General features: G+C 36.2%; 1 protein-coding gene and 1 long non-coding RNA gene across 9 annotated transcripts; one reads left to right on the top strand and one right to left on the bottom strand.

The window, feature by feature from the left end:
- Window positions 1-4,334: 4,334 nt before the first annotated feature.
- On the bottom strand, window positions 4,335-8,535 carry LOC127861138 (uncharacterized). Of its 2 annotated transcripts, none has more exons than XR_008040094.1 (3): window positions 8,122-8,535; window positions 6,786-7,889; window positions 4,335-6,395 (listed from the first exon to the last, which is right to left on the bottom strand). It is a non-coding gene; the product is annotated as an uncharacterized LOC127861138 (long non-coding RNA). The 2 variants fall into 2 exon arrangements; XR_008040093.1 differs by having other exon boundaries at window positions 6,786-7,806; window positions 8,122-8,534.
- An 8,294-nt stretch (window positions 8,536-16,829) lies between these two features.
- Window positions 16,830-107,514, top strand: LOC127861125 (death effector domain-containing protein-like). 7 transcript variants are annotated; one of them, XR_008040079.1, is made up of 8 exons: window positions 16,830-17,192; window positions 20,825-20,931; window positions 22,051-22,225; window positions 23,576-23,688; window positions 25,158-25,299; window positions 30,597-32,079; window positions 104,076-104,380; window positions 107,265-107,514. XR_008040079.1 is itself a non-coding variant. In XM_052399501.1 (6 exons), the coding sequence occupies exons 1-6, from the start codon at window positions 16,841-16,843 to the stop codon at window positions 30,704-30,706; spliced, it is 999 nt and encodes a 332-aa protein (XP_052255461.1). In that variant the 5' UTR covers window positions 16,830-16,840; the 3' UTR covers window positions 30,707-34,763. The 7 variants fall into 7 exon arrangements, 1 of the variants encoding a protein (XP_052255461.1); XR_008040078.1 differs by lacking the exons at window positions 104,076-104,380; window positions 107,265-107,514 and adding an exon at window positions 32,080-34,763 and having other exon boundaries at window positions 30,597-31,933; XR_008040080.1 differs by lacking the exons at window positions 104,076-104,380; window positions 107,265-107,514 and adding an exon at window positions 32,080-34,763 and having other exon boundaries at window positions 30,597-31,927.
- The last annotated feature ends 36,665 nt before the right edge of the window (window positions 107,515-144,179 follow it).

A 144,179-nucleotide genomic window follows, 5' to 3' on the forward strand; every position in this document is an offset into this window, starting at 1 on the left:
AAACTTCACGCTATAATGGTAAGATTTTAATTCCCGAGATGTCGTGTCTTAATTGAATATGCCATGACAAATAAAACCATGCTCAAGGGATAAAAAATGAAGCAAATTTTCGGTGATTTGTTTTAAAGTTACGTCAGTTCAGAAATTGTTAATATTTACATGCTTTCTATAACAGTATTCAACAGCGAATTTTGCATTTCTGGTGCGCTAAAAATGTGTATTATATCTGTTACAAAGTGTTGGGTAATCGGGAACAGAAGTGCCATTGTAATTGAGATGATTGGCTTTAGAAGTGTCCATAAACATGTGGCATCCGACTCTGTAAAATTAGAAAATTCCTCAAATACGGAAGTGAACTACAAATTTAAAATGATATTATTGGCATCTAACAGTATATATGTGTCTTTATGCAACCGTTGTTCATTTTTGGTGTTTTGACTTCATATACACTTATTTTTGTTAATGCAGCATCAACATACTAAAACAATATCCCGGAAAGTGAAAAAAATCCATTTGAATATCAGCCGTACTTTCGTTTTGACTACTGACGACAGAAATGATTCGATGAACGATGTGAGACTAAATGTAATTTTCATGCAGATTCGTTTATACGACACAAAGACACAATTTTGTTTTGCGGATCATTTCTGCTAAGAGGACTTGGTGAGTCATGTAAAATATCGATAATAATATATATTGATTTATAAAGAACTGGTAGCAAGATGCGTTGCAGATGATTGGTCAGGTACTACATTTTAACTTATTCTTTTGACCTGTTAATTCTTTTCAGCTTAATTCAACAGTGAAAAAAGCCCATAATATCACTTTAAAGCGAGACTATACGATTTTGTATGTGTTAAATTGTAATAAATTGATAAAATATATTACAATAACACAAAATAGGCAAGAAAAATTATACATTGAAGACGAATTTCATAAAAATGCAGCAAAGACAAATTAGCGCCCCGAGCCGATTTTGACGAAGATATTTCGTACATATTTTCCTACAATAACCAAAGCATTCGTCTTATTAGTAAGTGTTCGTGTGTCGTATGAATAGATATCGTTGCAGGAATTCAAAGTGAACCGTTAAACTAAATTTAGATTCACATCGTATATGCATGATTTACATGCTGGCGAATTCGACTGTACAGTCATTTTCGATTTAATAATTAAATATCTGGCTAATTTCGCATTTTTTGACACATGTTCTTCTTAACTTTTATTTTAATTTCTATAGAAATATATGTTAAATAAGTTTTTTTACACATTTTATATAAATTAATAAATATTTGACAAAATCGTGTAATCTCGCTTTAATAGACATATTGATTTTGTAATTCGAATAGTGAACACGTTCTTGATTTATTTATAAGTATTTTTATTTAGCTGAAATATGTACTTATCATTCACTTTATGCTGATTTCGATGGAATTTTATCGTCTTTTTTTATCTTATCAACCGTGTTTCCGCGAATTTCTTTCTTTGTTATACGAAGTGTTATACAATTAATCAGCAAAACAATGTTCCGTGTCCGAAAACCCAATGAAAAAAACAACAGACAATTAATGCGAAAAAGCTGAAGAAATCGCCTTTTGCGCGGGCTTTGTTGTTCTCTGTTATCGAAGTGCAATCCGCTATCAAATTATCCGCATTACCGGCGGTTAGGATTTCACGACACATTGGAGTTGCGATTGAATATCGTCGTTATTAAAGGGATCTTTTCACGCTTTGGTAAATTGACAAAATTGAAAAAAGTTGTTTCAGATTCGCAAATTTTCGTTTTAGTTATGATATTTGTGAGGAAACAGTTATACTGAACATTTACCATGGTCTAATATAGCCATTATATGCATCTTTTGACGATTTTAAAACCTAAAAATTATAAAGCGTTGCAACGCGAAACGATTGAATAATTTGGAGAGTTCTGTTTTTGTCGTTAAATTTTGTGAAACTACGAAGATTGCTTATATAAGGTATAAAATACGCCTCATATGTGTAATCGGCGGAATAGCTCAGTTGGCTAAAGCGTTTTTACTTCAGGACTCTGGCAGGACTCCAGGGGTCACTGGTTCGAAACCTGGTCCGGGCAATATTCTTTTCCCTTTTTTAATTTTATTCTTGATTTTTTACTGGAGCTTTTACGATCCAATGTTTACATTTATCGATATAAAGCAAATTAATGAATAAGTTAAAAAATGCCAAAATCTGTGAAAAGGCCCCTTTAATGTTGGAAGTTCATTTTGCGGAAATTCAACACCTTGAAAAATAAGAGACATAAGAATGTTCAGAATATAAATATTTAAATTAAGAAATTGGTTGATGTCGGTGTTATTTTAGTATGCCTTATGGTGCGTAATACTAGTTATATATGCTAAATGACTAAAAATATCCGATTGTAAAGAGCAACAACGCCTTTTTGTTCAATATGTGTTTTAAGTTTTCTTAGTGTACACTAACGACGTCGATGTCACATATTTTTGTGTTTTGTGATTTTGTCAGTGCGCCACAAAAATGTCGACAAGTGTACATAAAACAGTGCTTCATATCTGTCCTTTACATGTGGCATTTGTAATGATTGAAGTAATATAAATGCATGACACTGTATATTTCAATTAAAACGTACCATTGATAAAAATGTACCTTTTGTTTCACCCTTTTCGATCCAAATGAACTAATCGAAACCCTGCACATAATCTAACATACTTGTTTTAATAATTGATAATGAACTTTTGAATATAACTTGCCATAAATGCCCCCCTTGTAAAGCAGCATGTCGCAGTCAAGATCACGCGAAGGAAATACTTTACAGTTAATATAAGCTAACTTTATGCGACATTTCTTCCATAAGTTAAATAATGAACAAACTGACAAACAATTTAGCTACTTTCCGAACCCACCCCTCTGTGTTCGTATGTATGTGTGTGTATTTCGAAGCTGCATGAAGTGTGGACCGGGAATGTATCGTCGCACTCCTACCTATTAAACTTACTAGACGCTCGAAAGTTGGGTGGACTTTCCAGCTATTTAGTTGTTAATGCAAGATTTTCAGTTTTGGAGTGGTCTTATGCTGTGTGTGTCTTGGGGAGGTGGGGGGCGGAATCCTCGGATGAAACCCCGCCTTTCCAAAATGTTGACCACCAAGCAAACTCACATGCTTCCGGGAAAGAGGATTGAAAGCAGGTCGCCTATGTGAGAAGCGCGTGTAACGACCAATGCGCTGACCGGAAAGGCACCCCACCCCTGTAGCTCTAAGCCCTATTATACATGCCTTTAATACTTAATTATGTTAGTGCCACTTTTTGTTTCGTATTTAAGACCGCCGCCTAAACATGAAAAGAAAGAGAAATTAATAGCGCGTGTGCTCATAGTGTCTCTTGCCTTTCTTTCCATGTAATCCAAAGGTCGAAAATGCGAAATTGTGAATAGAATTTCGCGATCTGATATTTATATCAATCATCATGTTAAATGCCCTTACGCTTGTCCGTTCCGTAGAAACAAGTCGACTTTTCAACCTTCTGGTTACTTTACGCATGCCGGTCATTTCGCATTCTATACATAGATGGTGACGTCACTACGTTATTGTCAGTAAAGACCGGTATGACACAATGGGTCATTTCGTACATTGGTCACCACGTGCCTATTTTTTGTCAACTCGTAGGTGGTTTTGTTTGTCAATACGTGCTTATCGAAGTCAAATAGTACCCGAAAAAAATACAGAAATTGATATAGGATATGATAAGATTATCAGTATTTATGTATAAATTATGGGCTAATGTCTTTTTTCTCTTAATGTTTGCCCTTGGATTATCTAAACATAAGGTTGTCATAATTAACGTCGCTTTTACACACGTGGTCAATGTATTTCACGGGTAATATGTTTAAATGGTGTGAAAAGTGACACTAACAGACGGACAGACAGTTGTAAGGAATTTTATATATCGTACAAAGAATAGTCAATCAATATATATTTTTTATAAATGACAAATATATATATTTGTTGGTGTTTCTTTTGACACCCTTTAAACATATTACCCGTGAAATACACCGAACACCTGTATGAAAAAGACGTTAATATGACAACCGTATGTTTAGATATACCGGTATATATGTATTGTCAGTGCTGGAAACCAAACTACTGATAACAATTCAAAACCAAGAATTACTGTATTTCAAGCAATCTTACATAGATTTTTTATGTGCAGACTCTGACGGGGCTTTTTTTTTTAAGATTGGAATCTTGTCCGACATTTGGTAAATCTGTCAGACATACATGGTTGTAACGTGTGAACTTTTCAGTTTCATTTCAAATATTCTGTATGACAGCACCCACATGATTGTAAAAATTTTCATTTAATATGCTTGACACAATTTTGCGGACTTTTTTTACAGTTACAAAGAGCATGCAGATTACAGTTATTGCAAGCCAGGTCCATCCCGTAGACGTACTTGTGAAGAGGCTGATGGGCCTGAACATTAACTTTGAAATACACACACATGTTGAAAGTTTCATGAGTATACATACCATAGTTTAGAACAAACATTATAATTCTGAAATAACATTGTTTTTGTATTTGCAAAAGCGACTCATGTTTACTAAGTGGGTAAAAAAGAAAAACATGTTACATTATATATGTAGTTGTAACATCATAGTATGCATTATATGTGTGTGCTAATTTTCAAGAAAACACTACACATACATTCTGTGAAAAAAAACCCATAAAATTTATGTGACCATCAAAACACATGTATCCGCTATCTACACTTTCATGTATGTATAGTTCCAAAACATGCACAAGTTCCGATGCACAGCAATAAATTGGAAATGCTATTTAAATTATGTACATGCGCTAAGAGCACATTGTCAATGTAATTAAAATTTTGTACCTATTCTAACACAAAATTGGCGATCCAATTTAACTTGTGTTTACGTGCTAAAGCAGACTGACAATGTCATTTAAAGAGGCATTTTCACGTTTTGGTAAATTGACAAAATAAAAAAAAATTGTTTCAGATTCGCAAATTTTCGTTTTAGTTAGGATATTTGTGAGGAAAAGTAATACTGAACATTTACCATGCTCTAAAATATATTTTATATGCGTCTTTTGACGATATAAAAACCTGAAAATTATAAAGCGTTGCAACGCAAAACGATTGAATAATTTGGAGAGTTCTGTTGTTGTCGTTATATTTTGTGATACATCGAGGATTGCTTATATAAAGTATCAAATACATCCTTCATTGAATGAAAACGGATGGCCGAGTGGTCTAAGCGGTAGACTTTTACTCCAGGACTACAGGGGTGAGTGGTTCGAGCCCAGTTGAGGGTTACTTTTTTAATTGTATATATATATATATATTGTTAACTTGAGCTTTTTAGATCCAATGTTAACATTTATCAATATAAAGCATTTAATGGCATATTTCAATACATGCCAAAATCTGTGAAAAGGCTCCTGTAAGGGGCCTTTTCACAGATTTTGGCAAGTATTTAAGTTTGTCATTAAATACTTTAAATTGATAAATATAAACATTGGAACTCAATAGCTACAGTATAAAACAAGACTAGACTTACAAAAAAGTAATCCTCAGTTGGGCTCGAACCACTGACCCCTGGAGTAAAGGTTTAGCGCTTAAGCCACTCGGCCATCCGTGCTCATACACATAGTCGGACACCGCCGGTCTATTCATTACGTTAATCTCCATTCCTAAATGATGTATGAGCGGAGCGTAATCAGCAGCCGTGGGTATCCGACGATGGCTCATACAATGACTGATGTATTTTACACTGTATATAGGCAATTGTCGTAGTGTCACAAAAAATATAACGATGTCAACAGAAATATCCAAAATATTCGATCGTTTTGCGTTTGCAACGCTTTATAATTGTCAAGATTTCAAATCGTCAAAAGATGCATATGACGACTATTTTAGAGCATCGTAAATGTTAAGTATTACTGTTTCCTCGCAATTTATCATAACGACAGCAAACATATGCGAATTTGAAACATTTTGTGTTCAATTTTGTCATTTTACCTTAACGTGAAAAGGTCCTTATCATTTAAGTTTTTTTAAAAAATTCGTAACATTTACAAGTAAGCTATTTCACGTTGAAAACTATGATGCTGTCTAACCAACACAGCCCAACAATGATGGGGGCTGTTATACTGTTGTAGCAGACTGACAGTGGTTCCACCAATCCATCCTCCCGTGTAGCAATAGTGGCCAGCTTTCTCTTGCCATTACTGTCCACTTGTAAGATAGTGCCGGATTCGCCTCCACAAACCAGCACCTGGCCTGCAGGTGTTACATGTACATCACGTATCATTTGCAGTTCGGGGAGTTGTTTATGATGTACAACTTGTCCCCTGTAGGACTCACAACGCACCTTTGTACTGCAAAACAGAGTAGCATTAATATATTGAATTATATTTAAAGAAGTAAATAAAAAATCTCAACGACAGTATATTTAAAAAAGCGTTGTACAGAAATATTTATTTGAAAAGATCTGCCTTATCTCAAATGATAATGAATATTTAGGCGTGACATGTGTTTAAAGAATTTAAGGCTACCACAACCATAAACTATCAACTCCATGTACCACGTAGTCATTGAAAAAACACTCAGTGTCTATATATCGACATCTCATACAGTGAATATCTAAATCAACTGACCATACAACTGTATTCCTAACTGTGGATGAAATAATAAATAAAATAAAAACCTGATACAACTGATTAAACATTTTCATAGCAATATGAATATTAAATAACTATGATTCTTACATTTAGAACCGCCTGATGTATCCTCATACACCGTGCTGACAAGTTTCCCACTAAGTGTGTACTTGTACAGTGCAGTCCCAACAGTAATATACAGGTCTTCATCGTGGCAGGTAATCCCACTACATGTTTGTCGTAACTTAATCACCATTCCTTTCACCAGCTGCTTATTACTGAAATTGATAAATCGGATCACACCTTTGCCACTACCATTCATAATCATAGCCACCTCACTGGGTGGGACCTGGCACATATCCCACGGAGAGGCATCCACACTCCAGTCACATAACACCTGGTACTGCTGGTCAAGAAGCTTGATTTTCTTAGTTCTGTTGTCCGCACACATGACTTGTCCATTCCGGAGAACACACATGGCTTAGATAATGCATGAGTCGGAATCACTTGATATTCTCACATTTTGGACGGACTTGCCCTGCACAGTTAATACCTCGTTTGAATCATCTTGTACCTTCAATATCTGAGAACTGTGTTCTATCCTCCCAAGTTCTGACAGTTTTAACAAGTACTGCAAAATGTCACTGTTAGGATGGAATGTTATTGAAACTTTAACTTTAAGGGATCTTTTCTCCAGGAAGGTGTCAGACTGTTGTATTTTGTCCTCGCATTTCCTGGCGGCTATAAACGAAAGCTCCAGCTTGCTTTTATCACTTATGTCCTGAACGGCCTTAACGGTATCTCGAAGTTGTTTGAAATCATCCAGAAGCTTGATGCATTTGTCAAGATCACTTTTGGTAGCGGCTTGTAGTTCTGTCAGAACATCAGTCATTTTCTTTAGTGTCTCCTTTTCAATCTTGTCTAAGGCTGCATTGATTTCTCGGCGACTTTGCTTTATTATAAGTAACTGCTCATCATATCAACTTTGCACAGACGTAATGTTTGCCTTATGGTTTTCTTGAAGTTCCTCCATTTGTTCCAGAATAGTTTGGATAGAAACGGACATTTTTTGAAGGTCTGTAGACTGACTGCTTACTTTGTCGGAAATAATGGTTATCTTTAGGCATGTCTGAAAGGATGGGGAAAACACATTTATTTTTTAACACTTATATACTTTTTCTTTGAAAGTATTATGATTGTAATCTAAAACTTCTTTGGCAAATGAGAAAGATTACATATAAGAGTCCAGCTATATGTCAATATTGTATATACACATATATTCATTAATTTAAATACAAACACCTAGATATTCACTTCATCAGACGGTTAACAAAATATAAAAATAATTATTATATTGTGCACATGCTTTTACTTGCTTGCAAAGAATCAGTAAATGTGTTTCTTAATAAAGGTGTATTTCTCTATAGTTAGAGTAAAAACATACCTGTGATTAAGAAATGCACAATTTGCGCAGCACAGCTTACTGTGTTCATCACAGAACATGTTTAGGGTTTCTTCTTTATGGACGTCACATTTCAGAAGAAAAACTTCTACCTTCTTGGACACTGGCCATCTGTTCATATCTCCCCTTCCAAATGAGGCATGGTTTGAAAAGAGCTGGTTGTGCATGTCAATACATTGTCTGCAGTAAAACTTCCGACAAGATTCACAGTAGAAATCGACCGCGATAACTGTCAGAGATTTATAAAAACAACAACTTTACATCTATTTACCTTTTGTTTAAATGATAAAGCCAAGTATCTCTTAACACGGGTAGACTGCATTTAGCAAATTAACAAATAACGCCCATATAAGTACGGTCCATAGTCCATTTGCAAGCAGCATATAGCATAAGTCATAATAAACAAAGATAAAACTAAAGATTGTATAGAGATTCAAAGTCCAGAAAGAAAAGCTACTATCTAATCTGTCACAGGAACTGTAGGGTAAGATAAATCATATCCTCACACAGATATTTCGCAGTTGGTATGTTTGCGCAAATAAAAGGAATTATCAACACTCAAAAATGTGTTCAAACAATAAAGCCTGCTTATGAAAACAATTAATAGAGGATCCGATTAAAAGGTTTTCGATTGTACAACATAAATTGCAAATATCCAACAAGATAGCTTAGATAGGACTCAGAAATGAGGAATAAAAATCGAGACATGACACTAAGAAAAAAATAAGAGAACATTTGAACTGTTAATCAATACTGAAGTGGAAGCTAATACATATTTAGTATATTCTCAAAGATTTATAGAGGAAGAGTATTCAACGATTTACATAAAAAGTTACAAAAGCAGTATTGAAATCAAAACAGGCATCCCCTTTGGGGTAAAATCCCTTTAAATACAAATCAATGATTACATTCATTCGCCCAAAATATGTAAAGTGTTCCGTTTTCATAAATATAATTCAATTTCAACTTGCGGAACGCCTTAACTCATTCCCGTTGCTATTGATGTGAATACACCTCACATTGATATTCACGTGAACACTCCTCACATTGCTTTTCATGTGCATACATCTCACATTGCTTACCACGTGCGTATACGTCGAATTGCTATTTATGTGAATACAACTCACATTGATGTTCATGTGTATACACCTTACAATCATATTCACGTGAAGACATCCCACATTGCTATTCATGTGTATATTCCCCACATTTTTGTTCGTGTAATTACCAAATGTAATAATTAATTACTTCGCCAAATTAAAGTTTTTAAGTATACACATTAACAAAGGGCATTAACTTTTAAAAATAGATGCAAGAGCTATGTGTTCTTCAGCACAGCACATTCCCTTAATGAAATCTACCCACATCTAGATTCAAGTTGATTCTCCTTTCAGATGTAGAGGTACAAAACGTGCGCTTGAACTTTAACGAAGGATAATAACTTTGAAAATATATAAGCAAGAGTTATGATTCTTGTTCACCGCAGATCCTCTTAATGAAATCTACCTACTTATTAAGATCTGAATGGAAATCTTGCTTAATTGTTATAAAATCCTACGAACAAAATGTTAGGGTAAAAAATATTACGAAGGGCAACAAATCTAGACAATGGGGAGCAACTTGCGCTGTGCACATTCCCTTAATCAGATCGAACTTTTTTATAAAGTTTCAAGTTGACACCACTTTCAAATTGTGAGATTTGTAAAGGCGACTATTAAAGTACATACATTAACAAACGACAATAGTTAAAAATATAGAGGTTCACATGTTTCTGGTGCATCGCATTGCTCTTCATAAGAAATAACTACATATTAAGTTGCATTCAGGTGCCGTTTTAGTATTGAGATAGTGTCCGGAATAAATTTATGTACACAAATTAACGAAAGGTAAACATTTAAAGGCAATTACTCAAAAGAGCCAGGTGGGCTTTTGCTGGTTATTAAACTTTGCCTCCGTTTTATTTTTATAAACATAATCAGAAAGCCAGTGATAATCCAACTGGTTTAGTTGCATTGTGGAAACCCTAATGTGCAGACAAAAGCCCCGTCACACTAGGCCACGTTCATGAAGACCGCGCTGCGTCCTGAAACTATCGTAGGACGTAAGGCCCCGTCACAATAGGCCACGTTCATGAAGACCGCGCTGCGTCCTGAAAATGTCGTAGGACATAGCGAGAACGGGGTAAAAATTATTTAAAAAAATGCATTTTTCAAGTGCCTGCTACGCTCATACCACGTTTGCGCTAAGTTCTTAGTGCGTTCAAAACGTACCCACTATGTTCTTATTGCGTGTGTATTCAGTCGGGTACCACGCCCAACACGTTCTTGCTATGCTTTAACTACGCTTGTACTAGGTACCTACTACGACCGCTAAGATAGCACTGCGTTCTTACCACGCGCTCATCACGTTCTCACCGCGATCTATGTCTGCATATAAATACTGCGATTCGGCTCGACCTAATCATTCAATCTGCGACTTTCTTCTCAGCAAAAGTTAGCCTGTGCGAATTGCACTAGCTGATCCGAGACGGCTTTTTACGAAGGTATCACTCTAACGGCTTTTCTCATGGAACGACCCAATTTTATTATATATTAACTGCAGATGACATATGAATAAACTGAGTAAGGATTTTATAAATTAAGACGTACATATTAATGAAAATTTAATGGCATAACCAATTTAACAAACCATATTTGAATTACCAATACAAATACAACACATCGCATAATGTCAGATGCAAGGAACACATTTAGTTATCAGCCTTAGTATGTCCAAAACGCTTATCCAACTCTATTGTTTTGTTACCATATGTTCTTGCCATGGCACCGATCATGCTGGACTTTTAAAGAACAACTGCAGATACTCCCGTTGCCTCTGCCCTGCTACAGTATCCCTGTTAGATCCGTTGATTGATTCAACTTACTGCATGTTTGCACTGGCTTTCCGCAGGCCTGGTACTACATTATGTCGATCATCCTCCGCGTCAAGTTGGGCATTCTTCGTAACGGGATACCGTGTTCTCATCAGATTATGAAGGCATATGCAAGCCTCGAGTACAGTTTCCACTATGTCCATCTCTGTGTCAGTATACCAAAAGCGTTCTCTACTACACGTCTCCCTCTTGAAATCATATAGTTGGTGATCAACTCTTGCTTCGAAAGTCCTCTGTGGGAGTATGGTTTCATCAGGTGGGTACGTAGTCCAAAAGCGTCATCACCCAAGATAAAATATGGCATGTCCTGATCATCATTGGGTTTGGGTCTGGATCTGGGAATCCGATTGCTCCATTTTCCATACACTCTTTCAATTTGGACTCGTTGTATATCTGAGCGTGAGACATTGACCCGTATCCATCAATATCTGTCCACAAAAACTTATAATCGGCGTCCACATAAGCCAGAAGAACAACCGAAAAGAAGCCTTTGTAATTGTGAAACAATGATCCAGTGTCATTTGGGAATCTTATAGCCACATGTTTGCAATCAATTGCTCCGCAGGCGTGTGGCACATTCCACTTTGTCTAAAACTCTTCCGCAATAGTGCGCCATTCGACTTGTGATGTTGGGCATGATATGACTCCGTCCTTATATTCGTCAATGATTGCCCGGGACACTTCAGGAATAAACAAAGATATTGTGTTCCTAGCAAATCTTAAGGCGTACTGCAAGGACGGGTACTTGTCGCCAGATGCCAAGTGTCGTAACGTAATCGCAAGTTTCAGATCTTGATCCAGCGCTTTCTTGCAAGGTGTGTCTGTCTTCTGACATCTTTGACCAACTAAGTTGAGAAGCTCATCAAACAATTCAGGAGGCATTCTAAGAAAATTAAAGAATGACTGCTGATCTTCCATTCTTAATTATGCCATAAGTCGGTCATAATGGCCGAATTGCAGCCTTTTTTCTGCTGAGAGTCAAGGCTGCACCCAGCAAGACCTGGGCTGTCTTCTATTTCTTCTCTGCCTTCTTCTTCTCACAAGAAATAGTGCGACCTGTCTATTGAGAAAAGCCTGTTGTCCAGCCAGCAACATGCTGGAGAAGTTCTTGGTTGTTCATTCTATATTGAAATGGACGTGAAAGGGATATGAATCCAGTTTTTATACTCGACCACCAGAACGTGGCATGGTCGCGGCTAGAGCCTACTGCAAACGTACCTTAGACGTAATAAGCACCGGTAGAACGTACTAATGTTCAAAGTTCACCCACGTCCTTCACGTCCATGAAGACCGTACCCCGCGCAAGGCAATATCTCCTGCGTTGTGGCTACGTTCTACACGTTCAACTGCGTCCTGTCATATTTTTGAGGACATACTGGGAGCGTGGCCTAGTGTGACGAAACTTGAAACTTGAAACTTGCTAATTTGATGAAACGCCTATTTATATAATTATATTCAATGGCGTTGTACAAAACATATATATGTACATAAAATTGATAAAAAATTAGAGGTATTTATAATATTATGCAGCATTAATTAAAAGATTAATGATCTTAAAATGTGTGATATAAATAAGAATGCTGTAAGGAACTTAAGCAATAAAACAATACCGGCTACACTATTAAAACACAGTAAAAGTAAAATATTATGTAATAAATTGATATAACTAGAGTTAAGACAATAATTATAATGATAATATGAGCAAATATTTGGCAACATAAAGACACTGTTTTTCATTAACTAAAAGGATACGTAAAAGGATATTTATGCACTCTGGCTGTCGGATCCCACAGCTACCGGTCACCTGTCATACTTAAGGACACTTCTTTTGGGTTTTAACCTTATTTGAACTATCGTGACTACAAGTCACAAATAGACTGACCAAGTGTGACTACAAGACACAACTTGAAGGTTAAAATTACAGTGTGACTATAAGACACAACTAGAAGGCCTAAGCATGACTAAAAGACAGCTGGTTGATGTAATTCAATCATTGAGCAAAGAAGCCCTAATGATTCTTGGTTACCAGTCACTTGTACAATAAATATCCTTTTCGAGCAAAGAAGCCCGCACAATTCTTTAATTGCTTGGTCCTATGAGTCCTAGTGAACAATAAGCCCGTACAACTGAGTCTCGATTATTATTTTTTAATCACAGGTATTCAAATAAAAATAGGTTGTAAAAGTTTCCGAAGAGAAATGTTTTCAAATTCCTTTTGAAAATGTTTATTGATGCGGAAATCCGGATGCTTGATGGAAGGTCATTCCACAGTTTCGGACCAACAACTCCGAAACTCCTGTCCATGAAAGTTTTTCTCTTTGTGCGTTTCACATCATAACATCCGTCATACGAGACGGTAGATCGTAGGTTACGTGCTGGTACTTTTTCTTTTAAAAGTTCTGTAAGGTATTTTGGCGCGTTACCAACAGAACAATTATACATGAAGTTCAGTAATTTGAATGTTATCCTAGCCTTTACTGGTAGCCAGTGTAGTTCATACAAGGCATCTTTTGAACTGTCATATTTCTGTCGGCCGAGTACCAATTGGCACACATGTTTTGGATACGTTGCATTTTGTTTATTTCGCATCGAGCTGTTCCATGCAAGATGAGATTACAATAATCTAGATGGGATATTACCAAAGACAAAACGAGTATTTCTGTTGCTTCTTTTGTTAAGTATTTCCTTATGTTTTTGATTTTAAAGTAGTTGTACATGGCTGTACGGCACTTAATTTTGATGTGTTCTTTAAAATTTAGTGTTTCGTCTAAATATGCACCCAAATACCGTATGCATTTTTCTGCTTTAAAGGGGCCTTTTCACAGATTTTGGCATTTTTTTTAACTTATTCATTAAATGCTTTATATTGATAAATGTAAACATTGGATCGTAAAAGCTCCAGTAAAAAAATCAAGAAAAAAAAATGAAAAAAGGAAAAGAACATTGCCCGGAGCAGGTTTCGAACCAATGACCCCTGGAGTCCTGCCAGAGTCCTGAAGTAAAAACGCTTTAGCCTACTGAGCTATTCCGCCGAGAATACATTCTTGACGTATTTTATACCTTATATAAGCAATCTTCGTAGTTTCACAAATTTTTTAACGACAAAAACAGAACTCTCCAAATTATTCAATCGTTTCGCGTTGCAACGCTTTATAATTTTTAGGTTTTAAAATCGTCAAAAGATGCATATAATGGCTATATTAGAGCATGGTTATTGTTCAGTATTACTGTTTCCTCACAAATATCATAACTAAAACGAAAACTTACGAATCTGAAACAAGTTATTTAAATTTTGTCAATTTACCAAAGCGTGAAAAGATCCCTTTAACAGTGTCACTAGGGGGTAGAATACGGAATATTGTTTCAAGAAGTTATCATGTTATACGAACATTGTACAGCAGAAATGCCACGAAATTCACAACTTTTCGGTCATTTTTTGGTAATAAAACCATACCTTTATTAGAAAGAAAATCGCGGACACGTTCGCAACGTTGATATGTTCATCCACATAAGACGGACGCCTTTATGGTTTCGATTTTATTTTAATATTTTTTCATGTTTCATCAACATCATCATCATCATCATCATCATCATCATCATCATCATCATCATCATCAATCATCATCATCATCATCATCATCATCATCATCATCATCATCATCATCATCATCATCATCATCATCATCATCATCATCATCATCATCATTATCATCATCGTCATCATCATCATCATCATCATCATCATCATCATTGATTCAGGAAGCCTCGTTCTGTGAAAACTAGGTTTAATGCATGTGTGTTAATTGTCATCCCCGATAAGCCTGTGTATTCCGCACAGGCTGATCAGGAACGACACTTTCCGCCTAAACTGGAGATTCTTTCCAGGCAGATAACAAACAAAACAAGAGAGCCTGAAAGGCCAAAAGTCGCTCACCTGTTCAGTTATATAGAGAATACTAGGTCGGTGCCGAATAAAGCAAAGTTTATTTTGCGAGGCTTAGAAAATCTGAACCACGAGCCTTGGCGAGTGGTTCAGATTTTCGTGCCGAGCAAGATAAACTTTGCTTTATTCGGCACCGACCTAGTATTCGATTTATCCCATCAATTTTCTTAGTCGTAAATTATTTCTTTAAACATAGAATAGGAAAATCGAACTAGACGGAAAATCCCAAAGATATTTTAAGCAAACATTGTTTCATTATTTTAATCGTGTCGAGCCTAATACATTACAAAAAGATCAGTAACCAACCTGTTTTTCGTTTATCATACCTCTACGTCCCCGATTTTTAAGAAATAATGAAAAAAAGACACTAAACAACTGCATCTTTAGCGTGAAACAACATGCATTGTGTCGTATGACGTATTAATGATGACGTCACGAGTACGCGCACTTAATATTTGTAAATAATGTTTATTTGCTTTTTGAGTTGCAGTATGTGTAAAAACTATATTACATCTTGGTATCAAATTGTTTGTTTTGTTAAATCTGATTCGATTTTACTAAAAATGATTACTTTATAGTTAATTCCGAGTAATATGAACATTCTTCGCCGCGCCTGACAGCTATATTTCAGCACTGCTGAAATAAAGGTAAATTTATTCCAACGTGGTTTATTTCGACAATGCACGTCTGATGATGGGATAAAAGATTGCTTCTTACAATCATCAAACCAGAAAATGTCCTAACAGTGATCTAAACATTCGTTACAAAACAACGTCGACTTGGACTACATTAGTGTTGTTTTTAATTCCAAAGAATTGCCATCTTTCTTTCTTTTGTTATTGTGCAAGGCTTTTCCGTTGCGACCTTAATATTTCATATGCATTTTATAACGTTTGCACTGCCAATTATAGCTTCCTTAAAGTGAAAAGCATGGTCGGACTAACGACGGGCGAGGAACGCGGTGAGAACTTTAAAAGCAATATATAATTCAAGGAACACCGAAGAAACTCAATGAAAGTTTCTCAGATAACCTTATCTTCATCGTTAGGTCGGACAAAGTGAGACTAAGACTTACAATAACGTACGCACTGAAAGCTAGTAACAAATGCACAGACGTGATAGTTTGTTACAGGATATCATAGATGTTCAAGAATGCAGTATGTGCGCCGTATCGTATCTCCATGACGACTTCAATCGACTTCAAATACTTAAGTGTTTACTTCAAAATGCTTCATACTTTAACCAAAAACAAATGCAATAGGACCACATTCAAGGGTTTATATCATCATCATCATCATCATCATCATCATCATCATCATCAACATCATCAACATCATCATCATCATCATCATCATCATCATCATCATCATAATCATCATCATCATCATCATCATCATCATCATCATCATCATCATCATCATCATCATCATCATCATCATCATTATCATCATCATCATCGTCATATCATCATCATAATCATCATCATCATCATCATCATCATCATCATCATCATCATCATCATCATCATCATCATCATCATCATCATCATCATCATCATCATCATCATCATCATCAATATCATTATCATCATCATCATCATCATCATCATCATCATCATCATCATCATCATCATCATCATCATCATCATCATCATCACCACCATCATCATCATCATCATCATCATCATCATCACCACCACCACCATAGTCATCATCATCATCAAGAACAACAACAACATAATCAAATCAAATTGATCAATTACCTAAGTATCTGATGTGGGGAGTAATAGTTGACACCGACTATTAAATTCGAGAGTCTAAAACAAAATGGCGTCCTCCATCAAAATGTCCGAAACAAACCCCGAAACAAATCAAGTAGTTAATTATTTACAGCAAATGTTTTCGAGTTTATCCGATAATATTTCAGAAAGAGATACAGATAAAATGAAAATACATTTCACTCTCTCACGACATTTTACTTTGTCAAATTTGTGTAAACTTAATAACCAATTTCCAACCGTTCCACGGAAACTGCTCAACTGCGATGCCTACACATTTTTTAAGTTTCTTGAAAATAAAGGATTTGTAGACGACACGAACATTGATGCTTTGAAAAGAACGATGAGAATGGGAAACCCAGAATTACTACACATTACAACTCTTGGAGCAAAAAGAAAAGGTAAAAAATGCATGAACATTGACAGTACATATCCCAGTGTGACCCAAGTTCGACGATGTAACGGTTACATGAAGCAATATTTAGCAAATAACGAAAGAAATAATGAAATGTTTAATGGCACAAAATAATAATTTTAAACTCGGCTGTATTACTTTGAAATGATTCCAAGACAATAATCATCCATTTAATCAATACAAATAGAACATCGTCGAATTTAGGTGTCGTCGAATTCGGGTTACGGTAGGATACCAGTATTTAAACGCTCCGTCTAAAATCATGCGTATATGACTCATATCCGCGGATATGAACGAAAAGTGCAAATATGAATGAATATAGGCAATATTTATGGTTTTTTTTGCATCTTTATTTATACAGATCACTGTTGAATGAAAAAATTAACAATATGTAATAAATCTGTTAACATTGCCTCAAAATGTAGAGCATGTGCTCCGACTGCTTGTTCATATTCGCAGATATGAATTTGGAGTTACTAAAATTAAAATGCCAATGAAAAACACACTAAAATTCATTTGATCGTAACATTTCACATGAAGTGAGTGTATTTTTGTTAATAAAACGATTTTCATATAAAAATAAAGGAAAATAATACATTTAAAGTCGTTATATGTTCATATCCGCAAGTTTCAGTCATATCAGCCGATATGAGCCATATAACAGAGCTCCAGATAAGGGTCGTATTTTCGTAATTACGAATTATTTTCAAGTCCGTTACGTATTTATTTTAAAATCTTGTCGTACCATTAAGAATTAAAAAATCAAGTTACGAATATAGAGAATAATAGGTTAGTGTTGATTATAGATCAGGTTTATCATGCGAGGCTTAGAAAACAAAAAGCACGAGCCTTGGCGAGTGCTTTTTCGTTTTCGTGCTGAGCATGATAAACCTGATCTATAATCAACACTAACCTATTATTCTATTTATCCCACTTTTTATTCAGTAAACTTTTTTTATTTAAACAAAATAAGTTTTCATGAGTGTTTGTCGTACTTTGATAATGACTGTAGTGTAACCAAGGTCAGTGTATTACTCCGCGTTCCAAAAATAACCGCTGATCAAATAATCATTTTTTTAAATCAGAATATCGTTCTGTAACAAAGTGTCGAGCGTTATTAATTACAATTTTAATCATATTGAATTGCAAATCTTTAAGTTTTATGATATCAATATGACATTAAGTTGTTATTTACAAGGAACTACATTTGTTTACAACGTAGCCTAACACCACACACAATTCACTTTCGATATCAAACTATCGAGTCGATCACGAGGTGCACAATATTTGCTTCTTTGTTATAATATGTGGTTATTTCGTGACGAAATAACAAAGATTACTTGGATTTAAGCTAATTATATACATTAACATTTTGAATGTTGAAAGTGGCACCAAAGAATTGTGAGGCAAAGTTGTTCGAACTAGAGAAAGACATTTGCTGGTGAAGTGACTGGGTGGGGCGAACATCAAGATCAACTTGTTCGACGGTAGACAGTGGTTGTCTAGGCTGCATTTCAGCCATAGTTTCGGTGCATGAAGGTGAACAAGAGGAATCTGTTGGATTGTAACATTTACTGGACTGAGCAAGAATGATCACTTTTGCTGCTGTTCAACAGATATGTTGGAATAATTGGTTATGGACTGGACATTTTTGTGCCCTGTTATGGCCATGGTTTCAGTGGGTGGAATGTTTGAATTTCGAAGTTTTTGGACCAGTAATTTGCGAACTGAGTGGTTCGTTATTCTCTTGTGCTTGAGAAAGCCGGCGTCTTTTGCCATGGCCTTCAGCATCTGACCTAACTTGTTGACACCCAATTGTTGACGCAAGAATCACCGGGATGCAGTGTCATTTGTGCGTATTGCCAGGTAGAAAAGATGCTTTGAAGAAAAATCAGATGGACGCATATCCGAGTACAGCTTGTAAATGAACACAGGATTTCTTGGTCCAGACGATTGTTTTCTACGGTCAAAGGGGAGCAACTCGAACTGACTTCTTCAAAGGGGAGCAACAACAACAGAACCTTTTTGCATAGTGTTAAATTTACCTAATACTAGGTTTTAATGACAATAAATGACAAAAAACTCGTTTTTGCTACTTTCCTTTGTTTAAAGGTCATTAAGATTGACAAACATTTGAGATTGTTTTTATTATTGATGCACTTGGCAAATACAGGTGACGAGGTGCGTGGGAAAAAGTAGTCCCGGTTCGGCAGTTGATGACGTCATTTCGTGCCATTGATTATAGCCTTGCCGTTGATTATAGATGAAATTTAATCAACGAGGCTTTAATCAACCGATTTTGCTGTAAAAGTGGGATAAATTATTTTTACATCGGTTCGTATAGATGTTTTTGAGAGAATTTCGCGTATTAAATATCTTTTCAGTGCTTATATAGAATGGTTATCGGGTTTGTTTAACAAAGCGCATTTTTTCCAATAAAAGTGGCGTGTGCAGTCTCTCTGTCAAAACATTGAACGATTGAAAGGGACAATTCCCGTGGCTTATCGTTGAAAAGATTGATAGGGGGGACCCGTTGTAATTGTTAAATATGTAAAAATTCATTGAAGGCATGCAATCTAAGCACAGTTTGGGCATATGAAGGTATTTGAAAAATAAAATTGTATAATACTGACTAGACACTGTTAAACTCGTATAAATAAAGTTGCTAGTATGTTTATTTTGATTTTTTGCATGAAAATAACCATAATTATTTATTTTTAGGTCATTAAGAAAAGTTAAGAATTATTTTCCAAAACTCAGTAGCAACGTTAAGAATAAAATTTCAGAGTTAAGAATTATTTTTGAAGATCTGGTAGTAACGTTAAGAATTTCACAAAACCTTATCTGGAGCTCTGATATAAGCAATTTAGACGTACCCGTATTTAAATCCCCCAGCGAAGATTTGAAAAGACCAGGATGCTCTTATCTAAGACGGCACAGTCATCATAGGATGAACATTATTTTCAAACACTCGTCCAATGATGTTCCACCTCTGCCATTGTAATTTGTTCTCGCCCACAATAATGCCATTTTGGTTTTCAAAACACATTTAAACACATTTAAACTTTTCCCAAATATTTTCTAACCTGCAACTTGAAATTTATTGTCTTTGCTTTTTATTTGTCTGAAAATATTTTTATGTGCCCAACAATTGACTGTTAATATGTTTTGCTGTTTCATGCAAACACAGCATTATCATCTAAATAAAAATGAAAGGGGGTCCCCCTGCCATTTTTACTGCTTAGTTAGCTTAATTCCAACAACTTGAACAAGGTTTTTGTTCTTGTTGTAGGTGTCAGCTTATTCTCGAAGTAAGCCTGTATTGTGTATTTGTTACTCATACCAATATCCATGAATTGTTCTTTGAAAACTGTGCATAATGAATGTGCCTCATGTGTCCTTCCAGATTTTTGTTTAGAAGAGACTTTACACCAAGATTTCATACAAGCAGAAAGTGTTGTCCCTGATTATCCTTTGTGAACTGCACAGGCTAATCTGGGATGACACTAAGCAAAAGCATTAACACCAGTTTTCCTTGAACAAGATAACATTAATAAAGCAGCATCTATAGGGGGGTAATGGTCAGCTCAAGACGCAATTTATTCTTGTGTATTGCAGCCGTAGTGGACCCAGTAGTAGAGTACCTGGAGAAGACTGGCCCAACCCAAGTGGATGACTTCCTACCGCCCTGGCTCTACCCCACCAGGAAGAGTGAACGTATAAGGGTATGACTATGACAGCGATATGAATTGCTTTCTGCGAAAACTGGGCTTAATGCATGGTTGTAAAGTATCGCCCCAGATAAGCCTGTGCAGTCTGCACAGGCTAATCAGGGACAACACTTTCCGCCTTCACCTTATTTTGTTGATAAAAGTCAACTTTGAATGCAAAATCCCATCAAAGCATCAAGTGTATCCCTGACTAGCCTGTGCCAACTGCATAGGCTATTCAGTATAATGCTACCCACAAGAACAAACCACATTTTTTCCAGAATAAGGCTCAATATAGAAATTTTGCTGAGCACTATGCCATTTTGGTGTTTGAAAGCACAATTAAACGTTTTCCAAATATTTTTTAACATGCAACTTCATCTGAATTTTTTTTACATTTTCTATAGTTGACTATTTATATGTTTCGCTGTTTCATCCTCACACAACTTGATCTGAATTCTTTAAACTTGCATATATGGCTTAATTGAAACAAGTTTGACTTTAAGCCACATAAAAACTGAAAATCAACGAAAATATTTAGTAAAATAAAGTTAGCTCATACAAAATCAGTGTCCCTTATAGCAAAAGCAAATATTTGGACACTAAGTATGGTATGGAAATATAGATTTAGAGAGATATAAAATGCTTGTTTTCATTTCTTGTGTCACAATATATTCCATGTAAATTTCCCGCGGCGCTATCCAAACTAGAAGCAAACACATGATTTGGAAGCATGACGTTGATCTCATGAGCTGCCTGAAGCCAATCTTGCATTTGCTTGTAAATGTTAGGATATCATTAAGAGAAATTCACATGGAATATTGATTTTAATGATGATTTTGTCTTTTAAATTGCATAGGCTTTTCCATTGCTAGCTAGAGTCCTGCAGTGGTTAGGCCACTACCTAATGCAATTGTATTAAGCCCAGTACAATGCTAATATGTTTGAAGTTGTCACCAAATTGATGAAAATATGTCTATTTTGTGACCATTATTCTTTCTGTGTTTAATTAGGAATTGACTCAGGTTATCAACATATCAGTGGTGAGTGCTCTAAACAACACTAAAAATGATCATTTGTTTTCCAACTTAGAGTGCTGTGATAGAACTCTAACCATGTTTTCTCATTTTACAGAAAAAGAAATGTGCTTCCAGTGATAATCAAACCAAAAAGCAGAAGACTGAAGCTGTGAGTTTTTCATGTAATACCAGCAACTCCCCACCGGACATTGATGTCAGTCCACCATCTACCTCACACGATGTATCAGCAGATGTTTATAACTGTAATCACCCAGTCAGGTTTTCATGTGGTATGTATAAGTGCGCTTAGTTTTATTTAAGTCTTGCACAGGCTAACCAGGGACTTCTGCCTTTCCGCCTAAACTGAATTTTAGCTAAGAGGATACTTTTTTGATCGAAAATTACAATATAAGCGTGGAGAGTCATCCAACTGCGCAGGCTGATATGGGACTACATTTTATTAACATGCATTAGTCCCCATTGTCTCAGAGCGCGGCTCATTTTTATGGTTACATCTTTGTTGTTACAATTTTTGCATTTCCTCTGACATGGGTTTTGTTCTTTAATAGCTTAATAGCACTTGTAGGAATTGCTTTAAAAAACATGGAAGCCACTTGTGTGTCAATATTAATTTAAATATTGGGTACTGAAAGTCATTAATAAGAAACACTCGTAGTTTGTCACTCTAAAATTTATCCTGTGTTTTTTTCTACAATTTCGGGAATGGGGTCAGGTCCCTTTTGATTTGGGAAAAAATACGTTCTTTTGACTTAATTTGGAAATAAGTGTTGTTGTTTTTATGCTCCCGGTAGGTTGGCATATAGGAGTTGAACTGTCCGTCAGTTCGTCTGTCAGTCTGTGCGTCCGTCCGAAAACTTTAACATTGGCCATAACTTTTGCAATATTGAAGATAGCAACATGATATTTGGCATGCATGTGTATCTCATGAAGCTGCACATTTTGAGTGGTGAAAAGTCAAGGTCAAGGTCATCCTTCAAGTTCAAAAGTAAAAACATACAATCCAAGGGAAGTAATAAGCTTTAAAAGGGAGAAAATTTCTAAACCTGCCAAATGATATATTGAAATTTTATTATAAGTGACGCAATAGGGGGCATTGTGTTTGTGACAAACACATCTCTTGTTTGCAAACAAATGCATTAAAACTGAGAATAATTGAAAGAACTGATTTTGACATAAAATTTACTACGGTTTATCTTATAGAGCATGATGGGCTATGAACCAAATGTTGAGACTTTTAGTCTTATTTAAATTGTTTGTTTTTTTTAAACCTTTAATTAGGAATATTTAGGTCCCACTTGGGAAACATATGTCTTTTTTCTTAAGGAATGGGTCCTTCTACAGGCCCCAAATTTGAATGAAAATACAACACTGTTTTCAGTTGAATTTTGCATACCATTTTGGATAGACATCACAGTTCATCACACTTAAACTCTTTTATCGGCTGATTCCTATATGGCAAATATTCAAAATGGAATCCATAAGTGAGGATCAAACGTGGTTGCTAGGTGAAATCTACATCCACTATATTGACACAACCTTTTTCGAGGCCAATGAATGTTCAAGCCATTTGTAACATTGTAACACATGTACTTGTAGCAACTAAGCACTCTCTGTTACAGATGTGAAACTGCGAGTCAAGTACGAGTATGAGAGTCACCAGGACATCTTGGAGGCTAGTGTCCATAGTAACAAACCCCAGGAAATTGCCAGAAAACTAGACCGATTTAATCAGGTAACATAGGTCACACTCGGAAATCTGACCGATTCGGGTAATGTTAGTTATGTCCAGAAATTTCAGGCATTGAATCTGGAAACAATTTCTTATGCATATAAATAACACCAATTTCTTTTTGGGTATATTTTGTCAAAACTAAAAGAAAAAAACAGTATCAATTTTATATCTGAATTCAAAGTTCCAATTTTCAGATCAGATCTACATTTTGAATGCCTAATGGTATGTGCATTAATAGTTTACTGAGACTGAATTGGTTGGAAATGAGGCTAAGCTTTCTAATGCCCTTCTAGTTAGTCGTCTGTTTATATTTTCAAGGCTAAGCTTTCTAATGCCCTTCTAGTCAGTCGTCTGTTTATATTTTCAAGGCTAAGCTTTCTAATGCCCTTCTAGTCAGTCGTCTGTTTATATTTTCAAGGCTAAGCTTTCTAATGCCCTTCTAGTTAGTTGTTTGTTTATATTTTCAAGGCTAAGCTTTCTAATGCCCTTCTAGTCAGTCGTCTGTTTATTTTTTTAAGGCTAAGCTTTCTAATGCCCTTCTAGTTAGTTGTCTGTTTATATTTTAAAGGCTAAGCTTTCTAATGCCCTTCTAGTTAGTTGTCTGTTTATATGTTCAAGGCTTAGCTTTCTAATGCCCTTCTAGTTAGTTGTCTGTTTATATTTTCAAGGCTAAGCTTTCTAATGCCCTTCTAGTTAGTTGTCTGTTTATATTTTCAAGGCTAAGCTTTCTAATGCCCTTCTAGTTAGTTGTCTGTTTATATTTTCGTGGCTTAGCTTTCTAATGCCCTTCTAGTTAGTTGTCTGTTTATATTTTCAAGGCTAAGCTTTCTAATGCCCTTCTAGTTAGTTGTCTCTTTATATTTTCAAGGCTAAGCTTTCTAATGCCCTTCTAGTTAGTTGTCTGTTTATATTATCAAGGCTAAGCTTTCTAATGCCCTTCTAGTTAGTTGTCTGTTTTATATTTTCAAGGCTAAGCTTTCTAATGCCCTTCTAGTTAGTTGTCTGTTTATATTATCAAGGCTGAGCTTTCTAATGCCCTTCTAGTTAGTTGTCTGTTTTATATTTTCAAGGCTAAGCTTTCTAATGCCCTTCTAGTTAGTTGTCTGTTTATATTATCAAGGCTAAGCTTTCTAATGCCCTTCTTGTTAGTTGTCTGTTTATATTTTCAAGGCTAAGCTTTCTAATGCCCTTCTTGTTAGTTGTCTGTTTATATTTTCAAGGCTAAGCTTTCTAATGCCCTTTTAGTTAGTTGTCTGTTTATATTTTCAAGGCTAAGCTTTCTAATGCCCTTTTAGTTAGTTGTCTGTTTATATTTTCAAGGCTAAGCTTTCTAATGCCCTTTTAGTTAGTTGTCTGTTTATATTTTCAAGGCTAAGCTTTCTAATGCCCTTCTTGTTAGTTGTCTGTTTATATTTTCAAGGCTAAGCTTTCTAATGCCCTTCTTGTTAGTTGTCTGTTTATATTTTCAGGCTAGTCTTATTCTCAAGGCTCGGGATCTAGGAGCTGTTGTTTGCGAGATCAAATTTTCCGAAATCACCAGTTTGGATGCCTTCTGGAGAGATTATATAAATGGCTCTTTACTTCAAGCATTGAAAGGGGTCTTTATAACAGGTTGGTTTGAGAGCAGTTTCTATTTGCCCAGCATCTACTTATGCACTAGTTATAAAGCAATTGGTCTTTCCATTTGACACGTAACTTCTATCATTTCAACAAATCCAAAAGCTTTATAATGTTATTGAACACTATCTGTATATCCACATCACTTAAATCATTTTACATTGACTTTGACTTACATTTTCATTGAAACTCATTCAGTAGGTCGTAATTAGGTTATTTTAAAAAAGGAATCTTTCCATCAAACATTATTACTGCTTGAGACAAAGCTTTGATACTTGCATGGATGATATCTATGAAAACTCTCACCCACCTCACCTCATTTTGACCATGGCATTGACCAACTTGTGGGTTACTTTAGGTCACATTCTTAGTTAACCCAATTGACAGTTTGTGTAGGACGAATACTGCTTTCTGAAAACCAGTGCTCAAGGTAGGCCTAAATTGAAGGGCGCCCCACCCTGCCCTCCCGAACGTCCGCCCTGCCCCTCCTAGGGCCCGCCCTGCCCTAAAAAAAACAAAAAAAATTTATTTATTTTTTTACATATGATGAATAATAAAATTCTTATCCCAATACATTGTCATTAATTTATTCCTCCTTTTAGACATTATATTTGAATTGTTTAATAATAATGGGAATAATATATTCTAACGATTATTAATAACATATAAATTAGCATGCAAGACTAGAGGAAGCATTCCAGAAACGCCCGCGTGTTAGAAAGTGCCCTTTTGACAAAATACTGCACGTCCAAAGTGCCCTTTTGACAAAAAAGCCGCCCCCCCCACCTGCCCTTTTCAAATCCTAGCTGGAGCACTGTGAAAACCATTGACACTTTCATTCAAGACCCGCCACTCTCACATCACCTGACAACATTTTGACGTTGACATTCATTTAATGGGGACTAAGACTCATTCAGAAAGTGACGATGATCCATTTTTTACAAAGCTTCCACCTGGAGCCTCAGCCTGTATTGAATAAAGCATCTTGTTTAGTTCTGTGAATTAAGTAATTGAGTACTAAAAGTGTCATAAACATGGTAGTCTTGCAGCCTGGCAGTGGGATAACAGGGTTAGAAGCATGTGTGTTAAAGTTGTTGTCCCAAATTTACCTGTGCAATACACTTTCCTCTGAGACTGGATTTTTGTAAAGAAGAGACTTCCTTTAAACAAAATATTCCTTAAAAGGTGGAATTGTTGTCCCTGATAAGCCTATGAGTATTGCACAGGTTAATCTAGGTTCATGTACCCTACTTTGCACACAAGGATTAAGCCCAATTTTCCCAGTCTAGGTACATGTACCCTTCTTTGCACTTACGGATTAAGCCCAATTTTCCCAGTCTAGGTACATGTACCCTTCTTTGCACTTACGGATTAAGCCCAATTTTCCCAGTCTAGGTTCATGTACCCTACTTTGCCCAATTTTCCCAGTCTAGGTTCATGTACCCTACTTTGCCCAATTTTCCCAATCTAGGTACATGTACCCTACTTTCCCCAATTTTCCCAGTCTAGGTACATGTACCCTACTTTGCCCAACTTTCCCAGTCTAGGTACATGTACCCTACTTTGCCCAACTTTCCCAGTCTAGGTACATGTACCCTACTTTGCCCAATTTTCCCAGTCTAGGTACATGTACCCTACTTTGCCCAATTTTCCCAGTCTAGGTTCATGTACCCTACTTTGCCCAATTTTCCCAGTCTAGGTTCATGTACCCTACTTTGCCCAATTTTTCCAGTCTATGTTCATGTACCCTACTTTGCCCAATTTTCCCAGTCTAGGTACATGTACCCTACTTTGCCCAATTTTCCCAGTCTAGGTTCATGTACCCTACTTTGCCCAATTTTCCCAGTCTAGGTTCATGTACCCTACTTTGCCCAATTTTCCCAGTCTAGGTTCATGTACCCTACTTTGCCCAATTTTCCCAGTCTAGGTTCATGTACCCTACTTTGCCCAATTTTCCCAGTCTAGGTTCATGTACCCTACTTTGCCCAATTTTCCCAGTCTAGGTTCATGTACCCTACTTTGCCCAATTTTCCCAGTCTAGGTTCATGTACCCTACTTTGCCCAATTTTCCCAGTCTAGGTTCATGTACCCTACTTTTCCCAATTTTCCCAGTCTAGGTACATGTACCCTACTTTGCCCAATTTTCCCAGTCTAGGTTCATGTACCCTACTTTGCCCAATTTTCCCAGTCTAGGTTCATGTACCCTACTTTGCCCAATTTTCCCAGTCTATGTTCATGTACCCTTCTTTGCCCAATTTTCCCAGTCTAGGTTCATGTACCCTACTTTGCCCAATTTTCCCAGTCTAGGTTCATGTACCCTACTTTGCCCAATTTTCCCAGTCTAGGTTCATGTACCCTACTTTTCCCAATTTTCCCAGTCTAGGTACATGTACCCTACTTTGCCCAATTTTCCCAGTCTAGGTTCATGTACCCTACTTTGCCCAATTTTCCCAGTCTAGGTTCATGTACCCTACTTTGCCCAATTTTCCCAGTCTATGTTCATGTACCCTTCTTCGCCCAATTTTCCCAGTCTAGGTTCATGTACCCTACTTTGCTTAATTTTCCCAGTCTAGGTTCATGTACCCTACTTTGCCCAATTTTCCCAGTCTAGGTACATGTACCCTACTTTGCCGAATTTTCCCAGTCTAGGTACATGTACCCTACTTTGCCCAATTTTCCCAGTCAAGGTTCATGTACCCTACTTTGCTTAATTTTCCCAGTCTATGTTCATGTTCCCTACTTTGCCCAATTTTCCCAGTCTATGTTCATGTTCCCTACTTTGCCCAATTTTCCCAGTCTAGGTTCATGTACCCTACTTTGCCGAATTTTCCCAGTCTAGGTTCATGTACCCTACTTTTCCCAATTTTCCCAGTCTAGGTACATGTACCCTACTTTGCCCAATTTTCCCAGTCTAGTTTTATGTACCCTACTTTGCCCAATTTTCCCAGTCTAGGTTCATGTACTCTACTTTGCCCAATTTTCCCAGTCTAGGATCATGTACCCTACTTTGCCCAATTTTCCCAGTCTAGGTTCATGTACCCTACTTTGCCCAATTTTTCCAGTCTAGGTTCATGTACCCTACTTTGCCCAATTTTCCCAGTCTAGGTTCATGTACCCTACTTTGCCCAATTTTCCCAGTCTAGGTTCATGTACCCTACTTTGCCCAATTTTCCCAGTCTAGGTTCATGTACCCTACTTTGCCCAATTTTCCCAGTCTAGGTTCATGTACCCTACTTTGCCCAATTTTCCCAGTCTAGGTTCATGTACCCTACTTTGCCCAATTTTCCCAGTCTAGGTTCATGTTCCCTACTTTGCCCAATTTTCCCAGTCTAGGTTCATGTACCCTACTTTTCCCAATTTTCCCAGTCTAGGTACATGTACCCTACTTTGCCCAATTTTCACAGTCTAGGTTCATGTACCCTACTTTGCCCAATTTTCCCAGTCTAGGTTCATGTACCCTACTTTGCCCAATTTTCCCAGTCTAGGTTCATGTACCCTACTTTGCCCAATTTTCCCAGTCTAGGTACATGTACCCTACTTTCCCCAATTTTCCCAGTCTAGGTTCATGTACCCTACTTTGACCAATTTTCCCAGTCTCGGTTCATGTACCCTACTTTGCCTAATTTTCCCAGTCTAGGTTCATGTACCCTACTTTCCCCAATTTTCCTAGTCTAGGTTCATGTACCCTACTTTGCCCAATTTTCCCAGAGCGTGGCTTATATTTACCTCAAGAGTCTTGCCATTTTATATTCATTATATTATGTACTTCAACGGTATAATAACAATTTGGTCAGTACATTTTTAAAATTTGAATAAGGTCTAATAAATGGTTGGTCAGTACATGTATAACATTTTCAAGGGATCATAGAAAATTAATTAAAAAAATAAAGAATGAATAAAGCTACACACACTACAAAAACACGTCAATCATTTCCCAAACTAAGTTTTTTAATATTACAATATCTCATTCAAAAATATGCAAGAAGGGTAACTGATGTGTTGACTAAATTGCAAGTAACCATTGGTTCTTTCCCTTAGACTAATAGTCTCGATTTGAATTTCTTAATAAGACTGGGATACTAAGCTGGTGAGTTATATTATCTTAGTATATTTTAACAATCAATTAAATGGCATCAGGAAATGGCTTACTATAACTTCTGTAATCAGACACTTGCCTTTTTTCCTGACCCTTTTATCACGCTTGTCTTACTGTGTGCAATGTGTCATGCTTCATCAAGTTAACTCTCTTGAGGCCACCATTTTTATTATTCTTGACTAAACTCTCCACAATATCTAAACTGAGTTTGAATCTGTATCATGTTTACTTAACAAGGTGTTTAGGGCAATCTTAGAAAAGTGTTGTAAACTTTTTCTATAGAAGTCACATATATGATTCAATCTTGATGAAACGGGTGATCTTTGCTATATGTAGGTGAAGTTTGAATTTAGGTCACACGTGTCATAAGACAAGGTCACAAGGTAATTTCTTAGAAAAACATTGTTACCACAAGCCGCATTAAAGACTTGATCTTGATTAAACACGGTCAGAATGTTTATCTTGGCAATATCTAGGCCAAGTTTGAATGTGGGTCCCAAACTTGATCACTAGGTAAAATCCTTAAAAAACTTTTTCCCTCTAGAAGCCACATTTGTGTCTCAATCTTAATGAAATTTGGTAAGAATTTTTTTATCTTGACAATATCTAATCTTGACCAAGTTTTACTCTGAATCAAATGTTTCCAATAACTAGGTCACCTTGTCAGACCCGAGGAAAACCTTGTTACATTTATGACTAAACTGTGATGAAACTTTGTCAACATTGTTGTCTTAACAACATCACAGACGTGTTCCAATCCACATGTTACATATGTCTATTTTACCACGTCAAATCTTGTACGAGCCATATGAGCACTCTAGAAGCAACATGTATCACTAAATCTTGATGAAACTTGGTCAGAATGTTAGTCTTGAATCTGGGTGAAGTGGAGCCAAAAACTAGGTCACCAGGTCAACTATTTTTTACATTAAACTTAGGTGAGCTCTTCAGGACCATCATGGCTGTCTTGTTATCCAATCTTACAGTTAGTGTATGGGTCATACAATCATAGTTGGGATGTTGTTGCTCTTTAAGGCTGGGGAGGGGGATAGGCAGATTCAATTAGGACGAATACAGTAATTGGAGATTTGGATAAGAAGAGAAGATAAAATGGAAACTAAGAAACAGCATTCTTTCTCATGATTATTCTAACTGACTGATGAGAGCACTAAAGTGTATATGTATTTCCCCACAGAGGCCTTGCAACAAGCAGTGGGAGATGAGCCAATGAGACTTCTAGTGACCGTTGATGAGGATGACTACAGAAGAGGGCGTTTAAAGTTGCTGCAAAACCTCACGTCTTGACACAACCCTTCGCAAAGACCATAGAAAATAGCTTTAGAGTTTGATGTCTTGACGATGAGAAATAACGGGTCTTTTTGAATGTTTTAAGGCCTTGTGTGTTGCCATTTGTTCAAAAGTGAAACATTTTAGATTGCTTCAGATCAACACACTAAAGACATGTTATCAAAATAATTCAAATTCTTCAAAACATGATTGTTCGACAATGCCAAATGAGGAAGATTGGTTAACTAAAAATGACATTAATACAAAAGAGATTTGCAAAAGACAATCCAAAATGCTTAAGGAAACTGATTACTTGACGGAAGCAGTCCTATGAAATTACTTCAGAGTCTCTGGTTGAACGTCTTTAACAGAGGAGTGTGTGTACAATTGTGTGAGAATTTGATATTATAATTATACCCCCACAAACGAAGTTTAGGGGGGTATGTAGGAGTGAACTTGTCTGTCGGTCTGTCTGTCGGTCCGTATTAAGTGTCCGCTCTCTAATTATCCCCACGCTTTTTGAAAAGTGTGGGGATATTGTGGTTATCTCCGCCATCCGTCTGTCTTTCTGTCCATCCTGGCCACTATCTTCTCTTACACTATAAGCACTAGAACCTTGAAACTTACACACATGGTAGCTATGAGCATATATGCGACCCTGCACTATTTGGAATTTTGATCTGACCCCTGGGTCAAAAGTTATGGGGGTTGGGGCGGGGCCGGGTCAGAGATTTTCACTCATTTTTTATGTCCCCCACTATAGTAGTGGGGGACATATTGTTTTTGCCCTGTCTGTTGGTTGGTCTGTTGGTTGGTCTGTTGGTTGGTCTTTTTGCGCCAACTTTAATATTTTGCAATAACTTTTGCTATATTGAATATTGCAACTTCAAATTTGGCATGCATGTGTATCTCATGAAGCTGCACATTTTGAGTGGTGAAAGGTCAAGGTCATCCTTCAAGGTCAGAGGTCAAATATAGGTGGCCAAAATCGCTCATTTTATGAATACTTTTGCAATATTGAAGATAGCAACTTGATATTTGGCATGCATGTGTATCTCATGGAGCTGCACATTTTGAGTGGTGAAAGGTCAAGGTCATCCTTCAAGGTCAGAGGTCAAATATATGTGGCCCAAATCGCTTATTTTATGAATACTTTTGCAATATTGAAGATAGCAACTTGATATTTGGCATGCATGTGTATCTCATGGAGCTGCACATTTTGAGTGGTGAAAGGTCAAGGTCAAGGTCATACTTCAAGGTCAGAGGTCAAATATATGTGGCCCAAATCGCTTATTTTATGAATACTTTTGCAATATTGAAGATAGCAACTTGATATTTGGCATGCATGTGTATCTCATGGAGCTGCACATTTTGAGTGGTGAAAGATCAAGGTCATCCTTCAAGGTCAAGTATATGGGTCAAAATTGCGCATGTAATGTCACTTCTGCAATATTGAAGCTAGCAATTTTATATTTGAAATGCGTGTGTATCTCAAGGAGCTGCACATTTTGAGTGGTGAAGGGTCAAGGTCATCCTACAAGGTCAAACATCATATAGGGGGACATTGTGTTTCTCAAACACATCTTGTTTTAGGTTATTTTACTATAATTTCTTCATTTCTACACCTATTGTCTTCAAATTGATACCGAACCTCTCTTATGATGATACGGTCAATCTCAACTATCCCCATTACCAACCCTGGGGCGCCCCGCCCACATATGCCCCGCCCACCCAAAATTGCAGTTTTACTATAATTTCTTTATTTCTAAACCGATTCACTTCAAATTGATACTGAACCTTTCTTATGACAATACGGTAAATCTCAGCTATGCATGGCCCCATTACCAACCCTGGGGCACCCCACCCACATAGGCCACGTCCAACCCAAAATTGCCTTTTACTATAATTTCTTCATTTCTACACCGATTCACTTCAAATTGATACTGAACCTCTCTTATGACAATACCGTTAATCTCAACTATGCATGGCCCCATTACCAACCCTGGCTGGGGCGCCCCACCCACATAGGCAGTGCCCACCCAAAATTGCCTTTTACTATAATTTCTTAGTCTCTACACTGTTTCACTTAAAATTGATACTGAACCTCTTTTATGACAATACAGTCAATCTCAACTATGCATGGCCCCATTACCAACCCTGGGGCACCCCGCCCACATAGGCCACGCCCACCCAAAATTGCCTTTACTATTATTTCTTCAGTTCTACACTGATTTACTTCAAATTGATACTGAACCTCTTTTATGACAATACGGTCAATCTCAACTATGCATGGCCCCATAACCAACCCTGGGGCACCCCGCCCACATAGGCCACGCCCACCCAAAATTGCCGTTTACTATAATTTTTTCATTTCCACACCGATTCACTTCAAATTGATCCAGAACCTCTCTTATGACAATACGGTTAATCTTAACTATGCATGGCCCCATTACCAACCCTGGGGTGCCCCGCCCACCCAAAATTGCCTTTTACTATAATTTCTTCATCTATACACTGATTCACTTCAAATTGATTCTGAACCTCTTTTATGACAATACAGTCAATCTCAACTATGCATGGCCCCATTACCAACCCTGGGGCGCCCCGCCCACATAGGCCTCACCCACCCAAAATTGCCTTTTACTATTATTTCTTAATTTCTACACCGATTTACTTCAAATTGATACTGAACCTCTCTTATGACAATACGGTCAATCTCAACTATGTATGGCCCTATTACCAACCCTGGGGAACCCCGCCCACATAGGCCACGCCCATCCAAAATTGCCTTTTACTATAATTTCTTCATTTCTACACCAATTCACTTTTAATTGATACTGAACTTCTCTTTTAACAATACGGTCAATCTCAACTTTGCATGGCCCCATTACCAACCCTGAGGGGCCCCTGGGTCAAACATGCGGCGTAAGGATACGCGTCGGCTTCTGCCGCGCCATTTCTAGTTCAAATAGTTTTCATCCGATCTTCACCAAACTTGGTCAGAAGTTGTATCTACATGATGTCTAGGCCAAGTTCGAACATGTGCCTTGCCGGGTCAAAAACAAGGTCATGGGGTCACTTAGTGCGTTTTAAACATTCAGCATGTTGTCCGCTCTCTAATTCAAGTAGTTTTCATCTGATCTTCACCAAACTTTGTCAGAAGTTGTATCTAGATGATCTTAAGGCCAAGTTCGAACATGGGCCTTGCCAGGTCAAAAACTACGTCACGGGGTCACTTAGTACGTTTTACACATTGAGCATGGTGTCAGCTCTCTATTTCAAGTATTTTTAATCCGATCTTCACCACACTTGGTCAGAAGTTGTAACTAGATGATGTGTAGATCAAGTTCGAACATTGGCCATGCTGGGTCAAAAACTAGGTCACGGGGTCACTTAGTGTGATTTAAACCTCACCATGTTGTCTGCTGTCCAATTCAAGTAGTTTTTATCCAATCTTCACCAAAATTAGTCAGAAGTTGTATCTTGATAATGTCTAGGGCAAGTTTGAATATGGGTCATGCCGGGTCAAAAACAAGGTCACGGGGTCACTTAGTGTGTTTTAAACATCACAATGTTGTCCGCTGTCTAATTCAAGTAGTTTTCATCTCACCAAACTTGGTCACAAGTTTTATCTAAATGATCTCTAGGACAGGTTTGAACATGGGCCATTCCTGGCCTAAAACTAGGTCACAGGGTCACTTAGTGCGTTTTTTAACATTCAGCATGGTGTCCGCTCGCTAATTCAAGTAGTTTACATCCGGTCTTCACCAAACTTGGTCAGAAGTTTTATGGAGATGATCTTAAGGCCAAGTTAGAACATGGACCTTTCTGGGTCAAAAACTAGGTCAAGGGATCACTTAGTGCGCTTTAAAAATTGAGCATGGTGTCCGCTGTTTTTTTTTGAAGACGACATGCAAAATATTATGTGTCAATGCGGCATATGGGGGTATTGGTCACATCTGTGACAAAGCTCTAGTTAAGCATTGGAACTTTATTGATTAAAGTCCTTTCATTATAAGTGCGTATGCAATGTTGATCAACCAAAGCTATTAAATAAAGCATTTATAAAAACAAACATACTGGATTTGAAATTATGTCAAAAAGGTAACATGGTATAATTGTGCATTTTATTATTGCCAATTGACACCAGGCATGCTTTGTTTTTAACCCTTTACCACTTTGATAATTATTTTGACGCATGTATAGTCCCTTAGAGAAAATTAAAAATTTAATTAAAGACCTTTCTTACTAGATTCAAGTTTTCAAGGCTTAAATTCCAACCCTTAGATACTGATGAGCAGCAAACAGCATAAAACCTGAACAGAATGCGAGTTACTCGCAGACTGTTCTGGTTTTATGCTGTTTGCCAATAGCCATTTTAACTTTGCTTCTGAGTGGTAAAGGGTGAATGTGTTCTGAACACTGCTAGTGTTTCTGCAAATGATGGTCCTTAAACTGACACTTCTATTACATCATGGCATATTCTCTTCAGAATAGGCTGGAGGAAACTAATGTTATCTGGGAACGTCAGACAAAGATCTATTGATAAAGTTAGAATAAAATCAGATTAAATCGTGCAATCTAAATTAAAATGTTTACTTGTAACTGAATGTTTTACAAGAATTAATTTCTGAGAAGAAAAACTAATTAAAAATTGATCAACAGAAACCGAAAATCAAATATTCAGAGAAAGCCTATCTAATTTGAAGAATTGAAACATTTGTTCAAAGGGATTTTGATTCTTATGTAAGACAATTTAAAAACAAGCCCAATATAATTGGCATTCACAATTATTATTTTGATACATACAATAAAGTTAACGTTTACATGTCAACACTATGCAATCGTTTAAAAAAAAGGTTTTAATGCCAGTATTTACATGACGTAAACAAGTTTGTATGCCCCGGATCGAATGATTTGGGGTATATTGTTTTTGGCCTGCCTGTCTGTCTGTCATTCTGTCCCATGTTTTGCGATAACTTTTGCAATATTGAAGATAGCAACTTGATATTTGGCATGCATGTGTATCTCATGAAGCTGCACATTTTGAGTGGTGAAAGGTCGAGGTCATCCTTCAAGGTAAAATATATGGCTTCAAAGCGGCGCAGTAGGGGGCATTATGTTTCACAAACACAGCTCTTGTTCTTCATTCAATACATAGTTCACGCAGTGTGGTCAGGAGCTACTCTGTCCGCTATTGAGGCCCGCAAGGTTTCGTGGTCACATAAGTGGACATTATGAATCATCATCAAGTTTCACGTTTTTATTGGACCATCGCCAAAATGCCTTGGACCATTTACATACAAGTTAACAAAATATGGCCAAATTGCATCAGTATATAACACTAAACAAACATGTTAATAGACATCAATTACAACGAGAAGCGTTCAAACATCGCGCACCAAAAGTGTATGCACTAACAACTCGGTAAGTAAAAACAAGAAGACTATTTAGGGTTTCGTACATTATTAATTTAAGAAGCAGCAAATACTTCTAATTTGTCGTAACGGAGTTTCATGGCATCTCCGTTAGTTATTTTGACAATTAGTGTAATTTGAAATGTAGCTAAAGTTGGCCAGTTGGATCGAATGCAGCATTTTGTTCTTATATTTATGCCCCCTTCGAAGAAGAGGGGGTATATTGCTTTGCTCATGTTGGTCTGTCGGTCGGTCGGTCGGTCCGTCCACCAGGTGGTTGTCAGACGATAACTCAAGAACGCTTGGGCCTAGGATGATGAAACTTCATAGGTACATTGATCATGACTCGCAGATGACCCCTATTGATTTTTAGGTCACTAGGTCAAAGGTCAAGGTCACGGTGACAAGAAATAGTAAAATGGTTTTTGAATGATAACTCAAGAACGCATACGCCTAGGATCATGAAACTTCATGGGTTGATTGATCATGACTTGTTATAGATTGAGCATGTCAAGGTATATGGATGCAGAGGCATCGCTGTTTGGATGTCATAAGGCCCATTATCGCATGACGCGATCAAAATATTCGCATTGTTTGTGACAGTGTGATTTCCTTAGACGTTATCAAATTAAATCTGAAACTATTTTTGTTAATAAACAAATTTATATGACGGTTCCGGGCATATTGTTATGTTATCATTGTTTGAGAATACATTTATTTTGATGCAGATTGTATTTGTTTATGTATTCATTTGTTGCACTAGGTTACGAGAGTGGATTGATTTGCATTTGTTGGGATTACTTTGTGAATCAATGTCACTCATGTTTGTTATAAACTAGAGCCTTTTCAATGCCGTGTCTAACAATACCCCACACATTGCGTCACTGACATAGCTACCATGGCCATTGCTAAATTCAAGGTCACACAACTCAGAAATAAATGAATCACTGCGTGTGAAGATTATGTCAGTTCATCTAAACTCTATGTCGATGACATTTTTCAAGTTTTAGTGATATAATACCTTAAAATGTATTAAAGTAGTTTGCTCAAACTTAATAACACTTAATTATTTTGCCATTAAGATTCTCAAACTCGATGTATCACTTTAGAAATACGAAATGAAGTTCGGCCCACAAACTGAGAACATTATATGCTCATGTCTTAAACATAGCTCATGTGAAAAGCGCAATAGTTAGGGACACGTTTATCACATGGCATATGAACTGTGTCTTGCATATCTACACTTCATGGAGTACATGTATATGTATTTCAAGAAATAATGAAGTTTGCGTAGCGAAAAGATAACATGTTAACTCTCTTTGTTTATGAAACTTAGGCAAACATTTGTCCCAATGATAGCTCGGCTGAGTTCGAAAATATTCATGGTTCGTCAGGCGGACGGGGCATTTACCATATATGGCTATTGGAAAACCTTGTGAACACTCTAGTTTTTTTTACATTTGCGAACGAAGTTTGAGAGAGAGTATAACACGTACTAGTAAATGGCTGGTTAAGATAACGTAAGCTTCAAATAAACAATATCCATACATCTGAAAAGATAGCAAACAATATCCATACATCTGAAAAGATAGCAAACTTTTCTTATTTATGCATGGAAGTGGAATATAATCTTGCCTCTAAAATGTGTAAGTAGGTTGTTTTGGTGCTTATTAACTTTTGAGTTATTAAATTTTATGGTGATTTAATCGAATTATTTCTCTCATGTGTTGCTTTTTACATTTGAATTAAGATGCAATGAGGTTACGGTAATGTTTATTCACACTTTGGTTTAAAAATTAGTTCTGGGCGAATAAATGAGTATGAACCTGTTTAAACACCCACTGTTTTGCATTGACCGTTTGAAGGCGGTGACCACAGCTTTAATAATGATTAGTGTTAAATGTCGTAGTATATGTACTGCCTTGAATTGCATATACAATAGGTAGTTTGCCCCAAATAACAAACTATATAGCGGACATTAATGTTTTTGTCAATTATATTAAATCAAAGATTAGCGGATGTAAACAATATTTCACCCCTGATATATCTCTTAAGTTACACCCATCATATATTAAATTTATTTCAGTAATTATCTATCCCCCGTCATTTAAAATGCAGTTCAATTTCCAGCCATACCAGCAAGAAAGTTACTAGCGTTCATTTCGTACTAAAATTCGCTCTATATCTCGACTTTACTCGCTGCGAAATTTCTTAGCGGGATGACCTAATTACAGCTCCACAAAGAAAATTTGCGGGGAGTAAAGTCGAGATATAAAGCAAATTTTACTACGAAATAAACGCTTATCTCCTTTTTACTGATATGGCTGGAAAGTTAGTGTCATTTAAAAATTAAACTAAAGTAATAAAGTGTATAAAACGGCGAAAAATAACTGTTTCGGCATGGACGTCGCCATCGTCGACTATCACGCGATTATCCCAGCAAATATGGATTTTAAATATGACCTAACGTCATCGGCTCTAACGTCACATCGTTGAATTAAAATTACTATTTAGTTACATGATACATGTAGTGTTTATTAAACGTAGAAATAACAATAAAACCATGATAATGATACACACGCAGACACGCACGCACGCACGCGCGCGCGCGCGCACACACACACATACATCCCACACCCAGATTAGTCAACCGGTTGAATTACAGATAAATGCGTTTTTCCTCGTAATGTCATTAACACAAGTTGAAAACAACTGATAGGCTAATGTACAACTCCCCTTTTTCAAGTTCCGGTCAGATTCCGCGTCTTTTCATGTTTAGCGTTCGTTTGGGCATGCATAACAACACCAGACGAGTCACGGAGTACCACCAATTAGCATCGTTAGACAAATCAATTTACTACTTGTAGATAAGAGACCATTGTTTCTGCGTATTCAAGCATCGCCGCAGTTGTCATTATTTATTCTCCACGCGACTTTATTTCTGAAATGTTCTCCCACATTGAACAAGTAATTGCTGCTATTTTCACATATTTTCCTGCTACGAGTCTTCAAAGTTGAATGAATGTATAAGTAACAATACTGTATAACAATCACACTTACAAGAGATACACTTGTATTTAGTTGGAAAAATTTAAAAACGTTTTGTTGATTATATAAGATATACAAACTTAACGTTAAGTCATTTCAAGTGTATGCATTTTTATCACATAAGAAAAGAATCACTTTCCAAAATACAACTACATACATTTGTATTGACACAAAGTAACTTTGATTCACGAAAATTCTACACTTCAACGTTTTCCTTTGCAACAATTGCACCATTAATGTATTTCGGATCCTACGGACTAATTCCACAGGACATCACAGACTGGTATGTCATGTAAAGTGCCGATCCTTAGAATCAAAGTATTGACAGTACTGGTGTGACGATGCTTTTGAATAGGATGGATATAAAAGCATAAATTTATGTTTATCTACATCACCACAATTGTGTATGTGGGTACGAAAATTTTGGGTACGAAAAAAAATTAGGTTCGAAGATTTTGGGTACAAAAAAATATGCCCAATCAATTGGGTACGAAAAAAATTTGGGTACGAAAAAAATTGGTACGAAATTTTTTTGGATACGAAACAAAAATGGGGGTGCGGGAAAGTAGGACCGTTGGGAACTTTACCCATTCAGCGAAACTGGGAAGCGGGTTACATTCTCGATCAAATCTTAAAATCACTACATTTGGGGTTTTCCCAGCGTCACAGCGTTTGAAGTGCTCCCTGGCAGTTTCGTGTCAGGTTCCTGTCCCGAACCTCTCGATAAATTGAAAGAGGACGGGAACCACGCTTCCTTTACCTTTATCAATGATATTCAGCGAGGTATGCCGATGGAGAAAATTTAGCTAACTCAATCGGACCGGCTCGGTCTTTTACATAGGTCGCCATTGTGAAGAATTTTTACATGGTATGCTAACTTAGACGTGCTGCTTCGCTGATCGTCAATAAAACCCTTTGTTGTAACAAGAAAACCTTGCGTGTCTAAACTTGAGAATCCGAATTAAAGAATCACGGTAAAGTTGTTTAAAAATGGACATTGGTAACGAGGTAATGAATGTAAAACAAAAACAAGCTTGGCTGCCTTACCACTCCAGGAAACCCGATACATTGTGAGCAGCGTAATACCATTCGAACAGCGTTGTGTAGTTTAGCGTGAACTTAAATAGGGTAAGAACATTGGACAAATAAAAAAAATAAAAGTCCAATTTGAAACAACTGTGTATTAACATTGATAACAAATGTTCATGTAGAACAAATCCTGACAAATATTCTTAAAAAATGAGCGAAATGTGGTTCCCTGAAGTCACTAAAGTCAACAATTTATATATTTACATATCTATTAAAAGTGGACATAGTATAACCACATTATATATCAGACAAATGATTCAAGTTTCTGAAATGATGTTGGATGAAATGCAAAGACTATCATAGAATGCATTATAAAGCATTAAAAGTACATTCGTATGCATATGTGCCCACATACACTTACTATAGGCCTCTACAAAGCAAAGCAATTGCAACAAAATGGCTGGAAATTAGGTTATTTTGTCATGAAAAAGAATTGTAAAGTCGCTGCTCACATAAGGTTTCATATTCTTCTCCAGATGGTATCCATGTTTTCCCAACATGGTCATTAAAAACGCAAATGTCTCCACAAAAAAATAGTTTTCTGGAGAAACCCTGCTGAGAGGTTATGGCAGACATGTGTAAGTTTGTATAAATCCTATAATTATTGTAGTGGGTTGCAAATTGAATAAGTTTTTCTCCCCTTAATGCCTGAACATGGCCCCTTTAGCCCGATCTTCTACTTCAGGGAGCCTCATGTCGCTCATTTTGTAAGAAAATTTGTCAGATTTTTTTTCTACATGTAGGCCAATACCTTTGTTATCAATGTTAATACACAGTTGTTTCAAATTGGACTTTGATTTTTTTTTCCAATTTACTTACCCTATGTAAGTTCACGCTAAAATACCAAACGCTGCTCGAAAGGTATTACGCTGCTCACAAGGTATCGGGGTTTTCCTCGGGTGTATACTTTTTTGACTTAGAAAAACAACTATTTTGCAACACTATACTGGCCAGAAAATTAGATGTCATGTTAAACAGACGTAATGAAAGTCCGTAGTAATCAAGAACAAACACTTTTCCTAAGAAAATTAAGATACTATCATAATATCTTATAGGGGCCTTTTTACAGATTATGGCATGTATTGAAGTTTGTCATTAAATGCTTTTTATATTGATAAATATAAACTTTGGATCTAAAAAGCTTCAGTAAAAAAATTAGAATAAAATTTAAGAAAGAAAAAAAGTTACCCTCAACTGGGCTCGAACCACTGACTCCGGCTCTGGAGTAAATGTCTATCGCTTAGACCACTCGGCCATCCGTGCTCATACAATGCATTTTATACTTTATAAAAGCAATTCTTGTATTTTCCCAAAAAATAACGACCACATCATAACTCTAAAAATTATTCAATCGTTTCGCCTTGCAACGCTTGAACATTTCAGGTGTTAAAATCGTAAACATGTGTTGTGTTCTGAGAAAACTGGGCTTAATTCATATGCGTAAAGTGTCGTCCCAGATTAGCTTGTGCAGTCCGCACAGACTAATCAGGGACGACACTTTCCGCCTAAACTTTTAGATTTTTGGTAAGGAGGGACTTCCTTGAAACTAAAAATACCATTAAAGCGTAAAGTGTCGTCCCTGATAAGCCTGTGCGGACTGCACAAGCTAATCTGGGACGACACTTTACGCACATGAAATAAGCCCAGCTTTCTCAGAACAAGACACATATGCATATCCTGGATATTTTAGAGCATGATACATGTTCAGTATTACTGTTTGGGAGCATGATACGTGTTCAATATTACTGTTTGGGAGCATGATACATGTTCAATATTACTGTTTGGTAGCATGATACATGTTCAGTATTACTGTTTGGGAGCATGATACATGTTCAATATTACTGTTTGGGAGCATGATACATGTTCAGTATTACTGTTTGGGAGTATGATACATGTTCAGTATTACTGTTTGGGAGTATGATACATGTTCAGTATTACTGTTTGGGAGCATGATACATGTTCAATATTACTGTTTGGGAGTATGATACATGTTCAATATTACTGTTTGGGAGCATGATACATGTTCAATATTACTGTTTGGGAGCATGATACATGTTCAGTATTACTGTTTGGGAGTATGATACATGTTCAGTATTACTGTTTGGGAGCATGATACATGTTCAATATTACTGTTTGGGAGCATGATACATGTTCAGTATTACTGTTTGGGAGTATGATACATGTTCAGTATTACTGTTTGGGAGCATGATACATGTTCAGTATTACTGTTTGGGAGTATGATACATGTTCAGTAATACCTTTTGGGAGCATGATACATGTTCAGTATTACTGTTTGGGAGCATGATACATGTTCAGTATTACTGTTTGGGAGTATGATACATGTTCAGTATTACTGTTTGGGAGCATGATACATGTTCAATATTACTGTTTGGGAGCATGATACATGTTCAGTATTACTGTTTGGGAGTATGATACATGTTCAGTATTACTGTTTGGGAGCATGATACATGTTCAGTATTACTGTTTGGGAGTATGATACGTGTTCAGTATTACTGTTTGGGAGCATGATACATGTTCAATATTACTGTTTGGGAGCATGATACATGTTCAGTATTACTGTTTGGGAGTATGATACATGTTCAGTATTACTGTTTGGGAGCATGATACATGTTCAATATTACTGTTTGGGAGCATGATACATGTTCAATATTACTGTTTGGGAGTATGATACATGTTCAGTATTACTGTTTGGGAGCATAATACATGTTCAGTATTACGGTTTGGGAGCATGATACATGTTCAGTATTACTGTTTGGGAGCATGATACATGTTCAGTATTACTGTTTGGGAGTATGATACATGTTCTGTATTACTGTTTGGGAGCATGATACGTGTTCAGTATTACTGTTTGGGAGCATGATACATGTTCAGTATTACTGTTTGGGAGCATGATACATGTTCAGTATTACTGTTTGGGAGCATGATACATGTTCAGTATTACTGTTTGGGAGCATGATACATGTTCAGTATTACTGTTTGGGAGTATGATACATGTTCAGTATTACTGTTTGGGAGTATGATACATGTTCAGTATTACTGTTTGGGAGCATGATACATGTTCAATTTTACTGTTTGGGAGTATGATACATGTTCAGTATTACTGTTTGGAAGCATGATACATGTTCAGTAATACTGTTTGGGAGCATGATACATGTTCAGTATTACTGTTTGGGAGCATGATACATGTTCAGTAATACTGTTTTCTCACAAATATTATAACTACAACGAAAATTTTCGAATCTGAAACATTTTTTTTAACAATGTCAATTTACTATAACCTGAACAGGCCCCTTTAAACATACATTCACACTATGTAGGAATACCATGCATACTGATTCCAAGTGTGTATCCATATTTACGGTTACAACAATATTTCAAACTTCAAATTAAGCAATACAGACGGAAAGTCACGTGGGCGTCAGTGGATAGGCTTCAGTTTTAGAAATAAATAAATAAATGAAAAAAACTCATCAGATTAAATGATTAATAGTTCCTCTTGAGTATACTTAGTATGTATCCACAATTGAGGCCTCTTGTGAGCAATGTTCTTTCCGAAGATGAATACCCACACATTGTTAGGTAAAACAGTTAATAAGATAAGATAAGAAGTTACGTTAATAAGCTCTATGGGTTGTGACGAAAAACTATTGGAAAGAACCAGGTTATTGTGACCTTAAAAACAACCGCACAATGAAATCGACCACTTTTGCTAGACATGTATCTAAACAAGATACAAGTAGCAAGCACACACCTAAAAAAGCCTTTAGGTTTACCGAAAGAAGAAACATGGCGAAATTAACGATTACAAAATCAAAACGTATTTATTGTAATTGTACTTTCGTGAATTCGTCTCGCTTTGTTGCAGTGTTTTAAATTAATTTCAATTATGTCAATAAAGTTGTATTAATAATTTAATATCTGTTTAAAAAAAGAGGTTGTTCGTGAAATCATTTTTGTAGTTCAGAGACAAATGGACACTTTCTAATTTCGTCACAATGACGAAGAAAAGCACACGGTAAATAATTATTATTATACTGAAACTTGTAAGGCTCGTAAAATGCAGCTTGGATTAATTTGAAATGTGTTTCTCTGGTGAATTATAAACAATGAGTGATACAATGCAATTAAATCTAATTATTACGTGCTCTAATAGCTGTTTAATTTGAACTACAATGCTATGAGACTAGGTTTAGTTACACTTGTAGGCTTTGTGATTAAGTCTGGGCTATTAAAGTGTTAGTTTTCAACCGTTTTTAACGTGCAATTAGTATATTTCATTGACCGTTCTTAGGCGTTGACCTCAGAAATAATCATATTTGTTTTATATGCAATTGTGCATATTTGCTTAATAAAAGACACGTCGCCAAGAATGTCCTGAGAATATTTTGGATTCCTTTTTATTTAAACGCAGGAGCTGATTATTGCATGAATGTCTTTCTCCAAATGGATTACGCCATCACCACTTCTCTGTGGACACTAACCAGACTTATTTCCGAACAATAACCGGAATACTTTCTGAACACTTACCGGACTACTTTCGAATAATAACCGGACAGGAGGAATTCAAAGTGATTAAGTTATAAATATTTTCGAATCGGTATTTACAAATCATTAGAATAAAACTTTTCAAAAATGAAAACGATCTAGCAAACACGTGTATTATCTTGAATGAATGTATTAGTATGCGCAAATACCATTGGATGATACGTTGATAAAATCATTGTGTAAGAACACATTGCACCCATGGGAAACATGCATCGTGAAACAGAATGAGTATTCATTTTCCATACACAGACCGATATTAGAAAGACTATTTTGTCGCCTCCCACACAGTTCTTAAACTTTATGAATTGTAAAGGTACGCAATTCCTTTTTTATTTTTACTTAATCAAGTTGTATTTATCTCCGTGAGTTTATATCTTTGATTACCAAACCTGGATGGGGACTGCCATGATTGATTTCTCGACTGTCCACATTATACTTTTTAACAGAATAGAATAAAGCAAAATGATTTTATTTTGCATACATTATTGACAATTTCTCAAGTTAAACACACTGATGATACAACATACATTAATATAATGGTTGATTATTATCGAAAAATTTATACATATAGTCATATAGGAAAACTTATCGTTTTCTCATTTGCTAAAACTATATCTTTCCTTTGGTAAAATGGTTAAACATAAACAGTCATTTGAATTTGAAAATATTTGGGTCATATATTCGTGTCAGTTAGATCTTCACATATGGATATATTTCCGTATAAAAACGCATACTTTCTTCAATTAAAAGGGGACGATAAGTTAAAAACGTGTGAATTGTATCAATATTGGACAAAATACGGAAATAACAATTAGAACATTTGTATTAATTTGCTTTGAATGAAACAGTTTAAAAGAAGAATGGGGTTTATTTGTGTAACAAATTTCGTAATTTCATTTATCAGCACAAATTGAAGTGGATTGGTACACATACATACGAGCAATCAATTGTTACAATAATTACTTCAAATACAATAAACAACACTATCTTCCATAAACATCCATGGAAAGACCTCTTTTAATACCGTGCTTACTCTCCTAATCTCCTAGAGGATATCTGAGTCAAACTACCCCGATTCTAATATCTACTTTGCATGTTTTTGATAATAGTATCCAGTTCCATCATTATAACAAAAAACTGAAACTGAAGGGTGAATATCCATCAAATCATTCAAAGCACAGCCTTCTACGAGCATCCGTACTATATCCTCCATCATTATCACGAGCGAACGTCTATTTATATTCTGTAGAATAGCATCAGTCCTATCCACGCGACTATTACGGCCTGCGGCCTACACTGAAGAAATTTACCGCCAATTTTGTTTTTCAGCCAAAGTGTATGCTGTAAACAATGACGTATTTCCGGCACGCGCTTTTGTTCTAATACGTCACTTCTGGTAAACCATAACAAGTTGTTTTGCAATGGCTGAAAGACGTATTGTTGAAGTTGCAGCGAAGAATTGGTGCTTCACCGTTAACAATTATACTGATGAAGAGTATAAAGCTATACGAGAATTCGATTGCGGATACCTGATCGTAGGAGAAGAACGCGGTGAAGAACAGGGTACTCCACATTTGCAGGGATACATTCAACTTCACAAGAAAATGCGACGAACCGGACTTGTGAAAGCTTGTGTGCGAGAGCATTTTTCACCATTGCTAAAGGTACGGCACGTGATAATTACATTTATTGTACAAAAGAAGAGCGCTTTTTCGAGAAAGGCATTGCGCAAGTTGTTGGACATATTAAAAGTGTGATTTGGTTGCTGCTTGTAAAGACTTAGCAGAAGGGATGACTAATGAAGATTTGCTTGATAAACATGGCGCCGGGTACGTGCTTCACAAACGTAAAATCTCAGAAATGGCGGCAGAATTGAAAGCTGATGGTGTAAAGAAACGATGGATGGCCAAGTGCGGTGAACTAGTTCTGAGACCGTGGCAACGCGAAGTGTTAGAGAAACTTGAAGCTCAAAATGACCGCCAGATTTTGTTTGTAATGGACCCTGTTGGAGGTAACGGCAAAACAACCTTGGCGTGCTACATGATGAGCACTATGGATGCGATACGTTTTGAAAACTGCAAGAGCAACGACCTAAAATACATGTACAAGGGCCAAAAGTACGTTATATTTGACTTTTGTCGAAGCAGCATGGGACACATAAACTACGAGGTGATCGAGCCTTTGAAAAATGGCGTGTTTTGTTCATCCACCAATCCTTGCTCATTTCTACATTGTCTGTCTCTTATCAAATACTCCAAATGAAGCAGCTCCAGCTCCATCCTTCTCTTGTTGAACCACAACAACGGCTCTAGGGACGCTATGACAGCCTGTCGTATCTTCGGCAATTTTAGGATAACCCTAGGACCTTCTGCCATCATATCCGTGATATCTGCTACCCATTTACTCTGCTGATTGTCCTGTAAACCACTAGCTGCCATTAAATTCCTTTCCGGAGTCATGAAGTATGGCAGTTGTTGTGTCACAATAGCAGTCTTAAGTTCTCTCATAGCGTCATGCAGCCAGTGAAACAAACTTCGAGCGTAGAACTTATACTGTGGATTACTCTCAGCTTGCCATAATACGATATTTTTTATCACATAAGATGTTATTTCTTCCTTACAAGGCCTAAGCACATGTTTGAGGATCATTTTAAGCAAAACATACACTTTCGCTTGTGTGTCATTAAGGTTGTTCACTAGTTCTGCCTCACCGGTGTTAAAGCAAACCCTCCACTCCAAGTGCTTGTTTTCACTTCCCTTATATCTGAGAAGTATGTTAATACATAAATAACTAAGTACCTTCATAAGTCTTAATATTAAAAGCTTTATTTTTATATAACTAACATTTTTTCCACTTGATCAACCAGATAACCAAAATAATATAATAACGTTAACAATAATGTAACAGTATGCTGCATAAATGTTTCAGAATTATTTATTAAAACCTAGAATCACACAAATATATATCATCTGAAAGGAAAAATAAATCAAACATCAGAAAATAAAGCATCTCAATTCAAATTGTTAAACAGTTTATACATTTGGTCATTTGGCCATGATATACATCAACTTCTGTTTGTTATCAAATTTCACAAATTCTAAAACAACACCTTTTGTTAAAAGGTTTTCTGTTAGTTGTGGTGGTTGATTTCCAGGTTCAATTAAATGAATATTTTTCCACATCTATTTCTTGACAGAAAGACCCAGGATAATTGCCACCATCCATTCTTGTTGTCTGAAATAACACAAAACATATTTGTACAAACTATATACAACAAATCAACGCATAAATGTCTTTATATATGTCCGAATTTTAACATATCCGAAATATAGTACATCGAGTGAAGGACCTACTTTTGATTTCAGAAATAGTTGGTATCTTAATTAAAATATATCGTTCCCAGAACATTTTAATAATGGAACTGTTAAACACAAATGTCTGTTGAAACAAGTTAACATGTGTTTGTGTCATGGTATTGATTAAAGAAATAGCGTCCCTAATAATCGTTATAATTATTGATCTTCGTGACAGTTTATCCCAGGATAACATAATTGATAGTTCAATGTCATAAAGGACCTTTAATCCGATAATAACCCCCATAAACTATTTTATTTGGACATTCATGGTTTGAAATCGTTTTAGAAACTGTTGATTTTGCGATTTTTGAACTTTTGGTACGAACCAGTTCGGAACAAAACCAAAGTTTCGTACCCATTGAAAATAACGAAAAAACACATATTATATGCACAAATTCGTCACTACAACTACATTAAATAACACATAAAATTGTATTCTCTAAAATATGACCGTATTTGTGCGTAAAATATGGAATGTTTAAAGTTGATAGGCGTTAATGGGTTTCGCATTTCGAGCACCTGTTAAATTAAAATCGTTATTTTCTTATTGCTTTCATAAATTTTTTTAGTCATTTTAATACTATCAATTTTATAAAATTGTAAAGAAATAATAAAATATTTACTTACAAATCGATTCCATTCAGGATTTTATTTGACGGTTGCATAATTATTGGGAAATTAGCAGACTTTGCTGATGAAAGCGTTGTAGCGTTCATCAACTTCTTGTACAAACAATGATGGCGTAGCTGTTGGTAAATTCCAGCACATGTACACGATGAAGGAGGTTCGCGTATTAATGTGGGTAATTAAAACTGGGTTTATTAAGATGATTTATAACTAATTTGAACTTTTTCTAAAACCCGGCAAGCGTTTCGTGTTTAAAAACCACCTTTTGGCATCCGAAAATTTTTTTTTTTTTTTTTTTTGGGGGTTTCGTCAATAATTGGAGTCGGCGGGTCCGAAAATCATTTTATTAAAAAATTCTGGCCTTATTGACAAGTTTCAATACATGCCAAAATCTGTTGGACGGCCCCTTAAAGGACTTTGCAAAAGTTGCAAGACCCCTGATTGACCTGACGAAGAAGGATGGTTGTATTTGTGTGGGACAGCAAGTGTGAGGACGCTTTTCAGCACATCAAAAGAGTGTTGACGGGGCCTGAAGTGATGGGCTATCCATTGGATAACGGCGGGGAATTTGTGCTGGATACCGACGCGTCGGGGGTAGGAATTGGTGCAGTACTGGCACAGGTTCAATAAGGTAGATAGAGAGTTATCGCATATGGTAGCCGCTCATTCAACATGGCCGAAAAGAATTATTGTATTACCGAGCAAGAACTTTTGGCAGTTGTCTACTTTGTACAATATTTCAGGCAATATCTTTTGGGTAGGCGATTTTTAGTGCGCACAGATCACCAGGCTTTAGTTTGGTTGTTTAGCCTGAAAGAGCCGAGTAGCAAAATAGCACGATGGATTGAGATCTTAGTGCCATATGACTTTGGCATTGAATATCTGCCTGGGAAAAAGCACGGTCATTGTGACGCGTTGTCGAGGTAATGTCTATCACGTTTTTCTTAAAAAGTAATATTTAAGTTTTACAATAGTAACGATTGTACTGAGAAATATAAATAGCCATACATTTAGTCATTCCAGTTTGTGATGTTATTAATAATTTCAACGAGAAGCGTCATTGAATCTTAGCCCAAAAGTACTATATGTATTAAAATGGTGTACAGTCCTTTATTTGTTAGACGACGCTACCGTATTTTAGTCAATTGAAAACAAACTGTTTAGATACAGGACGTTCAGGTCTAAAAATTGTACTTTTCGTTATATATTTGAAGTCGTTATTTGCATTTCCGTACGAATTTGTGAACGCTATGGTTTAATAAAATCGTTGAAAACTTGGAACGAGACTTGCGTTCGTAAATTTTCAAGTTGTGACCACGGAACGCAACATAATTATGGTGACGGCGGTGGGATCAGCTGTTATATGCTGGTCCAGTGAAATGAACAATACGCAGAATAAACATTTGGTGTTAATGTAAAATAAAACCGCAATAAACTATTACTTGATATTTACGCTACCAAATTAATTATAAACGAGATATTTAGCACATCTAACAGAAAATAAATAATAAACTACACTAGAGTTGACATGCATATTAAACAAGGGCTGTTTGTAAAACATGCATGCCCCCCATATGGGCTCTCAGTTGTAGTGACAGCCATTTTGTAAAAAATTATTCTGTCACTGTGACCTTGACCTTTGACCTAGTGAACTGAAAATCAATAGGGGTCATCTGTGAGTCATGATCAATGTACCTATGAAGTTTCATGATCCTAGCTGTAAGCTTTCTTGAGTTATCATCAGGAAACCATTTTACTATTTCGGGTCACTGTGACCTTGACCTTCGACCTAGTGACCTGAAAATCAATAGGGGTCATCTGCCAGTCGTGATCAATGTACCTATCAAGTTTCATGATCCAAGGCATAAGCGTTCTTGAGTTATCATCCGGAAACCATTTTACTATTTCGGGTCACCGTGACCTTGACCTTTGATCTAGTGACCTCAAAATCAATAGGGGTCATCTGCGAGTCATGATCAATGTACCTATTAAGTGTCATGATCCTAGGCATAAGCATTCTTGAGTTATCATCCGGAAACCATTTTACTATTTCGGGTCACCGTGACCTTGACCTTTGACCTAGTGACCTGAAAATCAATAGGTGTCATCTGCTAGTCATGATCAATCTACCTATCAAGTTTCATGATCCTAGGCACAAGCGTTCTTGAATTATCATCCGGAAACCATTTTACTATTTCGGGTCACCTTGACCTTTGACCTATTGACCTGAAAATCAATAGAGGTCATCTGCTAGTCATGATCAATCTACCTATCAAGTTTCATGATTGTAGGCATAAGCGTTCTTGAGTTATCATCAAAAAACCATTTTACTATTTCGGGTCACCGTTACCTTGACCTTAAAATCTATAGGGGTCATCTGCGAGTCATGATCAATGTACCTATGAAGTTTCATGATCCTTGGCCCAAGCGTTCTTGAGTTATCGTCTGACAACCACCTGGTGGACGGACCGACAGACCGACCGACAGACCGACATGAGCAAAGCAATATACCCCCTCTTCTTCGAAGGGGGGCATAATAAATAAAATAGAATGTATTTTCAAACATATAATATTAACTAAAAATTATATTTCGCGAGAAAAGTAATAAATATTTCTAAACATGCTTTCCCCTAATCGAGTTGATAGCGAAATAAGTTTTCAAAGATGGATCGAAAATGAGGAGGAAGACAGCGACCTACGGGCAAGCCACGAAAGGGAGTGGGCTGAAGACGTGAGCAGCACCGCCGACGGGGACCATTCGAGCGAGGATTCGGGATTCCAAACGCAGTTGGCGAGTTTCACAACTGTGCTCAAAGATGTTGTTCGGGAGTTGAACAAATTGAAACAAGATCGTCAAACAAGCAGTACTGCTAGTTGCATGGACAAAAATAATAACAAGGACGCGAGCACCGGGGCAAGCGCGGTTGAGTCGGGGTAGGCTACATGTACGCGGAACGGGGTAGTAGGGCCTCTGCAAGGGAGAGAATACAGAGACGGGAGTCGGCAGGTTCACGAAAACATAACTTCCCGCAGACGTTACAGTATGCCAATGCACCAGGATGGCACCGGAGATGAAGAAAGGTGTTCGTTTGTCCATCGATATGACAGTGAACGGCGTGACCGGGACGAGGATATGTTAAACTACGATCGCAGACAGGCCGGTCAACCAAGGGACAGTTCGCGCTACGGTCCGGAAGTGCGGTATTTGAACGACATTGAACCACATGGGGTTAGGTCTGTCACTCACTTGTCGCTAAACCGCTTCCGGTAAAACTGCCGGCTTACTCCGGAAAGGAAGAGTGGGCCACCTGGATTGCCCAATTCGAAATTATTGCGAGCAGGTACCACTGGAGCGAAGACGAGAGGCTTTACCAACTGCTTCACAGATTAGAAGGTGCTGCAGCCCCAATTTGTGTTTTCGCAGCTGTCGCCGCGTATCATCAACAATTACCACGAGTTCATTGCTGAAATTAATAGCCCGTTCAGGGTGATTGAGACACCAGGTGCGTTCGCTGCCAAGTTTAGCAGAAGGTCCCAGCGACATGGTGAAAGTTTAAAGGAATATGCGGCCGAGCTCAAGCGACAAGGTGCACAGCTACAGAGACCGGCGTACCAGGGACGAGGACTTAGTAAGAAGGTTTCTCGACGGCCTAAGTGATGATGAGCTAAAATTTGAAATTGAGTTCAATAAGGACCCAAGGAACATTGACGAGGCGGTCTATTACGCCGTTATTTACCTTCAGATACGGAAGTCCGGTAGGGGTGAACGGAGGGACAAACACAATGCTCGGAGAGTAACTCCAAGCTATTCAGGTGATCGCGACTTCCGGTCGTCTCGAGATGCTGAAGGAAAGGGTGCAGCAGCGAAAAGGCCTAATGTAAAATTGTCACCTAAAGGATCGAATGAGGGGTCGAGATGGCAGATGGAAGCTGAAAGCGACGAAACTAAAATCAGCGATATCAAGGAACAGCTGAGCAGAATTGAAAGGTTAGAGCGACAGAATGGATCCAGTAGGTGGGGTGGTACCGGAAGACAAAACGTAAAATGTTTCCGGTGCCATAAACAGGGGCACTACGCAAGGGAATGTTGAAGTACACCAAACAACAGCTCGGAAAACCACATTGTCACAACAGAAGGACATTTAAACGGGCAGGGACCAACTATTGCGGCCAAAGAGTTGTCCAATTAATGAATGCATCGGAGGGCCAGAATCAAAGCACTGAAAACAACACCGGGTCATCAGATAACTTCGATAGGACTGGGAACCAAAGTATCAATGCGACAATTGCAATGCAATTTGCAAAAGGTGTATCCACAGGGAAGCAACATAGAGGCGGGTTCTATGTTAAGGGTTGTATAGGGGATGTACCAGTAGTCATAACGGCGGATACTGGCGCAACGAAAACCATCGCTTCCAAGAGGGTCTACAAAGAATGTCGACGGCGGAGAAACCGAGTTTGAAGGGGTCTGTCAACCTAGTAGGGGCAAATGGGACATCCATTAAATAGTTAGGAATGGGTGAGTTTAAGCTCATGGTTGGACCAGCTGAGTTGGAGTGTGAGGCCGTAGTGGCAGAGATTGAAGACGATGTGTTGCTGGGATCCGACGTTCTAGGCTCGGAAACGAATGGTCCAGCTTATATATCGATTAGCAAAAGGGTGACGGTGATAAATGGTGTGGAAATACCTTGCATCGGCAAACACACAGGCAAGCCAATCAGAAGAGTTACTGTAGCGGACTATGTGACAGTACCTGGCGAATCGGAGGCACTTATAGATGTATTTATAGAAAGGCAGGAAAGTGACGACGTGATTGTCGAACCGATAGCGACCTTTAAAGATACACATAAGTTGTTGATGGCCACGACACTAGTAAATGTGAACGCGCAATCTACATGTAAAGTGCGAGTGTTAAACCCTTTCTCACACGAAGTGCAGTGATGCAGAACATGCAAGTAGCACAAGCAGAAGGAGTTGAGGGCGTTGTTAAGATGATAGCGAATGCTGAGTCTGAAGATGTGAATAGGGTATCAGTGCGCCGAGTTCAGGTTGCACCGGAGCCCGCTAAATAAATATAGCAAACGTGTTTCAAAAAGCTGATGAAAACGAAGTACCGGATCACTTGCGCGATTTGTATAAAAGATCGATCGTAGGAAAAGATATGAACCAAAAGCGTGTCGTAGCAGGGTTACTGAGAAAATACGGTGATACATTCTCAAAAGCGGAATGGGACATTGGCCTTTCAAATCTTGCTGAACATTCAATTGAGACTTGGAATACGGCGCCAATTAAACAAAGGCAACGACGTGTGCCGATGGCGTATGCGGACGACGAGAAGAAGGCGATTGAAGAGCTACAAGAGAAGGGGGTCATTAGAAAGAGCACCTCACCATGGGCTTCCCCAATCGTGTTAGTGCGGAAGAAATCAGGTGCGATTCGGCCCCCAATATTGTTAGTGCGGAAGAAATCAGGTGCGATTCGGCCATGCGTCGATTACAGGAGGTTGAACGCGCTTGTAAAACCTGACGGTTTCCCTATGCCTCGAGTACAGGACTGTTTAGATGCTATTGCCGGTGCATCCCTATTCAGCAGTTTTGATTTGACCAGTAGTTATTTTCATATACCACTCAAAGAATCAGACAGGCCCAAACGCGCATTTGTATGCAAATACGGTCAATGGAACAATGGAGCTAGTACTACAAGGTTTGCAATGGGTCACGTGCCTTGTATACATCGATGATGTGGTCGTTTTTGGGAAGGACTTTGAGCAGCACATATTGAGGGTAGACCAGGTGTTGGACCGTATGAAGCAAGCGGGTCTAAAATTACGGCAAGACAAGTGTAACATGCTGCAGAGTAAAATGGTGTTTTTGGGACACATTGTCTCCAAGGATGGAGTACTTCCGGACACTTCTAATGTTGAGAAGATTGCAAACTGGCCAACACCTGTTAACGGAAAACAGGTGAAACAATTTGTTGCCACCGGTTCTTCCTACAGGCGCTTTATTAAAGGGGCCGTCCAACAGATAAAGCGTCGTATCGACGCGATTCGATATTTTGGGGGAAACTACGAGGATTGCTTATATAGCTAAACAATACATCCGCTCTGAATATGAGCGTGGATGGTCGAGTGGTCTAGGCTGGAGGCATTTTACTCCAGGGGTCAGTGTTTCGAGCCCTATTGAGGGTTACTTTTTTCCTTTTTAAAAATTGTATTCTTGTTTTTTTTACTGGAGATTTATAGTTCAAATGTTTAAATTTATCAATATAAAGCATTTAATGACAAGTTTCAATACATGCCAAAATCTGTTGGACGGCCCCTTTAAGGACTTTGCAAAAGTTGCAAGACCCCTGATTGACCTGACAAAGAAGGATGTTGTATTTGTGAGGGACAGCAAGTGTGAGGACGCTTTTCAGCACATCAAAAGAGTGTTGACGGGGCCTGAAGTGATGGGCTATCCATTGAATAACGGCGGTGAATTTGTGCTGGATACCGACGCGTCGGGGGTAGGAATTGGTGCAGTACTGGCACAGGTTCAATAAGGTAGATAGAGGGTTATCGCATATGGTAGCCGCTCATTTAACACGGCCGAAAAGAATTATTGTATACCGAGCAAGAACTTTTGGCAGTTGTCTACTTTGTACAATATTTCAGGCAATATCTCTAGGGTAGGCAATTTTTAGTGCGCACAGATCACCAGGCTTTAGTTTGGTTGTTTAGCCTGAAAGAACCGAGTAGCAAAATAGCACGTTGGATTGAGATCTTAGCGCCATATGACTTTGGCATTGAATATCGGCCTGGGAAAAAGGACGGTCATTGTGACGCGTTGTCGAGGTGCGCGACACTAAAAGATTGCACGTGTAGTGAAGTAGACATGAGTGAACCGTTGAAGTGTGGGCCGTGTCAAAAGTGTAAGCGACGGTCCCTGTTGATGCAATAGCAACTGAAACCATGGTCAAGAACCCAAAGAAGACGATGAGCAATGCAAGGCGGTCGTTAGAGTTGCTCGTAACCCTCAGCCTGCAAAACACGAACAAGCCTCAACGTCTACTTCCATCAACGTAAAGTAAGGTGGTCAGTGCTGGTTATACGACAAAACTCCAGCGGAAAAAGCGGCAGAGCAGAGCAAGGCCCCTGACATTGCGGTTATACTAAAAGCAAAAAGAGAAGGCGTTAGGCCAAGTAAGAGCGATATAGATCTGACGAGTCAAGAAACAAGACACTATTTGATACTTTGGGAACAGCTGTTGATAGTTAACGATGTTTTTTTGCAAGAAATTTGTAAAAAAGAATTGCACAGGGCAATGCTGTCAGCTTATTTTGCCTAGAAATCAGAGGAAAGAAATAGTGCGCCAATTTCGCGAATTATTATTTTCTGGTCACCTATGAGTCAAGAAGACCAAAGAGAAAATAAGCCAAAGATTTTAATTGGTTCAAAATGAAATAGGATATTAAATCATTGATAAAGCAATGTGATGTGTGCGCTGCAGATAAGACAGGGGCGAAGAAACCGAGAGCACCAATTGGAAGTCTGCGAACAGGGGGACCTTGGGACACGTTAGCTGTCGATTACGTTGGGACGTTCCCTGAGACAGAGCGAGGGAATAAATATATTCTCGTTATGACGGATCACTTCACTAAGTATGTGGAAGTGATGGCTGTCCCAAACCAACATGCTGAAGATTGAGGATTGTCAATGAATTTGTGTCGCGATGGGGAACACCGTGTTGCATACACAGTGATCAAGGAGCTACGTTTGAAAGCCATGTTTTCAAGGAAATGTGTCAGATGCTGAACGTAAAGAAAACCCCAACCAGTCCGAAGAAACCCAAAGTAAATGGGCAGACAGAACACTTCAATAGGACAATGCTGAAGATGATCAGGGCGTACTTATTCGGAGAACAAGAAAATTGGGACCTCCATCTTGGATGCATCGCAGGAGCTTACCGAATGACGCCGCACGAATCTACAAGTTTATCTCCTAACCTGATGTGTTTAGGTCGCGAGGTCCGCGTGCCAGCAGATCTCATCTACGATTTCGCGCGCGACGACTCAAATCCGGTGACATCATATGATCATTACGTTCAGTATCTGAGGGACTGTATGATACGGGCGCACGCGATTGCACGTAGATTTATTGGGTTGAAAGCTGAATTAAGTAAAGAAGTGTACAACACTAACATTGTGCACAATGGTTATGTTAAGGGTGACCTAGTTTGGTTCTTACACGAAAGCAGAAAAGCTGGTGTTTGTCCAAAACTCGAGCGTTTGTATGAAGGCCCTTATGTAACAACCGAATGAGAGTCCCCGTGGAATTTTGTTATTTAAATGAACCGGGAGGGTGTAACAAAGCTTGTTCATCATGACAAACTTAAGTTTTACGATGGCAGAGACGCTCCGAAATGGGCTATAAGTGTGGTCAAGAAACTACAACGTGATGAACAAAAGGGAGTCTGTAAAACGTAATTGAAACCGTGATAATGAAAACGCTGATAATAAATAAATGAATAAATGGTTAAGTAAATAACTAAGAATAAAAATAATAATAACAATATTAAATGGGTACTTAGGATTCCGCGGAAAAAGTGCCGTTTCGTGTGAAAAGTAAAACAAGGTGTTAAACATAGGACTGTACACTGTAAATATTTAGGTGGTAACAGAAGGAGAAACGAATATCTAAATAACTAATAAACAAAAAATAAATAAAAGCGAATAAACGTTGATGTGAACAATCACACTTCTCAACTTTAAATGATATGCACTATAATTATACGGGGGTCTAACATTATTGTTTATTTGTGTTAAGACCATGTGGCGGGCTGTAGACGATCGTCATAAAAAGTATAGATGTCGTGCCTGTGGAAAAGCTGACAGAAAGTCTAGAGTGGTAGACCACGTTTTAAAATACCATGTGCCGATGGACAGAGTACCATTTTCGTGCAGTCTATGCAATTTCCGATGCCTTGAGCAACACGAACTTATGGACCATGTACGTAAGTACAGGAGGCATATCGACGAAGCAAGTAAACTTGGTGTGACCATAAGGCAGTGCTCCTAAATCAAGCGGAACGGCCGATTGTCAACGACAATTATGTAGAAGCCATAGAGGAGACAGTGGAACCCCTAGACCCTGTGGTGCCACTAAGCAGCATTGAACAGGGCTCTGCGTCAGGATTGGAACGACCGGAGCAGGAGGAAATGAAACATGCGATGAATCTGGATACGGCCGTTTCAATGGGCAGCTCTCTAACATCTTCTGCTCTATCAATCGAGCCAGGATGTTTGACTGACCCTCCAATGGGTCAGTACGATGCCCCAACCCCATTGTTAGACGAGAACGACGACGAGGAGGAGTTCAACGACTGGTTTAGGATCTTTGACCGCCCCTGATGAACATGATACAGCACCTCATGAGGAACCGAATCAGCAGGTCGTACCAACGCTGACGTCTGCAGAACAGCGGGAGACGATGAACCCCATGCCCCTGATAGCAACATCGGAACAGGTGGTGATGTTTTCACCTATGATGGCAGCTCCCCAGGTGACGACCGCTGTGGTCCAGGATCCAATAAGTGATGCTATAAGACAATCAACAATACAGGTGGTAAATGTAATTAGGGATGGACATTCATCCATACTGAGTGCATTAATGCAAATCACAAGGACATGGTTAATTTGCTTAAGGAGATACGGGACGCTCTACAGAAAACAAACAAATAACTATAAAAAAAACCACTAGCTGTGCCTGTTTATAGTTTGTTGTTAAACAACCGCACTATCTAATGTGACGATGACATTTGTTCACTTTCTAGTGTTCATGTTCTAAACTATATGTAATGTTTGTGTTTAACTTTAAATTGTATTTAAATGTGTATTGGCTACAGGAGTTTAGCCAAATTGTGTGAGGGGTAATGATATGAACTGGGGTTTTAATCTAATGTTTTACCTTTCATGTAAATACTTATTCTGGCATCATCATTCCCATATAAGCATATGCATCTGCCTTTTAACAGATCCCATTACATATAAATAAATTCATGTTTGTTACTTGCCACTTAAGCCAGAAATGTGTGAATCGTTCTTTCTTGTTTAAGTTGACATGGAGACTGTCTGTTCCGAGACGCATTTTCACCTCCATTATCTACTATATAAGTTCAATGTCTATACCTTAAAGAACGGCATTTCATGAATTAATATTTATATTTTATGTATCCATATGTATTTCACGATGATCTCCGAAATTATACTTATTATAGGTGTTTTTTCACTAGAAATCGGCATGTGTTTCTCCACTTTCCATCTTGGAATGTTGACTTGTGGGTAATTTTCGCATAGCAACACACTGCGGTGTAAACAGAAGCTTTACTTGCTCTTTATTTAAGCTTTAGGTAAGAAGCTGCACTATTTTAGCAGATGAAAGGTTAATATTTAGTTCATATATTCTGTTTTAAATTGTTAATTCATTTAAAGTCTATTTTACGATTTATAAATGTTTAGCGTGCGAGCGTACCATGATTGGTCACGGCAGTTATTATGACCCGTTTTCGGTCACACCGTGACCAATATTTGGTCACAGTGACCAATTTTTGGTCACAAGTGGAAAGCCGCGGCTATATAAAGTGACCAAAATCACGGGATTCATTCTAGTTCAACATCTTAAAGATGTAACATCTATCACGTTTTTCTTAAAAAAGTAATATTAAAGTTTTACAATAGTAACGATTGTACTGAGAAATATAAATAGCCATACATTTAGTCATTCCAGTTTGTGATGTTATTAATAATTTCAACGAGAAGCGCAATTAAATCTTAGCCAAAAAGTACTATATCTATTTAAATGGTGTACAGTCCTATATTTGTTAGACTACGCTACCGTATTTTAGTAAATTAAAAATAAACTGTTTAGATACAGGACGTTCAGGTCTAAGAATTGTACAGTTCGTAATATATTTGAAGTCGTTATTTGCATGACCGTACGAATTTGTGAACGCTATGGTTTAATAAAATTGTTGAAAACTTGGAACGAGACTTGCGTTCGTCAATCGTCAAGTTGTGACCACGGAACGCAACAATATATGATGGGCGCATATGGAATAAGACCCACTTTCGCATGACGAGGGTCATATAAAATCTCATTGCGAATTGTAAATGTCACATTGCTCTTCGATACAAAATTGGATTCAAAATAGCAAACTTGTAAATAAGGGCAGCCTATCCAGGCGTTCAGGAACGATTTCTAGACGTGCTGAAGGAGTACGGCAAACATTGTGGTTGGATAATAAAACGATTTTCTTCTTATCGTGACACTATACTGTTTTGGTAATGACTGTTTTCTCATCTTGAAAGCAAAACTGAAATTCTGCGAAATAGATTTTAACGCGTTATTGTAACTGGGCCACAATTTATGTCGTTTGAACATTCAGAGAGTAGTCCGGAATTCCTTATACTGAACAGTGCTACATCCTTTGCGCTGAGCGCAGACACAGTGATTTAGCCAAAGTTCAGAGGTTTTATCTCGAATCAGCCTATGAAATATTCGAAAATATTCATGCGTGTCTACTGGCGTTATGTAAAAGTCGTTAAGATGAAAAGCTGTGTAAAAGAGCTACGCCGAAAAAGCGCATGAGTGCTATGTTTAGGTAAGAGTTGTTGACACCGTGTGAACTGCTAGGGTTACAAGTAATGCATAAACAACAATGTACGGGTCAACAGGGCTGTCTTGACGACTACCTAATTCGTGAGTAAAAAGTATTGCTCGCAGATTTATTATTTATTTTCATCAATGATCTTCTTGTATATTTTGAATTTGTATATGGTGTCAAAAATCAAAAGTTTTGTAAAGTGAATTTTCATCATGAGATTATATTCTTAGTGAGATAGGTATTCGATATTCCAACAATATTCATTTAATATGATGGTGAATGCAAATTGTCTTTACATTCAGTTCTCACTGCCATTTTCATCATACTTTCTATGCTTTCAGAACGCCCAAAAAAGGACATGTTGTTTTTATATTGTCTAAGTTATCTCTATGAAATAACTAGGATGATAAAAAAGCATACAAAGCTCGATCCGTGCGTTATGATACACTCTTCATAAATGTGAATGGCGTGTGTTAATTTCAAACTTGCGATTAATTAAAAAAAAATGAATTGCGTCTTAAATTATGCAATAGCGAACAACTTCAGTGCCTACAGCGCTTTGGTTAGGAACGTTTCATGGTTTCGAACAAAGCTTTGTTTTGTTAAGATCAAAGGTCAACTTTCTATAAAAACTACCATTAAACATCTACGCAATGTGAATATGTTTTTGAAATTCCACATGAGACAGGCATAGACGTCTGATTTGGCAAACGCATAACTTCTCTTGTGGAAAACTTTCATGTGTCTCATGTGCCTGAGGATACGCAGATAGAAGTCCTTTATTCAGGACATCCATCACTAATTAGCACCGCGAGATAAGAGCGCGGTTTATGTGTATCTCAGCACCGATGTAATTACCATTGTTGATTCTACCATTGACGTTAGTTCTAAAATATTCTCACATATCCAATACGTTATTGCTGGTTTATATATGAGCCTAATTTACAACTACTGGTCTATAAGTGCAAGTTAAAGTAACATTACTACTCAAAATCAACGAAAATTTCGTACAATTGTTCGTAAAATAAACTTAACCAATAAAAAAACAGTGTTCCTTAAATGGCAATTGCCGAAATTTCAACGCCTGATGTGGTCTGGTAAAATAGATGTTTGTAGATAAAAAAGGCTCGTTTTTAGTATTGTTTTGCATATCTATTCATACGACACATGAACACTAAAATGGTGTTCGTGTGTCGTATGAATAGATATATTCGCGGGAATTAATTGTGGCCACAAATAAATAAAAACGAGCATTTTGTATCTACAAAAATCTATGTAATACCACATCTAGCGTTGAAATCGTGGCTATTGCAATAAGGAACACTGATTGTTAAGGTGTTAACTTTATTTTACGAAATACTTAACGAAATTTTCGTTGATATTTAGCGTTATAGAGACTTTAAGGTATGATGAACAGCAATATATAAAACACAATATAACGTTCTCGTCTACATATTTGACCAGAACTTAGATCGAAAACTTGTAAACAAGAAAAACACACTTCACAGAAATTTAACAGTGCTGTTTTAATTACAAACTTGTAAAACAGATATAAAGATTATCTTTTCAAACGTATCGTCGCGTGTTCACTTGTTGAGATTACATGAGCTTTTTCTGTGGAAACTGGGTAAATGCATGTTCGCATTTTGTCGTCCCATATTATAGTATGCAGCCCGCACAGTCTAATCTGGAATAATCTGAAATTACACTTTCCGCATAAACTAGCTTTTCCTTTAGAGGAGTCTTTCTATAATCGAAAACTTCCATAAAAACAGAAAGTATTCATTGATTAGCCTGTGCGGAATGAATTAATCCTAGTTTTCTCAGAACGAAGCTGAATTAATTTTTAAAATATACTTATACCGCCTCATATCAAATTCTTATATCGCGGGTGAAGTGCTATAACTCTTTCCATTTTTCTGCAGTTTCATGTTTACGCTAAGCCATAATTGGATTAGGTTTAAAACGGAAACCCTCCTCGTCTGCATTATCTAAGGATTCAATTATGCAAATAATGAATTAAGATTATGTTGCTCCAAATTGAAATCATAGGAATAGTTTTAAATGGAAATGCATGTAAAATAAAATACGAGTGACTGCTTAATTTCATGGACTCGGAATATCAACAATTATGTCGATACAAAATTATACTCGATTCATGTTATGTCATTAAAAAACCGTATACATGACAGTTAGTGGCGACCGAGAACGAAACACATTTTCCTTATAGTTGATACTATCTCATCAAATATGACGATATATATCTCATTAACACATGTTACATATTCTAGAAGCGTAAAGCTGGCTTAAGTCCACGAGAAAACGTACGGTTTTGGCACAACACGGTTTAAAACATACTTGTATCCTTGTGTCATTAGGAATCATACAGGGATAAATAACGAAAGTTAATTAGGCATATGTGATCAGTCCTAAGTCGGTTAGTAATGAGGAGACCTAAATCAAAAGTAATTAACGTATTACAGAGAAAAAAACAACACCTGCATAAAAGGTTAACATTTTTGGTCATAAACATTACTTCGGGCGCATTTATTACGAACACACACAACGTATAATAATAACTAATATGTAAGCAAATTAAACTGCAATTAATATAAAGAAAATCTCGTTTCCTTCAAATTGTTACAGAGTCATATTTTCTCTGTTAAGCGGAGTTAGAGTACTTGAAATCCTAATGAACTTTGGAGTGGCCCCTTTAAAGGTTTTTGAAACGCTTAATGGCTGTATAAACGTCAGTCTTCGCAGCTTAATTAAAGGCGTACGTATGCTTGCTGTGGACGATGAAGTTAGTCGTTAAAATCAAGCTTCACTCAAAACATACTCAAACACCATCTCCGTGCGTCAGTTATAAATGATCTACTTATCATGATGTGGGAGAATCTGTCACTCAAAAGGATATTACAGACGACCTTACAGAATTCGTTCTAAGCTACTTGAAAAACAACGACAGCAGAACAACACCATACCAAAAACAACACAAAAACTAAATAGCACCGATGTTTTTAAACTCCGGGTACTCTAAAGTATACTACAATGCAGCCCTGGTACGGAAGATACGCTAAGAGGCAACCGGCACAGGGGTTTTTCTGCACTGTCTGCGCCTCCGGACAACGGAGGCATTCCCAAAGCAAACGGACCCGTTCCCAATCGAAGTTTGATAACATATTTCCCAATTCCAAAAAAAATAAAAAATCTTTCAAAATCGTAAAAAGTAAACATAATTTATATCGAAAGAGTGACTTCCCTTCATCCGCGACGTAATTAAGCCTTTAGCGACTCAGATTTTAGCAGGTGCATTTGCCGGATGCATCTGCCTACATTGACAGCGAAAAGGTTCAAACTGTTCCGCATTATAACAAGTATATAGAGCCGCACAATACACATTCTAGTCCAAATCTGTAGACGCTTATTTTCAAGCATGGCTTCCCATAACGATAAGTACTACAGCAAAAAAACAAGAAAAAGAGATGCAAAAGGATGTTCGACGATAACGTCGATGTTTGCGAAAATCGCTGAATCTTCTACTCCCTCTAGTAACCCCGAACAAGCAGTGCAAGCAAGTGAAATACCCATGGCTGTTCCATTGTCCGACTCGGTCGATAATTCTTCTTCGGAGCCTAGTAAGAAAGTTGTTGTTCAGTCTCCAAGTTCAAGTTCATCAAATGAAAAAGACAGAAAGCAAAGAAAAATCATGCTGTGACTTGTGTGACTTACTTACCTGTTACCAGTGTTTGTTTTTGAAGACAAAATAACAAATAAAAACATGTTTTTTTTGTAAAACCACTTACTTATTTAAGCATGATAAAATTCCCAAATTGACCGTTTCATCGACTCGAAAATTCCCAAAATGGACAATTTTGTCAATAAAAATTCCCAGACTCCTTTTCCCAAAATAGGCAGAAAAACCCCTGCCGGCAACACTCCAGGGTACCTTTTATTCTTGGTACATGTTCCGTACCCAGGGTACGTTGCAGTACTGCACAGGTTCAATGGACGCACTTGCATTAAGTCCCGTTTCCACAAAACAAGTCTCATATGACATATTTACTTGTCCAAAATGCTCACGTCGAAGACGTATATGATTCATGTTCTGGAAACAGCTGAGAGCTTGAATAGAGACATGTTTTGAAGCCATGTCATTGCAGTCCGTTGAGTTATCGGAGGTATTTACGGATTATAGCCAATTTATTCTGAAAGCGGTTCCCTTGAATGAAAAGGTTGCGTGAGTATCATTTTATTTTAAAACCAATAAGTAATCAATGCTGATTAACATTCCAAGGGAGGGGCACTGGTACAATATTAAGGTATATTTACTGAGAAAACATTGAATACACAATTTATCCTACGCGGTCTTACTTTGCGGATGTTAAAGTATTCCGTGCGACATAAATCAGACCGAGAGCGCTACGGAATCTGCAATTAAACATTATGAGCTGCATCTAATCGGCGTCAATAAAGCACTGTTCCCCGATAATGCTATAGTTATTTCTGTCATTCTAAAATTAACTAAAAGCATTTAGGAACGTGTAAGTGCGGCATGGTTAAATGCTGATATTTTCCATTTTAAATATGCAGAAACTTTTCAAACGTTTGTACTGACACTGATCGGTGAAGACGACATTTTAGGTATTTAAATTTGCATTTGACATTTTATCAACCCCAATTTTCCTTGTCTTCGGATTTTTGTATCTACAGCTGCATAATACAAGTTATAAGCATCTGCATAATATTAGTTATAAGCATTATTTTCTTACATACAACTCAATCATTCCACGTGCAGATCAGCTAACTTCGTATCATGTTAAAACGTTAACCTGAACATAACCACTATTCAGAATTGTTCATGAAAAAACTATGAAGTCGACCATTATGTTCCGAGGCAGATCTTACATATTTCGTGATGGTTGTATAGGAACTCTAGACAGCCTCCGGATAGAAGCATCCTTCTTACCACCACTTGTGTTTACCCGCGTCATACGAGGATGGGTCGTATGCAATATATGGTCAGAATCACCACAGACAAGCATGCGCATCCGCGCAGTCTTGCCAGGAGCTACCTGACCTACTTTAAAGTCACTCAAGTGATCTCATTAGCGGAAATTTAAGCTCATATTGTATGGCATATTCAACATAAAAATACTCATTCATACAACAACGCATTAATGAAAACGAGCGTCATCGCAATTACACGGTCAGATATAGCAATAGTTATGCAAAAATAGTGAGTAAAACTGTTCAATGGCTAGCCGAGCCTCAAACTTACATCAGAATTAATAACATGAGCCGTATAACTTGGTGAGGGTTGAGCAGTTTGTACCCGCTGTTCTTTTAAAATGCATTATGAATACGAGTTTCTTAGAGGTATTGTAGAATTAATCACTTTTGATCAATGTTCATCTGTCGAGTTATTGCTAAGTTATCAAGTGTTAACCTGTTTAAGTATGTATTGATGGGCTAAGATAGATCTCACGCATCCTTGAATCGTACTTACCCCCCGAACTTTGGATTGACAGGTCCAAGGCAAAACCTTGTTGTATTTTTCATGTCGCTTTTTGTTTAACTTATTGTATAGTATAGGACCTTTTTTCATTGCCTACAAAAACTAGCGACTAAACTTTCGCTATTCCTATGTACATTTTATAATAATTCCAGTGATTTTGTGCTTGATCCTTTACAGCCTCTGCCCTTTGGATAGGGAAAATAGGTCGATAAACCATGAAATTGGGAAGAAATAAACATTATTAATATCATTATAAATAACAGTATTCTATTTTTTATGTGCAAGTTTAACTGCATTTCTTAATTTATATTAATTAAAGGGCCTTTTCACGTTTTGGTAAATTGACAAAATAAAAAAAAAAGTTGTTTCAGATTCGCACATTTTCGGTTTAGTTATGGTTTTTGTGCGGAAACCGTAAAACTGAACATTTACCATGCTCTGAAATATCCATTATATGCATATTTTGACAATTTGAAAACCTGAACATTATCAAGCGTCGTGCGACGCGAAACGATTGAATAATTTGGAAAGTTCTGTTGTTGTAGTTATATTTTGGGAAACTACGAGGATTGCTTTAAAGGTAAAAAATACATCCGCACTTAGTATAAGTATGGATGGTCGAGTGGTATAGGCGGGGTATTTTTTACTCCAGGACTCCAGGGGTCAGTGGTTCGAGCCTTGTTGAGGGTGATTTTTTTTCTTTTTTTAAATTGTATTCTTGTTTTTTTACTGAAGATTTTTAGGTCAAATGTTTATATTTATCAATATAAAGCATTTAATGACATACTTCAATACATGCCAAATTCTGTTGGACTGCCCCTTTAAGTGCTAAGGAATTAACCGTAAAATTAGGTCAATAAACCAATAAGTGAGCTCATTGGAAAGTTTGAAATCATTTTTGGTATTTTTTTGTCAGATCTTTTTGGAAATAATGTTAATTTTGCATTAAAAACAGCCTGTAAACGGTTGTAAGTTTGGACAAAAAATAACTGAATTATCAAACGTTTACATATCCTACATAATATGGTTTTTTCCCAGAAGGCAATCATACAGTACACAAGGAAACAATGGTTAAACTACTTTTACATCAATATTGGAACACTTTCAGCTTGCTTAGAAGCCAAATAAATTGAAACATTTAAACCTGTATAGCTGTCACTGACTGCGGCCGATTGTTTAAACGGTGGTTAATATTGTAAGGCCCTTGATTATTCATTTCTGTAATTTCATAATGTTATGAAGATGGCATGGTCACCCAGCTGCGATTAATCATGCAGGGTTCGCCAAAACTTGAAAAATCTGTCAGTCATTCGGACTGACAGACTTGAAATTTTTGTCAGTCCGAATCAGTTTCTGTCAGTCCCACTGTACGACTAAACTATAACAGCAAAACACAACAAAAGAGAGTACTTTTTAGGTGTTAATTGATTTTGATCATTTTAAAATACAATAAAAACATGTCCAAAGTCGATATAATAAAACAATTATTATATAAATAATAAACCACATATAAACCAAAGGCATGTCAAACTGTTTTTAACCTCCACATCTCTACAAATCCGTGTTCTTGAAAAGTTAGGGTGACATCCAATCAAGTTTGACCTAATTGCACACACCAATTCACACTACTTTGGATGACTTCAACTTCTGTTTATTAGCCAATTTCCCAAGTTCTAAAACAACACATATTGTTAAAATATTTTCTCTTAGCTGAGGTGGTTGATTTCCAGGTTCAATTGAATTAATGTCTTTCACACCTATTACTTGATAGAAAGGCCCATGATAATTATCACCATCCATTCTTGTTGTCTGAAATAACACAAAACATAATGCTACAATCTATCAACAACAAATTAACACATGTCCGAAGTTTAAATTATCCGAAATATAGTACATTGGGTGGAAAAACTTCGTTTGATTTCAGAAATTGTTGGTATGTCAATTAAAATATATCCTTCCCAGAACAATATAATAATGAAACTATTTAACAGAAATGCTCACAAATGCCTGTTGAAACAAGTTTTCATGCGGTTTTTGTTGTGGAGAAATTAAATGGAACAAACAAAATGGCGGACGCACCCGGTTGCTTTTTAAACAAAGACCGTTGATTTTGAACTCGCATGTGATATTCAATTCTAATCCAACTTTAAACATCAAAACATCAAAATGAAGGTAACAAAAAAAGGATTTTGACAGAAGTTGAACAAAACGCATTTACCTTCTATTAATCCAATAGCACATTATACACTTTGAGTGATCTTTTTGAAACCATTTTTCGTCCGATTGTGTCGGTCAGTCGGACCGATTATCTTAAATCACTTGTCTGCCCTGAAAAAAATTTGCCCGTCAGGACCGGCGGACCGACGGTTTTGGCGAACCCAACATGGATAACATAATTGTTAAAGCCTTCTGCATGGCAACATCCGTTCGTTCACCTTCTGATGAAATCACCAATACGAAATTATCTTCCTCAGCTTCATTCACTATCAACAAGCCACTACACATCGACCTTTAACACCCGCGAAAGAATGTTCCATCATTGTTAATGCTATAAAAGCACAACCAGTCACTCCTGGTACATCATTATTTGACGAACTTTCTGCACCTGTTTCCGCATCCCCGCTTCAAACTGACACCTCTACTCTACAAGATACTGAACTATTGACACCAAACTACGTCCCACCATCACCTCTTCAAGATGATCTCCGTACACCTGCTCATCATTCCAACACTACACGATCTTCCACCTGCAACACACAACTACGATCCTACTCCCAATATGATTTATACACCACATGATTCATGTGTTGACCAGCGCTTAGACAAGACTTTCTTTCAGAGTTCATCAAAGGTACCTGATGATGACGTTCTTTATCCTTCCTGCATGCAAGACAAGACGCCAGATTTTCCGACATCATGTCAAGACGAAGCATTCAGCTGAAATGGAGAATGCCCCAAATAGGTATATTTTCTTATAAATCCTGCTTTTTCTTTTCCATCACTCCCATTGAATACTGTAACAGATGTATACCTTAGTGGGTGTGGTAATATTTATTTACTGTTCGATATTTAACCTATGTTTCGAATGCTGTCTGCAGTTGAGCTATACAATTGTATGAGACTAATGAACAGACTTGTTAATTTACCTGGATTACCAGCTACGCGATTGTTTGAGTTTAAATCAAGATTTTTGCAAAGTTTTTGTACACATGTTTACTTATTGCTATTTAACCCTAGGTGGCGTGGTAGCCGAGAATGACGTCACTATTAAGTAAACAATCTGCTGTCAACTTTATTATACTGTATTAATTTTTATTGTTTTAAAGTACTGTTTTCATTTAAAATAGCAAATATGCATGTAATTAATGTATTATTATATATTATGTTGTTGATACACAGTGAACTGTTATATTTTTCATTCAACAATCCAGTTATTGGCGATTCTGTCAGTCTTTTGCTGTTCACGTTATGCCATTCTAATATTTAGCAGAATTCTGCGGTAACAGAATTTCTGAGGGTATAAAAGGCGGTGAGTCCTGAGTTTGAATCATTCTTACCAGAACGGTTTGGTCGGTAGGTGGTAATACAAAAATAAGAGAACAACAGAAAGACAAAAGCTTTAAAAGCTGATGGTTTGAAATTAACAACCTCATAAGAAAAACAAAATTACATACAAAAATAAAAGAAAAACTTATAGCAGAATTTTAACAGAAAACTGGCAGAAATTTAACATAATTATTAATGTATAACTCTAACTTTTGTCACGTAATGTTATCATTGACATGAATGTATTGTGTTTATAAATGTGTGATATGTCGAAAATAATAAATAATATATTTGATAAATTTTACATAATATGTATATTTTTCACTTCTTTACTGAAAGAAATAATAAAAAAGAAATTAATTTTTAAAATGACACGATTCGCTACCGCCTCCGAAGGTATTTATTTAATGAATTTATACAAAAATCGTGACAATACGCAAAGTTTCATGAAGTTGACAAGGATATTAGCCCGAGGCCCAGTATGCAAGGTATCCCATGGCAAAGTGGTCAACTGGAAGAACCCTAAGCATCGAGGAGAGGACTTCCAAGTGGGAGGTAGCCCTAAGCAAACATCCTCAAATACCACTTAAACGAAAAGCCACGGACTCTCTGCTCCTTTTAGCTATTGCCATCACTCTGGACTCCATCAAGCATTTGCCGAATTTTTTTTCTGGAGTATTCCAAGTGCGTCTTGCCAGAAACATCTTCACTGATCGCCGCGCGATGGATACTTTGAAGCGACGTTAATAGAACCAATCGGCCGATGGTCAACATTTCTAAACAATACAGCCGTGTTAGAAGCATTCGCCTCACATTTTGGCATAAGATCATCGTACACCCATTCCATCAGAAAAACATGGATAACACAATTGTTAAAGCCTTCTGCATGGCAAAATCCGTTCGTTCACGTTCTGATGAAATCACCAATACGACATTATCTTCCTCAGCTTCATTCACTATCAACAAGCCACTACACATCGACCTTAAACACCCGCGAAAAAATGTTCCATCATTGTTAATGCTATAAAAGCACAACCAGTCACTCCTGGTCCATCATTATTTGACGAACTTTCTGCACCTATTTCCGCATCCCCGCTCCAAACTGACATCTCTACTCTACAAGATACTCAACTATTGACACCAAACTACTTCCCACCATCACCTCTTCAAGATGATCTCCGCACACCTGCTCATCATTCCAACACTCTACACGATCTTCCACCTGCAACACACAACTACGATCCCACTCCACTAGCCCAAGATGATTTATACACCATGGACACATACACTCAAGCTGACAACATGTACACACATACTCCTTCTGCAAAACTTCTCAGATTCAAACCAAGATCACTGCTCGTTGATGGTAACATGCCTCTATTTCCTGCTGCAAAACGTGACTCGGTAACTGTTGAAGAAGAGTATGGAGTTCTTCTTTCCAATCGTGTGTGCCCCCCCCCCCCCCCCCCCCCCCAGATACGGTTTAATTAAATTCTCCTTTAACTACTTAATGGTTCTATTCTGACCAGAGCACCGTAAATATAACTTACCGCGGTTTGATAGAATGAAACAAAAACACGTATCAATAATAGCTCGTCTCTTAGTAATCAGGGTGAATCAAGATCAACGGGGTTCACAGCTGTTTCAACACGGGCTGGACAAAATGTAAACACAACTTTGAGAACATTTATGCAAATATCTCAAGTTTTAGAAAACCAATGGCAAAAATCTTTAGTGCATTGAGAAGTTTTTCTTGCAGTTTATGTCGATATCTTAAGATTTAAAAATAAATCCTTAAATACATCTGACATCGGTGCCAAAATTTCACATTGCGTGCAGCATAACCGTGTAAATGAATGAGGTACATTTAAAAATGTTAGCCAATAACACAGGCTTATTAAATGAAGTAATTGTGTTGTGCTTCACAATGGCATATTCAGCATAAACAAGATGTGTTTGTGAAACACTATGTCCCCGTATATGACGTTTGACCTTGAAGGATGACCTTGACCCTTCACCACTCAAAATGTGCAGCTCCATGAGATACACATGCATGTCAAATATAAAATTGCTAGCTTCAATATTGCAGAAGTGACATTACATGAGCAATTTTGACCCATATATTTGACCTTAAGGATGACCTTGACCTTTTACCACTCAAAATCTGCAGCTTCATGAGATACAAATGCATGCCAAATATCTAGTTGCTATCTTCAATATTGCAAAAGTACTCATAAAATGAGCGATTTTGGCCACATATATTTGACCTCTGACCTTGAAGGATGACCTTGACCTTAACCTTTTACCACTCAAAATGTGCAGCTCCATGAGATACACATGCATACCAAATATCAAGTTGCTATCTTGAATATTGAAATATTGCAAAAGTGAACATTAAATGAGCGATTTTGACCCATATATTTTACCTTTGACCTTGAAGGATGACCTTGACCTTTCACCACTCAAAATGTGCAGCTCCATGAGATACATATGCATGCCAAATATCAAGTTGCTATCTTCAAATGTTAAAGTTGGCGCAAACCAACAGACCAATCAACCAACAGACAGGGCAAAAACAATATATCCCCCACTACTATAGTGGGGGACATAAAAACTGTCAGTTATTCACTATTTGAAATTTTTGAGAAAATTTGTAATAATAAGCTCTTTAAAAAGCTGCATTTACCGGTGTATTTACATTCATTAACGTTTAATGTTGAACCCCACAAATCACGTGATCCTGCAACCTGGTAATAGGCTGTCGAGATAAATCATCGTACATTTAACATTTTTTATTGTAAATAATATTATAAAAAATTGTTGCAGTTCTTTGCAGCTCAATAAAATCATGTTAATTTTGCTACGAAAGTTTATAAAATAATCTTTCTGTCCACTTTATTGAACGTGTAAAAATCTGTAGCACATGTATAAACGTTGGCAAATAAAAGACCTAAAGGGGCCTTTTCACGGTTTGGTAAATTGACAAAATTGAAAAAAGTTGTTTCATATTCGCAAATTTTCGTTTTAGTTATGATATTGAGAGAAAACCGTAATACTGAACATTTACCATACTCTAAAATAGCCTTTATATGCATCTTTTGACGATTTAAAAACCTAAAAATTATAAAGCGTTGCAACGCGAAACGATTGAATAATTTGGAGATTTCTGTCGTTGTCGTTATATTTTTCGAAACTGCAAGGATCGCTTATATGAAGAGTAAAAGACATCTTTCATTGTAAAAGGAAGGATGACCGATGGTCTAATGCGCAGATTTTTTTACTCCAGGACTCCAGTCCTGCTGAGGGTTACCTTTTTTCGTTTTAAATTTTATTCTTGATTGTTTTACTGGAGCTTTTTAGATCCAATGTTTACATTGATCGATATAAAGCGTTAAATGACAAACTTCAAAACATGCCAAAATCTTGGAAAAAGCCCATTTTAAATAAATGTTCATAAGAAAAACGAAATTAGAGCTTTTATTCATTTGTCAATAATTTGGAATTTCTTCATGTACACTGTTGGGAAATTCTCACTATTCCGTGCAGGTTCGTTAATACGACACATGAATAGAATTTTAGTTCAGTCACGAACTTTTAATTTACTGTTAAAATGATATGGGCATTTTTCACAGTTGACTTGAGCTGAAAACAATTAACAGGTCAAAAAGGTTAGTTAAAATGTGGTAATTGACCAATTATCTACAACTCTCATCTTGGTACCAGTTGTTAATAAAAAATATATATTATATTCGATATTTTACATGACTCACCCAGTCCTCTAATCCGAAATGATCCGTAAAACAAAATTGTGTTGTATCGTATGAACGAATCTGCATGAAAACTACATTTTAGACTCACATCGTACATCGAATTATTTATGTTGTCAGCTGTCAAAACGAAAGTACGGTTGATATTCAAACGCATTATTTTTTTTATTTCCGGGATATTGTTTTAGTATGTTGATCCTGCATTAACAAATATCAGTGTAAATGAATTGAAAACACCAAAAATAAACAAGTGTTGCGATAGACACCTATAAACATATCATATACTGATAGAGATGCCCATAATATCACTTTAATTTATCCGTTTTTGGATATGTTATCAAAAGTGGTTATCCTATTGTATAAAATTGCAAATCGTATTGGTTATCTGTATCCGAAATGGTTAAATTAAGCCAAATAAAAATAACCCACAATGCACATTTCATCTAGTTTCGGTCAAGAAGATTTCACGGAAAGTGTCATTTACACACGGGCTGGTAAACACACCATTAAGAATTTTGCAGTTATCGGGTTTAACACTGTTCTGTGTGAACTTACCTCCACCAAGTCCAGACTTTCTTGAAGAATTACAGGGTACGTCCGAGAATGTCTGGACAGACGTTTAAGTACGGACGCTGCCGGGGATTAATTTTTTTAAACGAATATATGCGTACATGTATTTGAAGAAGACTTGACCAATTGCAGCATTTTCCCCTGCATGTACAATTCCAAGTAGCAATGACGTCATTACAAAAATGACGTGTATCCACATGCGCAAAGATATATCCATGTACTTTCTTTGCGTCATATACGAACATTCAAGCATCACACTTTTTAACGATCTTGGATCTGCTGTCAATAGAACCTGTGACTGAATTATTGTTTAAAACGCGCGAAACTACTGGTAGAGATCTATTATTAAATGTTGTTTTATATGAAAAAAAAAAATTTCAATGTTTTAAAAGGGAGGCAATATACAAGTATGCAAATAAACTCGGCTGAGTTTACCCTACTGAAATACAGCAAAATAGTTAGTGATATTATGGGCATTTTGCACTGTTGAATTGAGATGAAAGATTTAGTTAAAATGTGGTTACTAATCAATTATCTGCAACTCATCTTGCTACCAGTTGTTTAAAAAAAAATATATTTTATATTCGATATTTTTACGTGACCCACCGAGTCCTGTAAGCCGAAATGATCCGTAAAACAAAATTATGTCTTTGTGTCGTATGAACGAATCTGCACTAAAACTAAATTAAGGTTCAAATGGTACATGCATGATCAGTTGTCAAACGAAAGTACGGTTGATCTTCAAATGCATTATTTTTCTCTTTCCGGGATATTGTTTCAGTATGTTGATGCTGCATTAACAAATATAAATGTATATGAAGTGAAGTGAAAACACCAAAAATTAACAACGGTTGCGATATACACCTATAAACTGTTAGATGCCCATAATACCACTTTAAAGGGGCCTTTTCACAGATTTTGGCATTTTTTAACTTATTCATTAAATGCTTTATATCGATAAATGTAAACATTGGATCGTAAAAGCTCCAGTAAAAAATCAAGAATAAAATTAAAAAAAGGAAAAGAACACAGCCCGGACCAGGTTTCGAACCAGTGACCCCTGGAGTCCTGCCACAGTCCTGAAGTAAAAACGCTTTAGCCTACTGAGCTATTCCGCCGAGTACACATGCTGAACGTATTTTATACCTTATAGAGGCTATAAGCAATCTTCGTAGTTTCACAAAATTTAACGACAAAAACAGAACTCTCCAAATTATTCAATCGTTTCGCGTTGCAACGCTTTATAATTTTTAGGTTTTAAAATCGTCAAAAGATGCATATAATGGCTCTATTAGACCATGGTAAATGTTCAGTATTACTGTTTCCTCACAAATATCATAACTTAAACGAAAATTTGCGAATCTGAAACAACTTTTTTCAATTTGTCAATTTACCAAAGCGTGAAAAGAGCCCTTTAAAACACGGACATACCATATCGGACTAATTTTATTCCACAGCTAAGTGTATTGAGGAGCAAAATAATAATAACATAACGCTTCTCTAATTGAATCAATGTTAATTATCAATGCACTCAAATATTCCTTGCAAAATGGCAGCTTCATATAAATTATGATTTCCTTATGGATGTTTGTCAACATATTTTAAAAGCACCTTTGTCAAATAATTGCAACCCCTGGGAGTCGTTTCTGGTAAAATTCGTAAGTTAACGATATCGAGCTTAACTAAGTGAGAAGTTACGCAAGTTTTTGATATTGCGTAAGTGCGTTTCTATAAACCGAACGTAGTACACCGTAAACTTAGTTGTTAAATACTCTCTAAAATACCGAACCGAACGTAAAGACGTTTGCACAGCGCATAATGTTAAAACTGCTACACATAATGAGTCATGACGAATGTACCGAGCGGAAAGAAGTTTGCACAGCACGTAATGTTGTTACTACTGCACATAATGGTGTAACTGCTGCACGTAATGACCAATGTACCGAACGTAAAGACGTTTGCACAGCGCATAATGATAAAACTACTACACATAATGTTGAATGTACAGAACGTCAAGAAGTTTGGACAGAACATAATGTTGTTACTACGTCGCGTAATGCTTTAACTACTGCATACAATGACGACTGTACCGAACGTAAAGAAATTGCACAAAGCATAATGAATATTCCACTGAAAATAATGATTAATGTACTGCAAACAACGACAACAGTCATATGCAGTCAGTAATGGCGTTCCATAGAGAGCACTAATGAATATTCGTCGGCGATTCTCATATTCTCATGGCTCGACACTAACGGTGGTCCGTTGACCCGGGGTCAGTAAAAAATAGGGAGGACCAGTGAAACTAGAAATTTGGTTGATCCGTCGCACCAGTTAGAAATCCTGGCCAGCTTATTCATAATATCGCAACATCCAGGCACTTGCGTCAGTTAGAGTTACGTGCCCATTGACGACGGTGAAAACAATATTTAGCATTGCGCTATTTTATTTGCATTGAGAAATAGAGCGTGATCGTTATTTATATATTTAAACGATTAAATTATTATTTTTTTTCAACATGCAAACAAGTTCTTCTACTTTACTGAAACAAATAAGATTAAAAACAAACAATAATATGTCAATTTCAAATATACAACATATATATATACATTAACCATATAGGTATTTAACTGGGAAAACAAACACGTTGATACCTTAAATTTTATTAAATTAAATGCAGTATTTTTGTTTTGAGTGTTTGCATCAATCTTAAAATCGTGTAAGCCTTTGTATTCCGGTGTTTAATTGCCCCTTTGTTCTGCATAAACCGATTATCTCGTCTTGATCAGATATAATCCAGACTAAACTAACAGCATGGTGTCATAAACCACACTGGGTGGTAGATGACAGCGCCATTAAACACGATTGATGATGCCACCATGCCTTCTTCTCTTTCTGTGTGTATTAAGCAGTCATTTGGTTGAATAATTAACGCCGACATATATATATTTACAGTTGCTTAAATTAGATATGTTTTATATTGTACAAATTAAGTCATGTCCAATTAAGATTATCAGAAATTGCTCACCGTAAAGATACTAGCCCGATTAATTAAAGAAAAATAAAGCATTTAATAATTATAAAATTTACGTAAAACACAAGTAACGTATCTAGCGTGAATCGGTTTATTCAAACGACGTCATTCCTGATTCCGGACAATCGCTCCTACGGACCGTATTAAGATTAAATGTTACGGCAACAAACGAACGACATCATAAAAACAAGAAATTACGTTTGACAGCAACGGGGGTTAATAATTAAAAAAAAATGTACATAGATGTGTGTGTCAAAAATCTTATATATTTGTCACTCATACTCACAACAATCAACTGGTTTATACAACACATTTCAGGGACGAGAAGTGCTATCTAACAGGGCTGAGTATTGCAGTTTTAGTATTGACTTCCTATATACTTACAGCTCTTATGCATTTGCCATTTGAGAAAGTGCTAACTTACAGGTTGACGTTTTTTTAAAATATTAATTAGATCTATCTATTTGTTTTAATTTGATTTAATCAAAAACGTAAAAGCGATAGACAATTAGTAAGAAAGTCACGTTTATTAAACCAATCTTGGGTCATAATAAATGGCATGTAAATCACAATGTAAACGGATAATGCACCAAAATAAAAGAAATACTATAAATCAGATCAGTATAAAGTAAATAAAGCTTGATTTTGATAACACAACTTAGGCTTTCAGTAGGTGTACCAGAGTTTCCTACTAATTTTCCAGCTTCACGTTATTATGAATTGACATAGTAGAAATATACAGAGTACGAATATAAATGAACTCTAAAAGAACGACAATACTAATTACATCAACATTTACAATGATACTCCCATTATTTGATAATAAACTTATTTACCTAGTGTCTCAATGAGAAAGATATGAATGTCGCCATACTCGAACATTCGCCATTTGGTCGGGTCATTTTTCCAACATCCCGTTTGTAATTTATACGGATATTTCATTTAGTCAAAATATTTTAATTTTCTGGGTTAGGGCTTTCGAAGTGCAATCTTACCATTTATAACAGTCAAAAAGACATTTCAAACGCCAATTACAGCACATTTAATTACTTATCAACTTCCAATAAGGAATTCAATTTGCGAAATGCTAGCAGAGATAGCTCAATCAGCGTTGTTAATCGACCGTATCTAGGGCATTGTTATCGCCGTCGCTAAGGTACTGCCCCGTGTGTGACGTAAGCGCTATAACAAGAATTGTGAAATACTGGTGGAAAGCCGTTTTCATGAATGAAACGACTTTATATGTTCATAACAAACCGATAATTTCACATTATTTATGGGCCGACTCGAGACCGGGATAAAAATAGCAACATATTGGAAATTCCAATTTTTCTAGATGCCCGGATGACAAAAACCTGTTGTCGGATCAAAAAATCGATTTGCGTTCCGCAAATGTCTCTCGACTTCGCCGAGATCGATACACAAATTAACATAAAATTCAAAGCGTTCGGATCGAGAAATAAATAAATTGGTATTTATTATTTTGAAAAAGCAGCAATAATCAGCATTTTATCGACCTTAGTACCATCAAAATATATTTTGTTTTCCGTGCGAGTTAACACTGGTGGGTGCCGAATAATGTTTTGATATTGCCGGAGAGTAAACGTGCGTATTTATAAGTTACACGTTTTCGCGATGTGGAATTTTATTCCGGGGGTGGTTCACTAAAAAGCCAAAATCAATGAAGAAAAGCTCGAAGTCCAAGAAAAATATGACAAGGATAAGAGAGAGCGAAAATTTCTGGATTCATGGATAAAAGAATTCGAGTTGGTTGAATAAGATTGTACCAAAAAACACATGACATGCAAAATTTGTGTAAAGTACATCAAAATTCAGATGCTCATAAACAAAATGTAGCAAATTAAAATGCTAAAAAAGCAAGGAAGAAGCTAAGCCTTCCAAGGTCGTGAAAATGCTAAACACTGCCGCTTTCACCAAAATGACTTATTTGTTCAAGAATAAACATTACCTGGCAAAAGCTGGTCGACCATATTCTAACTTTAAGTCATTATGCCTTTTGGACAAATCTAAAGGCATTGACATAGGCGACACGTAATTCAAGGTGCCTGAACCACGTGACTTTTTCGGCTATGTGTGTAAACAAAACGTCGCTTCAGGTAACGTTTTTGATAATTTCTTCATTATTTCAAAACAATTTTCAAAAAAACAAAGACGAGTGACCGGTCATTGTAAAAAGACACAACTTTATTAAGTTTGCGCAAAATGAATTAAGTATTTTTTCCAAAATGTGCAACCGCGTGTTTGAAAACACATGAAGTGAAATGCTATGTGTGGTATATTTTTTGTTCAATCAACAAAAACATTGATTATAATATTGTCGAGGGTTTAAAAAATAGGGCGGACATTGTTATTCTTCATAGATAAGCTACTTGCATTGTATGTTAGCGCAAATACATCTAATTCGGAGTGTGTGTATATAAATGTTATACTGCTATGTGTGGGACACATTTTTTAAATGCTATGTGTGGTATACAAGAATTTGCCCGTCAGTTCTGCATTTGATCTGAACACAGTTTTGTAAGAATCTAGAACATAAACTTTAGTCTGTCCTGAAAATATATCAAATTAACCAAATGTTACATTATTGAATACTGAAGTTATCGTGTAATGATCAAACAATTTGTTTAACTGAAAATAATTCTTATAAAAGCATACATGTTATGTTGAAATATAATATTTCTTTGTTTTACGTATTGTCTTTAAATAAATATAATGATTGATATTTTTGCCTGATTATTGAATTTGGTCCATTTTTAATGAATGACAAAGAAAATAAGAGCACATGCTTTAAAATGGGTTTTACTTCTATTGTTTTTCAGACTTGAAAAGGATTAGTCGAAAGATCTGCAACGCTTTTAAGGTTCGAAGCTGTGTAAGAACTACATGAATACCATCAAACCACACGGAAGGTGATATGTGGCAAGTTAATTATCAAAACCACAGAGACAGGGACCCCGCTTCATTCTGTGATGTTTATGGAAAGCTATTTCAGCTAACTATGCAAACATACCATTTAACATGTATTGTTGCATAAGCAAAACAAAGTGTGTATTGATATGTGTGTATATTTATGGGTTTTGTATCTATGTTATTACTAAAATTGATTAGATGAATATAAAATCTGATTATGTGTGTTAATAAAAAAGGTGTTTCATAACAAATAACAATTTAAATCCAATGATGCTTGTTTGTGGTCTATTCCAATATCATCTCCATATGAACATCGTCGAATCCAATAATGCTTGTTTGTGGTCTATTCCAATATTATCTCCATAGGAATATCTTCAGTATATCAAAATAAACACGTCATTAATAATAACATTACTTTATTACTAGCATGCACATGTAACAATAGAAATTAGAGCACCAAAAACATAAAGAAGTACATTAGTATTCACAAAGAAATTGTAATCAGTCAATTTATGAATTTGCAAATCTTGCTATTCAAACATATAAATGTTCTAATTAAGTCATAACAAATGATCATCGCCAAAACGTCTTGACTTGTGGGGGTTATTATACCAACAAACATATTGAATTGCATCAATACTTCATTTACTCAAATTCAAATGAAATCTGAATAACTGAAAATAGTTTGAGATGTTTAATGAAAATACTCATTCGCCCCGGTCATGAAAGGGCGCTGCAAGATCGTGTTACCACTGCACAAAGTAATTAACATTAAATCATATAATGTTGTTCAATTTGTTGAAATGTCAAATTTTTATGTAATGTTTACTTTGATTGTTTTATTTCCCTGCAATACTTGCACCATCTGGTAATAAAACAAACAGTCATTTAAACTTTGGAACATTTACTATACATGTTCGTATATGACAACTTTTCATTGATCAAGATATCAGTACGTCTCTTGAAGGTGCTTCCAAAAATACTTTAATCTCCCTGAAAATAACAAAATACAAATGAAATAAACTGTTACAATTAAAAATATAGCATGCGTGATATATCAGATAGCTCAATAGGATTTAGATACAAATACATGATTTTCCAGAAAAAAATGTTATTGATACTAGTGTCTATTTGTTTCAAAATGCTGTATGATCTCTTTATGCTTATTTAATAACTATCGTTACAGTAAAAAATGCCTACACATTCCTGCTAAAAATCACACAACTAACACTTTTTGTAGTTTTGTTGCAATAATATTCACATGACATCTTGCTAAAACAATCCTTACGATTTTGTGTATTAAACAAGCGCATTAGTTGGCAGTAACAATTCACTGAAAATTCAACATTTTGTAACAATCAATTTTATAGAAACAAACAAGAAAAAGTTTGCCCAACGGAACTATTTTCCTGTCCGTGCGTGGGTTGCTTTGTGTTAGGAGATCCCCGACCGTGTTTTAGTTTAAACCTATTTATTTTAGCTCTTTTGCATCGAAAGCCTAATGCTTATATAAATGCTCTCGAGTCCGTTTCCTGGGCCTAGAACCAGTACTTGGTGTCTTTGGGGGAGATCTAAAGAACGCTCCCACGGTGGGGATCGAACCCGTAACCTCCCGGTCGCTAGGCGGACACCATATCCATTACACCACGGCGACCTCGTTTTGACATCTCTGCCACACTGTTCGCAAACAAATGGCATTCTAAAAGTAAACAAAATATGAATATAAGTTATCGACAATCATGATAATTTTGAGTAACATGAACGTAGGATTATCTTATTTAAGGCGCGCAAAACACCGCCAACAATGTTTATTGACCAACTTTTGTTATTCAGACAAACTGTAAATATTATTGACGTTAATGTCAATCTTTCGATTCTCTAGTTTAGTTTGTATACCACACATAGCATTTAAAAAATTTGTCCCACACATAGCATCATTACATTTTCATACACACACTCCGAATCAGATGTATTTGCGCAAACATACAATGTATGTAGCTTCTCTATGAAGAATTACAATGTCCGCCCTATTTTTTAAACCATCGACAACATTGTAATCAACGTTTTTGTTGATCGAATAAAAAATATACCACACATAGCATTTCACTTCGTGTGTTTCCAAGCTCGCGGTTGCACTTTTTGGAAAAGTTACTTAATTAATTTAGCGCAAACTTACCAAAGTTGTGTCTTTTGACAATGACCGGGCACTCGTCTTTGATTTTTTGAAAATGGTTTTGAAATAATGAAGAAATTATCAAAAACGTTACCTGAAACGACGTTTTGTTTACATCCGATTGTCCCACACATAGCCGAAAAAGTCACGTGGTTCAGGCACCTTGTACTTGACTGACACATATTGCCAAAAATTCATCAAGGCTATCGCAGACACAGAGCGGGTCAAACAAGACGACATCATTTGTTCTAGCCCATTCATATCAATAATCAGTGATGGATCTACAGACACCTCTTGCAAAGAGGCAGAGATTGTACTTCTAAAATCATCTTTTCAATGCAAGGTAATTATTAATTTCAGCAAAAAATATTATAGTACCGTTCTCATGTCAATATATAACATGCAATAATCTGAAAAAGTGGCTTATTTGGAAGCACTAACCGCATCAAAAAAAATACAATAGCAAACACAGTTAAATTGTGTGTCAGTTCAAGATTGGACAGTTATAAAAAGTTCAATCCCCACTCACACTCCTACCACCGGTGGCAGCCATTGTGTAAAAACGTTTTTTGTCACTGTGACCTTGACCTTTGACCTAGTGACCTGAAAATCAATAGGGGTCATCTGCCAGTCATGATCAATGTACCTATTAAGTTTCATGATCCTAGGCGTAAGCGTTCTTGAGTTATCATCCGGAAACCATTTTTATGTCCCCCACTATAGTAGACATATTGTTTTTGCCCTGTTGGTCTGTTTGCGCCAACTTTAACATTTTGCAATAACTTTTGCTATATTGAAGATAGAAACTTTATATTTGGCATGCATGTGTATCTCATGAAGCTGCACATTTTGAGTGGTAAAAAGTCAAGGTCAAGGTCATCCTTCAAGGTCAGAGGTCAAATATATGTGGCCAAAATCGCTCACTTTATGAATACTTTTGCAATATTGAAGATAGCAACTTGATATTTGGCATGCATGTGTATCTCATGGAGCTGCACATTTTGAGTGGTGAAAGGTCAAGGTCATCCTTCAAGGTCAGAGGTCAAATATATGTGGCCCAAATCGCTTATTTTATAAATACTTTTGCAATATTGAAGATAGCAACTTGATATTTGGCATGCATGTGCATCTCATGGAGCTGCACATTTTGAGTGGTAAAAGGTCAAGGTCATCCTTCAAGGTCAGAGGTAAAATATATGTGGTCCAAATCGCTTATTTTATGAATACTTTTGCAATATTGAAGATAGCAACTTGATATTTGTCATGCATGTGTATCTCATGGAGCTGCACATTTTGAGTGGTGAAAGGTCAAGTTCAAGGTCATCCTTCACAAAGTCATGGTCATCCTACAAGGTCAAACATCATATAGGGGAACATTGTGTTTCACAAACACATCTTGTTCTGTTTCGAGTCACTGTGACCTTGACCTTTTACCTAGTGACATGAAAATCAATAGGGGTCATCTGCGAGTCATGATCAATGTACCTAGGAAGTTTCATGATCCTAGGCGTAAGCGTTCTTGAGTTATCATCCGGAAACCGTTTTACTATTTCGAGTCACTGTGACCTTGACCTTTGACCTAGTGACCTCAAAATCAATAGGGGTCATCTGCCAGTCATGAGCAATGTACCTATGAAGTTTCATAATCATAGGCCTAAGCGTTCTTAAGCGTCCAACCAGAGTCGGAGGGGCAAGGTGGCTGCCTCACACGAAAAAGGCCATCGACCATGTTTTGTATGGATACAATGCCATCATTCAGCATCTAGAACAGGTTAGATCGTATAGAGGGCTTGTTGTAGCAGTTAGCTTACATGTATGCATTGCTTTTTTGCACGCAAGCTTCCTGTGCATTGTACTTACCAGTTTTATTCTTACTGTCTGATATTCTTGCCACTTTGTTTGTTGTCTGGCTACAAAATTGAAATACTATTGAAAATAAATTCTCATAACAGAGCCATTTCATTTGAAAACTTTAGGTGTCATTTTTATGCCCCCCTTCGAAGAAGAGGGAGTATATTGCTTTGCTCATGTCGGTCTGTCGGTCGGTCTGTCGGTCCGTCCACCAGGTGGTTGTCAGACGATAACTCAAGAACGCTTGGGCCTAGGATCATGAAACTTCATAGGTACATTGATCATGACTTGCAGATGACCCCTATTGATTTTGAGGTCACTAGGTCAAAGGTCAAGGTCATAGTGACCCGAAATAGAAAAATGGTTTCCGGATGATAACTCAAGGATGCATACGCCTAGGATCATGAAACTTCATGGGTAGATTGATCATGACCCGCAGATGACCCCTATTGATTTTGAGGTCACTAGGTCAAAGGTCAAGGTCACGGTGACCCGAAATAGTAAAATGGTTTCCGGATGATAACTCAAGAACGCATACGCCTAGGATCATGAAACTTCATGGGTAGATTGATCATGACTCGCAGATGACCCCTATTGATTTTGAGGTCACTATGTCAAAGGTCAAGGTCACGATGATCCGAAATAGTAAAATGGTTTTCGGATGATAACTCAAGAACGCATACGCCTAGGATCATGAAATTACATAGGTAGATTGATCATGACTCGCAGATGACCCCTATTGATTTTGAGGTCACAAGGTCAAAGGTCACGGTGACCCGAAATAGTAAAATGGTTTTCGGATAACTCAAGAACGCATACGCCTAGGATCATGAAACTTCATAGGTAGATTGATCATGACTCGCAGATGACTCCTATTGATTTTGAGGTCACAAGGTCAAAGGTCAAGGTCACGGTGACACGAAATAGTAAAATGATTTTTGGATGATAACTCAAGAACGCTTTTGCCAAGGATCATGACACTATAGGTACATTGATCGTGACTCGCAGATGACCCCTATTGATTTTCAGGTCACTAGGTCAACGGTCAAGGTCACAGTGACAAATATCGTATTCACACAATGGCTGCCACTACAACGGACAGCCCATATGGGGGGCATGCATGTTTTACAAACAGCCCTTGTTTATTTATATGTTTTGTATATTCAAATTTTGACAGATACAGAATCCATCAGATGCAGCACCAAGAAAAGACTCGGCTGCAAAGGGAAAAAAATTCCTTAAACTTTTAAAGGATTCAAATGTAACATTATGGTTACGTGCACTCATGGACATTGTCTCAGCATTATCTCAGGTTTCAGAGGTGATTCAGGTAAAAAACATCAGCCTTGCAGATGTCTGGAATGCAATCCAGTCCGCCATAAGCTTTTTGACAAATTACAAATCAGGGTATTAATAAAGCCATTCAAAATTAAAATAATTAATGACATGAAATATCTTAATGCAGTTTTAATTTTCTATACCATGTAAGTGGTAGTAAGAATAACATTCTTGTAGTTCTCTGCATTCTCTCTGCTTATACCCGTGTTAACCTCTCTACTAATACTGATGTTAGTCTCGACATTGTCACATTATGAAACAAGTTGAAAGTTATAAAACATAGTAGAGCTATGTAATAAAATGCATTACATGGATCTGAATGCGTCTAAACACAACTTATTTTATTTAAAAAAAAGCAAAACCAGGAAGCCGACAGTGTCTGACTAACAAATTAGAATAAGCATGATAGCATGGTTTTAGCTAGGTTTTGCTTTGCTTTGCTCGCCTATTTTAAGGAAGGGCACCCCTAATGATTTCCCGCGATTTCTTCGAAGGTTGAAGAGCCTTATAGTCGGTGCCGTAGCCTAGTGGTTAAGGCGATAGACTAGAAATGTTTTGGATTATTCCCGCGCAGGTTCGAATCCTGCCGACGACGTACACTTTTTTGCGACGCGTTTGTTTTCTAACCTTATTTGATTTACTATGGCATATAAGCTATGTTTATTGTTAAATATGTTGCAATTTTTATGCACATTCTTCAATTATTAAAATTAAAACAACGTTATGGCTAAATTGGGTGATTTACTGCTGAAAATACGAACCATTCATGTTTTATTTTTATTTCAAATAGTAAACGGTAAATCTGTCTATTTTTTGGTATTTTTGCTGTATATAGTGTATCTATATAAACTAAGTTCAAAATATTACTTAAATGATTAACCAACCCAATTTCTACGTGACCTGAAACCACTTACATTTCATGGCGCTCTTCCATAGATAACAAGTTACAAAAATTAAATGGCTTTAAAAGATTTTTTTTTTCGGTCTTGTTTAAATTGTAAACACCCTTTCTGCATATGTACACATCAACTGCATGCCTATATTTGGAAATCTGGATGAATTATGGAGCTTTCATATACCCCAGGGGTGCACATAAACTGGACAAAAGCCGAGTGTGGGGGTGAATTTGAAAAAATAAGTATACTTTTTAAAGCGTGGAAAGCCTACCTAAAAATGTGCATGTAGTTCAGTGAAATGATGCTGATTAAGAAAATAATAGATTAGATTATATTTGGATAGGTGCCCATTATGGGTGCGCTACCTTAAAAGCATGCTTTATGTTGTATTACTAACAATGCTTGTGTTTCTTCATGCTTTGCTTTAATATTATGATAACAAAACAGTTCAGGGCCCTACTTGAGGAAATGGTATACTTCACAAGAAGACGATGCAGTGTGCAAGCTAGAGGGTACCAGGAAAGAGTTTATATCAGCAATTATTCATGCAATTGAACTTCGGTTTCACCTCTTTCAGGGGAGCCACTTCATGAGCTTTGTAAACTGGCCAACATGTATCAATAACGAACCAGGTAGTCAATTTAAACACTGTTGCAGTTTATTTCTAATTAGCATAACCTGTGGGCGAGGTTCAATATATCTTTATGGACTGTATTAATGCGCATTATAAAACCCAACAAAATAACAAAAAGTGCAGTGTCGGTGTCTCCATAAATATTTTAATATAGTTACTTAAAAAAAATACTTAAACCTTTACCACATAAATACGTATTTTTACGCATTTGTAATCCGTTATGAAAGTTCAATTGAATTAAACACTTTTCTTACTAGATTCAATTTGTAAAGGCTTAATTTCTAACCCTTAGATACTGATGAGCAGTAAACAGCATTAAACCTGAACAGACTGCAAGTTACAAGCAGGCTGTTCGGGTTTTATGCTGTTTGCACATATCCATTTTCACTTTGCCTCTGAGTGGGAAAAGGTTAAGTTAAATAAAATGATGTAATATTATGATTAAATATATATTCCAGACTTTGGAGATGAAGCAATTGCGGAAATTGCTAGGATCTGTGAACCCGCACTGGTTGCACAGAATGACGAAATCAACATAGCATCAATAGAAATTGAATGGGTGCGATTCAAGAGAGAAATTTATAACAGTAATGCTTTAGATAAACGAATGGAATTGTATTCTAAATGCTGGTTAAGAATGACTGGAGGTCTTGTTTAGGTGAGAGCTCTTTAAGTGACCCGGTGCTCATTTACTCAGAGCCTGAAAGTGTGGGGAAGTATGACCCAACAGATGCAGTGAATTGGTGAAACTCTGCTGGGAAAAGGTCGCGAAGACCACACTACAATGATTAAAAAAGGTATTTTATTGTCTTTATTTCATTGAGTTACCACCAAAAAATGGACCCGAATCAACCATTACATTTCCTGGACGCAACCTGTGCTTACAAAGGATCCACTTCTCAGATTATCTTACTGATTATATTACAGAGAAAAGACATCAAATGATTACAAATAAATATAAAGTTTGTGTCAAGCCCTGCGATTCTTTGCTAGTGTAATTTTACAAAATGAAAGTTTACAAACAAAGGAATACAAGTTGGTCTCACCATGAGAAACATGTGCTCGTAGATGCCTTTTGTGTCAACCGAGACATCATTGAGGGAAAGTTGACAAACAAATTTACGAAAAAAGGCAAAATAGACTTTTTTCAACAGATAACTGACAGGTTTGTTAATGAGATTGCTAGCTTGTATCGATATTTATTTCTTTTTTTTCTCCTGATTATCAATGCGTGATTTAGATTCTAACTAAGGTCTGATATAGCATCTTTGCATTCATGCATAAGTACGAAATATTTACAATTTAAACATAATTTTATTTACATTATAAACAGTCAGTCATTGACAACCCGTACAGCGGAACAGGTCAAGAAAAAGTTGTCAGACTTAAAGACGGAAGTACGAAAAAAGAGAAGGGAAAGGCTGCGGGATCCCAAGGTCACGGGCGAGGGAACAACCACCATCATACTTACAGATTGGCAGGAAAAGGTTAGTAAATTGTGAGGAAAAGTAGGCGAAATTTCTATAAAAGATTACATAACTGTCACAGGTGTTTGTGTATTTCAAAGTTTAAGAGGTCCCTCCGCGCCAGAGACTGAATAATGTGAGAACCCGGAATGCGTCCCAGCACTCCTACCTAATGTAGCTTAGACTCACGATATGCGGGAAGAATTTTGAAAGATAACTGCATTTTCCAGCAATTTTTTTTACTGAAATATTTTTTTAATTTAATGTGGTCTTGTGCTGTGGGGTGGGGTTGGAAACCGGAGTACCCTGAAGAAACACTACCTGTCCGATATGATGACCAACCAAACTCACACGCTCCGGGATCGGGAATCGAACCCGGGTGGCCTTGGTGGAAAGCGAGTGTGCCAGATAGCCCATAACCGTCACACACCTTTTTTTTGGTTATGATTGTTTTAATTGCAGAGGTTATTACCATTGCGGGGACAATAGGTTACAATACTGCATCTTAAGAACAGCATATGGTCATTTGGTTTTCATCATGTAGTGATAACTGTTTGTACAACTTCATTGTTTTCTTAAATTGATTTAATGATAGTAATATCATTGTTAAAACTGATTTTCATATTTCAGTTATTTAGTGTGCTGCCCAAAGTAACCGTTGAGGGCTTTAAAGGTATTGATATATTTCAAACACACGATTTAGACATTGCCCACAGACTGGGAAAAGACAAAGATTGATATGTTAGGCCAATAGTAGTTAACTTTGTCTCACGGCAAAAACGAAATAAAGTGATTGGTAGCCGGAAACTGTTTAAGGGTACAAATACATTCATAAATGAAGATTTAACAATGCTTTAAGTGTTAGCGAAATGTCAGACCACGATATAATTCAAGAGCACCTGGCAACGCATCGACACGTTTACGTAGAGTTTTAACACCTTTTCTTCGGTGGACAGTCCGGACATTCCGACTCCGACAAAATAATCCTGTCGAGCGCTAATCCTTTTTAAATAAGCAAACCTGTCTTGACAAGTGCAGTTACATTATCGTATTATCGTATTGTGTACCACAATGCAGTGAATCAGTGAAATTGTTCATACTATACAGTGATTCATTTTGAAATCTACATCAAGAGGTCCCTGGGACTCGCATGTTTTGAAACAATGGTTCCAATCTGAAAACAATGGGTCACAGATTGTGTCTTTGTAAATTCGTTACAAATCATATACTTAACATGATACACCTTAGCCAGGGGCTCTTTTATGCAAGTTTACAGATAAAAACAGAAATAGGTATATAGCAAGTAAAATCTTTATTTGTTTTACTTGTTATAACAAACAATGAAACATATAACATCTTAAACAGAGAACTTTTAACATCTTTAACAATTTTTGACTAGAGTTTTAATAAATTGGATGATCATGACTAGTGTAATCCCATCATCTGTATTGAAGGTTTGAACCTTTTGACTACAGAAGAAATTGTCTGTTCGAAAGGGCTTATTTTGGCCAAAAATCTTTTAAACAAACTGCCTCTTGGGTACTGCTCTGCTTTAACAACTTGCTTTAAAAGTTGCCATTCTTGTTTTGTTTGATCTTCATTCACTATAGGCCCAGAAGACTTCTCACAGACTTCCTTGTCATCATCATTCCAATTTACAGTTTGGGTTTGTCCATATAATTTACAAAGTTTTTCAATTTCTCTTTCACCAAATTCCTCCAGTTCCTGGTTTGACAGCAGTGTTATTGGCCACAATCCCAAAACACTGAAAGCTGTGAGGAGATCAGTTTCGGGAAATCTGCAATTACATGGTCAGTTTGACAATATCAGTAACAAATTTGCAGAATCTCAACCCATACCCATTTATGTTGTTATTAAAATGAACCACTGAGTAGTACTGTCATAGAAAAATTAAGAATGTGAGTCAAGACTGATTCAAAATAATTAAATAAATGTTCAATGGTTTGTACCATTATTTTGAAATGACGATCTGCTGTCACATTTTTAATAAAGATGCAGAAAAAAAACTAATTCGTTATTTATATAATTTGCTGGTGATTATGTTAGTTAAACACACAAACAAAATCTAAATTATTAGTTGCAAATTTGAATAGTTGTGATACCTTGTCAGAATGTTGTCAATGAGAGCATCAATAAATGTTGCTGTCAGATTCTTTAGGTTGAAGTTTGTGGATGTAATTTCATGATGGCCCTTAAATTTCGAGGGTTGAAGATGTTCCTGTTACAGTGGGGAGATTCCATGGCTTTCACTTTCATCAGGTCGGCTACACAGAGATCTAGCTTGACCTACCAAAAATGGCATGTTCATTAGTTTCTATATATATTTTATATTGACAGCAATAATTTGCGTGAAAAGTTAAATCTATTAAGACATTCAACTTTTATTAAATTGAATACAAATGATTCTGTATAATGTTTTTTTTACATGTGATGCCTGAATACCTATTTTCGCAACTCAAAGGAGACAAAACTTGACTACGTTGAACTTTTTTTCCCTTTTGTGAAAATGTTTTAAAAGGCTTATATTGAACAAAGCATGAGATCTACATCCCTATCTTCAATTTAATAGAGCTGATTTCAAGTCGCCTGCTGAAAAATGTTTTAGGGACGAATAAATTAATAATATTACCTTCACAAGTGCAACATCAACATTTTCTGTTTGAAAAAACTGTGACAATATTGTTACTGGAGCCATTGCATCAATGAGCATATATGTTGTTTCGATGAAATTGTCGGTGGCCATCTAAAATATATATAAAGAAATGCTTACAAATCCACCTTTTACAGAGTTACTGACTGAGTACAGTCGTTTAAGTGTAAAAAAGTAAAGCAGATTAAGAAATGACAAACTCAGTAAATAAGGCACATCAGTCATCATGATGTGATCGCCCACAAACAGATTAGGGACAGTGGCCCAGGGGAAAAGCTATGGTCTTTTGATCCGAAGGGCTAAAATCGTCAACCTTTGTGATTTTCACAATCAACATGGCATGAGTACTGGTTATTTATCCAGGAAGCAGAATCGAGAGTGATTAACCTAAGTTGTAAGAACTTAATTCACAATCGCTGTAAAATGAATAAGTATAAACTTTTTAGGTTTTAACAGGGATATTTTTGGATATTTTATATAACTACTTGTGTACCTTTTTCTTCAAACCACTAGCTCTGAGATCTTTGCCTGTTGAATGGAGCTCAGCAAGGTAGGTGAGGATACTATCCAGGGTTCGGAACACAGTTGTGAGAGCGTTGAAATATGACAACCATCTTACTGAATGGATTTCTTTGATTGTGAGGCATGGGTCATCCAAAATGTCCTGGATTTGTTTAAGTCTCATTTCACGCTTACTGCTTCCCTGATAAAATATTGAAATAGAAAGCTAACTTAATTGTTTAAACAAGGGCTGTTTGTAAAACATGCATGCCCACCATATGGGCTCTCAGTTGTAGTGACAGCCATTGTGTGAATATGTTTTTTGTCACTGTGACCTTGACCTAGTGACCTGAAAATCAATAGGGTCATCTGCCAGTCATGATCAATGTACCTATGATGTTTCATGATCCTTGGCATAAGCGTTCTTGAGTTATCATCCGGAAACCATTTTACTATTTCGGGTCACCGTGACCTTGACCTTTGACCTAGTGACCTGAAAATCAATAGGGGTCATCTGTGAATCATGCTCAACCTACCTATCAAGTTTCATGATCCTAGTCATAAGCGTTCTTGAGTTATCATCCGGAAATTATTTTACTATTTCGGGTCACCATGACCTTGACCTTTGACCTAGTGACCTGAAAATCTCTAGGGGTCATCTGCAAGTCATGATCAATCTACCTATCAAGTTTCATGATCCTAGGCATAAGCGTTCTTGAGTTATCATCCGGAAACCATTTTACTATTTCAGGTCACCGTGACCTTGACCTTTGACCTAGTGACCTGAAAATCAATAGGGGTCATCTGCGAGTCATGGTCAATCTACCTATCAAGTTTCATGATTCTAGGCATAAGTTTTCTTGAGTTATCATCCGGAAACCATTTTACTATTTCGGGTCACCGTGACCTTGACCTTTGACCTGAAAATCAATAGGGGTCAACTGCGAGTCATGATCAATCTACCTATCAAGTTTCATGATCCTAGGCATAAGCGTTCTTGAGTTATCATCCGGAAACCATTTTACTATTTCGGGTCACCGTGACCTTGACCTTTGACCTAGTGACCTGAAAACAATAGGGGTCATCTGTGAGTCATGATCAATCTACCTATAAAGTTTCATGATCCTAGGCATAAGCGTTCTTGAGTTATCATCCGGAAAACATTTTACTATTTCGGGTCACCGTGACCTTTGACCTAGTTACCTCAAAATCAATAGGGGTCATCTGCGAGTCATGATCAATGTACCTATGAAGTTTCATGATCCCAGTCCCAAGCGTTCTTGAGTTATCATCCGGAAACCACCTGGTGGACGACCGACCTACCGACCGACGGACATGTGCAAAGCAATATACCCCCTCTTCTTCGAAGGGGGGCATAATAAGATCACGTATCAGGTAGACAAGATTCTGAAGAATTAACCTTTGAATCATTATTCATTATGTGATTTTTTGCGTTTTGTTTTTAAGATGTAAAGGTGCTTTATATCAATTTAATGGTTCAAATTAAAGTAGTTTGAATGAATGTTCTACCCATAAATACACATTTTCACATATCTGCAGACAGCGTACAGCAGCTATATGAAAAAATGGGAATTTTCTCCTTTTGTCAAAAAGTTGTCTGCCTTATCTCAAATTTGAACTGCTGTTGTCCCTACCTATTGTTGTTGTTTGCAAATGTTTTCAGTTTGAAATGGACCACAATGATATGTGCCATCACTAACCTTGAAATAGTAGAATAGATCTGTCAGTATCTGTTGGTGTTTCTGCATATATGAAATTTTAGCAGCAGCTTGACAGGTACATAGAGCAAGCCTATGGGCAACACAGTGCACATTAACCATGTGAGGATTTTCATGCTGTATTATAGCAGCCACTCCTGAAATATATAATGATCATTGTTTCAAAAACAGCTTTCAACTAAGTTTTTACATTAAGTTCATTAATGATTTTGATGTATAACATGTATTAAATTCATTAATTTACAACTATTTCATTGTTATTTATTGAAATAATAAAAAAAGGTCATTGATATTTTTTTAATTATTGATGTTAAATAATCTCCCTGTTTAAGAATAACGTTACTATAGAAATAAATATGGATTAAGTACCCCAATTCCCTTAAGCAGACAACGTTTGATGAGTTTGCAGCAGGCGAGTTTTGCAAACATTGTGACAAGAGAAAAATTACCAAATTTTTCCTTTTATTATATAAATATTTTTTTTACTCAAATTGAATTAAATTATACCACCATTATGCAGATATACCTTTAATATTTGAACTTTGTCATGATGTTTTCAAAGTCATCTGCTGCAAATTTCTGAAAGGGTTAAATTATCCTATTTATATGCATTCAAGTCCTATAAGTTAATTTAATTTAATTCAATTTCTGAATACTTTGTTGTTAACCTGTTACCTCATGTTAATACATAGTTTTTATTGTGAGTAATACCATTGTGCTTTCCGGTCATGACCGAGGCGCCATCTGACCCCATGGACATTATTTTCTGTGCCGGAACTCCTCTGTTAGCGAACTCTTCCAAGCGTGCTGCAGCTATTCCTTTTCCTGAAGCATCGTTGCATTCCATGTTGTTAACATACATGGTCAATGGCTGCATATCCTGGCTTATTACTTGTGCGTAAATTACTAGTCTCTTGGTGTTTGAAATATCGGTGCTTCCATCCGAAAGTACAGTAACAACCGGTTATTTCATCAATGTATCTTTCAAATCATCCTCGGCTACCTGTGCAAGGCTGTCTAACATTTCACTAGCAGTGAATTTAGAGTCACAATTCATTGAATTTTGCTTCAGTATCGATATATCAGGAACCTCAAGGTCATGCAGCAGATTTATCAGAGACTTGAACTTTGATAATGGTAAATTCTCTGACGAGATCCAGTGGATGCATTTAAGCAACACCTTCATGGCTTCATCTTCCCTTGATTCATTTTTAAGCTGACACTGAGCCATGTTTTCTCGATGTTATGGGGCTTCAATGCACATCTTATGTTCTGACAAACTGACATGCCTTAAAAGAGTGGAGTGCTGAAAGTTTTGACATTTGGCTAATTTCGACATACCATTAACCTTGTTGTGGTCCGTACACACAGAACAATACATGTAATCATCAGCGTTATTCTCACTGAGAACATAGCGCAGCCAAGATTAGAGCCCGAGACACTTCGACTGAAATTTGCGATCTTTTTTCTTTTCCGATTTTTCTTTAGTTATAATCATTGATGTCTACGCTGGGTGTGTCATTTTGGAGTTCTTCGGCCGAGGAACTGGTGTTTTTTAAGAAAGATGTTAATTTACATTGTTGCAGATCGATTTTGAGAACCTTTTTGGGTGGCATTTTCTTTGTTTACCATCCGGGACAGTCAAGTAACCGTCCAACGAACTTTTAATAAAACGCCGTAACTGATTGGATAATTTATATATTTCGACCAATCGAAATACGCGTTCTACGTTCCGAATGTAGTGATATGACTTCCGTTCTATAAGTCAAGACGGTGTTGACATGTGTTTCGGTTATCTTCACGAATCGAAATCGGTATGTAAAACTTTGACGATGTTGAAAATCGGAGTTTTTTTTACAATGCGACCCGAGGACGCACATGTTTGAAAATTATGCGTCCCCAGAAAAAAACGTGCGTCTGGGACGCGGGACGCACGGCAAAATGAATCACTGACTATATCTCTTTTAAATTTGGACAAACAAACATTTATACTGTTAGAAATGATTTTACAAACTATATATGTCACGTAAATTGTTCATACATCGAGATGCACGATCACAGGAGGGAAGCCCATAGTATTATTATTTTATGTATTTTTATTTTTTTGATATATATGCTATAATAGAAAAAGGGGTGCAACTTCATTTGCCAAAAAACTACACAATCTTTACCGTAAACCATGTAACTCGAACAATTTTTAACGAATCAACTACACACCGGTTGTTTTCGAAAGCTAATAAAATAATTTATCAGTACCATGGATCCAGCAGTATTTCAATACCAGCCCTTAGAAGTTGACCCATTTCCAAAATCGTGTTTGGTCGAACACCATAGTGTCCACATTGAGATTTTCCATGTCGATCACTTAAATGAGCTAAAAGTCAATAACCAAGTCATCAAACGGTAGATAAACAGCAACTGTATTATGTGTATGCACATTGAACATTTTCCAATCGGTTACAATACCCATTATTATCGAAGAAGTATGGTAAGCACCATTTTATCGCGTCTTTCATGTACAAAATATTGCCATGATTAACCCTTCATTTTGGACATCAGATGGCACAAAAACCCTAAGAATCACCTTTTGTAACAAAACACACCTTAACATACACAAAAATATAGGACCTATTAAAATAAACGCTTAAAGCGATGGCAACATCGAAAATTATCTCTCATGGGAAAAATCACAGTTATCAAAACATTTGCTCTTCCTAAACTTATCTACCCATTTTCTGTACTCCCGAACCAAACAAAATATATAATAAATGAAATCAATACAAACATATTTGAAGCCTCTATAACGCTCAAAATCAATGAAAATGTCGTAAAGTATTTCTTACAATAAAGTTAACACCTAAACAATCAGTGTTCCTTAGAGCAATAGCCACAATTTCAATGCTAGATGTGATATGATTACATAGATTTTTGTAGATACAAAATGCTTGTGTTTATTTATTTGTGTTACAATTAATTCCATTTTAATTTCCCGCGAATATATCTATTCATACGACACGCGAACACCATGTTTGTGTTCACGTGTCGTATGAATAGATATCGTTACGGGAAATTAAAGTGATATTGTGGGCATCTTACTTTAAGGTGTCCATCGCAACCGTTTATTTTTGGTGTTTTTTTCGTATACACTTATATTTATGCATCAACATACTAAAACAATTTTCCGGAAAGAGAATAATAATGCATTTGATTATCATCCGTACTTTCGTTTTGACAACTAACAACAGAAATGATGCAATTTACGATGTGAATCTAAATAGTGCAGATTCGTTCATACGACACACAGACACTATTTTGTTCTTAGGATCATTTCAGCTTAGAAGACTGGGTGAGTCCTGTAAAATATCGAGGGGGGGGGGGGGGGGCATTACTGAAAACAAGATGGCGGTATTTGTTATAAAACTAAAACAGATGGTTTTGTTCTGGCCGAAGACAACTATTCATACGACCATTTTCTTAATTTTTGCATAGCTCGTCAAATTGATTTCCATTCAGATTTACTGCAGAAAAAATCTACTTATTTCATAACTCGAATTCCATAGCTATACATATGTTTATAAGGAGAGTAAATCATTCATTAATAATAATGGCATGTTTAGACGAAGATTTATCTATAAGGTGAGTTCCCAATTTTCTACATATAACAATTAAATCGTTCTTTAAAATGTTATTTACTCGGTCTTCAAATTATGAAGACAAGGTAGTTGCCACAATTCAACTCCCAGCTATTGAACCTCCGGGTCGCGGTGAGTTGCAACTGCTTACGGCATTTTCCATGTGTCTCCGGCCCAGAATCCGGGCGGCAGTTTAATCCGAAATATTAGCCACATAAACTATTTTCTGGCATAAATAAACACAAATAGATCGTAAATATCTAATATGCGCAAATTAAAACACCTTACATCATATGTTATGCTCGCATAATATTGATATTAATCCAAAGTTTCAAACACGTCAACGGTTCATTTAAATGTATATGTTTTGCAATGGACAAAACCGAGTATTCCGAGTAATTCCGAATTCGAAAATACGTTATAGACTATCTCCGGAATCCTCCGGCGAGACTAATCTACCAATCGTAATATACCGACTATCTCTGGAACATCCGTAATATATATCGAATCGTCAATTCAATTCGGCTTTCGGTTTGATAACGGTTTTTGTATGAAGTTTTTGTTTTGAGAATTTCTGCACAATTCACTTGCAAATTGATATCGGTAATAACAGTTATTGTGTGTGTAACAATGTTTCGGTTGATTGAACTCGATTTTATAGACATAATTTGTTTACATTAAAGATGGGTTAACAAGAAAAACTGTACGTATGTACTTATAAAAGCTCAGAGCATTCAAGAAAAACTAGAAGACAAGGGACCCTTCCCCCGAGCCTTAAAAAACTTTTCTGTCAGACAAAAAAGCATTGTTAGGCAGGAAATCTCCAATCATACAAAAATTTTCATTTTAAATATTACTGTAGAAAACTATACAAATATTTACTCTATAAACAAAACATTTACTGTGTATAAAATGTATTGACTGTGTATTGAGCATTCGATACATAACTATTTACCTATAAAACGCTTTGAAAAGACCATAAAATAACAGGACAGACTTTTTGATATCAACAAACATGATCTCTTAATCTATAAATGCTACCGAAAAATTGATGAAACATATGAGCGTACAGTATACTCTTAAAACGAAATTATACGATTTTTATAAAAGTTAAATTATAATATATTCATAAAAGTATGTTACAATAACACAAAAAGGCAAGAAAACTTATACAGCAAAGACAAATTTGCGCTTCGAGCCGACCATATTTTCCTACAATTTTAACCGAAGAATTCGTCTTTTTATTAGGGTCGTAGTTAGTGTTCGTGTGTCGTATGAATATATATCGTTGCAGAAATTTTAAATAAACCGTTTAACTAAATTAACATTCACATCGTACATGCATGATATACATGCTGGCGAATTCGACTGTACAGCCTTTTTCGATTTCAAAATCAAATATCTGGCTTATTTCGCATTTTTCGACGCATGTTCTTCTTAACTTTTATTATAATTTATGGTAACAAAATCGTATTATTTAAGCTTCAACATCACAAACTCTTATTTTAATATTATGACATCGATAATTATAGCACTTTGGTAAACAACAAATAATTCTGTATAACATTGACTTATCCCGGGGTTAATAAATTAGAATCTGACGCCTTGGTCAAGATCCGATGCAATGTTTTTCTTGTAGATTCTTTTCGCACCCTAAATCAGACATGCAGCGTTATAGATAATTTTTGACCCATGGGGGTAAATACCCGCACTTTTTAAAGCATGGGGGTAAATTGTCAAATTTTGCCTTGCTTGAAGGGTAATTTGCTTAAAGTAAACCAAGAATATAGCCGGGTTACATATACACTACTTTTATCATGTTAAACACAATAAACCATCAACTATGTGTATTCCTTCATAGTAGTAAGTTTCTTGTGTTTTTTTTTTTAACTGTCCTTGGTTTATAGGCCCGTGAGCCACGAAAAACTTTCTTGCCAACTGTCAACAGTTGTTTTATAATCTATCTATATATACTGTCCAACTCCCCTTTCGAGTATTATTGACAGGTAGCGTTTAGCGTTTAAGTGCGTCCTTTTTGATTTTGAAAGCAGAGAAAATTAAATCATTCAGTATTGGCAGTACAATGTTTTTACTCGATACAACTCACTGTGAATGAACAAAAACTGTCATGTGACCACAAAAGTCCACGTCAGTAGTCATTTTATGACAACAAACAGCCGCGCAAGGTAGGTTTCCCCCCAATATCTTTGTTGATCATCCTCTGACTTTCATACGACCTAGTGCATGCAATATGGCATGCATATAGCTTTCGATCGGTATATCACGCGTTTTGTGTGTTGCTCTGGTTTTCGAGAACTCTTCGGCGCAAATTTCCATTTAAGAAGCAAACGTCAGTAGTAAAATTAAAAAGAGTCAGTGTTCTCGAATATAAACGATCACAGAACTGTCTATGCTTTACCGGACGAACATATAGTACATATGGCTATGCATAAACAAAAAAAAATATATACCAGATATTAAATAAACGTTTAAAGAGTGAAAACAAATATGGCAAACGTCAGTAGTACGTTTAGGAATGGCAAACGTCAGTAGCAAAAATATGCAAACGGCAGAGGCCGAATAAATGCAAGCGTTTTATTTAATGAAATACATGTGAAACAATAACATTTATGCTAATTTAGATTTAAATTAAATATAACAAGTAAAGATTGAAAGTACGGTTGATATTCAAAAGCATTATATTTCTCTTTCCGGATATTTTTTCAATAATTATGTTGATGCTGCATCAATGAATATACGTGTATATGAAGCGAAAACACCAAAAATAAACAACGGTTGCGATAGACACATATAAACTGTTAGATGCACATAGTATCACTTAAACATTAGTTCATTTTAGTTGTTGCAGAATGTATATGTGTCGTGCATCGTAACCGACTATTTAAAAGTAATAATAGGCTTTGACATATGTCATAGCATTGACCCCTTCTATACGAATCGGTCCCCAATTAGAAGGTTGACATCATTTATGGCACACAAAGATCGCTCAACTATTGCTGTGCTCTGGTACAAGAAGAACAATTTCATACATGGGAAGCACGCTGGGGAATATTGAAGCAAGGACACTGCCCTCTGCTGACCTCAAGTACTGGTACACCATATGGATGTTGGTGTGACCCTTTTGCCTGAAACAATATAAGTATTGACTTCTAAATGTTAAGACCGCATGAGTGAACATGCTTAGAATGTATTTTTAAGTTAAATGTTTAATACAGGACGTGAATCAGATCAGATAAAACATATACAATATTTCTTGACATGGTAAGACAAGCAAATAAAGTCAGTATTTTACTTTTTACAAAAGCTGCAAAATGAGATGAGAAATTATTAAGGCTTAATTAAGCAAGCATGGAAAACAGAATAAGCAACTATCTGCAGAAACAAACACTGAGCTAGTTTAACTTCAACATCAAAGTCAAACAAGCAGAAGACAAAACAAGAACTGTTAAAGTCTCTATAGCGCTCAAAATCAACGAAAATTTCGTAAAGTATTTCGTAATATAAAGTTAACACTTAAACTTTCGTAAAGTATTTCGTAATATAAAGTTAACACTTAAACAATCAGTGTTCCTTATAGCAATAGTCACAATTTCAACGCTAGATGTGGTATGATTACATAGATTTTTGTAGATACAAAATGCACGTTTTTATTTATTTGTGACCATAATAAACTCCATGGTAATTTCCTGCGAATATATCTATTGATACGACACACGAACACTAAAATGGTACCATGTTAAAACCATAATACAAACGAGCATTTTGTATCCAAAAACGTCTACTTTACCAGACCACATATGGCGTTGAAATTTCGACAATGGCCATAAGGAACAATGATTTTTTATTGTTTAGCTTTATTTTTCGAAATATTGTACGAAATTGTTGTTGATTTTGAGTAGTGATGCTACTTTAACTTCAACAAAACAGTCAAACCAAACAGAAGACTAAACAATAAATTTTAACTTGGTTTAAGCGCCCAACATGATTTATTACTTCAGTAAGAACAGGTGGGACATGAATGCCGACAGATCACTAACAATACTGGTGCTTTTATCTGCAGGAGCAATGTTGGTGCTACCTTGGAAGGTGTCTGTCTTCTGGCAACCATAGTGGTCTGCAAGAGTTTGCATTTTCCCCTGTTAGAATTGCAATATTCTTTTAAATTTATGTCTGTCATCCCCAGATAAGTTTAAGGCCCTTTCATGCCTGGCAGTGGCCTGATGTCATTGTAGCTCTCTCATTGGGTGGTCACCCTGATTGACCTCTACAGTTATAAATGACCCTTCAGAAGTTGAACCACATACAGGAAAAATACTGCAATACTTGCATATATACCCGCCTTTTACATTACTGAAATACAGCCATGCAAACGGTGGTTCCAGTTTAGCAGAATTTCGCTTCTTTTCTGCTTTGCTGCTGCTCTGTTCACTACAAAAATAAATAAAAAATAAAAAAAATGCAATGAAGAGAATAAGAGCAAACCATGTTAGAAATATTGTTATAGTTATAATAAAATGCCACACACATGAAACATAGTTCACTTATTTACTTACAAAAACTTTTTTTATGCAGATCATCCATTAACAAAAGTTCAATCATAAATATCTTGAATCATTTCTTTATATAAAGATATTCTACACTTCAGTTAATATATTATGCAAAGAATATAATATGTCGTGTGTTGATAGTTTGAACTTCTTTAGTAAAGTATTCGGTGAACCGTTCATTTGTTATATTCAAAGGCATATTTTATTCTCTGCCAAAAAGTGAGCCTCACCAAAGGGAAGTACTGCAAGTAGAAACAGTGTCAGTCTTTGGTGCAGATGTCTCATCTTCTTCAAATTCTGCAGAGCTTTGCATACCTTTAGGCATGGTAATTTTGACTGCAGAGAACATTCATCTGTAATGAATTAAGAATAAAGATAAACTATCAATTTCATAACCAAGGGTTTCAACAAAACCAACATTGAAATGAGTTGAACATGTTGAAAATAAATTATTTATGATAGGTTCGCAACTCACCAAGGGGGTAGTTTGCAATCGCTATCTAAAGCCACGTGAGTCTGACCCTCATCAGCAGTGCCACATGTGTCTGGGAGGTTGTCACTTGATCTGAAACATTGGAAATTGTCACTGCAAAAAAACATATATATGTTATAAATTAGAATAAAGATAATAGAATAACTTCATAATAAAGATCTTTAAAGTAACATTACTACGCAAAATCAACGAAAATTTCGTACAATCGTTCGTAAAATAAACTTAACCAATTAAAAATCAGTGTTCCTTATGGCAATTGCCGAAATTTCAACTGATGTGGTTTGGTAAAAAAGATGTTTGTAGATACAAAATGCTCGTTTTTATTATTGTTTTGCATATCTATTCATAAGACGCATAAACACTAAAATGGTGTTCGTGTGTCGTATGATTAGATATATTCGCGGAAATTAATTGTGGCCACAAATAAATAAAAACGAGCATTTTGTATCTACACAAATCTTTGTAATCATACCACATCTAGCGTTGAAATCTTGGCTATTGCTATAAGGAACACTGATTGTTAAGGTGTTAACTTTATTTTACGAAATACTTAACGAAAATTTCGTTGATATTGAGCGTTACAGAGACTTTTAAGAAAAACAAAAGCATCGAGATGCAAATCTCCAAAAACATTATTATTGTTAATGATTGGTGTGCAACTCACTCAGAGGGTAGTGTAAACTGGCTATCTAAAGCAACGTGAGCCTGATCCTCACCAGCACTGCCACATGTCCCTGGTAGGTTGTCACTTGATCTGAAACATTGGAAATTTTCACAGCAAAGAATATATATAGGTAATGAGTAACAAATAAAGATAACCAAATAAATTCATAATGAAGATCTTAAAATAAAAATGACATGTGAACATAAACACAAGTGACCATTATGACAAATAACATTTTAAGAAGTACTGTCGGCGTCTGTGACAGAGAATTATAACTATATAGATACATATTTATATATATATATATATATATATATATATATATATATATATATATATATATATATATATATATATATTCACACATATGGCCAGTTACGGGGTCTCTGATTTAGAAATAGGTTATGGGGTTCCCACTTTAAATACATGTATCTCCATACCCTTTTTTATCCGATATAAACACGAATTAAGGTATATAGGGGTACCTACTATTATTATTGTATATAAATACGTCATTTATTTAACGTCTTATACAAGGAAATATATAGCGAACTTATTTGCGAGGTATATACAATTTCAATTTCAGACCTGATTGTGGTTTTCGATTTAAGACCTTATTGTGAGATTTGATTGCATTACCTCCCCTACACCCCCCTCATAGTAATTAAAGGAGCCTAGATTGCGGGGTTGTATATAGACCCCGTTTTTTATATTGACCTCGTAAGTACAGTCTGAAAACTACAGAGACCGCGTAACTGGCACTATGTATTGGTATATATATATATATATATATATACATATTATAAATTGTCTTCATTATTACCTTCACAAAAGCACAAGGAAGCATTAAAGTGATATGGGCATTTTTCACTGTTGAAATTAGATGAAAAGAATTAATAGGGCAAAAGAGTAAAATAAAATGTGGTTACTGAATAATTATCTGCAACTCATCTCGCTACCTCGTTCACATTGTACATGCGTGATCAGTTGTCAAAGGAAAGTACGGATGATATTCAAATGCATTTTTTTCTCTTTCCGGGATATTGTTTTAGTATGTTGATGCTGCATTAACAAAAATAAGTGCATATGAAGTGAAAACACAAAAAATAAACAACGGTTGCGATAGACACTTATAAACTGTTAGATGCCCATAATATCACTTTAACTGTCCTTTAAATTCAACTCAATTTCATTTTCAACATCCACTGACACTGATAACAATTTCAAATTCGACCTTTTTTCCTCGTACATTTTTACGAGCGAATTCAACCCATAAAATCTTGCATCTAGGCTGATGCAGGCCAATGCTCGCCTTGTGTTGGGAACAGCCAACGAGATGTGGCATTTTTGCTGTTGGAAACGAAGATGGTTGAGAATAATGGCAAAGTAAGTTGGGTCACGATCAATAAAGCTCGAGTAATTGATGTTAAAGTTTTCAACTGTTGATTTTGTTGCCTTTCCTTTAATTTGTCTATGTACTCGTTGCCTTTTTATGTCCCCCACTATAGTAGTGGGGGACATATTGTTTTTGCCCTGTCTGTTGGTTGGTTGGTTTGCGCCAACTTTAACATTTGCAATATTAAAGATAGCAACTTGATATTTGGCATGCATATGTATCTCATGGAGCTGCACATTTTGAGTGGTGAAAGGTCAAGGTCATCCTTCAAGGTCAAAGGTCAAATATATGGGTCAAAATCGCTCAATTAATGTACAATTTTGCAGTATTTCAATATTCAAGATAGCAACTTGATATTTGGCATGCATGTGTATCTCATGGAGCTGCACATTTTGAGTGGTGAAAGGTCAAGGTCATCCTTTAAGGTCAGATGTCAAATATATGTGGCCAAAATCACTCATTTTATGAGTTCTTTTGCAATATTGAAGATAGCAACTTGATATTTGGCATGCATGTGTATCTCATGGAGCTGCACATTTTGAGTGGTGAAAGGTCAAGGTCAAGGTCATGCTTCAAGGTCAGAGGTCAAATATATGTGGCCAAAATCGTTTATTTTATGAATACTTTTGCAATATTGAAGATAGCAACTTGATATTTGACATGCATGTGTATCTCATGGAGCTGCACATTTTGAGTGGTGAAAGGTCAAGGTCAAGGTCATCCTTCAAAGTCAAATATATTTTAAAGATACAAAGGGCCATAACCCCGTTTTTAACAGATGGTGTACAATTCCATTTGGCGTGCATCATCCTCTTATCCATATATATACTTGAACCAGGTTTGAATGAAATCCGCCAAAGCACTTCCAGGATATGGCTACGGACGGATGGAAAGACGGACAGACGGAAGGATGGAAGGACGAACAGACAACGACAAAACAATATCCCTCCGCCTATGGCGGGGGATAATAATAAACATTAACACCATTAATGAGCATTGAGTGCTCACCATGCACAGTACAAAACTTCCTTAGCCTCAGTTCCATAACCTTGCATGATACAATTCCGGTACTACATTCAACGTTATTAATTTCTCCACATAGGTCTTATTACTTCCTTTTTCAACCTGCAAACTCCACTAAGTGAACATTTGGTGAAAAGTTGGGTGACAGCTGCTTTTAAACTAATATTTGCCATACTTAAATCTCAAATATCACATAAAACGGTCTACAATAATGTCATAAGAAGATTAAATTTAAAGGAATATTTAGAAATAATAAAAATCACAAACCTTCAGTTGTTGTTCTATTCCTAGACAGACTGCTCAAACACTGTATGCATCACTCTTTAGCAATATTTCGTGTCACTTTCCAAATGATATAAATACATAAGTATTTTAAGAAAGTGTTTTTAATGGAAAAACTCATGAACTCTTCTGTTTGTTAAATTTCTTTAACTTTATTTTAACAAGTTAAACCAGTACATTGTCCACCATGTTTCATGTTTCAATCTAACAGGTAAACTTTCTGTATTTGAATTCAGCCAATTAGAAAAGGCTGTTATATCTTATAACCAATAGATTTGCAACAAACATACCCAACATCTGATGCAAAGCACACGCTGGGGTTATCAGATAGATTGTTATTTGACAACCTGGACTGGCTGAGTTTGATATTGAGAAAAAACAGTGTGTATACCACTTGGACAGGGTTAAGGAATTTAAACTTGTAGAAATTGCTTTGAAAGTAACAACTACTCCTACTTCTGCAGAACTACTACTTTAATTACTACAGCATCAACAACAACAACAACAGCAACAATAACAGCAGCAACAACAACAGCAACAACAGCAGCAACAACTGCTACTATTGCAACAACTGCTACTACTGCTACTTCTATTGCTACTACTATTGCTACAGAAACTGTTAATGCTACTACTTCTACTACTACTACTACCACCACAACCTCTACTGATATAAAAAACACTACTGCTACTACATCAATTACTACAACAACAACACCTACTACAACAACAACAACTACTACTACTAATACAGCTACTACATCTACAACAGTTACTACTACTGCTGCTGCTGCTTTCGCTAATATGAAGTCTTTTTGGCTATTTGTAAGTGTAAGGTGTTCTATATGTGTTCTTATTCCCCATTAGAACTTTTGTAGAACTTACTGGTTCTTAAAGCGTTCTAGATGTGTTCTAGAACTACATTTTAAAACATTTTTAGAAATTTCTTGACCATATTTTGTCCTTGAAATGTTCTAAAAAGGTTCTTGAAATTATTGGAACAGTTTCAGTCCTAAGCCATTTTCCACAAATATTCTGGATTTATTCTAAAAAAACTGTTTTGGAACAATTCCAGAACATACGTTTTAGAACACAAATAAAGAACAGTTCCAGAACTGTTCCAATTTCTAGAACAAATTTATAATTATCTTTATTGCATTTTCTTTTAAATACAAAATACCTGATGCAAATAAATTCATACATGTATTAAACTACAAACACATTTCAGACAACCAGCGAAAATTTTGTAAGTTATTTTCCATTGATTTCCATCCAAGAAAATTTATAAGTTATTTTCCATAACGATTTCCGTTGAAAAAAATGGCTAAGTCCAACTTTCCATGGTGTTTTCCATACATTCCGTGGAAATGCATGGAATTTTAGTCGAGATTTCGTGGAATTCCATAACAGCTTCAGATGGAAAATTGGCAAGTGGATGGAATTCCTTCAAATTCCATGGATTTCCGTAGAGTTCCATAATATTTTCTATGGAATTCCATAGAAAAGTGCTAATGACTATGGCAGATCTACAGACGGGTATTGCCCCTTGATTAATTAGTTGTTTCCACACAATAAATCCATACATTGACTAAGTGCATGATGCAGGAGCCTCCATAAGTTTTATGGATGTTCTAGTGTTTGGTAGTGGATCATGCAATTTTCATATTGGCAGAAAACAAGGACTATTGTTTGCTACATGTACTTACAATAGGTTTGATAATATAAATTTGATCACAGTGTGTCTAAAATGAAATGCAATAGTGGTATTCAATTCTGGTTTCATACTCAGTTTAATACTTATTTTTTATGTCCCCCACTATAGTAGTGGGGGACATATTGTTTTTGCCCTGTCTTTTGGTTGGTCTGTTGGTTGGTTGGTCTGTTGGTTTGCGCCAACTTTAACATTTTGCAATAACTTTTGCTATATTGAAGATAGCAACTTCATATTTGGCATGCATGTGTATCTCATGAAGCTGCACATTTTGAGTGGTGAAAGGTCAAGGTCATCCTCAAGGTCAGAGGTCAAATATATGTGGCCAAAATCGCTCATTTTTGAATTCTTTTGCAATATTGAAGATAGCAACTTCATATTTGGCATGCATGTGTATCTCATGAAGCTGCACATTTTGAGTGGTGAAAGGTCAAGGTCATCCTTCAAGGTCAGAGGTCAAATATATGTGGCCCAAATCGCTTATTTTATGAATACTTTTGCAATATTGAAGATAGCAACTTGATATTTGGCATGCATGTGTATCTCATGGAGCTGCACATTTTGAGTGGTGAAAGGTCAAGGTCATCCTTCAAGGTCAAATATATGGGTCAAAATTGCTCATGTAATGTCACTTCTGCAATATTGAAGCTAGCAATTTTATTTTTGAAATGCGTGTGTATCTCAAGGAGCTGCACATTTTGAGTGTTGAAGGGTCAAGGTCATCATTCAAGGTCAAACGTCATATAGGGGGACATCGTGTTTCACAAACACATCTTGTTGATTTATTCTATTTTCAGAAATTGAAGGATGACCAAAAGCAAGATCAATGGGCAATCTCATGTCGTCACCGAACATAATTTTATATGGGGTGTGACCAGTAGCAGAGTGAACAGATGGCCTGTATGTCATTTGGCAGAAAGGTACATATTGATCCCAATAATCACGAAATTGTGATACAAACAAAGTCAAAATGCTAGTTATCGTTCTGTTCGTCCTTTCTGTACCGCCATTTGATTGTGGTCGATATGGTGTAGTTCTGGTTTTCTGAATACCAAAAAGATTACACAATTCTTTAAAGAAATCGGACTCGAACTGAACACCTTGGTCGGTATGAATTGATAATGGCATACCATTGTAATACCTTTTCTATCAAAGCATTTGCCACAGTAACAGTTTCTTTATTTGGTAATGAAACACATTCTATTCATTTTGGAAACTGGTCAACGACAACCATCAAATATTTATTTCCTTTTTTCGTAAGTGCAAAAGACCCAACAAAATCTATAGAAATTCTTTCCCATCTAGCACCACAATTAACTGTTTCATTGGGGCTTCATTTTTCACTTGAGGGGACTTCCTTCTTGCACAAATTGTACATTTCTTACACCACGTTTCAACATCTTTCCGCAATCCTATCCAGAAAAAACTTTTCCTGCTATTTTGTAAAGTTTTCTTAACACCTAAATATCATTCAGTAACATTATCGTGTAACTGATACAAAATGTATTTCTTGAAACTATGAAGAACAACTATTTGTAAATCAAACAAACTACTATCATCATGTTCCCATTTTCTGTACAACACCTCATTTTCCAAGAACAATCAATCCCATCTATACCACAGATACTTATCAGGGAATTTATCACTAACATCGATTCAATTTGGTTAAATACCACTTTCTAACCAGTCTCTTACAACACAAATTAAAGAATCCTCCTTTTGTAGCCTTGTCAATTCCTTTAGGTCTAAATTTTCCAAGTCAATGGTATTAAATCTCTAATTGACTGAATCCTCTTAAATTGATTCAGTTTGACAACTAGTTTCACGTGCATTAAAATTACTACTACTTTCTACTGGGATGACATTTACACTACACACATTTGAATCGTTTTCTTGCAATATGTGTTATCAATACACTCTGATGATTTAATCAGCTGTAAATCTGATAAATCATGCATTGCAAGAACACTGCATGATTGTTTTATACTTGTCAGTGTGTTCCACCTTCTTTTGTCTCTTAACCTGTTCTAAGTCTGGCTTTGGTGTAACGTTGGAGTGTATCTTTAACCCAAAACTGGTCTCCGTATCACCAGAACTTGGTTCCATAACATTCCTTACAAACAAAGCACAAATACACACAACCATCATAACCAACGGATCCCTCAAAATGAGCAAACACAATATTACCAATATGAGTGGTAACAACTTTATCTCACTAAGAAACTTATCGCTATGCAAAACGAACTCGTTAGTCTTGGAATCAACAGAACTTTTAGTCACATTTGGTTATAAATGTGTGCTAATTCTAGCACAAGTCTTGTTTTGTTCCATAAACCTTGATTCAATTCTCTCACAGTACAAACAGTTCCTATCATAACAAGGTCTACGACTTAGCGCATCACAATTTGAGTGCAATTTCCCTGGTCGGTAAAAAAGTTTGTAATTGTAATTTGAAAGAACATTCAACCAGCGACATAGCTGTCCATCTAGGTCCTCAAATTCATTAACCATTTCAGACTTGCATGGTCTGTTCTAACAATAAATTCCTGACCATACAAATAATGATGCCAGTGTTTAATGGCAAACACAACACCAGTTAATTCTTTTCTTGTAACACAATAACCTCTTTCTTGTTTTAAAAACGATTTAGAGTAATAAGCAATTACTTTTTCTTGTCCATATTGTATCTGAGACAAAACTACCCCAGTCCCAACATTTGATGAGTCTACATCAATAACAAACTTGTCTCTTTGTGTAGGTATGCCAAGATAGGACTGTTTATCAAGGCATCTTTTTACTTGTCAAAGGAACTTGACAATCTTCCGACCAACTAAAGTTTACACCTTTCTCAGAAAGTTCATGTAATGGCTTTGAAATTGTTGAAAAAGTGTGAATGTATTTCCTTTAGAAAGACACCAAGCCTATGAAACGTTTTACCTCCTTTACGAATCTTGGTATAGGCCAATCTTTAGCAGTTTGAACCTTTTTTGGACATGTAGAAATCCCTTTCTCCCTTATCACATTACCAAGGAAATAGAAATTTGCCAAGAGCCTTGTCTCAGGTCTAAACAGCTAAACCGTTTTGAACCTTCTTAAGTATCAAGAATGTCTTCAATTTTAGGTAACGGTTGATTTCGTTCAATTGTTACATCATTGAGTTTCCTAAAATCACAGCAAAATCTAAGAGAACCACCTGCTTTTGTCACAATTTGAATGGAAGATAACCATAGAGAACAAGCTGGTTCAATGATTCCATCAGCCGCCATCCGTTCATTTTTGTTGTTGCGCTGCTTCCCGTTTTGCTAAGGGAATTCTATATGGATATGTCTTAATTGGTTTACTGTTACCCACGTCAATTTTATGAGTAACCAAATCAGTATTTCCTATGTCCCTATCGTTCTTGGAGAAGACATCTTGGTGTTTTGTTAACAATTGTCTTAACTTAAGTTTCTGATTCTCGTTTAAATTTTGAGAAGACCCATCATACAACTCTAGCAAATGTTCTGGCACAACACTACTCTCACTAAAACTTGAATCACTACATTGACTTTCAACTACAGTAACTGGTCACAGTGTTTTCATAAATGTTCTGAGGTTCTTTTTCAAAGTTTGCGATTCGAATAGGAATATTACCAACTGTTGGATCAACTAAGACGCGTGATACCATTAATCCACTATTCTCAGCAAATTTCTGAGCGACTTCCAACATCCCAACACTATTTCTATCAATCTTATCCAATGGTATCCCAAAGACAATAATTTCACTCTCTGGTTGAACTACTACAGTTTCAGAAACAGCACTACGACAACAATTTGTCTCAACTTGGCTACTATTCCAAATACACGGTATTTTTTCACCATGCAAAACAATGAAACCTTTACTGAACAACAAATCGCATTTATTTTTAGTAAAAAAATCTAAACCCAAGATTCCATCTTGTTGAATATCAGCAATTAAAAATGTGTGTTTAACCTTTCGTTTACCAATGCAAATTTCAACTTCAGTTTTGCCTAAAAATGGAGTTGACTCTCCTGTAACAGTTATTAAAGAAGTGTCTACTGATTCTAACTTAGGTTTAATAAAGTTTGGTAAATTCTCAACTGTCTGTTGACTAAGAATGCTAACATTTGCACCGCTATCAACCAACATGGCTATCCAATTGTCACCTAATTATGTACTTAGAAAGTAGCCATGTTCAGATCTCAAGTTATTTAATGCAATTTGTGATCGTTTTGTTTTACTGTCGAACTGTGATCCCGCCATTTCGACAAGCTTGTCTGGTAATTTTTCTTATTGATTAAGCTAATTTAGGAATGGTTGTGTTCCTGTTTCTAACCTTTAATTTTAACTGGGTGCGAAACACTTCAGATTTGTGTTCATTACCAAAACGTGATTTTAAATTTCCAACTATACTTTCATAATCTCGCCTTTCCAATTCAGTCATTTCACAAAGCAGGGACCTTGTGTTGCCTGTTAAACAGTAGCCAAATACAAAGAATTTTCTTTTTATGACCATCTGTTAATGTCACTTGTCAATTCAAACTGAGTCCATAAGTCTTGTAAATCGTCATCACCACTGTAATTTTAAGGTTTCAATTGCAAATGACTTGTATTACTGTTGGTGAAATATGGCATGACAGTATTGTGTGCTGGGACCATGTTATATGAGCCAAACTGATAAACATTTTTGCCCATGTTGTGATTATTAAGTGGATCCCTCCGAATAAGTGGATCAGACTGTGTGTGTCTAACATCAGAGTTGCATGCATTTCTAGCAGAATTAAATGAGATCACTCTGTCAGGTTGTTTAATTTCTTGAATTCTTGATTGCAAATTAAGATGTGTTGAATCCATATTTTCAATGCGACTACACAAAGTATGTAACATTGTCAATTTCGATAAAATTTGCTCATTTATCGAACTATCCAAAATTTGTCAATCATTCTGACTAACTCCTGCTGCAACAATTTCATGAAGAGTTGTACTACCATCTGACTGATACATGTTTAAATTACTATCAGCTTTTCTATTGTCGCGAATTTCACACAATGTAGGACTATGTATTACTCTATGACTTTGAGATCTGGTTTCCATCTTGTAATATAAATTAAAAGGAAAAAACAAACAAATTTGTTTTATCTTTAGAGCAAAACGTGATAAATGGATGCAATATATCTATAAATTGTGTATCTCATATCAAAGCGATTCAATGATGCGTGATGGGAACGATCCAACCATGCATGACCGGACACAATAGCAGCAGATTTTGATTTTCATTGTCATAATAAATAATAAATAAACAACATGCTGTGTGTTCATTTCTATTTGGAGATTCTACTGTTCAGTATTATTTAAAAGTAATAATAAGCTTTGACATAGGTCATAGCAATATGCTTACTTAAGATGGTAGTGACATAGCACTTCTGGAATTCCCAGAAACAGCAGAAATGTCAATAGCGTATCTGTTTATCAGTGGAATGCAATGCAAGAGGTAAAGACAACATGAAATGCCAAAATTAAATGCTTGTCACAAGTGACGGGGAAATGCTTAATTAAATACAGGTAATGAAGGTGGTGGTGACGAAGAAGCTTGCTCTGAACCTTTAAGTTCCAACGCACTGTTAGAAAAGAACACATCTTCACGCACATATGGTTACATGTACAGAGAAGAAAGGGCAAGCGTAAGGAGTAAGGCTGGTATTGTATTAAATGATCAGCTCCCATTGGATTGTTGCGGAGATCTGTTTGTCACCACTACCAATTAACATAACGTTTTCATTTTGATGAATACCTCCATACGTATGTACTGTGTTTCTAGTGCGTGTGTTTGTGTGCCTTGTACCTCACCATGTCTGTTCAGTAAATTGTGTATTACACATTTCTACTGCAATTTTGACACCAATAACTAAATGCTGTGGGTTTGAACTCTTTTGTGTGTGTTCAACTAGTTGTTGGCCTCTTAAGAGATGGTAACTTAGGGTATGACCTATGAATGATAATTTTGTGAACTGCTTGATTAAAAAAATGAAAACTGTTTTGATGAGCAAAACACAATTAATGAAAGATAAAACACATTATTCATAACAACCACCAAAGGCTAAAGCGTAAGACGTGGGTCTGATTATTATAATACATGTGCTCACAGACCTTGATAATTTGGCCTTAAGCGCTGGGTGTGCAGACCTTCAAGACATTTCGGTCATTATTACCTCCATGTCGTTTTATATTTGTGTTACTTTTACAATATACATTGGATACCTCTGTCTGTATGTGTTCAGTTGAGTAAATAGCATTCTAATGTGTGTGTGTGTGTGTGTGTGTGTGTGTGTGTGTGTGTGTGTATGTGTGTGTGTGTGTGTGTGTGTGTGTGTGTGTGTGTGTGTGTGTGTGTGTGTGTGTGTGTGTGTGTGTGTGTGTGTGTGTGTGTGTGTGTGTGTGTGTGTGTGTGCCTTGTAGCTCACAGCGTTTTAACATTTCCACATATCAATCCTTATACCTTCAATATACCTTAGATCATTGTGTTCGTTAACCAGGGTGTCTGGCTGCTGTGGGTTCGAGTCCCACTGAATACAGGAAATCATCTAAAAATGTAGAGTATATGCTTACTGAGATGGTAGTGATACAGCACTTCTGGTATTCCCAGAAACAGCGGTAATGTCAATAGCGTGTTTGTAAATCAGTGTAATGCAATGAAAGAGGTAAATACAACATAAAATGCAAAAATTAAATTATGCTTGTCACAAGTGACGGGAGAATGCTTTATTTAATACAGGTAATGAAGGTAATGGTGACGAAGAAGCTTGCTATGAACTTTTAAGTTCCAACGCACTGTTAAAAAATGACACATCTTCACGCACATCTGGTTACAAGCACAATGAAAAAAGGGGCGAGCGTAAGGTGTAAGTCTGGTATTGTAAATGTTCAGCTCTCATTTGATTGTTGTGGAGATTTGTTTGTCACCACTACCATCTTACATAAAGTGAACATTTTGTTTTAATACCTCTATATGTATGTACTGTGTTTCTAGTGCGTGTGTGTGTGTGCCTTGTACCTCACAATGTCTGTTCAGTAAATTGTATATTACACCTTTCGACTGCATTTTTTTTGACAACAATATCTAAATGCTGTGGGTTCGAACCCTTCTGAGTCTGTTTAACCAGTCGTTGGCTCTGAAGAGATGGTTAGTTAGGGTATGATTTATGAATGCTAATTTTGTGAACTGCTTGATTAAAAAAAGAAAACTGTTTCGATGTGCAAAACTCAAATAATAAAATATAAAATAAATAATTCATAACAACCACCAAAGGATAAAGCGTCATAGGTGGGTCTAATTATTACAATACATGTGCCCATAGACCTTGATAAATTGGCTTAAGCGCTGGGTTTGCAGATCTTCAAGACATTATTGGTTATTATTTCCTCCATGTCGTTGTTTCACATTTGTGTTACCTTTACAATAGACTGTGGATACCTCTGTGTGTATGGGTTTCAGTTCGGTAAATAACATTCTACTGTGTGTGCGTGTGTGCCTTGTACCTCACAGCGTGTAAACATTTCCAGATATCAATCCTTAAGCCTTGTATATTTCTTAGAGTATTGCGTTTGATATCCAGAGACTCAAGCTGCTGTGGGTTCGAGTCCCACTGAAAAGAGTAAATCATATAAAAATGTAGGGCATATGCTACCTTAAACTGGTTATGATATAGCACTACTGGTATTCCCAGAAACAGCGGTAATGTAAATAGCGTGTCTGTATATCAGTGAAATGCAATGCAAGAGGTAGCTAACAACATGAAATGCCATTATTAAATGCTTGTCACAAGTGACGGGATAATGCTTTATTTAATGCAGGTAATAAAGGTGGTGGAGACGAAGAAGCTTGCTCTGAACCGTCCATTTCTCACAGCGAGGAAAAGGTCAAATCTTCACGCACATATGGTTTCAAGAACAGAAAAGAAAGGACAAGCTCATATGTTAAGGCTGTTATTATAACAGCTCTCTTTTGGTTGTTTTGAAGATTTGTTTGTCACCCCTTACCTACTTACTTAAAGTTTTACATTTTGGTAGATACCTTTATGTGTTTTAACTGTGTTGCTATTGTGTGTGTGTGCCTCATACCTCACACTGTCTTTACAGTAAATTGTACAATACACCTTTGTACTGCATTTTTTGACAACAATAACTAAATGCTGTTGGTTTGAACCCTACTGAGATTGGTTGCCCTTGAGGAGATGGTTTCTTTAGTTATGACTTATCATTGATAATTCTTTGAACTGACCAGTACAAATACTTTATTTCAGACAGCTAATGATGATGATGATGACGAAGAAGCTGGCTTTGAAACACCCCCCCCCCCCCCCTAAAAATAATAATAAAATTAATATGTTTGAAGAGGCTTTATTGAAATAAGTGTGTCCATTCGTCTGTCTGTCACCAAACAACTTTATGTTGGTCCCTTAATTTTTTGGGGGAAATGCATCACGTGGCTATGTTTACTCTACAGAAGCTTAAGTCTGATTAAGTCTATTTTATGTGCTTTGCTTTCTTTTGACAGATACCTCTTTATGTATGTACTGTATTGATTGGAGCAAGATTCTAGTGTGTGTATTGAGTCGTACCTTTCTGTATCTGTACAGTCAATTCTACAGTACACCTTTGTTTTGCATTAATGCACAATCAGTGCCCAAGATAAGCTGCGTATCTTCGTCTTTCACCCTATTAAAATGTTTCAAACGCAAAGAAATACAATATCATACGTATTGAAAACGCAACCAATTTGACTTTTACGCAAATTCCTAAAATTCGATGCGTACGATACAATAGCTTCAATCGAAAATTCTGTGCTCATTTTCGGTATATCCTCTTTGCAATTATGATCGTAATGCGACGTCGCTTTTATTCAGCAAGCGATGAAGGGAGCAGGAAAACAGTCAAAGTTATTCAAACGCCAACGATCTGCGGACTAGATTTCATAGTTAATTACAGCATCTGACCAAATTATTTACGACATACATGCGTTTTCAATCTGATTTAATCCGTCGCTCATTGTGCATGTATTTGTAAAGTGAACCAAGAAAGCAAAAGCCATTAAGTGACAAATCATTCGTGTTATCGATTTTTTAAGTTTAACGTTCATATTATGGACAGTTTCAAGAATTAAAGATGTTATGAAACACAAGTTTATGACAGTTAATTATAATAGTTTACAGTTTTATTGAATCAATACAAGTGTCCAGCTTCAATAGAAGTAATATGAATCTGAATGGATACGTTGAAGTGACCAAGATTGTCTTTTATTCAACAGAGAAAGCAGCAATGATTTTAAAGTATGAATTTGTATAACTCATTTCACCCTATTTCAAGACCGAAATCACCCTATTTTTTCAAATCAATGGGTGACAACCCTATTTCCCAAATAAGTATCTGTTTGGTTTTGTAAACATGCATACAGATATTTGTTTGATACATGTTTCATTGTAAATGTTTGTTTATTTTCCGAATCAGATGTCAGCGAGCTTAGATGACACTGATAATGACCCAGACTTCAGTTTGGAATCCAATTATGTGTCCAACTCCTCATCCGATACATTTGAAGTTATTCCACAGACAGTTTTACAATCGCTCACTATGAAAAACAAATCAAGTACAAGTGTAAATCTACCATCTAATAAACAAAAACAGTGTATAGGTCAAAAAATGAAGTTTATTCAACCACGGATGGTGCTTCAAACAAGATTGCATAACATACAGTACAGACAAGTAATAATGAAAATGGGAGAAAGTGGGATAAAACACCACTGTCTTTTCTGCGAGAGAGGTTACATAAACATAAGAAAGCATAATGTGAGTGTTTTGAAAAAGGAAAGTGGCGAATTTGTCGTTGTTGCAAGATAATCACATGACACAAAACCCGAGGATTATCTCCCATGTGATGACTGCTTGGGTTTTTTCCTAAGAGAAGGCATTTGGAGGCACAAACATGTTTGCCCACTTCGCACAGGGAAACAGAAGTCCAGAAGAGTCCAAGCATATGCAGCCCTACTATTGCCTGCTTCCAACACAATGCATGCTTGACTGAAAGAGAATGTTTTAGTCAAAATGGTAAAGGATGAAGTAACCCTTGCTGCGCGTAATGATACGATTATATTGAAAGTTGGTGAGAAACTATATTAGAAAACGGACATTTGACGCATCTCTATTCCCACATTAGTAAAAAAATGAGAGAACTGGGGCGGTTTTTAATGTGCTCAAAAATCCAAGATTTAAGCATCTGTTGTTTAAATGACATACTTCGCCCTGAGAAGTTCCCGTTGGCATTTTTCATAGCCAGAAAACATTACTTAAAAAAAAGTTCAAATACAGAATTTACCGATTACCATTTTCGCAAACACGAATTATTAAACAACTGGTGCAGATGTAAATAATTCACTTTGTTAACAAATTCATAGTGAAATTTTTGATTGACCTGTTGGGCTATTTTCGTAGGGTTTTTAATTGACCGACTAGCCAAAATTCGCCTGGGGCTTCAGGCTCATAGGCTTATTCCAAGACTGTATACTACACAAATTATCACTTTAGTTGTCTTGACAATGTTATTGCATTCAAGTAAGTAGTCCCTCTCTGTAACTCTTTTTGTTTCAGAATGGATATCTTCTGGTGTAAAATGCCGGGCTTACCTAGAAAAGTGTACTGGCCTGCTCAAGTCATCAAATGGAGTGGTGACAATGTAGCTGAACATGATAAACTGCGTTCTCAAATCGCTAAGTAATGTCACCAAATTACCCAGTGATGATGCAGAACCCTAAAAGAGACCTAAATTGCACTTCGCGATTGTTTTGGTGTTAAACTTAAGTTTTAATTGAAATTGTAATTAGTATATGAACATTCTATCTCGAAACGATTTTCTTATTCGTTAAATGAGATTTGTGCTTGCTCATGCGCATCAGTGTGCTTTCGCATTTCCTTCTGAAAAGACGTGGTCTTTTCATAGCGAACTTTTTAGTGTTTTTTTCGGCGTACGTAGCACGCTTTTTTGATTGAATCAGTGACTTTAGTATTGTTTTACTGTGTTTCATTCGTTTTACGGATAATTTGTGCCGGAAATTTGTTTTGTGACTCGTTGTTCGAACTTTTTCAAATCGCACGTGGTGCGATTATTCTCAGCCATTTTGAAATGGCGGACACTAGTGGCAAAGAACAATTGGAGAAATCGTTCGATAAATCATCCGACAAACCTAAAACGTCGGACATACAGAAGACGTCGCGGTCGTCAACATAAAACACTAAAACTGGAAATTCAGAATCTGAACAAATTATTACATTTCTGAAAAACATTCAGGTGCAAATGATGAAAAATGATGACAGAGTTGATGGACTTGTCAAACGACTCGATGCAATCGAGCACTGCGAATATGAGCAGTGCAAACAATATGACGAAGAGTATGATGATACTCATCAGCCTTCGTGTAGCAAAAGGCCTTCTGATGATCAAAACAACAATTCTGTCGACGACAGTAGGTTTTCGTCCCTTGCTAAGCGTTTCAAAGGGCAGGAGGTAACTGACGTAGCTATTGGTGAAAATTTAGTATATTAACAAAGGTATAGTTACGTAGATGAGTTTTATAAATAATTAAAATATGCAATACGACAAAAGATGTTTGTTAACATTTATCCCCCTCTCCACACCCACCCCCCACCCACAGACAGTTGCAGAAAATTCAATTTCTTGTTTTAAGCTAATTCGACATTCACCCGCCGCTATCAAAATCACAGTACATCCTCTTTTCCTTAAACGTAACCAATAACAATATGCATTTTTGCAGGACAAAGTGTTATTCAAATATAGTGAAAACAAACTTTCTCTTGCAAGAACGTTTTGGAATTGATCTTTGACCAAGAATTCATATTCAAGTGTCTAATGAGTAATTCCTATACCAATTTTTATTTTTGTACCATTTTCTTCTTAAGATAAATTGCAGAAACAATTTAGTGTGAAAAGCGATTGTGACATTGACCTCAACGTCGCTAAGTTTATCCATTGACTCATTGTATGAATAGAATGTTTCGTTTCTGAACAGGTGCTCATAATGACTTTATTTCGGGTGACTCGGGTTATCCGTGCACCCGATACATGATGACCCTTTTACGGACTCCTGAATTCCCAAGTGAAGAGAGATACAACCTGGCGCTATGCAAAACACGAGTGCTAGTTGAGCAAACTTTTGGTATAATCAAAAGAAGATTTGCAATTCTGCATAATGGACTAAGAAATTATTTGGTAACAACAGTTACTTAATATATAACTGCTTGTGTAGTTTTGCACTATTTCGGAATCGAACAAGGCGATATCCTTGAAGAGGACTTTGTTGCTGATGTTGACAATAAAGATGTTCTTGATGAAAATGTTGTCATTAATATAAACCATGTTGGCCAAATTGTATTGCAACAATTAGTTCAGAGATTTTTCGATTGAATGAAATAATGAAAAGAAGAACATCTATCTACTCAAACAGTAACATTAACAATTTGTGTAAAAATATCAATACTAACAATTTGGATGGCATCATTTGAGACTGAAGATTAAAAGTGATATTATGGGCATCTAACAGTTTATAGGTGTCTATCGCAACCGTTGTTTATTGTTGTAAATTCTTTTCAGCTCAATTCAACAGTGCAAAATGCCCATAATATCACTTTAACATTCATTATTTGTAGCTTTTAACATTTTAATTTCTTCTTCAATTTGTTGAGCCTGTAACTTAGCAACTGTCAGTTGGGCCAGTATATCGGCTATCAACATCTTCTAGACCTGCTATCACGCAGCGGATTTACAGGGGAGGAGGAGGCGAATGTCAGCAAGGCAGGCGACCTAACAGTGCTCAGCACCATTGATGCCCTGTTTTTACCGCCCCAAACCACCGATAGGCCAGTCGGCAAGTCTAAACGTGAAATTTGCACCAAGCACAAGCTTTAGACCAGTGCAGACGTGGTTCTATAGAAGCGTTTGAAGTTGGAAAAGAAACTTTTACCAAAGAAACTGAAATCTTAAGCGAAAAAAGTGAGTGGCGTAGGACCTAGCCTAAAAAAAGAGGAAAGCGTAAAAAGACTATTAAAAAATTATCTAGTAACAGCCATTTCTTTTGAAAATGAAGTCGATAAAAATGTTTAATAAGCATGTTTCAAATTTCAACTTATATAAAAAATATATAAAATAAAATAACCAAGCTTCAGAATCAATTTAAAAAAACAATTTATTTCCCGTATTTTCCCTATAAAAAGTTGATATCCGTATTTATTCTGAGCCGTCCGAATTATATCCATTTGCACTGATGTTAAAAACCGTATTGTTTCTCGTTTTAAGACGCGAACACAAATCAATGGTGACGATTATATCAGAGGAAAAGGTTTCACAAATGTATTATTTCATGACTGGCACCCGGCGTAATGGTAGCCCACTCATCACAACATGTTGAGGAACGGGTTGCAGAAATCGTCCGTATTTCCCGGAAGTACCCTACTTAGTTTGCGAACTTTACTGGAAAATGTTAATGGTAATAATGGCTTGTGATTTATGTCTTGATATTGATTGCAAAGAAAATGTGAACAAGGGCTGTTTGTAAAACACGCATGCCCCCCATATGGGCTGTCCGTTGTAGTGGCAGCCATTGTGTGAATACGATTTTTGTCACTGTGACCTTGACCTTTGACCTAGTGACCTGAAAATCAATAGGGGTCATCTGCGGCTCACGATCAATGTACCTATGAAGTGTCATGATCCTAGGCAAAAGCGTTCTTGAGTTATCATCCGAAAATCATTTTACTATTTCGGGTCACCGTGACCTTGACCTTGTGACCTCAAAATCAATAGGGGTCATCTGCAAGTCATGATCATTCTACCTATGAAGTTTCATGATCTTAGGCATATGTGTTGAGTTATCATCCGAAAACCATTTTACTATTTCGGGTCACCGTGACCTTGACCTAGTGACCTCAAAATCAATAGGGGTCATCTGCGAGTCATGATCAATCTACCCATGAAGTTTCATGATCCTAGGCGTATGCGTTCTTGAGTTATCATCCGGAAACCATTTTACTATTTCGGGTCACCGTGACCTTGACCTTTGACCTCAAAATCAATAGGGGTCATCTGCAAGTCATGATCAATCTACCCATGAAGTTTCATGATCCTAGGCGTATGCGTTCTTGAGTTATCATTCAAAAACCATTTTACTATTTCAGGTCACCGTGACCTTTGACCTCAAAATCTATAGGGGTCATCTGCGAGTCATGATCAATGTACCTATGAAGTTTCATGATCCTAGGCCCAAGCGTTCTTGAGTTATCGTCTGACAACCACCTGGTGGACGGACCGACAGACCGACCGACCGACATGAGCAAAGCAATATACCCCCTCTTCTTCGAAGGGGGGCATAACTATTTGAATATAAGTAATTCTTTATATACAGACAGAATAAAGCAAAATTCTTTAAAAAGATATGGTAGTGGTTGCACAAGTCTGTTCTTAAACGAAACCATTAGCTCAGTTTCTAACTTTATAAGTCTTATTTTATACATGCTGTCTTGTTTGGGAAATCAAAATAAGATTTATATTTAATTGTGAAATACCGAATTCGTAATAATATATAAAGTGGCTCGGCTCAGTAACAATGAGATCAAAAAAGAAAAGCAGTGGAAAGAAAACAACAAAGGAAATATGTTTTAATATCTTGAACAATTTTGGTGTATTCATTTGGTCATGTTTTGTCCTAAAACAAAAGTAAATCGATTCGTGGGCCAATTGATGTACTTGGTCCTGAAGACATGGATCATGGGAATATCAAGAAAATGCTTCAACACTTACATTACTAGATGTTAATATGGTGGAAATATTTCCTGAAAATTATGGTAGACAAAACGGAATTCCTCTGCCTAGAGGAACACCCCGAACAAATTACCTGTCTTTCAGTCTGATCAAAACGAGCATGACATATCTGAACTGTATTGTGGTATATCAAGAAAATGCTTCAACACGCACTTACATTACTAGATGTTAATATGGTGGAAATATTTCCTGAAAATTATGGTAGACACAACGGAATTCCTCTGCCTAGAGGAACACCCCGAACAAATGTCCTGTCTTTCCATCTGATCAAATCGAGCATGACATATCTGAACTGTCTTGTGGTGCACTTGAAAATAACTGGCAAGAAACAAAATTAAAAAAACAAATTACGAAAATATGGCTGAAACAGTAATTGTTCAGAGAATGTAGAACATAATCTATATTTGGAAACATCAAAGAAGAGAACAATGTTAAATTGGAAAAAAAAACATTAAACATTTTAAAGACTAGGGGCGGTATTCTGAAACTTTCTTAGACAAAATTTTACTAAGAATTCATTTTTTTCCTAAGTATTTTACTATAACTATAATATTGCTATAGTTTTGGTATAAGTAATGTTCTAATCTCTTAGAATTTTCTTAGCGATGTCGAATTTTACAAAAAAAAGTTTGATACCTTTACGCCTGTCTAAAACTTATAGAATTTGTTTAAAGAAATTTTGTATCGGCCATTTTGCGTTGATTTATGAAAACAAAGCTCAAACTGCACGTCAAACATCACAGGTAAGTAAACTGTTACCTCGTCAAACAATGTTTACATTTTGAATGGCGTTAAAGCAGCTAATGTAACATCTCACTACAATATATGTCGACAGTTTTTATCATCCTACAATTTATTACTGTGTCGAAACCTTCACTTTCCTTTTATACAAAAAAAGAAACTGCAAAGTTACGAAACCTTTAAGATACATTTCCATTACAACAAAGATTGCGAACGTATAAGTTTTGTTTCCAATGTAAATAGGACATAACGATGCAAAAGCACATCACCTCTTATGCGTTCAAGTTTTAAGTGATATTATGGGCTTCTAACATTTTATAGGTGTCTATCGCAACCGTTGTTTATTTTTGGTGTTTTCACTTAATATACACTTGTATTTGTTAATGCAGCATCAAGATACTAAAACATTATCCCGGATAGAGAAAAATCACGCATTTGAATATCAACCATACTTTTGTTGGACAAACTGATCATGCATGTACGATGTGATACTAACTTTAGTTTTAGTGCAGATTCGTTCATACGACACAAATACACAATTTTGTTTTACGGATCATTTCGGCTTACAGGACTGGGTGGGTCACGTAAGAATATCGAATATAAAATATTCTTTTAACCTTTTAATTCTTTTCAGCTCAATTCAACAGTGAAAAATGCCCATAATTCACTTTAATCATAACTTGACGTGTCTGTACCAAATTTACTGAATACACGTGTTGGTCTATCAGAGGTATCCGATTTCGCCAGACACGTGTGCATTAAACATACTTGTTTGTCATAAAACTGGGAATTGCGCACAAGACCAAACCTTTTCATCACATTGGAGTTTCGTTCTTTCGCTCAACCAACATATCATTAAGGCAAACATTTTGACCAAATTTCTTGAAAATTGGGCAAAAATGTGACTTCTAGAGTGTTCACATGTTTTCACTATATACATATATAGAAAAATGCCCCGCCCACTGGCAGCCATGTTTTTTCATCGATCGGGACCATTTTCGAAGTCCTCCGAGATATCAATAAAACAAATGTTTTGACCAGCTTTCATGATGATTGGGCAAACATTTTGACTTCTAGAGTGTTTCAAGGTTTCTCTATAGCCAAATAAGGAAAACTGCCCCGCCCGCTGGCGGCCATGTTTTTCAACGGACGAAACCACTTTTGAACTCAACCAATATATCATAAAGGCAAACATTTTGACCAAATTTCATGAAAATTGGGCCAAAAATGTGACTTCTAGAGCGTTCACATGTTTTTACTATATACATATAGAGAAAAATGCCCCACCCACTGGCGGCGATGTTTTTCACCGATCTGGACCATTTTCGAACTCGTCCGAGATATCAATTAAACCAATGTTTTGATTAACTTTCATGATGATTGGGCAAAAATTGTGACTTCTAGAGTGTTAACAAGGTTTCTCAATCGCCAAATAAGAGAAACTGCCCCGCCTACTGGCGGCCATGTTTTTCAACGGATCGGAACCACTTTTGAACTCAACCAACATATCAATAAGGCATGAAGATTGTGCATAAAATGTGACTTCTACAGTGTTTACAAGGCTTTTCTTTTTTTTGACCTTGTGACCTAGTTTTTGACCCAGCATGACCCAATTTCGAACTCGATCGAGATATCAGTGGGACAAATCTTCTAAGTTTCATGAAGATCGGACAATAAATGTGGCCTCTAGAGTGTTTACAAACAACTGAGGACGGACGACGGACAAAGACCGGTAAACAAACATTTCAGCGTATACATCTGTATATGTTAGTTTATGTTGTCCTTTATTGTGATGCTATGATTTTCAATTGAATTTATAAATATTCCTATTGCTATCGTAATTATTTAATTAATAAATTACTGTTTCAAATTCAAACATATGATAATCAGGACAAAGCCTTACTTTCAGTAATTATGCATTTGTTAAACATGCATTTGTTCCTATGAAAAATAATGAAATGTTTTTCTACGAACATTCATTACAGAAAAGTCCAGTCCAAAATACTTAAATAAACGTGTTCTGAAACTTATGCAGAAGTACTTACGCGTGTATATTCGATCTTAATACTTTGAAATAAATAAATAATTCACTTGCAAATAATTCTTAGTCTATCTGAAAACTCCTTTATGTACACTGGTACTCTGATTCATGCGACACAAAGTCACAATTTTAATTTTTAAAGTGATATTATTTGTCATTTTTCACTGTTGAATTGAGCTGAAAAGAATTAAAATTGTGACTTCGATATTCGGCTAGAACGACCAGTTTTTATAAATGTAGCATTGGACACTTCTATGTTGTTAAAAATATATGTCAAATAATTGAGATGTGTGTGTCACATTATATGTGAAATGTGACTAAAATGAGAAAAATATGTACGGGCAATTCATAACACAATAAAACTATTATAACTGTATCATTTAATTAAGAAATAATATTTTTCTATCATGGTTTGTTGTCGCAGTGATTTTTTTTGCTTTTTTTTGTTACAGCCTGTGGCATTTGGATTGGGAAAATAAGCGCGATAAACCATGAAATTGGGAAAAATAGCGTGATAAATCATGAAATTGGGAAACATTATAAATATGATTATAAAAACAGAATAAAAATTGCTAAGTTCATGTTTGACAGCATTTTTATATTATAAAGTGCTGCTCTCATATCTTCTTACAACGTTTAGTTAATATCCTTCCACATGCATATTAAACTTGCAATAATGTATAGATTCTTCAATATACATGTACCATAATGATTTAATCATAATCTCTTTAAGAGTATACTATGAATTTAATTAAGGATGTTTTTAAAAAATAAAATAAAAAAATAATAAAATAAAATGTAAAAAGTAAAATATGATATGGTGAAAACATTAAAAAATATTAACAAACACGCTTTTGTGTTCTTGCTGTGTTAATGTTGTATTAAATGGAGCTAAAATAATACATTTCATTTGTTTAACTTTTAATGTCTTGCACAATTGACATCCTCAGTTCAATGCTATTTCACCAAACTATACAGCGTGACAAACATAATAAAGCAGAATATGCATATGAATCTGAATAAACACAGATCCACTAACATATAAATCAAATCATGTTTGTCTCTTTCCATTTTCGAACGGTTTTCGTCTTAAATGCTTTAACTTTGTGAACTCCAATTTCCCAACACAAATTTTCCGTGACGAACATTCACTGTGAACATTTCTAATAAATATTTGTTGTTGTTCATCTCAAACACAGTATTTTGCGTTAATTGACACACACATTAAATTATCTCCTAATAACCATGTGATATCCCCTGTTCATTTTAGTGTTATTTATCATTTTCGCTGCTCATCGCAAACTTCTCGTCTGCTTGCCGCCATCTTGGACGTGTGTAAAAACAGGCGTTAACAATCGGGAAACATCGACTATCGTCGGTATCCTCCGCAATATAGAGAGAGATGTGTGGATAGCAACGTACAATCGTACTCGGCTACATTCGCGAACATTCGTAAGTCAGTTGTCATTCGGCGAAGACTCGACAAGCTCGATCAGCACGCGTTCTACGAAATTAACGCTAAATGATATTGTAATCTTATTGGCTTAATTGGGAAAATTTGGTCATTTTTTGGGAAATTTTGATCAGATTTTTGGGAAAAAACGTCATTTTTTGCAATTGGGAAGCAGCCGAATATCGTCGGTAATTTTGGGCAAAAAAGTCACTGTGTCGAATAACCCACAGTAAGGAGTATAGATGGGTAGGAATTAAATCACGAGTGCGAAGCACGAGTGATTTGGTAACACGCATCTATACAACCGACTACGGGTTATTCGACAACAAGCCATCATAGAAAAATATTATTTCGATTCTAACACGATTCTGATTGATTTAATTAAAGCTTTAAGACGTGAACTATATTTTTCAATACTCCGCCCTTCTAAGTACACAGTTCACTATTTATTGACGTCATTGAATTATATAAACATATGACGTCGTTTTCATTCATAAATATTTTGCAAATGACGTCACTTTCATTGAAAACAACAATCGTACAAACTTAATGACGTCACGTTTATTGATGCTACTGAAAAGCTGACATGCTATAAATGTTTTCTGAATTACGTTTCCTAACAAATAACATTCTTTGAATGCGTGGTTATGCCATTTATCACCAAGTATACAAATAGTTGTTTCATTACATTTATAAATGTGCTACCTTTATTACATTTCTTTTAGAGCGGGTTTTAGCACGTGCATTTTACTGCAATATTTTCTTTATTTATTCGGAACTATTTTCGAAACATCAAGCTCCGCCCATAAGTTATTGCAGAATAATCCACACTTGATTTCCTTCTTTGTCTATAGAAATAAAGTCGCGTGCCGTGTTAGAATTAAGAAATAATTCGTGTACGTTATAGTTTGTTGTCGAATAACCCACGGCCGGAAGTTTAGATGCGTAGGGATTAAATCACGAGTGCGAAGCACGAGTGATTTGAAACCACGCATCTAAACTTCCGGCCGTGGGTTATTCGACCACAAACTATAACGTACACGAATTATTTCGATTCTAACACGATTTTTACTAAAGATTTATAGAATGTATCTTATTTTTCTTGCATACTATTTTATGTGAAGCTCCGCCCATAAAAATAGCTTTCGGCTGTTCTGTCGATCAGATATCCGCCCTCAATAACAGCCAAACTGGATGGAAAAAACCCATTTCATTTCTCACGTTTAGTTAACTAAGAACAACAACTTGCGTAAACTAACATGTTTTCATTGTACTCTTTAAATTAACGCAAGAGTGTTGAATCTACAAGACAACAACTCCGATTCGAACTTCAGCCATTTCAGTATCGAAGCAGCAGACGAACACCGTGGGAAATTGGGTCAAGTTTACGCATTTCTGTTCATAGCGTAGTATTTTGTCACGTGACTTTCATTCATAAAATACCGGATTATTACGCTGGTGGAAAATGTATCGGCATGTTTTGTTTAGCTACAGCGCGTGCTTTCAGTGTATAAGCTCCGCCCATAAGTTATTGCAGAATAACCCACGCTTGATTTCCTTCTTTGTCTATAGAAAACAAGTCACGTGCCGTGTTAGAATATGAATTTATTCACACGCAGATACTAGGTTTATACAAGGACCTTTACAAACATGTTTGTTTAGGTCCCTGGTTGATATATTGGGTATTTGGCATGTAATATCGTTAAAAATCCTACCATACATTTACATTCCAAGAAAACTATTGTTAAAACTTTTAGTGACTTCTTCTATACAACTTCGAAAAAGAATGCCTAAAAACTCGTTGGTCATTATGATGTCGATGGCAAACGTGTAGATGAACATCATATCAACAGCTCTTACGCCATATCGGTTATTATGTTTGTACGTAAAGCTTATTTAGTCGTGCACTTCAATATGGAAATATTTAATAGATGTAATATGTGCATTAGGCAAATTTGAGTAAAATTAAAAACACGTTATTAAAACTGTATTCATATATTTATTTTAATTTACAATGTTTTAAAATATTAGATACTAAGAGTTTGACAACCCGGAGAGACTCCGTGTGAAGCTGCAGTCAAAAGAAGCCAAAATGGACGTCAGTCGAAATGCTGAACTGCCAGAGGAACATTAGGAGTACGGTATAACAGTGCGAGAAGAAACGAAAGCAAATTGTAACCGACTTATAGACATGGACTCGACAAGAAAGACATGTTATACCACATATTAGTAGAATTTCTTGTTTAAAGTGATAGTATGGGCATTTTTCACTGTTGAGTGGAGCTGAAAAACATTGAAGTCTATAACGCTAAAAATCACCGAAAATTCCGTAAAGTATTTCGTAAAATAAAGTTAACACCTAAACAATCAGTGTTCCTTATAGCAATATCCACAATTTAAACGCTAGATGTGGTATGATTACATAGATTTTTGTAGATACAAAATGCTCGTTTTTAATTTCTTTGTGACCACAATAAATTCCATTTTAACGTCTTGCGAATATATCTATTGATACGACACACCAACACTAAAATGGTACCATGTTAAAACCATAAAAACGAGCATTGTGTATCCACACACATCTATTTTATTTCAGACCACATATGTCGTTGAAATTTCGACAATGGCCATAAGGAACAATGATTTTTAATTGTTAAAGTGATATTATGGGCATTTGCTGTTTAATTGAGCTGAAAATAATTAACAGGTCAACAGAGTTAGTTTAAATGAGGTTACTGAACAGTTCTCTGCTACCAGTTGTTTATAAAAATATTTTATATTCGATATTTTACGTGACTCACCCAGTCCTATAAGCCGAAATGATCCGTAAACATTGCGTCTTTGTGTCGTATGAACGAATCTGCACTAAAACTAAATTAGGTTCACATCGTACATGCATGATCAGTTGTCAAACGAAAGTACGGTTGATATTCAAATGCATCATTTTTCTTTTTCCGGGATATTGTTTTAGTATTTTGATGCTGCATTAACAAATATAAGTGTATATGAAGTGAAAACACCAAAAATAAACAACAGTTGCGATAGACACCTATAAACTGTTAGATGCCCCTACTATCACTTTAAGCTTTATTTTACGAAATATTGTACGAAATTTTTGTTGATTTCGAGTAGTTATGTTACTTTAACAGGTCAAAATAATTAGTTAAAATGTGGTATTTGACCAATTAACTTCTTTTGCTACCAGTTGTTTATAAAAAATATATTTTATTTTCGTTTTTTTACATGACTCATCCGATCGTCTAAGCCGAAGTGATGCGTAAAACAAAATTGTGTCTTGATGTCGTATGAATGAATTGCATGAAAACTATATTAGAACACATCGTACATCGAATCGTTTCTGTCGTCAGGTGTTAAAACGAAAGTACGGTTGATATTCAAATGGATTATTTTTCTCATTCCGGGAAATGGTTTAGTATGTTGATGCTGCATTAACTAATATCAGTGTATATGAAGTGAAAACACCAAAAATAAACAACGGTTGCGATAGACACCTATATACTGTGAAATGCCCACAATATCACTTTTAAGTGATATTATGGGCATTTTTCACTGTTTATTGAGCTGAAAAGAATAAACAGGTCAAACGAGTTAGTTAAAATATGGTTATTGACCAATTATCTGCAACCTATCTTGCTACCAGTTGTTTATAAAACTATATTTTATCTTCGATATTTTACGTGACCCACCCAGTCCTGTAAGCCGAAATGATCCGTAAAACTAAAATGTGTCTATGTGTCGTATGAACGAATCTGCACAAAATAACAAATATAAGTGTATATGAAGTGACAATACCAAAAATAAACAACGGTTGCAATAGACACCTATAAACTGTTAGATGCCCATGATATCACTTTAAGACTCACAACGTACATCAAATCATTTCTGTCGTTAGGAGTCAAAACGAATTAAGTCAATAAACATCAAATAAAAAAATCAAATACAACACATTTGTGCATCAAAACAAATCTAGTTCGCGCAAATATTGGTTTTCATACGGCAATATGTCAGTCTATGTGCAGACTGAATGACTTCGTTTCCTCGTTAAATATAAGCTATGTGTAGCCTATTACACCGGAAAGTACGTCATGAAATCAATTTCTGGAAAACTTTCGTTCCAAAGTTACAAATGTATGGTTTCAGTATAAAAGGAATGCAATACTTCTTAGTATTGTATTCAAAGTTATTTTGTCGTCAAAGCGAATTGATCGCCGTACACGGTGAGGAATAGATCTAAATGTATTATCAAGCTTTCTTTTTTATTGTTATTACCGAGTTTCTATTCTGATATTACAAAAATTAATTAGTTTAAAAGTAACCGATTATTTAATTATTGTTCGGTTCGAATTATTCGGTTCGAAATAAAATATTCAAATTGTTCATACGCTGAGGAATTAATTTTCTGAATAACTTAAAATTAAATGTATTGTTACATATTTAAAACACCACAGTCAGTAGAGTAAAATCACGACACAATCATCAATGGACTGCCATGGACTGAAATTAGTGAAGCACAGCATGGATCAACATCCGGGAACCGCGTCATGGTCAAACATCAGTGGATCACGTCATGGACCAACATCAGGGGATAACGTCATGGACCAACATCTGGGACTTTATCATGTACTTACATCAGTGGATTTCAATCGCAATGGAATGCCATTCCTTGCATGCTAACATGCTTTTGTCATTTGATGTGTCCCGCATCATAAATGCACACTTAATCATATGCAACCATTCGATATCGTATGGTTTTTTTCCTAGGGCAATTTCCCTCAGTTTGACATCAATGACATGACACGAATTAGCATTTGTGTTTAATGGTGCTCTCGGGCCAAGGATTCCGTGACAAACAAAACAGGAGGGCTAAGATGGCCCTAGTTCGCTCACCTGAGAGGAGTCGATTCATTCAATCTTTACCTAATGTCAAACATGACCGAGATATTGACCAGACAAACATCCTGGTCAAGTTTCATCATTATTGAACCAAAACTCTGGCGTATTGAGTGTTTTTGTTAGATTTGAAATGTTGACCTATATTTTGAGTTGACCCCCCCAAACATCAAACTTTGCTTACAAGGATTTTGTATAATATAATGAAAATTTAGACTAAGGGTAATAATTATGGCATTAATTATGTGATTTTGCTCATCTTCAAACTTGACTGAGATCTTTCAGCAACTTTGATAAAGAATGCTTGAGAAATGTGAATGCTAGAGTGTTTACAAACCAAATGTGGACGAACGGATATTGGACAAAGACCAATCCTTAAACCTCACCTGAGCAATCAGGTGAGCTCAAAAGTGTGTTTCACCGATCTGAGCCATTTTCCAACTTGTCCAAGAAATCAATAAAACCAATATATTGACTAAGTTTCACGATGATTAGGCAAAAAATGAGACTTCTATAGTGTTTGATCACAAGGTTTCTCTCTATATAGTCACATAAGGAAAACTGCGCCCCCCCCCCCCCCCCCTGGCAGCCATGTTTATTGACCCATCGGCAGTCCCCATTTGCAAACTCATACGATATATATTTAAAACAAATTTATTCACCAAGTTTCATGATGATTGGGCAAAATATGTGATTTCTAGAGTGTTCACAAGCTTTTTGTTACTATATAAATATAAGAAAACTGCCCCCCCCCCCCCCCCCCCCCGGCAGGCATGTTATTCAACTGACCGGAACAATTTTCCAACTTAACTCTCGTATCAAGGAAACAAGTGTTCTGACCAAATTTCATGAAAATTTGGCCAAAAATGAGACTTCTAGTGTTGACATGTTTTCATTATATAAATATACAGAAAAATGCCCCGCCCACTGGCGGCCATGTTTTTTCACCGATCTGGACCATTTACCAAACTCGTCCGAGAAATCAATAAAACCAATGTTTTGACCAACTTTCATGGTGGTTGGGCAAACATTGTGACTTCCAGAGTGTTTACAAGGTTTCTCTATCGCCAAATAAAGAAAACTGCCCCGCCCACTGGCGGCAATGTTTTTCAACGGACCGGAACCACTTTTGAACTCAACCAACATATCATTAAGATAAATATTTTGACAAAGTTACATGAAGATTGGGCATGAAATGTGACTTCTACAATGTTTACAAGTTTTTTTCTTCTTTTTGACCTAGTGACCTAGTTTTTGACCCGGCACGACCCAGATTCGAACTCGACCGAGATTTCATTGGGACGAAGTTTCTGACCAAGTTTCATAAAGATTGGACAATAAATGTGGCCTCTAGAGTGTTTACGAACAAATGTTAACGGACGGACGGACAAAGACCGGTCACAAAAGCTCACCTGAGCAATCAGGTGAGCTAAAAAAGAGTTTACATGTTTGTTCAGAGTTCATCTGACATCAACAGTTAAATTTTTCCGTCCACTGATTTTGTTATGATAGACACTTTCTTATCATCACAAACTTATAAAAGTACATCCTTCCTGAACTTAAAGTAACATTACTATTCAAAATCAACGAAAATTTCGTACGATTGTTCGTAAAATAAATTTAACCGATGAAAAATCAGTGTTCCTTATGGCAATTGCCGAAATTTCATCGTCAAATGTGGTCTGGTAGAGTAGATGTTTGTAGATACAAAATGCTCGTTTTGATTATATTAATACGACACATGAACTCTAAAATGGTGTTCGTGTGTCGTATGAATAGAAATATTCGCGGGAATTAATTGTGGCCACAAATAAATAAAAGCGAGCATATTGTATCTACAACAATCTATGTAATCATACCACATCTAGCGTTGACAGTTTGGCTATTGCAATAAAGAACACTGATTGTTAAGGTGTTAACTTTATTTTACGAAATACTTCAGGAAATTTCCGTTGATTTTGAGCGTTATTGAGAATTTAAACTTTGTCTTCAGTGCCTCTATTGTGTCTAATGTTCTTTCATAACCTTCAGCCATGTTGTCTACTATTACATCAGACTGCCATAATCCATGTTTTACAATGTCATCTGTATAAGTTTGTTGTTTTATAGACGCTCGCGTTCTAAATTCTCTTTCTATTTTCTATCATTATAAATGACTGCGGCTAAAGTATTCATGTTTGGCTTTGTCCTCATGAGTTGGTCTATTTGGTCAAACACTCTCCGCGAAGCACGAGGTTTTAGGCATTCCTTTGACAACTGTTTCTTCTTCACCAACTAGCTCACCCCCGGTAGATGTTGTTTGTAGAGTTTTTAGCTAACGAATACATTGCCGCCAGAATAATCTGCAACATTCCCTGGCATGCATCATCCTATTTGGATGTTGAAATTAAAGTAACATTACTACTCAAAATCAACGAAAATTTCGTACAACTTCTTAACCAATTAAAAGTCAGTGTTCCTTATGGCTATTGCCGAAATTTCAACGCCTGATGTGGTCTGGTAAAATAGATGTTTGTAGATACAAAATGCTCGTTTGTATTATTGTTTTGCATATCTATTCATACGACGCATGAACACTAAAATAGTGTTTGTGTGTCGTATGAATAGATATATTCGCGGGAATTAATCGTGGCCACAAATAATTAAAAACGAGCATTTTGTATCTACCACATCTTGCGTTGACATTTTGGCTATTGCTATAAGGAACACTGATTGTTAACTTTATTTTAATACTTTACGAAATGTTCGTTGATTTTGAGCTTTATAGAGACTTTAAATATTCTTACCTCAAATGTTCAATAAAAATGCAATTTCATCCCGGAATCATCCGTCATGAACTGTTCCGTGTTACTGGTTGCATTTTTGTATGCCCCCGAATCGAATGATCGGGGGTATATTGTTTTTGGCCTGTCTGTCTGTCATTCTGTCCCAAAACTTTTAACTTTGGTTACAGTTGTGCGATAACTTTTGCAATATTGAAGATAGCAACTTGATAATTGGCATGCATGTGTATCTCATGGAGCTTCACATTTTGAGAGGTGAAAGGTAAAGGTCAAATATATGGCTTCTAAGCGGTGCAAGAGGGGGCATTGTGTTTCACAAACACAGCTCTTGTCTAAAAATGTCACAATATAAAGAAGTGAAACTCCAGCAGCTGGAGCAGTATTGAATTCTCATTATTTACAATTAGTTGGTCCCCAACCCAAGGCAAGTGACCAATTGCCAGAACAGCACAATACAAAATAACATAAACACATATACGAATGAAGCTGGGGGTTTAAACCGGTTTTAGAGCGCTCAACCTCATACTTGGCCCAACAATATTCATGATACATTTAAGGGTAAACAAAACCCAACCCTATAGCACTTCAACTCAAAGTAAACAATAATAAAAGGGAATCAAAACGCATTCCATATTATTACTCAATGGTAGAAAAGAGACTATAGCTTCGACTCCCCGAGAAAGGACGAAACGAAACCACGAATAAGTGTCAACTACATTTCTTCTTTATAGAAAAAGATTGAAGAATAAAGCATCATAAAGTTAACATCTCAGACCACCACCGCGCAAACACAGGAAGAAGAGGCAATAATGGGTGTAAAAGATCCATTTTACATAGCTTGTTTGTTTATGTGACTGCTGAAAAATTATATCAAACAAGAAACGCCTGTCGGAGAGAAAATATAATAAACATAGAACGCTGTAAACCCAATGACCTATGCATGTAGTTTAAAACAGTGAAAGTTTGTCGTATAAAGCAATATAGAAGCGATGACGTCACAAAAATCAATGTAGCCAGGAGCAGTGAAAGAGTATCGTATGAACGTAATTGAGAAGCGAAGACATGATGACGTGAACAAAATCCAGGGTCAGTACTGTAAAATAAAAATATGAAAGTGATATTATGGGCATCTAACAGTTTATAGGTGTCTATCGCAACCGTTGTTTATTTTTAGGGTTTTCACTTCATATACACTTATATTTGTTAATGCAGCTTCAGTATACTAAAACAATATCCCGGAAAGAGAAAAATAATGCATTTAATTATCAACCGTACTTTTGTTTGACAACTGATCACGTATGTACATTATGGTTTTAATATGGTACCATTTTAGTGTTCGTGTGTCGTATATACTTGCAGGAAATTAACATGGAATTTATTGTGGCCACAAAGAAATAAAAACGAGCATTTGTATCTATAAAAATCTATGTAATCATGCCATATCTAGCGTTGACATTTTGGCTATTGCTATATTGTATAAGGAACACTGATTGTTAAGATGTTTATTTTATTTGACTAAATACTTCACGAAATTTTCGTTAATTTTGAACGTTATAAAGACTTTAACATCATATCCTTTTGATAAAAATGAGTTAATTAAATTGAAAAGTTTAATACAAACATTTTCTTTAAGATATTTTAATTTGCGAACACGCTTCAAAACATGTCCATAAAATGATGGATGGGAAATTCCATAAGTTAAATGTCATTCTTTGAGTGAAATTTAGCGAATTTACTTCTTATGTTATGATACAAAAAACCTTGTTTTAGCAATTTCTTCGTTAATATACGATTACGATCATTAAAATCTTTAATACATGAACATGCTCTGGCATAACGTACCAACTGCGAAATGTAAATACCATAGGATGGAACTTTAGGAATATTGCCATCTAGGAACGGAAAATTTACAATTTCAAAGTTAAAGTCGTCCCGTTTGTCGTAAAAACTAGTTTTAATCATACAAGTTCATGGTATTTTGAGTTCATTTCTTTCTGTCCTCTGATACACACCAAAGCGGAAAAGTTATACAATTACTGATTAGTCCAAGCGCCTTCAGTCCGGCTACATATTCCGGTACAAGCACGTCAAACAAAACAGAATTAAGAAGTTTATTTTCTGCGCCAACAGTTTGCAAATATTCAATCATTTTGTTCATGCATGAAATAAACAGATGCAGCATTTCTGAATAGAATATTGAACATGTATAAGATTTCAGTGGCAGAACCTTGGGTTTTGTTGCACGAAGAAAGTATTTTATTAAAGTCATAAAGGGCCATTTTCTGGTCACCAGCACTGCCTTCCGCAAATGCTTTTGATGCTTCACTTACAAGACGAAACGTCACTGGTTTAGAGCTTTTTTTAAAGGTCTTGTAATGAAATGGACTGTCCCCATCAACAATTCTGTTTTCCACTTCAAGTAAACATTTTTTAGCTGAGTCAGCATAGTTAACTAGCGCATGAAGGTCACATAAATAGTTGTTTTAAGATTCTAATGGTTCTCTCTTTTCGTCATTAAAACAGTCATAGTTAGCATAAGTCATAAGTTTCTCCGTGTCTTCCACCAACTTTTTAATTTTATTACTACAGCTTTGACAGTAGGTGGAACAGCATCCGCATGATTTGGTATATTTTCCAAAACAAATTGAACCGTTTTGGTGCGACCATTCTGCTTATAAAAATCATATACTGTCTGGTTTAAAAATTCCATGATTTTTAATTATTTATGCTTATAAAGTTAAATTCATTTTTTTATTTCATTCAGAGCCTCCCTCAGCTGATTATTCTCGTCTTTCAACAGTTCATTCTCTTTTTTTCGGAATTTTCTTTACGCAATCTTCGTAACTAACAGGACTATTTTCTTCTATTAATATGCCTTTCTCTGATTGAGGGACTTTCGTCCATTGCAGTTTTTTCTGAACTAACTGGACTAGGTATCATAAGACAAAATCACCCTTATTCCCAGTCTCATACAAATAGCTAGCAGCCATCATATCATTATCTGATAATTCATAATCCGTCTGACAGGAAAATGACTTTCTGTGTAACAATCCAATTTGATTTTTGCGAATCCTTTTGACTATCAATATCAATATGTAAGCGTAGCCCAAAAGCAAGTGCATACTAAGGTTAGGATAAGGGATATAAGCATGCAGGGAAATAAATGCAGGATTATTCAGAAAAAAAATTCTCCAATCTTTTAAATATTCATTAAAAAAAATATAGAGGGTATCATACAAGTGTTCATGTAATACAGGATTTATTACAGGAGTTATGGAAAAAGGATAAATAAGAGGTTCTGCAGAGTTTTTTTTTATCATTTTCACATATTAAAATAACAAGTGTAATAAATTCCGTTATCACATGACAACTCGTATAATTATTTACATCATAGGTACTTCGTAGTGAAAAATAAGAGAACAAGCGCGCTGAAAAATAAGAGAACAAGCGTGCTAACCGCAGGTGTCGCCTGATGGGAGCCAATTTCAAAGATGAACATTTTTTGTTTTTGCCCTTATTCAGTAGAAGATCCATGTGTTATCGAAAAATGCGAGATTGATTGGTTGATGGAAGTGTTCATTGACTTTAAGGGAATAGTTTGCTTAAAGCTGCGGTGAGTCGATCGTGATGGTACATAAACTTAAATGAAATCATCCGGGAAGATGCTTAACATGCCATCTCCCTGACATGGAACTCTGTCTCGTGAACATTTTGTCGGGATAGACAGCAAGGATATGGCGTTTCATATCATTTCCCTGATTAATAGAGACATGAAAAAATAGGAACTCCACTCCAAGACGCTGATGCACCGTCTCTGCGTGCCTCTCAAACTGGCGTTGAGTTGCCAACGTGGCACGGCACAACCAACAAGAATTAAGAATTTTACAAATGTCCTGACTATTTTAAATATCAATAATGTTCTGTTTAAAGTGCATGTTATTGCAAATATAAATAAGTTCATCATATCAAACTGTGATATGCAAAAGGCAGGTTTATTTGTTTCAGGTATCAACGAAAAATGTCCACCACCCTCATCAAAAGGAAACACGAGTACTTAAAGGTATCACACATTTCTCTTCAAATGATTTATTTCTTTCAATAACACTATTTTGAAACGTCAATAATATTCTGCACTGATGAGGGAGATGTGTACTTTACATTTGGGTTAATTTTCAGATAGTCACAGACAAATTGGATTTGCAGATCGTTAAGAGAAAGTTTAGTATGAAGTCATCCAAATTGTCAGACAATGCCCAATTTTTTGGATTCATATAGATTGCCGACTGAAATAATATTGTTATGTATTTCTGACTTTCTTCTTCTGTTGATATTTTTTCAGACCGTCTGAGCATGTCAGCAATAGATGGAACAGAGACTGAAGGGCCAAAGTACTTAGCAACAGCTTGTTCATGTTGTTTTGACATGGAATGCTTTCTTAAAACTCTTGACGGGTGTGTCCCAAGCTTAACGCCAACACAATTTGATTTCAGGCCTAGCGATGTTCTTGAAAAATGTTGGGCTGCATTATCAATACCTGAAGACCTGGCTTGGAGGTATCTAAACCATCTTCAAGGCCATGTACTCTGAAGGAAGAAGTTCCAGCATTTACAATTTACAGGTAATGTTTTAGTTATCATACAAAGAATCATTCTATTTAATACTCGATTAAAAAGGCCGAACATAGATCTTCTTAATACATAATAATAAGCGCTTACCTTTTTTCTAGAGGATTCAATTCCTCTGAAGGGGGTCTTCCACCCGAGCCCCGCTCATATTGTACCCTGGCTCTTTCATTTTTTCCGGTCTTCCCTTTCAGGTCGTTTACTTTCTCTGTGCATTCCTCAACAGTACGGCTAATTAAGCTGGTGCAGTTGACAGTAAAAATCAATGTCAGTTTAGCAAAAAATGCATTACATGTTATACTTTTACCATCAGCGCCAGTTATAAGATTCAAAAATGAAAAAATACAAACAATAAAGAATAAAAACATCTATTCAAATTCAGATAAAATACTGTAACTTAAATTTAGCAATGACACTACATGCTTAAATTGTACCTTGCATCATTTTTATGTAAAACAAAGGGGTTCACAAAAATGGATCGATCACCAGTTACTAAAAAGTGTATATCTAAATTATTTTCTGAATTGTGTTTTGTTTCTTGAATGTTTGTGTTGACATGATTAATCTGGGGCTTTGCATGTTCAACCACTTACGCGTCCATAACGCTTTCCCAGATTTTTCGTTTGTCCGAACCAGTGAGGGAAACGGACAGATCATCCTCGAGCACGTCGAACTTGTTTTCATACTCAGAAACGAGCGTTTCAAACTTGTTTGTTGACCAATTCGGTTTCTTTTTCTTCGTTTTGACTTCCATTGTTTACAGAAGATACTGTTGCAGACGATTACTTTCTTAAGCGTCCGCGCGCACCTGACAGACTAAACAACACTAACACGCAGCGTAATTTTTGCGCACATTTTGGTGAAACGGCGTACGAATTAATTTACGTTCGGCGTGAATTCTGTGCGTAAACCTAAAATTGCATATAAAGACATTGATCTCTTCGATCAATTGTACAAAATGCAGTAACGTTATTTTATCAGATAATTAAACGTTAAAAATGTAGCTTGTTGTGGCATCTTACGAACATGATTTCACAATGCAATCGAATTATGGTTTGATTCTGTGTACGGTAATTGAATTGGTTTGGTTTAGATGTTTTTAAATATATAAAGTATAAAATCCTACTCTATCCTAAATAATCATACATGTAGTTGTTTCGCCCAGAAATGTCATGTTATCTTATAGATGATTTAATTTGTTTAATTTGCTATCTTTGACATTGAGGTAGAAGACGATGATGACAATGCACGACTGCAATTGGAAAACCCTGACCTGAATGCGTTGGTAGCACGGGCCTGGCTGATTAGGAGATTTCAATGAAAAGGGATTCTATATTAATTTTATATAGAATACCTTTTTTCAGTGAAATCGCTCAATCATTAATTCTTAATAGCACACTGCACTGTTAAATGTATTGTTTCATTCATTTGATAACCGGGGTATGGTTTCATTACTATGTGATGTTCAGTGTCAAAATATAAGAAGTAGTTCTAACAATGACAAAATATTTCTAGATAGTTGTAAAAAAAAAATAACCTATCAATTCCACACCATATTTATTGCATTGTATTTAAAGCAATTTGCTACTACAATTGTAATTTGATTGATAGCATTGTCCATTTATTGTACTTAACAATTTGATTTTTTTTTGCCAAAAAAACTTTGAATTGTAACAAAAACAAACATCATGAATAAATGCATAAACAATGATTATTTATTGTTTTTGAAGTGAAAATGCAAACAGACTTGCAAGAATTTCTTTGGTTCTGCGTTGTTCTTTCAACATTGCATCTAGAGCCTCATTTTGTTGTCGCAAAAGTTGCAGGACTTTTTCATGGTCATCTGAAAAAATAAACGGTTTATTTTAAGTAATAGAAAGAAATTCAGGGAAAATGGATATTAGCTCAGATATAAGGGTGCTTGACAAGTACGTCACGCTGCTGTCATCTAGCACTTGCTGTATTTCAGGATCACATGTTCTCCCAAGAAACCGGATCACGTCGTCGAAATTCTGTTTTGACCATTTTTTCACACATAAAGTCAAGAATTTTGAAAAGTTTGTTTACATAGCTCTTGTTCCTTTTTTCAACTTCTTCAAGTTTCATTTCTTCTGCTTCCTTAGCCATGATCATCTGTGGTAGTCTTCTTAATAACAACGTGTATGCCTGTTCGCTGAACTTGGTGCGGGATGTATCCGCATGTCCTTTCCGACAAAGAGTTGGATGAGAGCCAAGAATGCCAGCTCAAGATATGTATGGTGTAGAGTTATCAGATGGGCTGAATAATGCAAACATTTATCAGTACTTATAAATGTAACCACGCGTGGCGCAGATGTAGTACACCCATGGAAAGGCCTTTTTGCTCCATCAAATAGCCTCGAATCCATACCGTTTTCTACAATAAATTCAGTGTGATTTGAGTGCAGTTTAGACAAGAAATATCTTTAAAAAAGATATACGGCGTAAATAGTTTAATGAATGAGATCAAGGATAGCGAATGTCTTTTTCTGTGCAGTTCTTAGCTGCATCACACGCAGTACGGGATGTTACGGGGAGTTTTCGCGGCTTATTTTACATTATAACATATTGCAGGTCATAAACCTTTAGATACAAAACAGAAAACCAAAAGAAGAATGGAAGTGAAATTTAAACATATGAGTCAACCGGCCACACGAGAAGTATCCGTATTTATAGGCGCGTTCTTCGAACAAACCTGTTTTAGTGGTTTGTCGGGCATTGCTATTTGATTTGATAATAACAGTATCGAGAATCATCGTGCTCATGCTTAAAGTGATATTATGGGCATTTTGCACTGTTGAATTGAGCTGAAAAGAATTAACAGGTCAAAATAGTTAGTTAAAATGTGGTTACTGATCAATTATCTGCAACTCACCTTGCTACCAGTTGTTTATAAAGATATATTTTATATTCGATATTCTTACGTGACCCACCCAGTCCTGTAAGCCGAAATGATCCGTAAAACAATATTGTGTCTTTGTGTCGTATGAACAAATCTGCACTAAAACTAAATTTAGGTTCAACTCGTAAACGCATAATCAGTTGTCAAACGAAAGTACGGTTGATATTCAAATGCATTATTTTTCTCTTTCTGGTATATTGTTTTAGTATGTTGATGCTGCATTAATTAATATAAGTGTATATGAAGTAGAAACATCAAAAATAATCAACGGTTGCGATAGACAACTATAAACTGTTACATGCTCATAATATCACTTAAGTACATTAGGCAATATGGTGGAATAATTATTGTTAAATTTATCAAAAATAATATTTATCATTGTATTGTTGAAAACACATTAAGAATCTATTATTGACATACCATAATTATATTGATGAATATCTTCATTTAACATATTTCTGGTCTAAAGAAAATTCCAGGTCACCTAGTTCACGGATAGCGTCTTTATTATATAACGATTATTTTACTGGCCGCGAACTCCGGTGATGACCTGTATATAAACTCTGAATGTCCGCGAATTGACCCGAAACCTCGCGGGTTGAAATGCAATGCTTTAAAGTGAGGCCTCGCTTCCACTGCTCTTTATACTTTTACATGTGAACATGTTGACAGGAATATGGAAGTAAGTACTAAATATGAGAACATAGCCTTTTAAGTATAAACGCTTTTGCGCTGGTAATACTCTGAAAATAAAAGGTGTACGCACAAACTGTATTGATGTCGAGAATTGAGTGTAAAACTGTTCTATCTATTAAGCTTTTTCATTAGAGATAAAATTGTTTCATACAGTAAAACAGTGTTACAAAGACGCGAATATGTTTTCAATGTTCTGGTGGTATACTCAAATCAGCCAATGGAATAAATGAAGTGTATTCATTCGTACCTAGCCGCGGGAAATTTTATTTGAATTTTATTGGACACTTACAAAGGTCAGGCTAAGGTGAAAAGCTGGCTTAATACAGCTTACGCCGAAAAAATGTGTTTGCAATAACTTTCCTGTAGTGAAGACCATCTTCATGCCCAGCATAATGTTCCGGATGGTCTGGCAGTTCTTAGGTGTTAACTTCATCCATTTGAATTTTCCTAGTTTTGCAGATATTGTGCAATACATCGCAACACAAAATGATCCAAAACTCCACTGTTGCGAAGGAGTCGGGCGTCAAGCACCGAACCCGGCCATCTTGGAACCATATCTCTTATATAGTATCTAGCATCAAAAATGATCTGACAAAAGAAACAGTAATGTGTATAATCCTACACAAAGTAAATTGTCATTGACAAATAATTTTAAAATTAAAAATATGCATCAGATAATACTATTGGCAGGGCATTAATAAGTAATGGAAAAATTGAAGTTTGAAGAGTTAAACCTTTAAATAAATTATTTGTATGTGATCCAGAACACCTATAAATTGTATTATTTAGTTGAGAATGTAAACTTAATCAACGATGAATGATTTTCGAACAAATCGAAATATGTATGTATATTGGAAAACGCTGAACATTTACAAAAAAATACATATCAAAACATTTTTTTATAAGCAACTACATTTACATACAATGACCATAAGATATGTTATATATCATAAGTAGTCCTCATGTTATGCAGTCAATGACCGGAGAGACTTTCAAGTAGAAAACACGCACAATGTAATGTATTATATTATACTATAATATATACTGTATATATGAAGAGCGGCTTTCTCAGAGCGTGGCTTAAACAGTTAACCTGCGTGTTAATGGAGTGGTACCACATTCTGTTCATATATTGGGGTTCATCAATTGTAGGTGCCTGTATCTGTATATGAGTGCCATCTACAACCCAAATAACAATTGGAAATCCAGCAGCATTAAACTGTCCTGTGTCTGTTGTCTGACATCATATAATCTTGTGAGCATGCAAATGTATTACCTTACAATTTCAGGCAGTTATCGAGCGAGAGACTGTTGATTGACCAAAGGCGTGGATGTTTCCATCATTAAGGTGTATGCTTGATGGGGCAAAATAGCGCAGTGTTGATAATAGTTTTCAATGCTGTTGATACAGTGGTTTTTTTGAGTTTGCGGAGATATAATATGTTCAAGCTGCTGGTTTAAAACAAAATTCCATCTCTGTCAAATCTGTATCTTTCAAGTAATTAAGTATTATTTAATTGATCTAAGATGTTGTGGTGAAAGCCTTCTACTTCAACCACACCGTAATCAATTTGCAATGGTTCTATTAAACTATACTGAGAGCTCCTCAATGACAACTGAGAACTCTAAACTTTGTAAGTTTCTTGACTTTTATTTTCTCATAGCCCAATAACTAATTAAATTTTCATAAATTAACAAATATCGCATCTATCACATTCACACAATTTCTTAAAATTAAGTACTAGTAATAATTGTTTAAATTTGATGTTACTATCCAATGTCCTTCAGGCGTAACTCTATGTGGAACTCGGATGATTGGAGCACTGTCCAAGGTTTATATACTAGCCTGTGTGGTCAAGCAGAAAGTCAATATTGATCAATCACAGATAAGTTGGGGCATAGTTACTCACTGGAACTTATCAGTCCATTTTTGCGCCACTATGGTACACAAAAGGCTTGCGCCAGTATTACTATATGATTTAGCTGCGCCTAACCATTGTTAAAGTTTTAATATTTCATGTGTGCCGCATCCTGTAGGTTATTAAAGTACAATGCATATACACATGCACTTTCAATAACACAAATTATTTCAAATGAATAAAGTACTAAATTCGTTAACTTCAGATGTCTACACGTTCACGGAAATTTCTGCTTGGAATTGTGCAATGAAATGGTTAACAATTCAGCAAATGTTCTCCTGTAAAACTAAATATACTATAGATAATCAGTACCTATTTGCTGAAACTAATAAAAAAGCTGTCCAGTTGACACTTATCATCAAGGTTGACACAGGTA

The sequence above is a fragment of the Dreissena polymorpha genome, chromosome 15, assembly GCF_020536995.1.
Source record: "Dreissena polymorpha isolate Duluth1 chromosome 15, UMN_Dpol_1.0, whole genome shotgun sequence".
In the NCBI taxonomy this organism is placed as follows: Eukaryota; Metazoa; Mollusca; class Bivalvia; order Myida; family Dreissenidae; genus Dreissena; species Dreissena polymorpha.

Excerpts from the sequence above, each read along its gene's own strand:
- LOC127861125 (XM_052399501.1), top strand. The coding sequence starts at position 16,841 with ATGGCGTCCTCCATCAAAATGTCCGAAACAAACCCCGAAACAAATCAA. Across the intron at positions 17,193-20,824 it reads TCTTGGAGCAAAAAGAAAAG|CCGTAGTGGACCCAGTAGTA; the intron begins GTAAAAAATGCA and ends TGTGTATTGCAG. Across the intron at positions 23,689-25,157 it reads AACTAGACCGATTTAATCAG|GCTAGTCTTATTCTCAAGGC; the intron begins GTAACATAGGTC and ends TTATATTTTCAG.